Genomic DNA, 144,179 nt, shown 5'->3' on the forward strand with positions numbered 1-144,179 from the left:
CTTGCAGTTATAAACTGTCCTACTACAGCCAAACAGGCAGGACAGCTAATATCAGGACTACATCCTGTTTCACCAATACAGTCACTCAATACTTGCTGACCATGCACTAGATACCCACCACAAAATACACTGGAAGAGAACCACTTTAATACACCGTAGCAAATATAAGTATGAAAGATTATTCCTGGAATCATCCTCAGTTCTAAAAAATTTCTCAAACCTCTACAAATTTCGGTGCATGAGACTGCCCCCAAATTTGGGAAGCTTACATCCTAAGAACATCAGCCCAGTAGCCAAGACAACCTAATTTAGTCCACTAGGGAGCACCTTTAGAACTCTAGGACCAACTTCGGTTGCCTTCTTCAGCCTCATTTGCTCGTTGTTAGTGCCTGCATGCACATATCATAGCTTTACATTCCCAGAAGATAGCAATGTTAACATTGCCAAAATACAGGAAAGTAGTGATTAAAGTTTTTTAATTAATATTTTAGTATATTAATTAAAAACTTTAATTACAATTTAATATTTTTAATGTTTAATATTAATTAATATTTTAGTATAGGAATGCACTTAAGGGTCCAAGCTATATAACTGAGAACCGAATAAGGCTTCTGACCTAACATCCAATCCTCATCCTTCTCGTGGTGCACCGTTAGGTATCTACCTGGATACTGAACAAACAAGGATGGGATGGCAATTTGGGATTTAGCCGACCAAATTGTATTCTTATTGGCTTAAACCAAAATAAAAAATGATGGTAGAATATGACACAATTTCATGCCAGCTGGGGTGTTGCCCGGTTAAACTAGCCTGAGAATCGAGTTACCACTTGTTAAATTTCGGACAATGCATAATTAGTGGGGGAATCCATTAGCAACTAAGAAAGGGAGACCACGACTGCAAACCACTTGATCCCTATATTGTGTGTCAGAATTCAGTTGCCGACTGGCGCAGTCGACTTAAAAGAATATAAATTTGTCGGCAACGGAATAGCTGAGAATAAATAATATAACTAATAATAACAGGCCCTAGTACGTGACATAACACTATGTTATTGTTGATAGTGATGTTTTCTCCTTGGTACAGGACACCAGAGTATACCGAGGATTTGAAATTGGAAACAATCACCATTTAGTCCTGAGAAGGATAAAAGTTAATTTCATGCTGAAAAGAAGAACATGTAAGAAAGTTTTAAAGTGAATAAAAGTGGAGCAGCTCTCAGATGTGAACTGTAGACTAAAATACACAAACAGTATTGAAAAAAAAAAACATGAAAGAGTTTGAGAACAGCAACCAAACCTTGCAGATTCAGTGGCAAGCCCTGAAGAGAACACTGATTGATTCAGCCAGAGAGGCATGTGGTAAGGTTGTCTACGAGGATAGAAAAATCAGAACTTCATGGTGGACACAGGAAGTTAAAGAGGCAGTGAAAGAAAAGAAGAAAGCATATCAAAAGTTCCTGGCAAATAAGTCCGCTTGTGCTCTTAGAGAGTACAGAGACAAAAGTAAGAAAGCTAAACACTGTGTAAAACTAGCTAAACAAAAAAAAAAAAGTCATGGGAGGACTTTGGTAAGAATAGAAAATAAATATCGAGAAGGTGGCAAAATATTCTGGAGGTTATTGAAGAAGCTCAGAAATGGAGGAAAGAGTGCTGTAAAAGGAATTAGAGATGAAAACAGGAGAAAGAGATATCCTTGAAGTATGGAATAATTACTTCAAAAAATTGCTAAACGAAACAAGCAGTAATGACAGCACAGTGGTAAAAAACACTGACCAGGAATACATATCCATACTTGAAGTAGAAAAAGCCATCGAAAGCCTGAAATGTGGAAAGGAATAGATGATATTCGAACAGAAATGCTCAAGTATGGAGGTATAAAAGTCTTACAGTGACTGCACTGCATATTTCAGAAAGCCTGGACAGAGGGAACGAATTCCCGATGATTGGAGTAGAGCTCTCATAGTACCCATATATAAAAAGGGAAATAAAACTGAATGTGAGAATTACAGAGGTGTTTCCCTACTGAGTGTTCCTGGCAAGATCTACGCAAGTATACTTGATAAACGGTTGAGAATAATTGTGGAAGAAAAGCTTGGTGAAGAACAAGCTGGATTCAGGCCAAATAGAAGCTGTCAGGATCAGATCTTCACTTTACGACAAATAGTCGAGAAATCATGGGAATATAACAAAGATCTGTATTTAAGTTTTGTAGATCTGGAAAAGGCATATGACAAGGTGCCAAGAGAGAAGCTATTTGAAATGCTACAGTTATATGGTGTTCATGGGGCATTATATCAAGCAATACTTAGTCTTTATTTGAGTTGTGAGTCAGGTTAGAATTGAATTACAGGAAGGTGGTTTAATGTTAAATCTGGTGTCAGACAAGGATGTACATTATCCTCTTTGTTATTCATTATCTATATGAAGGAAAGTGGTATTAAACCTGATATCAAAATTGGAGATGTTCATCTCAGATGATGTTATACTTCTAAATAAATCTGCTACAAGTCTGCAAGATTCCCTGACTAAAGTGAATAAATGTTGTAATAGATATGGTATGAAGGTCAGCATTAAAAAGACAAAGATAATGAAAATAGGCAGAAAGATTGAAAATATCAGCTGCATTGTGAATGGAGAACCTATAGAACGAGTAAAACATTTCAGCTACTTAGGCACAATTTTTAGTGAAGATGAGAATAGACAACAGAATCAACAAAGCTAGTATGGTGGGAAGTCAACTGAACAAATTTATATGGAATAAGAGAGAAATTAGCCAAAACACTAAATTAGCTGTATACAAGATAGTATTCAAGCCAATTTTAACTTATGGATCTGAGAGCTGGGTCAGAAGTAAAACACTTGACCAAAGACTAGAGACCGCAAACATGAGCATCCTGAGAAAGATTAGGGGCATGAACAGATGGCATCAATGGCAATATCATATTAAAAACGAGGATATTAGGAAAGAACTCAACATTGTCAGCATCCAGGAATGCATCAGCTGAGCTAATCTCAGGTGGTATGGTCACTTAAACAGAATGGGCGAAGAAAGATTAGCAAAACAAGTGTTCTCTGCCAGGTTGGCAGGAAAAAGACTCAGAGGAAGGCCAAGATATAGGTGAATTGATACAGTAAAAATTGCCTTTAGAAGATAGAAATATAAGATCTGATAATGTTGTAGTCTTGACAGGTAACAGACTGATTTGGAAGAAATTTGTAGATAGGAAGTTAGTAATGATGTAGTTTTTCATGTAGTACTATCATATCCTGTACACCACTTGAGGGTATATATCAAGGAATTTGATGATGATATTTTAGTACATGTTGTCATTTCCTGAAAAATTTAAAGTCATGTGTAACCAACGCATAAGTTTATCTACAAGAATGAATTATTTTGTAGACACAGTTTGCAGCAACAGCTTCATCTAATTTATCTTCCTCTTCTTATACATGTTGCTGATTCATCTCCAAGAAAGATTAATCAACTGGGTCACAGAATGCCTTTGTACATAAGTTTTGCAGACATATAAATACAAAATTAATAACGGAAAAACTCATGTAAAAAAATTATTTAATAGTATAATTTTCGCCTCTGTATCACAGGCATCTTCAGTACATTTTAAGCTCAAATTAAACAATAACTGACAATTCAAAAAAGCACCACCTAAGTAGCTAGTATAAGATAACTAAAAAGGTCAATAAATTTCCTAACAAAAAAAAATAAAATAAACAATAAAAAGTTAGGAAAAATTAGCTGATTTATAAAATACTATCTCCCATAAAGGAGATAGACGTAAACCATCGGATCTGTTTAAGTTAGGAGAGTGAAGTAAAGTTTCACATGTTTCTTTATAAAGATGTTAGCCACTAGAGGACTATATGGTATGTAGTGTCTGAGGATAGCTCCTGACCAGATAAGTGATATTTTGAGTAAAAATCGATGAATTTGTGTAGTATTGTTTACTTTTAGTATTTTAACGTGTCTGGGTGATTTTTGTATGTTTTTCGAGTATTTTAATAAGTAAATTGATAGATACGATTATTTGTGCACATGGCTCTCATAAAGAAGAATACAAAGATGGCATCCAGGTCACCATATTTGTCTGAAAATCTTAACTTAAAAGACTTGATTCAGTGTACCGTTTGTGAAATGTATGCATTGCAGAGAGTGGTTGGAGTCTGGTTAAACAACGATAGTGGAGTGAATGTGTGCAAAAAGTGTAAAGAATGTTTCAGGTTGTGTGAGTAATATCGTTGTCGTAAGTGAGAATCTAGATAACAGCGATATTCGAGGTATGAATGATGGTATTTGCGAGGTAGCACCTGATAGCTGTGAGAGTGGCGTTGAAAGAGAGAATAAAGTTAAGCATACAGAATGATTGAATGAATCATCGGAGAATAAAAATGATGACACTGATGCAATGAGTGAAATAGCACTATTACGTGGAGCAATACATAGAGTAAATCAGCAGCTGGAGCGTTGGCAAAAATCTTTAACAAGCGTACTGACTAATAATCGGCAAAAGTATGATAGAAAAAATAAGGGTATGAAAGTGAGTGTAAACAAAATGAAAGAGCGTGTGTTGTATGGGGATTCCTTAGTAAGAGGTGTGTTAGTTGAGAGTTTAACAAAATCGTACCAACCCGGTGCGAACGTAAAGAATGTAAGCGAGTCAATTAGAATGCAAAAACAGCGGGTGAAGGAATTGATAGTGATTGCAGGTGCAAATGATTTGAAAGGAAACAAAAAGGCTATGAGTGAGGTAGCAAAAGAAAAGAGAGAGAGTTAGGATGGTGAGTCTGTTGCCGCAGTATGACAGTGAAGAGTATAGAAGGAGAGCCATAATTGCCAATGACTTTATGCATGAATCATGTTTGATGAGTGGTGTGGAATTTGTGGATGTGGGGAATGAGTTCGATGGGCGAAAGGAGTTATATAAAATGGGTGGTTTACATTTGAATGGATTTGGTGTACGGAGACTTGAAAAGGTGTTGTCAAATGTAGTGGAAGTGAATGTACAGAACCAGGGAAACTAGAATTACGGGGGGGGAGTAGATATGCAGATTTTAGGGAGACAGTTGAGTGTGTGAATGTGTGTAATATGCCCAAAAGAGTAGGAAAGACCACGAATCAGAATGGGATAGTTAGTATAAGGCATCAAAATAGGGATGGGACAAATCGGCTTCTGCAATTCATGTATACAAATGCCAGAAGTATTAGGAACAAGAGGGAAGAATTTTTGGCCTTGGCTGACACTTCCAGTCAACAGGTTATTGGCATTAGTGAAATATGGCTGACAGAAGATGACACAGCTAGTGGGATTGAATATGAGGGGTATGGTGTGTTCAGGAGACAGGGAGAATAAAATGGGGGAAGGTGTGTTATTGATGATAGCGAATGAGCTACAGCCAAGGAGAATAGAAGTGGAACTGCAGGACAGAGCATATTTGAGGCTATTTGGTGTGAGAACTAGCAGAACAAAATATACAGTTGGGGACCAGGTGATGGAATAGATGGTGGAGATAGTATGCATAAGCAAATAGAAGAAATGAGTGGAAGGAGGGTAATTATTATGGGAGATTTCAACTATGGTAACATTGATTGGAAGGAAGGAATTGGATTTTATGCAGTTATTAAGGGATAACTATCTGCGACAGCATGTAATGGAAAATACTAGGGGTCAGAGAGTGCTTGACCTGGTAACTACATCTGAGAATCTGGCTGTAACGAATATGACCACATTGCCACCAATTGGTGAGAGTGATCATGGAGTCTTGACTTGGGAGGTGGCTAAAGGTGTGGAATTTACAATTAAGACAGGGTACATGTGGAATTATTGTACTGGTAAGTATGACAAACTTAGGAGATTGATTGGTACAGTGCCATGGCATGTACAACTGCAAGGGCTAGAAGTTGACAGTGCATGGGAGGCGGTTAAACAGTGTTTGCATGAAGCAATGGCTGACTGTATACCTAGAGTCCGAATAATAAATCTAGTAGGAGTTAAATGGATGAATAACATCAGTAAGCTTGAGCTGCAAAAAAAAAAACAACTATGGAGGGAATTTAAGGAGAAAGCTGACCGGCAGGCACATGAACAGTATAAAGCCCAGGCCAGAAGGGTAACGAATGTGGTAAGAAAAGCAAAAAAGGATTATGAAAGAACATTGGCCATGAAGGCTAAAGAGAATCCTAAACAGTTTTTTCGATATGTTGCAAGTAAAAGAAAAAATGTATATGACAATAATGATATTAAAGAATGCCGATGGTAGGGAGGTGAATCAGTTGATATAGTTGAATTACTGAGCGAGCACTTTGCAAGAGTATATCATCCAGTTGGTGACATTGCAGAAATGAATAAACCACTAGATTATACGGGAATTGTGGTGAATGAGGTGGAGGTGAGTAGTCTATTGCAAAACCTCAATGTCAATACATCTGTGGGATTGGATGGTAACCAGCTCGCGTCGTACGTGAAGCGGCTAAAGAATTGTCAGTGCCCTTGACCATTTTGTTTAATCTGAGTCTTGGGTCTGGGTTAGTCCCAAGGGGGTGGAAAGAGGGGAAAATAGTTCCACTGCATAAAGGAGGTTCCAAGACTACTGTTGTAAATTACCGATCGATTAGCATATCAGGAATCGTTGTAAAGGTCTTGGAGAAACTAGTCAAGAGAAGAATACAGGATTGGATAGATGAAAATGGGATACTGTATGGGGGGACAACATGGTTTTGTGAAGGGTAGATCATGCCACAGTGACAGTTGAACTGGATAAGGGTAATGGGTTTACATTGATTCTACTGGACCTTGCCAAGGCCTTTGACAGGATACCACATGGAACCCTAATCAGTAAACTGGAGCAGATGGAGATGGATATAGGGTTGGTGAGATGGATAGGAGGGTGGTTGATGGAGAGATACCAGAGAGTGGTTTATTCAGGAGTGGAGTCCAAAAGATGGCTTGTGACTAGTGGGGTGCCGCAGGGTTCTGTTCTTGGACCACTACTTTTCAATTTGTTCATTAACGATACAGGAAAGGATCTGAGAGGAGGTGTTCACTTGTTTGCTGATGAAGCAAAGTTTGTTAGAGCAATTGTGAGTGCACAGGATGTCAAAATTTTGCAGGATGATTTGGATAGTTTGGAGGACTGGGCTAGGGAAAATGGATGTCAATTTAATGTGGAAAAGTGTAAGGTTATGCATTTTGGAGTGAAAAGATTAACAGCAGTATATCACATTGGTGGAACCGTACTCCAGGAGATTGATGAGGCCAGGGATTTGGGAGTGTTGGTGGATAGGGAGTTGAAGTTTAGGGAGAACATTGCAAAAGTGGCTAAATCAGCTCATCAAATCACTTGGCTACTGAAAAATACTTTTAACAAGCACAGACAAACAAGTTATTGTTCCTCTATATCGAGCCCTGATAAGACCCCACCTAGACCTGGACTACTGTGCCCAGATATGGGTGCCAGGGTTTCTTTTTGATGGGGAGGAGGTGGAGAGGATCCAGAGACGAGTGACCAAGATGGTGGCAGGTCTGTGGAATGAACCTTATGAGAAAAGATTGAAGATTTGTGAGTTGCAGAAAATTACTTCAAATTACTGAAGGGTTTCTATAAGATCAATCCAGAAGATATTTTTGAGAATAGGACTGGTGGTGGGTGGACTAGGGGCCATACATGGAAGCTGAGCAAAAATGTGGTTAACAAGGGTGTTAGAGCTAGGTTTTTTACTTGGAGAGTGGTAAATGAGTGGAATAAACTGCCAGAGTCTGTTGTGGGTCTATGACCATGAATGCGTTCAAGGCAAGGTATGATAGCTACTTTGTGAATGTCGAATAGTTGTTCTTGACATGATGTTAGGGCCTCCCTCGATGAGTCTGTCGACTCCTTGGAGTTGCCCGAAATAATAATAATAATGTTCCATGAGGAACTGACTTTTGTGAAGGACTCTTGTCTTTTTCCAATGAACTCTATGTCTAGTAATGATGGCATGTTCCAAGTCAAGACTGTTCTGCAACTCCTTCCATTATTAAAACTTATTGCGAGACTTTAAGCAGGGTCTATTTCCAAACAATCTGCTAGATACGGTAAAGTATTGGTAAAGAAGGCTTAAATGCATTAACAGAATAATATTCCTAAAGTGATGTAAGATGGCTCAGGTTATTCCTACCTGCTGTAAAATAAAAGAAGTTTTAAGGTCACCAAGAGCTCATCGGATCTATTTAAAAGCTAGTAAGTCTCTTTTAAATTATAATAAATTTAGTTTAATCCTTTATCCAAGTGTGAGCAAACAAAGTTTGCGCCTGAAAGTATCTTCAGGATTGGGGTAAGGTGGTACAACACCAGGGCATTCCTTGCAAAGGTGGAGCAAGCTACCAACACTCCTATCTCAGTATCTCCCATAATGCAAAACACATCTCCTTGCAGATATGTCTAATGTTATGCATTAAGGGAAGGGCCACAACCCAGCTAGTTTCGACCTTTATTGAGGTCTCTTCAGTGGGAGCCAGGCCCAAGTGGAGATACCAGGTATCTTTCAGGCGCTGTCCGCATTTGCCAGTGTCGCACATGCTGTGAACAAGCACTGACGTTTTTTGCACGGTCTCCATTCATACACGATTTTTATAGTCTACAAACCTTGCAATTGTTTAATGTTACGTTCTTGATAAAAATTTTATCACATAAAAAATAATAATGTCCGATTCTTCTACAGCTAGCAAGAAAATAAAAACATTGACTTTGGAAACAAAACTCAACATTATTAAGGATTTTGAAGGCGGAATGAAAATTTGTGAGCTAGCAAAGAAGTTCGATCTACAGGAATCCACAGTAAGAACAATCATAAAAGAAAGGTTTACAGATTTTGGAGGACATAGATTCTAACGAGGAACGAATCGAAGCCACAAGGCAAGGAATAAAAAAATCATTGGCTTGCTATGAAGAAATTTTGCATGACAAGAAAAAGACATTATGCTGTCAGACGAATCTATTAGAGTTTATGAAACCATCGACATTGAAATAACTTCTTTTTTTTATGTACGAAAAACTACAATTATGATTATATTTCTTAAAAAATATACGTGTTTTTGTAAACCTTTGGTCCCAATTGTATGTTTGTATATATAAATTACATGCAAAATTATACCCCAAGTTACGCGAATTCGACTTACGAGCTTTTTGTTGGTCCCACCTGCCGCGTAACTTTGGGGTTTTACTGTGTGTATATACATATATTTTTTTTTTTGTTAGGAAATTTATTGACCTTTTTAGTTATCTTGCACAAGAAATTCCAATTCCAAAAAGTGCCACCTAAGTAGCGCTTTTTGGAATTGTCAGTTATTGTTTAATTTGAGCTTAAAATGTACTGAAGATGCCTGTGATACACAGGCAAAAATTACACTATTAAATAATCTTTTTACATGAGTTTTTCCATTATTAAGCCTTTGTATATATTGTCAGAATCTAAAGTTTCAAATCTGAGATCTTTCCCAATCTGCACAGTCTTCAGAAACAGTTTTAATTTGCAATTCAAAATTAATGAAATCATTCCCAAAAAATCCCACCAAACATACCACACAGCTCTCATAATTGCTGGTAGTTACTTTGAGCCATGTTTCACAAATATTTTCAACAGCATTTCTAATAATTATAACGTTCCCAAGAGTCTTCGCATTGTTGATTTTATGGCTTGATAAAAGGTTCATCTCAAAAATTAGGCCTTAAACATAGCAGTGATAACTTGATCCATTAATTTCAATAATGATGTGTTGGGTGGTAGAAAAAGTATTTTAACATGCAAGTCAGAAATAACAGTATGATGACCTAGAGCAGGGGTTCCCAACCCTATGCCCATGGGCACCATGGCGCCCGTCGACCAATTTGTGTGTGCCCGCCGCTGTTCAACCGTGTACTGTATATAGTTTGAAATAATCACGCAACAATTCATGGCATGCTATATGACGCATGCGTTAATGACACATGAGGAGTATTAAATGCAATGTAAAGTAGACGCGCATTCGAAGTTGTTCATTCCAGTTTAAGGACTGGATATCATCATATTCTCTTAATTATGAAGCACTGGCCAATGAAATGCAATGCCAAAGATCACACTAACTTACATATATATATTTAAATTTTTATATAATATAAACTTTAAAGTAATAAAACATTTGATTATAATGTAAACTTTGTATGTATTCATTTAACAAAAGAATTCAAAAAATTTGCTTGACAAAATAGATGGTGCCCATCACCCTATCGGTATTTTAGAATGTGCTCTAGGAAACAAAAAGGTTGGGAACCTCTGACCTAGAGCATTGTTTATTAACAAAATGTTAAAATCCACATCATTATCTTTGCAGTAACCCTCAACTACAGCAAAAATAAGTTGACAAATGTTTGAAAAATGATTTACATGTCATCCATGTTTTTTTACGTGGCTTTTTAGCTCGATAAATAAGCAAAAGCTTTAAGTCATCAAATGCATTTCCACCTAATAAAAGTATCAAATGGCCTTTCGAAATTTTATATTGTGGTTGCAATTTTTCCTTTTTCTGCTAAATAAGTGTGCAAAGTCATCTTCCTTGTTTTTTTGACATTAAAAATTCAGTCACTTCTTTTAACTCATTGAGAAATTTTGCTGCAGCAGCAGCAGCATGATTATCAAAACGAGCACTTTCACCTACAATTCAAATATTATGGAGCCCCATACACTTTTGAAAGTTATAAAACCAGCCAAGACTTGCTGAAAAAGTTTCCCCTTCATCTGTATTTTTGTTTACTGCCTTATAGAGACATGTTGCTTTAGTTTGAATTATCATCTGACTTAATGGAATTTTTTTCTGATTGCAGTCTTCAGTCCATATCTTTAAAAGACATTGACTGAAGACTGGATAAAAAAATTCCATATTATCCATTGCAGAACAGCTATGTTTAATAATCAATTTTGTTCATAATAAAATGCTGTGGCTATTCAATGTTTTTATTTGATCTTTCTTCTTAATTAGTGTTTGTATCAATGACTCATTCATTTCTTTGTCAAGAGCTATTTTAGCATATAATACTCCTTCCTTTTTATAATTTCAAGTTTTTGTTGACCATTTACATTTGTTAGGTTCACAAGGCTCGTTGCATGTCCCACTGATAATTGTGTATAAAACAGTACTTGTAAGTAATAAAAAAGAAAATCTATACAGCAACTATGACGATGCTGCACCAAAGCTAAAATAATACTAAAGCGTGCATTGATACAGCTGTTACTGTAGTATGGTACTGTTTTAGCAGTGTTAGACATCAGTAATGCAGTTGCAGTACAGTACCATACTACTCTTAAAAATTATAAACTGTGCTATAGCAAAACCTGTGCTGTTCAGAATTGCACTATGCAAGGTATTGCTGTATAGAGAATTTTTATAATCAACTTCTGAAGCATATAAATTTTAGACATTGACACTCAAAAATTTAATTTACATTCTGAAGAAAAAGGGGGAAAAAATGATCACACAATGATTTATTTAAACTCATTCCCAGAATTAATTTGAATTGTCACTAAAAACTATGATGTAAAATTCTGACCACTGAAAACAAAACATTCTGCAAAAGGTCAAGAAAGTTGTCAATGATCTTAAGCAAGGCATTTATTCATTTTTCGTTTTTCAATCCTTATTTAAAGTAAGTATAAGTTCTATCCAGTAACTTGGTATTATATACTATGATTTTCATAATACACTGTTCAATTAAAAAAAAACATGACATAAGGTTTGCTCCATTTATTTGGAGCAAACCTTGAAGAACAAAAACTATTTATGAATATAATCAGAATTTGGTTTGCTTATTTGGGACACCATGCTGTTCAATTGGGACAATGACCACTGGATTACAAACTTATTACTGTATTACTGAGTTAGTCCTTGACAGTTTACTCACTAGCACACATGTATGTATTCAGAGTGTAACAAATCTTGCAGTGACCAGATGATCACTAGATGTATATGGCTTGTGGGCTGGCTTACTGTGTAAGATGTAGAGTTTTATTTTGTTTTACCGTATTTTGTAAAATTACAAGATTCCTATCAAGGTGCCATAGAGAAATTTGACACTAACTAAAAAAATTGCCTTACTTGACCACATAACACAATCACTACCTTCTGGTGGAGATAACTGGAGTATTGAAATCCATAGTCACATGTGTGATAGCAACAAGATAAAGTGAAGGAGAAGAAATGTACATTACAGGAAGGACAACAGGTAACATCCCATAAATAGAAGCATGAAGGCAGCATTCAAGACACTGAAGAGGTCCTCAATCAATGGATCTCTATTGTAACTGGACGAGATGCGCGTGTAAGTGTTTCAATGCTGAAAAGTAAGTCAGATGTGTCAGATAAAATACTAGGTCATAAGGATTTTACGGCCATACAGTTATCTTAAATGCAATCAGTTACAATAAATTTATATCTTACAACTGTTCAGCAGCTTTAGAATTACATGATCATCACTTAATTGAAAATAATAGGACAACATTCTTGTGTAATTACTTCATTCATTAGCATAGAAATTATACACATGCACAGAAAAGAGCTCCCATCCCCTGCCTTTACTACACATTGTGCATTCAGCAAGAGGTAACCACAGTCCTTTTAAACTACAAAAGTCACCAATAGTGTTTTTTTTTTTTTTTTTCATTTTAATCATGCTGCTGACTGACATTCAGCAGCATGATTAAAACATTAAAATATCCCTTATTAGTTATAGGTCATCAGGAAACCAATTTTATTATACGTTAAAACTAAGCCATTCAATTTTATGATGAAGAGAAGTGTTTTGAGGAACTATCTTCTCTCTGAATGCAATAAGACATTCTATTAATGCACATCATTGAAAAGCAAAGCTGGGAAAAAGAAAATTCATGAAATATTTTTTTTAACAATAATATGTAATTTTAAAAAAAGTGTAAAACTGATGGTAGTTAACAATCTAAAATTAATTGATGAGATATTTTTTAACAATAAATAACAAAAAAAGGTATGAAACTGATGGTAGTTAACAATCTAAGATTAATTTCTTCTTACATGTTTTTATATATATATATATATATATATATATATATATGATCATCGAATGCAATGAACGCAGCATCGCCGCATAATTAGTTACCTGTGGCTTATTCAATCTCCACTGATTGGGTACCAGTGGAGATTGAACTGCCCACTCAGTCTCCAAAAAAGTTAGATAGGGCTAAAAATGGCTTTGCCTACTCCCTGTACATATGGAAATAAAAAAAGGCATTAGCTGATATATATATATATATATACACACTATAAACAAATGAAAAATTTGAATCAATAATATGAATATTAGTGTTTTGAATCCCAAACACAAAAGACTGCAAAACCTGCAGCACACAGTACCATGTGCAAGTAGTTAAGAAAAAAGAAGGTGCCTACTGATATGTTTTTTCGAATAACTGGCACTTGTAGACATTAGAAAAACCTAATGTCTACAAGGTCATGTAGGAAAAAATAGCCTAAAGTCATGTAGGAAAAACTCTTCCAAAACACAGATGGAAATGGAATGAAAAAGGAGAAGGATGATAAGTTGCTTTGGCATGTTTGAAGTTCAATGAACTTTGACCAGAAGAAGTTCACATGGAACAATGGTGTCTGCCATTTCAGCAGAACACCTATAAGATGTTACCAGAGGAGAACAATCTAGTTCTCCTAACAGAGGAGAACTAGATTGTTCTCCTCTGGTAACATCTAGCATTTTTAGTTGGACAATTTTGATGTACCATCCCAAACATGAGAATAGTATTGTAAGGTAAGGAGGATTCAAGATTTGTATAGTGTCAGAAGTTGTACAGGTAAGAAGCAATGCTGCTGCTGTGGAAAGGATACTAGCTTTGGAGGCAGAGGAAGTTGCAAGTGTGATGCACTTAGAAGAAACCAACTCCCCTGAGTTCCAGCTTACTAGCCCGGAACTCAGGGGAGTTGGGCAGTGGAGCCCTCTAGTTGTTATATAATTTTGTTTAAATAACCTAGTCAACAACAAGATTAAAGCTAGTAAGTATCTTTCAAATATAGAATTCAATAAGACATCAAACCATGTGTGATTATATACAAAAAATTCCCTTATACAAGTATTAAATTCCATCTTTAAAAGAGAGGTTGCTAAAGATCAGAATGAAATAGGTATCAACTTAAATCAATAACACATCTAATAATAAAATACAAGAATGGAAAACTCTTGATGTTTATTTGAAAAATTTTTGCCTAAGGTTTCACAGGCATTTTCAAATACAAAAATGGAACAGCAGTTAAACAATAACAGAAAATTCTAAAAGTGCTACCCTAGTAACTAATGTATGATAAATTCCTAACTATTTTTATGTATTTATTTTTTTAATGTAATTATATATAATTAAAATTTAGGAGAGATTAGCAGATTAAAAAAAAAGTACTATACCCAATAAAGGAGATAAGCATAGACCATCAGATCTATTTAAGTTAGGACAGTGAAGTAACATTTCACAAGTTTCTTTATAAAAATGCTTCATAAGAAATTAGACAAGCTGATAGATCTGATTTTATTCATTGTGAAGAATGTAAGTCTTATATCAAATATAATGAGCCTGAACAGTCTGGTCTTGCTGAATACAACATCTGCACCAAGCATAGAGTTCACTGGAATAAGACAAGAATCCTTCATAAAAGCCAATTTCTTATAGAACATCTTTATAAAGAAACCTGCAAAATGTTGCTCCATCGTTCTAACTTATTCGATGGTTTATACTTATCTCCTTTAAGTAGATAGAAAAGATTAGCAGACTGAACAAGTACTAACTTTTAACTGTATATAATCAGCATCATTTATTCATGTATGAATAGAGAAATATATCCAGAAATTAGTTAGGAAAATATTGACCAGTTTTTGTTATCTTACATTAGCTATTAAGGAAGCATTTTGTTAGAATTTACTGTTATTGTTTAACTGCCTTTCAATTTTTGTATGGAAGATTCATGTGAAATATAAGCAAAGATTTGACAAATAAACATCAGGATTTTTAAGACAAGTTTTTCGTTCTTGTATTTTATTCTTAGTATGCCTATTCAAGTTATTTCAATTTTGAAGCAAACACATCTAATTCTAAGCAGAGCATCTAATCAAACATGAATAAAACAAGATAAGTAACCACAGCTACAGTTACTTTCTGAATCTTAATATGATTCATCTCCTATTATATGTTAAAAAACAAATGAAAAAAATTTAAGGTAATCACTATTTATATATTTTATTCTTGGTATGCTTATTCAGGTTATTTCAATTTTGAAACAAACACATCTAATCCTAAGCCAATCATCTAATCAAACATGAATAAACAAGATAAGTAACCACACAGCTACAGTTATTTTCTGTACTTAATATGATCCATCTCCTATTACAATATTAAAAGAAAAAAAAATTTAAGGCAATCACTATTTATATATTCAGCACTAGAATGAATGATATGTGATGATAACTATTAATTGTATTAGCTTCATATTACAACTACTAAATTATGAAAAATATAATTTATGATAATAAAGCTCCCTTCAAATCAGATAATACTTTTTATTTTAAGTATCTAGGAAAATTGCACTGGGTGGGTCACGGATTATAAATTTAACATTCGAATAAACAATAACAAAAAACAAAAATCTAAAAAAAAAAAAAAAATCAACATCCAAAGATGCAATAATCTGCATTCTTTTATATCACAGAACCTAATATATATATACAGGGTGTCTCAAAAAAATGTATACACACTTCAACAGCTGATAACTCAATTTTTGTTATTTTGTAGGTTTAACGGATTTGAAATAATGGCTGAAACCAAACTAAGCTTTGAGGAAAGAAAATTTATCCTAAAATGCTACTGGAAGTATGAAAACGTAGTGGAAGTGCAAAGACAGTTTAGAAGAGAATTTCAATGAGATCCACCCTACGAGACTTACTATCACTCGAATTAGAGATAAATTTGAAGAAGATGGAACTGTTCAAAATGTCCACAAGCAATGTTCAGGAAAACCATGAACAGCTACGAGGCCTGCAACAGAAGAAAGGTTGATTGAAATGTATCGTCAAAGTTCAAGAAAATCTGTGCGACAAGCATCTCGTGAGATAGGAGTATCAAAATCAAGTGGCCATTGCATATTGAAGCGCAGTCATTGGAAAAGTTACATTCCAAGAAGAGTACACGCTCTCAACAAAGATGATCTGGATAGGAGAATGCAGTTTTGTGAGTGATACTTGGAAAAATGTGAAGAGGACACACAATTTCCAAGATGAATTGTGTGGAGTGATGAGGCCACATTTAAATTAAATGGGTCAGTTAACTGGCACAATTACACTTACTGGGCACCTGAGAATCTGCATGTTATGGAGGAACATCATGTAAATTTACCAGGAGTGATGGTGTGGTGCGGCTTATCAGCACACTGATTAATTGGATTATTCTTTTCAACGGTACTGTAACTGGTGCCAATTACTTGAACTTCCTGCATAAAGCTGTCATGCCACATATTCAAGAGGACTTTGAAGATGAGGACTTTTATTTTCAACAAGATGGGGCACTCTCACACTACCATCGAGCTGTAAGGACCTATCTTGATGACTCTACCCAACAGATGGATTGGAAGAAGATGTTCTGTAGAATGCCCCCTCCCCACGTTCACCAGACCTCACGTCAATGGATGTCTTCTTATGGGGATTTATCAAGGATAAAGTTTACACTTCAAAACTGGCAACAGTTGACAACTTGAAAGCAGCAATCGAAAGAGAATGCACCCAGCTACAAGACAAAATGATTCTCAGTGTTTACAATTCCATTGCTGCACGTTATCAGTGGTGCCTGGACCAGGATGGTCATTAGTACATTTATGTCCGCTGAGAGATGAAAAGTACATTTATGTAGTGTACTTTACAATGTGAAAGTTAACTGTATTATAATAAATACCAACTTTATGATCATGCAAAGTGTGTATACATTTTTTGAGACACCCTGTATATATATATCATATATATATGAAATACTATTACATTCACTAACAAGAATCAAATCCTTTATCTCTTGCTCAATCAGCAGAAACAAGGTTATCAACTGGTGAGAAAAAATGCACTGCTGTTTAATATCAAAACTTCTGAACATTAAACAGCATTTGGAAAAGTATTTCCAAAAACAAACATACATTACATAATTTTCAAATATTTGTTTACAACCATAAGCATGATGAGAATTTCAGAAATACTACTTCTAATAAACAACTCTCCAAGATTAAATTCTGCAGAACTTTCTGAAGAATTTAAGGGGAAAAGGCACTTAGCACAAAATCTTCAAATATGGAGGTAGATAGAGAGCAATTCAGCACTCTAAAAAACAGATTTTGAAATATTTTAAATTCATGCAGGTGAAAAATGAAATACTAGTTAATATAAATTATATTCTCTAAATGACTGGCTGAAAATCTCAACATGTAAATTATTCACAATTTCACATATTTCACAAGATAACAAAAATATCATTTGAAAATCTAATATCAAATGATTAAGTATATTAACGTTACATAAAAAATCTTAAGTTTACACATGTGTGTAGAGTTTCCAATAGAAGACATTTTAAATTTGGTTAAGGATTTCAAAATACTTGAAAATAATGCTATATTATAAATCTGTTATATTTCTTTATGAATTATAACTTTCTCAAAACACACTCTTATAACCTAAAAGGACTGTTAACCTGTAAATAAATATCAAGTAAAAACACTGGATTTCCATATCAAGTGATTAAGTAAAAAGTACTTCAAATTTTAGACATGTATCAAACAATAGATAAATTTTAAGCTTATACATAGTTGTATTTCTAAGCTAAAAATGTTAGCTAAACATGGAAATCTGGATGCTGAGATGTTGATTATCACTCATGTTGATGTTTAATAGAGAAAACATCTTAAAAATAATAACAAAATTTATTTAACCAATTAGATAATAAGCCAAAATTTCTCCTTCGTCACCAAGGTATCTTCATGGGCACAAAGAAATACTAATTATATGTATGCAGGCACACCAGGAAGGCAAACAAACAGACTGATTTCAAAATGCTGGCTCCCATAGTTCCAACTGGTTCTCTCTATGGGTACAGAAGTGGAACACCACTGAAGGTCAACAATGACAGTCTCCCAGATTTTTGGCAATGTGATGCAGCCTAATTTGTTTTTAGGTTTGGAGAATGTTGTATCAGAGAGACTGTTCTTGGAATACACCCACGCCACTACAGCATTCTTCAAACCTAAAAACAAATTCAGCTGCATCACATCGCCAAAAATGTGGGAGACTATCATGAGACCTTGAACTGGATTTCACTGCCACAACTATGGATGACATCAGCTGAGACTGTGGACCTTTTGAAATCAACCTATGTTTGCCTTCCTGCTAGTGTACCTGCATGCACATACTTAGTATTTCTTTGTGCCCATGAAGATGTCTAGGTGACCAAAGCAAAATACTGCCTCATAATCTCACTAAAGAAATTTAGTTCGTTATTATTTTTAGATGTGTATTTTGCAGTGATGTTCCGGTGTTCTGTACATAAGCACTGCGACACTGCAGCACCCTCAAGGAAAAAATGAAAAATTTTAATTTTGTTTGTGTTTATAAATAATAACAATGCTTACAACATTATATAAATGCAATACAACATTTTCTTTCGACAGTGATAGAATAGTTAATAATTGGAATTGTTCGATTAACACTTTAGATTACTAAACAAACAAATACACTGCGATTTAACGCAGTGTTGATATTATCACGTTCGACCAATCGCAGTCAGTCTCGCCAATATTCGTTTGATTGCACGTTATAAGTCATTCCAACACTGCTCAAACGAGCAGTGTATCGTATGCTTGCACACATTATTTCTGTGAGATACGAAACTTTTATTATTGGTGTTTGTTCTTGGTGAGGGTGAAATATTTTTAATAAAGCAATTTTTTAATACATAAATTTATTTATTAATAAATTGGTTACTGATTAGGAAATAAATAATTTATTTTTATTTTTTTATTTTGTATATGCAGCACTTCCATTTAAAATTTTCACCGGCCACCTCTGGTATTTTGTTCATTAAATATCAACATGAGAAACATGGAAATATAAAGCTTAATAAGGCGCAACTACAAAAATAAATCAAGATCAGTCCAATGATTATATCTGCGATTTCTGCTACCTTTTCCTCATTTTTTTAAAAATTTAATTACTTTAAATTTTTATTCTCATCATCTGACTTGCCTCATTAAATCAAAAATTTTAAGTTGGAATTAAAATCATTCTAAAACAGCTTTACTTACAATTACAAACAACTTAAATAACTACTCGAATAAAGTCTAACATTTTATTCTAAGAAAAATATATACATATATAATCGTCATATGGCTAGTTACTTTGTACTTATATAATTGGAATGATGAAAAAATCTAACCACATTTAAAATTAATATCACATATTGCCAATTCTATATCAAAACACCATGGTTCCACTTAAAATGGAACTTCATTTCTTCCAAAAAAATCCGGTGTTCCTGATACATCTGCTGCAGAGGACTGACAGGACGGGATGATACAGGCATACAATATAAACTTCGAGCACATGAACTAGTCCATAATCCTCGATCAATAGACTCCCACTTGCAGTCTTTAATTCCATTTTCAATTTCCAGGAAGAGTCGACGGGCAACTCTAAGTTTATCACGAATCTCAACGATTTCTGCTTTTACTTCTTGTAACTGTTGCTTGCTTTCTGAAACACATGTTTTGGTTGCTTCAAGTTGATTTTTCCCTCTGACAGCTAGAATTTCTCCTTTCTTTTGAGATTCACATATCTGAAATAAGACATTTAATAAACCAAAGTGCTCTAAGAAAATAATTTTGATAAGAAAAACTTATAGAAAGCAAAGAGAATGAATGGCAGTTTTTCCTAAAACTTTTATTATATTATTTTTAATAAAAATAAATAAAATTTGCATAATAATATTATGCAAATTATTAAAGAGAATTATAATAATAAATTGCAAGTGTTAAACTAATAATTCATCTAAAAATAATAACTAAATAAATTGAGTTAATTTTAAAAGTATTTTCTTCAATAAACATCAACATGAGTCATCTCATCTGAAAATTGTCATCCTGAGAGTGCATCCTTCAGAGCTAAACAGGTGGAAGTCAGAGGATGCCAGATCCAAACCCATATGCAGGATACAGAAGATCAGTTCATCCAAATATTGCAACTCATCCCTTGCAAGCAAACTGGTATGAGGTCAGGCTTTGTTGAAGAAGGAGACACTCATTCATATTTCTGGTGGGCCAAACTCCACAGATGCATTTTTTCAATTTCATTAACAACTCCACATATCATTCTGAATTGATCATGGTACTTCCCTCCAAAAAAAAGTACACAAGCAAGACCTCATCTTTGTCCCAAGAACACGGTTGCCACTCTTTTCTCAATGGAAGGCTGTCTTTTGAATTTCCTTTTGTGCAGTGAATCAAGAGAGATGACAACCAATCAATTGTCTCTTTGGCTTGTAATGGTGAACCCATGTTTCATCACTTGTGACTATGCATAACAGGAAATCCTCGTTCTCATAACACCGAAGACATTCTGAAGATGATATTCTAGGTTCCTTTGTGTTCTAGCACCCATCATGTGCAAACCATGTTGTAACTAAGGCTATGAATGGTGGTCAATCACCACTGGTTTTCTGATACCAACTGATTTGTATAATTTGCAAGTTATATGATGATTCTCACTGATCGGTGCATCAATGTGATTCTTGTCCATTGGAACTGCTGTAGCCAATAAGTTGCTTCAAGACTTGTCTGATCTTGGTTCCACTACTCTTAAAGTTTCTGACCCTGCATTTAACTGTGTTCGCATCAACAGCATTGTTTCCGTATACATTTTTCCGGTGGGTATGAATTTCCATTGAGTTCACATTTTCTGCAGTAAGGGATTCAATCACTGCTCTCCCTACTTCACACATGCATCCATAACAGCTACCATTTTGAACTACAAGCAAACTTCTATTTACAAACTTTCAAGATATGAACACCACATGGGCTAATGAACTGTGATCCCAATTCATTTGATGAACAGAGAACCCCATGCTTGTTAACATTTTATGATGCACAAAGTTCACTGTTACATTAAGGTTAACAATATATCTTATGAAAAAATAAAAAAATTCAGCTTATGAACACATTTCAAAGAATGCATTATGTTCAGAAGGTGGAGTTCAACTGTACCGGTGTGCTATGCTCATGTGACTGACTGCACCCCACTCATTCACGGTCAGAACCAGATTACTAGTGTCCAACTCAATGATGTATAAACTCACTGCCACACTTGAATCGAAAGGGAAAAAAAAAATAGGAGGCATTACTTTTATGTTGGTCTTCATACTACAGGTTCAGTTTATTTACTATCATTCGTACCATATACTGCAAGTTCAAATCATTATGTCTAATTTTATATTTAAAATAGTCTAATGTAAAATTAAAAATTCAACAAAAATGTTCAAACAAGGGTAAAGTTTTTTTAACAAATGTAGATGTACTAGAAACAAATATAAGTTGAAATTTTTTTGTCTAAAACAGCCTGGATTGTAATCTGGTCTGAATCCTGTCTTTGGAAAACAAAACTGATTTGGGACAAATGCAGTGAAACAAAATACTTCAAACATGAGAGAGAGTCCACAGGTTATATTTTCATAATAATGCTTCACAGTACAAACAACTTGAAGAGAGGGAAAAATACATTTATTAAATTCACTAATTTCATAGTGAAGAATTTATGGAGACACAACACACGTGTTAGAATAATTACTTTACTTAACATTAAATAATAATCGACGTTTCGACCTCTGTATCAAGGTCATCATCAGGAAAACATACATATGTACAATATACAAAGTACATGCTGCTGCACTATACAAAAGTAAAATTAATCTAAATGTTTGTTAATCATTTATCCTAGCCTGACCTCTGGTGAGAAAGAAAAAAAAAACAGAACTACATTAAACAATATCTACAGTCCTTTTGTATTGAAATTTTCTTCTGTCTGGGGTTGTTCTGGTTGCTATATCGGTTGAAGATGGATCCTCCACATTCTTGGAATAATTAATTCATCGCTTTTGTTCAGATTTGGATGATGTTTTAGCATTTCACAAGCTTCTTTGAATTTTCTTTCAAAACAGGTTCTGGTGCAGTGTAGGGACTTAGTGTCTTTCCAGTAAATTCTGTGGCATGTTTGGAGTGCATGGTCTGATAGGCCTGTTTTATGTGGCGTTTGTGTTCATCTTTTCTGATTGGGATGATGCGTCCTATTTCCCCTATGTAAGCTAGGTTACAGGTACACTGAATTTTGTAAACCCCAGGGTGGACAAGGTATGGAAGAGAATCTTTGCCCACCCTGAGGTTTACAAAATTCAATGTATTAAGTAAATTTCTTAAATTTACTTAGCTTCTCCATATTAAACACAAATGCCACATTAAATACCTCCACTATGGTAAAACAGGCCTATCAGACTATGCACTCTAAACATACCACAGAATTGACTGGAAAGGTACTAAGTTCCTACACCGCACCAAAACCTGGTTTGAAAGAAAATTTAAAGAAGCTTGTGATATGCTAGAACATCATCCAAATCTGAACAAAATGGATTAATTATTCCAAGAATGTGGAGGATCCATCTTCAAACCATATAGCAACCAGAACAACTCCAATACGAAAAGACCGTAGATACTGTTTAATGTGGTTCCATTTTTGTATTGTTTTTTCTCACCAGAAGTCAGGCAAGGATTAAAATGATTAACAAACATTTAAATTCATTTTACTTTTGTACAGTGCAGTGGCATGTAGTCTGTATATTATACATATGTATGTTTTCCTGATGATGACCTCAATACAGAGGTCGAAACGTCAATTGTTACTTGCTTAATGTTAAGTAAAGTAATTATTCTAACACGTCTCCATAAATTCTTCACTATGAATGCTGACTACCATGTAACCTTAAAAAAAGGAATAAATTCACTGATATTTCAATGGTTTTCTATCCATAATTGTTAAAGCACAATTATAACTGGGACAGGCACACACAGCACTGAACTAATAAGTAATTGTGGAAGACAATCCAAACTGAAAGAGTCTAGATCTTTGGTGAATTAATGCTGTCATACTTGTTGAGATTGGGAGAGTGCTTCATAGCTGATGTTGATTTTAAAAATAGTTGTTCAGACCTATACCAACTTCTATGTAATATAGATGTTTTCCTCCATCTAATCACATGTGAAGGAGTATTATCCACAGAATGGTCTACCAATTCCGACTTGCCATACAGATGATTATGGAAGTAATTTGTGATCTTCAAGGCAGATGTTAATTGATCTACCAGTCTGTCCAAAGTAGGCTAAACTGCAGGCACAAGAAACTTTTTTTGCAGAAAGCTTTGGCTATTTTTTCTGATGTACTCTTAACATGTGGGCTGGGAATGATTTTGCTGTGATCCTCTGTGTCGGGTATAGGCAGGGGGTGATGTAGTGTTTTATCTATTTTATAAGGGATGTAGTCATTGGCTAAAAAAAAGTGTTTTGAATCCCAGAGTTCAGTTTCAAGAGCTATGTCATTGAACAAATAACCCTGGCTCGGTGAATAAATGTTTTGATGAAGCCACAGTTGGGAAGAGTGGTGGTGGATGATTGTTTATGTAAATACCTGTAATTGTTTACATAAACTATGTTTACGAGTGAAATATTTTTATGTAATGTTATCAGAGCAAATCAATTTTACCCTGTGGACTAGGATTTTTATAATGTCACGTTGTGGAATCCAATTCATTATAGAAACAAAGTAACAAATAACAACAGTCTTCCCTTCCTAGACACCCCAGTTATAAGACAATCAGATGGATTCTTGGACTTCACAGCCTACAGAACCCCCCCACACACACACACAGGGACTGTTGTATGCATGGGACATTATGTGACTGTTGTGTGCATTATGACACACTAGGATAATCTGATGTGAAGTAGTCATCTGCTTCCATATAAAATGAACTAGTGAAGTTACTTCACATTTAAACTTTTCCTTGTTCACATGTAAGTAAAGGATAAAAACAAGACTAATTTTCAAGCACAATTTACTTTCTATTTTGGATTTTTCTGATTTCTTCATAACAAAAGATTAGGGAGATTTATGCAGTAAACAGAGAGGATTACTTTGCCTTGGTTATCAATCGGGTTGAAGAATGATGCCAGCAATTCATTAGTTTTAAGGGCAAGGTTACAACAATAACTATATGAATGTAAGAGAGAGGTGGAAACAGCGATCGACAAAAGTTGCAATCAATAACATTTGGTCCCTTGATGAGGGACCAAAAGGTGCAGCTGTCATTTAAATGGAAAAAAAGTTTCATGTGTTTGACTCTTTCAAAAATCAGGGTGTTTTTTTTGTTTGTTTAGTTTTTCCCCCAGCTGTATGAGCTGCATGCAGGCTGAGTGCAAAGCTGGAGTTTTGTTCTTAAGCCACTTGAGATACAATTTTTTTTTTTTTTTTTCTTTGACTACTTGGCACTTATTGGAGAATGGATTGTGGTCAGGTATTTCGGGTGGAATAGGAGATGAAGGCTTTCATTCTTATACAAATTAGATTTAGGATATACAACTTATAGTGCAGATGAAGCAAAATCAGTCCTACATATCAAGAATTTTAAAAGTACTTATATTAGAATTATGCATGGTAATCAAGATAAACATTAATAGTAGGGAGAAATGCCACCTGAAATTGGTGGCATTTCTCACAAATTATGGATGATTTCTGTTGTTCATACAACCCACATAGTATTATACACAACAATCAAGACACTACATAATATTCAATAACACAGTTTTTTAATGCACACAAAAAATCATAAATTTCACTCTTCCCACGTAAAATATTTGTAGCTTGTTCCGTGGAGATCCACTTTTATCTCTGCTTTTTATCAGCAACTATTTCCTACTGCTTTAATAGAGCATTAAATGCTAGATCTAATAAGGATGTTGCTTAGCTTATATTTTGTTTATCTCTCAGTCTATGATACAGATAGCAATGGGTTCAATTCTCAAAACAACAAACTGAACTGGTAGGATCAGATGTCGAGGCTAGCTGGTGAACGGTCGTGCTATCGGAGAGCTACTGAGAGATTTGTGTTTTTTGTTGATTTATTGGTGTTTTGGATTCAATTTAATGGACTTAAGTGTTTAATTTTGGTATATTATTAGAGCTTTATTAACGTGGTTAGTGTACTAAAGTGTTTTATAACATAATCTATGTCGGAAGTCGCCGCTAGATGAATTCGTAATGAGTAGTGTTCGTGCAAGCTCCAGATAAGATAAGTATCATTTTCAGTTATCGATACAAATTACTTAATATTGTGTAGTTTTGTTTTGTTTGCCTTGCGTATTTTAGTGCGTCTATTTTTGGTGTGTTATAACGTTTAATTTGACAAAACACGTTACAGATAAATATGGCACCTGTGCGTAGGAAAATGGCGGCCAGTAATGAAGGTTCGCCATCGTTATCAAAGAACGGTAGCATAAAAGAAATGAGTCAGTGTACTAGCTGTGAAATGTACACTTTGCGGAGTGCGGTCGGAGTGTGGTTAGATGATGATAAAGGATTGAATGTGTGTAGAAAATGTAGGGAGAATGCGGAATTGAAGTGTATTTCGGATCGTGAGTGTGATATTTTTGTCAACCTTCAAAATGAAGGAAATAGGGATATGACAAGAAACGGCAAAGTTGTACATGAAAATTGTGAGAGTGTGAATGTAGAAAGTGTGAATGATAGTATAAATGGTTTCTCAGAGAACAAAAAAGATGAGATAGATGCATTGAGTGAGATCGCGTTGTTGAATAGTGCGATAGAAAGAGCAAAACAGCAGCTAGAGTGCATGAACAAAAGTAGACTGAATGAAGCAACCAATAATAAAAGGTATGACAGGAAAAATAGACGTATGAATGTGAACATGAACAAAATGAAGGATAGAGTGCTGTATGGAGACTCGTTAGTACGAGGTGTGTTAGTAAAGGATTTGACAATATCGTACCAACCTGGTGCGACCATAAATGACGTAACTGCGTCTATTAGAGAGCAAAAGGAAAGGGTGAAAGAAATGATTGTTGTGGCAGGTACGAATGATTTGAAAGGAGATAAAATGGAAATGATAGAAGACCTGAATGAATTGTTTGAGGTAGCAAAAGAAAAGAGTGAGAGAGTTAGAATGATTAGTCTTTTGCCACGGTATGACAGTGAAATGTTTAAAAGGAGGGCTATAATTGCAAATGACTTTATGCGTGGGTTATGTATGACGAGTGGTGTGGAATTTGTGGATGTGTGGAGTGAGTTTGATGGGCGAAAGGATCTATATAAGATGGATGGCTTGCATTTGAATGGTTACGGTGTAAGAAGACTTGAGAAAGTGTTGCTGAATGTAGTGGATGTGCAAATTCAGGGAAACTAGATTTGTTAGGAGGGGGGGTAGAGATACAGTCCTTATGGAGGCAGTTGAATGTAAGAATGAATATAATATGCCAGAGCAAATAAGGACAACAAATCAGAGTGGGATAGTTAATATAAGGCATCAAGGTAGGGTTGGGGCTAATGGGGGTCTTAAATTCATGTACACTAATACTAGGAGTATTAGGAACAAGAAGGAAGAGTTTTTGGCCATGGTTGGCACTTCCAGACCACAGGTTATAGGTATTAGTGAAACATGGCTGACTGTAGATGATATAACTAGTGGGATTGAATATGATGGGTATAGTGTGTTCAGGAATGACAGAGAGAATAAAATGGGGGGAGGAGTATTGTTGATGATAGCTGATGAGCTCCAGCCAAGGAGAATAGAAGTTGAATTGCAGGATAGAGAAAAGAGCACATTTGAGGCCATTTGGTGTGAGATTGTGGCTAGCAGAACTAAATATACAATTGGGTGCTGCTATAGACCAGGTGATGGAAAAGATGGTGGTGACAGTATGCACAAGCAAATAGAAGAAATGGGTGGAAGGAGGGTGATTATTATGGGAGATTTCAACTATGGTCGCATTGATTGGAGTGAGGAGAGGACACACGGGAGGAAGGAACTGGATTTTATGCGGTTATTAAGGGATAACTATCTGCGACAGCATGTAATGGAAAATACTAGGGGTCAGAGAGTGCTTGACCTAGTAATTACATCTGAGGATTTGGCTGTAACAAATATGACCACATTGCCGCCAATCGGTGAGAGTGATCATAGGGTCTTAACTTGGGAGGTGGCTAAAGGTGTAGAATTTTCAATTAAGACAGGGTACATGTGGAATTATCGGGCGGGAAAGTATGACAAGCTTAGGAGTTTGATTGGTTCAGTGCCATGGCATGTACAACTGCAAGAACTAGAAGTTGATAGTGCATGGGAGGTAGTTAAGAAGTGCTTGCATGAAGCAATGGCTGACTGTATACCTAGAGTCCGAATAATAAATCAAGTAGGGGTTAAATGGATGAATAACACCATTAAGCTTGAGTTGCAAAAAAAGAAACAACTATGGAGGGAATTTAAGGAGAAGGGTGACCGGCAGGCACATGAACGGTATAAAGCGCAGGCCAGAAGGGTGACGAGTGTGGTAAGAAAAGCAAAAAAGGATTACGAAAGAACATTGGCCAAGCAGGCTAAAGAGAATCCTAAACAGTTTTTTAGATATGTAGCAAGTAAAAGGAAAAATGTACATGGCAGATTGATTTTAAAGAATGCCGATGGTAGGGAGGTAACTGAATCAGTTGAGATAGTTGAGTTACTGAGTGAGCACTTTGCAAAAGTATATCATCCAGGTGGTGACATTGCAGAAACGAATAAACCAGTAGATTATACGGGAATTGTGGTTAATGAAGTGGAGGTGAGTAGTCTATTGCATAACCTCAATGTCAATACATCTGTGGGATTGGATGGTATACCAGCTCGTGTTGTACGAGAAGCAGCTAAAGAATTGTCAGTACCCTTGACCATTTTGTTTAATTTGAGTCTCGGGTCTGGGTTAGTCCCGAGCGGGTGGAAAGAGGGGAAAATAGTTCCACTGCATAAAGGTGGTTCCAAGACTGCTGTTGTAAATTACCGACCGATTAGCATATCAGGAATCATTGTCAAGGTCTTAGAGAAAATAGTCAAGAGGAAAATACAAGATTGGATTGAAGAAAATGGGATACTGTATCGGGGACAGCATGGTTTTGTGAAGGGTAGGTCATGCCTCAGTAACTTGCTCACGTATTATAACACAGTGACGGCTGAACTGGATAAGGGTAATGGGTTTACGGTGATTCTACTGGACCTTGCCAAGGCCTTTGACATGATTCCACATGGAATTCTAATCAGTAAATTGCAGCATATGGGAATGGACATAGGGTTGGTGAGATGGATAGGAGGGTGGTTGACGGAGAGATATCAGAGAGTGGTTTACTCGGGAACAGAGTCCACAAGACGGCCGGTGACTAGTGGTGTGCCACAAGAATCTGTTCTTGGACCACTGCTGTTTAATTTGTTCATAAATGATATAGGAAATGATCTGAGAGGAACAGTTCATTTGTTTGCGGATGATGCGAAGTTGGGTAGGGCAATAGTGAATGCAGATGACGTCAAAATTTTGCAGGATGATTTGGATAGATTGGAGGTCTGGGCTAAGGAGAATGGATGTCAGTTTAATGTGGCAAAATGTAAGGTTATGCATTTTGGGGTGAAAAGATTGGCGGCAGTTTACTGCATTGGTGGAACCCTGCTCCAGGAAATTGATGAGGCACGAGATTTAGGAGTGTTGGTGGATAAGGAATTGAAATTTAGGGGACACATTGCAAAAGTGACCAAAACAGCTCATCAAATCACTTGGTTGCTGAAGAATACGTTGACAAGCAGAGACAAGCAGGTTATTGTTCCTCTCTATCGAGCCTTGATAAGACCCCATCTAGACTACTGTGCTCAGATTTGGTCACCTAGGTTTCTTCTTGATGGGGAGGATGTGGAGAGGATCCAGAGGCGAGTGACCAAGATGATAGCAGGTCTGTGGAATGAACCGTATGAGAACAGGTTGAGGATTTGTGGGTTGCAAAAATTGGTTGAGAGGCGGAGGAGGGGAGATATGATTGAGACATTCAAATTACTGAAGGGTTTCTATAAAATTAATTCAGAAGATATTTTTGAGAATAGGGCTGGTTGTGGGAGGACTAGGGGACATCCATGGAAACTGGGCAAAAGTGTGGTTAGTAAAGGTGTTAGAGCTGGGTTCTTTACTTTTAGAGTAGTGAATGAGTGGAATGCGCTCCCTGAGTCTGTAGTGGATGCTGTGACAGTGAATGAGTTTAAGGCGAGGTATGATAGATACTGTATGAATGTCAGATAGTTGTGATGAATATGATTTGGGGCCTCCCTCGATGAGTCTAATGACTCCCTGGAGTTGCCCGTAATAATAGTAATAGTAATATTACTTCTTCACTTGCTTCAGCCTCAAATATTTTTTAAAGCATTTCACAATTGCTTCCTCATCTGAATCAATGCTGCACAACTCCTAGAGCAAAATTATCACTTTTAGCTGAGTTGGATCATATGAAAAAATACTGCATCTCCAGAACCTATCCATTACTATATTCTGCACACAGCTTGATCATTTCCAGATTTCTGCAAAGATGCTTCCAAATGCCTCTTTGCAACTTGATTGCAGTGAGTGAGTGAATGGGGTAGCAAAGAAGAAATAACTTCATTTTTCAAATCTTTCTCTGTTCTTAGATGATTATGGGTCATACCTTTCTATAAAAAAAATGTAAAAAATAACATTCTGATGAATAAATGCTTTTAAAATTACTATAAAAATATATTTAATGGTAATATATTGAAGAAAACTTCTATTGATTGTAGATTTGACATGAGTGAATAAAATAAGACTTGTAGTGTCAGTCTACACTGCAGGTAAAGTGTTTGTTTCCTTTAATTACCATTTGTCAACAGTCCAAAAATTTAATTGATGGCACTGCCTATTATGTGGGATGAAAAGCTCTGCTATCTTCATTTTGAGATCAGCCAACTCTCCTTCTGTTTAGATATAGCTGTAGAGGCTTTGCTATATTCATGTCTATAACCTCATAAAGCTATCAAACCAAAGACAAAAAGATTAGAACAAAATATATTTCATATTGTTTAATTATTTTTTTTTTCATGCGAAAGAAATGGAGAAAATAGTCTTACCTGTCTCATTTCTTCAAATGATGAAACTAAGCTTATACACTACACAGATTAAGTATCATACATGAAAGATTTGTGCTACTTTCACCAAGTATTGTGCTCCTTAATATGCATATAACAGGCTCATGAGGAATGATATTCTTATATTCTTACAAAGCATCCGTCATACCCATCTTACTCTGTATTTCCAAAAAGTGTTTTTTTTTGCAGATATTTAAAATATAATAGCTGTCCATTACTAAAAAAGAGTATTAAATTCTTTTAAATTATTTTAAAAATAATTAGTTAAGGATCAAAGCTAGGCAACTGAGAGGAGAACTTCACACACCCTCGATGTGAATGCAGAGAACCATAAATGGGACATCTGACTCAATGCCTAATTCTTTCTGTGGTGTACTCTATTAGTAGGTATCCATATAGATTACAAACACAAAGTTTGGCAGTTTGACTTTCAAAACCACACATACATTATGATGGTACAACATAATCATGTATAATGACAGCTGGAATGCCATCTGGTTAATAACGGCCCAATTATTTTTTTTTTATCAGAGAACCAGGGTGAACAGCAAAAAATACAATTACTGGAACAAACTAAACTACAACTGAATTAATGATAAGCACCATCAAAATAAACAGCATTAATGGAAAAAAGTGTAGTTAGCAAAGGAATTAGAGAACCATCATGTCAATATAACTAATGCTATAGGTTACTTATAGGTTGTTACTCAAAGATCAAAAGATGTAAATTCCTTCTGAATAATAAGATGATTTAATAAGCATTAGGGATTGGGGAAAGTAGAAAATAGATATAATTAAATATGAAGACAACTTCTTGAATGAGAAATTTGCCTACATGTGGAACTGCACTAGTTTGATACAGTGTAAGTGCATAAGGACTTATGCTTGACCACCAACACGTGAATTCCCTTGCTTAGAAGCTCTAGCTAGTATTAAATGTAAGTGATCTCTTGATTTTAAGAGATTCTATGTGCAGATGAAAATAATTAAGCAAGCATATGCACATGCAATGCCATCTGTGGTAGTCCAGTTAACTAGTTGGATGGTCATAGAAAATTCAAATACACTCTCGGAATTTTTATTATTATTATTCAGGATCTCCAATGAAGTCGTAAGACTCGTCGTAGGAGACCTATCTCAAACAAAAGAAATCACGCCATTCCTTAAATTCATTCACCATTCATGCTCTTACTATCAGCAATGCATTCCACAGTCCAACCATCCTTCATGAAAAAAAAAAAAAAAAAAAAAAAGTCACTCCTCTCACTCACCATTTCCATTCATAACTTCCAGGGATGGCCTGTTGTCCTTGTCCCTTCCTCTTGATCAAACATATGAAAGAACTCTTCAGTGTCAATCCAGTAACTACCAATCAGCATTTAAACGTCTCAATCATATTACCTCTCCTTCTATAGATCAAACTCTGTACAGTCCTGATATTTTTGTTACCTGCCTTTGCACCCTCTTCAAGGTTAATTTTTCCCATTCAAATCCTGGTGACCAAATCTGAGTACAATATTCCAGATGACGTCTGATTAGGGCTTTATACAATGGAACCACAACTCTTCAATCTCTGCTAATCAGCATCCTTCTCAGTATTGTAGAAATTCTCTGGGGTTACCTTCACTACCTTTGTGATATGTCCCCTAAACTTCAAGTTTCTGTCGATCATCATCCCTAGGTCCCTCAGTCTCTTCCACTTCCTCTAATATAGTTCCTCCACTATGGATCCCAAACTTCGAGACCTTATATTGATCAGCTTTAGTGCATTAAACTGACATCCCTTATTCATTTGCCCATCTATCCAGGTTATTCAAATCAACTTGAAGGGTAACTACAACATCACTATTACTAATAACCATTCCTGGCTTCCCATCATCTGCAAACAACTGAATATCTCCCTGAAAATCCAGTGATAATGTCATTGATATCAAGGTTAAACAATGTGGGTCCCAATACTGAGCCCTGAGGGATCCTACTTGTAACCTTCTGATTCTTGTTACTGCTCCTTCATACACAACTCTCTGACACCATCAGCCAGCTAATCCCCCATCCAATTCACTGACCTGATATTCAAATTCATATGTGGTAACTTAAATATCAGCTAATCATGTCACACCCTGTCAAATGTCTTTGTAAATTAAAATAAAAGGCAGCTTATGCCTTTCCCTCATTGGCTGCTCTTGTCACTTTATTATAAAAGGCAATTAGATTACTAAAACAAGAGCACTCTTAACAAATCGTACTGTCCTTCATCTGCCCAATGCTGTATATGATCTCTCATTAATTTCTCCAAAATCTTAACCACTACAGAAGAAATACAAACTGGCCTATAGTTTGACACTTCCATTTTACCACTATCATTATGCAATTGGTCTAGCTTACCCTCCTTGGGCACCTTTCCATAGCCAGATTCTCAGAAAAGCCAACTCAACAGAGCTATCAGTTCCTTAGCATATTCTCGAAGGACAGATGAAATCCCATCTAGCCTACTGCTTTACTGCATCCAGAAATCTTAGTATTTGAACAGAACTTGATCCCTTATCACCATGTGAATAAGGGAATGTTTCAAGGAGTTAGCATCAGCTTTGGCCTACCTGTTTAACAAGAGTCTTGCAACATCACAAGTCCCAAAGGAATGGAACAAAGGCAAAATTGTTCCACTTCACAAAGATGGTGAAGAGGCTAAGGCAACAAATTATGGATTGATCTCTATATCTGGAGTTGTAGTTAAGGTATTGGAGAGATTGGTGAGAGATAGGATATAAAAGTGGGTTGATATCAGTGATATTCTTTGTGCTTGTCAGCATGGGACTGTTAAAGGGAGGTCTTGTTTTACCAGCTTCCTTATGTATTGTTACAAGGTGACGAATGTATTGCACAAGGAAGATGCATATACAGTGGTATACTTAGATTTTGCAAAAGCTTTTGATAGATTACCATGCCATAAGTTGGTCACTAAACTGAAGCAGATAGGACTGAATAACAGACTAGTAAGTTGGATAGGTGACTGGTATGAGCAAGGTGTGTATGGGACACGCTATCTTGAAAGAGGAAAGTCACTAGTGGTGTGCCACAGTAATCTGTTTTGGGAACATTGTTATTTAATTTGTATATTAATGATATTGGGATATGCTTAACTAGTAATATACAACTGTTTGCAGATGATGCAAAACTGGAGAGAATGATGAGGAATCAAGATGTTGCCTTACAGGACTTGAATAGATTGTACGAGTAGGCAGCAGTATGAAACTGTCAATTCAATTTTGTAAAAGTGTAAGGTTCTGAAATTTGATAGGCAACAATAGGATGTGACGTATACGCTTGGTGGTGAAATTTTGAAGGAAGTTGATGAGATAAGAGACCTTGGTGTAGTGGTGGACAAGGATCTGAAGTTCAGAGGTCACCTTGCAAAAGTTGTGAAGACATCACATCAGATTATAGCAATGATGCAGATGACTTATATAAGGTCTTGATCAGGCCTTGTAAGGATTACTGTGCACAGATTTGGTCCCTTGGTTCTCATGGTGATGAGGAAATATTGGAAAGGGAGTAGACTAAGATCATCATTGGTCTTTGGTATGTGGGATATGAGGACAGATTGAGGGAATGCAGTATGCAAAGTTTTGTGAATAGGAGGAAGAGAGGGAATATGATTGAGACATTCAAGTTGGTAAAGGGTTGTTACCAGGTTAATGTGGAAGAATTCATAGAATGTGAGAAGGGTAGGAAAATAAGGGGACATCCCTGAAAGCTATATAAGGAGGGTGTTAGCAGATTCTTTGCATGGAGAGTGGCTACTGATTGGAGTGCATTGCCTGACATTGTAGTAAATTCAGATACATTGAATCAGTTAAACGCATGATTTGTTGAGCTTTGCAACAGTGTTTGCCTCCCACAATGAGTCTTTTGACTCCAAAGAGGTCTATTGCTAATAATAATAATAATGGCTACTCCTTCTTTTCCTTGATTGTCATTGCCTAAATGTTATATTCAGGCAATGACAATCAAGGAAAAGAAGGAGTAACCATAGTATTCAACACAAAATACGAGGCAAATCTTCTTGAATGGCAGTCAGTGTCAAGTAGAGTAATGTGGGCAAATATGAGAATGGGGAACTGGACAATGAAGCTTATTTGTGCCTATGGTCCCACAGAAGGTTCTACTAAGGTAGAAGTGGATGAATTTTTTGACGCTATAGAAAAAGCAACTGACACATGAAAAAGGAAAAGTTGGTCCTTGTTGGGGATCTAAATAGCAGAGTAGGAAATGATTGTGAGACATACAAAAATATTTTGGGAAAATTTGGAGAAAAGAGCAAAGCTAATAAAAATGGCAAATATCTGTTGGATTTCTGCTCAGGACATGGACTGGTTATTACTAACACCATCTTCCAACATAAAAATGTGCACAAATTCATATGGAGAGAAGAGGCAAGGAATAAGAAAAGTCTCATTGACTATGTTATTGTTGATAGTGATGTTTTCACCCTGGTGAAGGACACCATAGTGTACAGAGGATTTGAAATTGGAAGTGATCACAATTTAGTCTTGAGCAGGATAAAATTGAATTTCATATTGAAAAGAATAACATGTAAGAAAGTTTTAAAGCGAATAAAAGTTGAGCAGCTCTCAGATGTCAACTGTAGACTAAGATACAGAGAGATTATTGAAAAAAAATATGAAAGAGTTTGAGAACAGGAATCAAACATTGGAGATTCAGTGGCAAACTCTGAAGAAAGCATTGATTGATTCTGCCAGAGAGGCATGTGGTGAGGTTGTCTGCAAAGATAAAAAAATCAGAACTCCCTGGACACAGGTGGACACAGGAAGTTAAAAAGGCAGTGAAGGAAAAGAAGAAAGCATATCAAAAGTTCCTGGCAAATAAGTCAGCTTGTGCTCTTAGAGAATATAGAGACAAATGCAAGAATGCTAAACACTGTGTAAAACTAGCTAAACAAAAGTCATGGGAGGACTTTGGTAGGAACATAGAAAATAAATATCAAGAAGGTGACAAAATATTCTGGAGGTTGTTGAAGAAGCTTAGGAATGGAGGAAAGAGTGCTGTAAAAGGAGTTAGAGATGATAAAGGTGACATGAAAACAGGAGAAAAAGATCTCCTTGAAGTATGGAGTAATTACTTTGAAAAACTGCTAAATGAAACAAGCAGTGATGACAGCACAGTGGTAAAAAACACTGACCAGGTATGCAGTCAGGAATACATATCCATACTTGAAGTAGAAAAAGCCATCAAAGGCTTGAAATGTGGAAAGGAAGCAGGAGTAGATGATATTCGACCAGAAATGCTGAAGTATGGTGGTATAAAAGTCTTATAGGGGATGCACTGCATAGTTCAGAAAGCCTGGACAGATGGACGAATTCCCGATGATTGGAGTAGAGCTCTCATAGTACCCATATATAAAAAGGGAAATAAAACAATGTGAGAATTACAGAGGTATTTTCCTACTGAGTGTTCCTGGCAAGATCTATGCAAGTATACTTGAGAAACGGTTGAGAAGAATTGTGGAAGAAAAGCTGGGTGAAGAACAAGCTGGATTCAGGCCAAATAGAGGCTGTCAGGATCAGATCTTCGCTTTACGAAAAATAGTCGAGAAAGCTTGGGAATATAACAAAGATCTGTATTTAAGTTTTGTCGATTTGGAAAAGGCATATGACAAGGTGCCAAGAGAGAAGCTATTCAATACGCTGCAGTTATATGGTCTCAATGGGGCATTATATCAAGCAATACTTAGTCTTTATTTGAGTTGTAAGTCAGCAGTTAGAATTGAAGGAAGTACAGGAAGATGGTTTAATGTTAAATCTGGTGCGAGACAAGGATGTACATTATCCCCTCTGTTATTCATCATCTGTATGGATCATGTTATGAAGGAAAGTGGTATTAAACATGATATCAAAATTGGAGATGTTAATGTCAGCTCTTTGCTTTATGCGGATGATGTTATACTTCTAAATAAATCCGCTACAAGTCTGCAAGATTCTCTGACTAAATTGAATAGCTGTTGTAATAGATATGGTATGAAGGTCAACAATAAAATGACAAAGACAATGAAAATAGGCAGAATCATTGAAAATGTCAACTGTGTTGTGAATGGAGAACCTGTGGAACAAGTAAAACATTTCAGCTACTTAGGCACAATTTTTACTGAAGATGGTAAATTAAATATAGAAATAGATAACAGAATCAGCAAAGCTGGTATGGTGGGAAGTCAATTGAATAAATTCATATGGAATAAGAGAGAAATTAGTCGGAACACTAAATTAGCTGTATACAAGACAGTGTTCAAACCAGTTTTAACTTATGGATCTGAGAGCTGGGTCAGAAGTAAAACACTTGACCAAAGACTAGAGAACACAGATATGAGATTCCTGAGAAAGATTAGAGGCGTGAGCAGATGGCATCAATGGCAATATCATATTAAAAAACGAGGATATTAGGAAAGAACTTGACATTGTCAGCATCCAGGAATGTGTTAGCAGAGCTAATCTCAGGTGGTATGGTCACTTAAATAGAATGGGAGAGAAAAGATTAGCAAAACAAGTGTTCTCTGCCAGGTTGGCAGCAAAACGACCCAGAGGAAGACCAAGATATAGGTGGATTGATACGGTACAAAGTGCCTTAGACGATAGAAATATAAGATCTGATAATGTTGGAGTCTTGACAAGTAATAGACTGATTTGGAGAAAAATTGTAGATAGGAAGTTAGTAATGATGTAATTTTTTCATGTAGTACTATCATATCCTGTACACCCACTGAGGGTACATGGCAGGAATTTGAAGATGATGATGATATTTCATATATTAGGTTTTCATGGCTATTATACATGTTTCAAGGAAAATAACATATGACTATATAGCTGAATGCTAAAATAGAAAACTATTTATAAATGCACTACCGGTTTTGTTTTTCTAGACTTAATTGGATGCATAATACATAGAAGAAAAAAGAGACATAAAAAACATTACTCATCACCAAAGTATTAAGTTCTAAATTATTAAGGAATTGTTCACATTAGAATGAATATGTGGACTAGCTGTGTTATTCTCATCCACAGGACGTGGTCTCGAGATCGCCATAGCTAAATTAAAGAGTAGTAACAATCAGAAAGATTGTAGCTGAGGTTGACATTAAGGTGAACAGGATTTAGTGTCATTTCTGCTGATTCTAAGATTTTTCTTTCATCAAAGCATTTGTACATAATTTTGGATCTATTCCAGTTTACTGAGTATAGTGGATTGATGGTTATTGGGATCAGAAGAATTAAGCACATTACTAGATAAGGCTATGGCCCTAGTTCTACCACAGAATGATATTTTTGAGATTTCTTCGATATGAAGTTCGAATGATTCTTCTGTTTGTTCATAATAAGAGGAATTACAGCCACAATACACACCTGGATACTTCAAAATGTTATGTTTAGGTTTTACTGGTGTCAAAGCCAAGATCGAAGCTTTCTTCAGGGGGTGAATAAAGTATGAATCTCATATTAATTGAGGATTTTTGCCAATTTGTTAGAAACAGAGCTAATATACAGAATGGTGATATAACCTTTCACATCATTACTCTCTTTGGCATGGTGTGTAGCAGGATTAAACAAGAGTTTAGAAATTGACCGTTTAGAATAACCATTCTTCTGAAAAACTGATAAAAGCAGTTTTAATTCTTTGGCAATCTTTTCTTCATCGCTTTTGTGGATATTTGTTGGTATGTGTAGGCTTTCTGTAGAAGGAGATGAGTTTTTCAAATGAGTCAGTTTTACATTAAGAAAAGGAAGTGAACTGTTAACTTCTAGTTCTACTGTAAATTTTATCCCAGGATGCTGGTTGTTAAACTCTTAGAGTGAATCTGGACCATGTTTCATTTTGTTTCATTTGAATTTGTTTCATTAGAAGCTGAGTTACAGTGCCAAAAGTGACTGTGTTTTGACGAACGGTCAGAAAATGAGTTTCAAACAGAGAGCTGAGATTGACTTTTATGTTAAACTTGGTAAACGTTTTACTGAAATGCATCAAATGCTTCAAAGAGCATACAGTGATGAATACTTATTCTGTACTCAAGTTTACAAGTGGTTTAAGACATGTGATGCTTGAGGATGACGAAAAGCCAGGCCGTCCAAAAACTGGACTGAGCGAAGTTAACATCCAAAAAGTGCGTGATTTCATCAAAGAAAACCCGAAATCGTCTGTGAGATTGATTGAAGATGAATTGGGGATTCCAAAATCAACTGTGAACAACATTTTGACTGAGAGTTTGGGTCTTCATAAATTGAATTCACGATTTGTTTCCCATAAGTTGACCGATGACCAAAAAATATATTGAATTGAACACTGCAAGGACCTCATTAAAACTGCTCATAAGGACTCAAACTTCCTTGAAATGCTCGTTACTGGTGACGAAATGTGGTGTTTTGAGTATGAGCCTGAAACAAAGCACCAGAGTGCTGAGTGGACACCACCAGAAGACGGGCATCCGAAAAAAAGTCGCTTGGAGAAGTCAAAAGTAAAGACAATGCTGATTTGTTTCTATGATTCCAAGGGCATTATCCACAAAGAATTCGTTCTGCCTGACCAAACAGTCAATGGTGAGTTTTATCTTGAAGTTTTGAAGCGATTGATAGTGAGAATTCGTCACATATGGCATGAATATCGTGATGCAGGCAGCTGGTCACTTTTGCACAATAATGCACTATCTCATCGTTCGAATATTGTGAGACCGTTTTTGAGCAAAAACCAAGTTTGTGTGTTGGATCACTCGCCGTATTCACCTGATTTAGCACCACGTGACTTATTTCTCCTCCCCTGACTTCATTTGCCAATGAAAGGAAAGCAATACGACCATTGAAAATGTTCAAGTGGCAGTAACCACGACCCTCAACAGTATCCCAAAAACCGATATAAAAAACTCATTTGACAAATTATTTGACCGTGCCAAACACTGTATCGAAGCTGAGGTAGAGTATATTGATTGAAATAAATGATTTGAATTATAAAATTGGTCTGTGTTTTATTTTCTATCAAGAGTTCGGTTTCTTTTTTTTGAACAGAGGGTGTATATATCTTTTCCACGATCTTGGTTTCAATGGAAAAGAGTTTATTGCTTTTTCTTCAAAAGCTTAAGCATATATTCGTTAGTACAGGTGATAGATGGTTGCCATGGCTAACCTGTAATAATTTTGCTTGTAGATTGTGTTCCAAAAAAAAAAAAAAAAAAATGAATGAAATAACCTTAAAAAATACTTCTTCTGTGAGTACATTAGTAAATAGAGAAATGGCATCAAAGCTGGCTAAGATTTCATCTTAGCTAGCTTTGATGTATGTCTTTAATCATGGAGACAAAGTGTTAAGAATTCTTAATGTAAGAATTAGAACCTTTAAAAGATTTTAATACTTTTGCCAGATGTTTGGATAACTTAAATGGGAAATTTTAATCTACACACACACACAGATTAAATTATGAAAATAGCAATAAAAGAAGGAATCCTGTTAACAAGTTACAAAATGAGACAACCTTAAAAAAGCAGATTATAAATTAAATAAAATATACCAATAATACAATCTAAAAATTAAAAATATGACATTTAAAGTTAAGGTTCGTATTAAATCAAAAACAGTAATAGAAGATTGATTAATAAAGTAAGTGATAATTTTAACTATTTCAGATGCACAATAACATATTTAAAAGACAAAAATATAAATGAAAAATAAATATTATTGAACTTAAGAATGCCACTCCTATGTTTAGTTGGGACTAGAGTAAGTGCTCTAAATAAAGTTATGTGTAGCAAAAATAACAAAAATTCTGAGGTGTTTAATATTAGTGGGAACCAGGGCTTTTCTAAATATAAGTTTACCAGAACTCTACCATCTCCTCTGATTACACAAGAAAATCGAAACATTCTAGGCCTTTGAAGCGCATGTTCTTTTACTTTTGACAAATGGATATTATATATATATATCAAATGGAAATAAAACATTAAACATTAAAACATTAAATAAGCAAAGGTGAAAAAAAGTTTAAAAAATACCTTAATTTTCACAATAGCTTCCAAATTGGGCTCATCACACTGGCGTTGCCATCATAAGTTTGTTCCTTACTCTTTGTGTCTGTTGCTAGATATCTGCCTTTCAGGAACCAGGAATTGACTTATGGTAAGGGTTGAAAAACAGGTAGAGGAGTCCCAACCAGCTTGATGAACCATGTACTCACTGTCTTCATTTGTAGAGAAGTTCTTGTCGGTGCAATAATGGTTCATCTGGGAAAAGCCACGCTCACATTCAGCAGTAGAGATGGGGATGCTGTTGATGGTGTTTATTAACTGCAAAGCGAAAACCTCTAACACCCTGTCATTCTGGAATTCTTAGCCTCTTACACAAACTCTCCACTTCAATCTCACCGAAAGTAACATTCCTTTCAGCACCGTCTGGCCAACATTCTCGATAGAACACTTCTGTCCATTCTGGAATTTGCATCTCTTCTGCAGATAGAAGGCAATTTTCCATTCGTTGTTTCAAACAGTCGTAAAATTTTGTAGGATCAAGAGAACAATTTGCATCTGTTGATCGATTGGTTCCCTCTTCTCCAAAGTCACTCCTTTAAAGTTCAGATTTTCAACTGCTTGTACGGCTTCATAATAAAAAGGCCCTGCTATCGATTTTCCTGCCTTGATATACTGCTATGAACTTTGTAGAGTTATCCCTTGCTTGCAGTTCAACACTAAGCTCTGACAATTCTTGAAGAGCATCACGCATCAATCCAAGATCCAAAATAAAATCAATGTTATTTTCCTCAAAAGGCCTTCATATATTATTCTTTCAGATTTGTCTCTGTTTCATCTTGTTTTGCTGCTGTAAAATGAGCCAAAAGTGCTTCATAATCTTTCCATACTGCAGAAACACTTCTAAAACTAGAAGCCACCCAGCATGTGCTTAATTAAACTCTTCCAATTTTGAAGATTTCCTTGTCAAGTTCATCAGCTACTTTGCCTAGTTCTCTGAAATTTTTGGGTGACTAGTGATAGAGACAGTAAAGTTTGTCAAGAAATGACTTGAAGTGGTTGATTTGTTCTGGGAAGTCTTTTTTACAACATCACCAACAGAGAGCTCGAGTCTATGGTTGGCACAATGCCAAACCAAAATTTGAAGATAACGTTCCTTAATCGCAGTCACTTCTTTTTTCATACCCAACAACATGGCTGCTCCATCACAGGCAATAACAACAAGATTTTTCTTCAAATAATCATCATGAAACCCCAATTCATCAAGCTATGGAAAATACCTTGTGCAGATACATTTTCTAACTCTACAATGTCAATAAAAATATTTGTGTGTTGCTCCATATCAGGTAGCATTGTACATACATATATTATTAAAGATGACAACTGGCTAATAGTGGTTCTTTTGTCAATCAAAAGGGGAAATCTCATCTATTATTTTTACTATTATTTGAGTATTATTTTTTTTAAATGGATTTTTTTAATTTCAGATCCAATATGATTTGTTATATTCATACAATCATTTGTAGAATGTAGAATTTGACCCAGTTACTGCCATTCAATTCTTGGAGGTCAATTTCTGATTCAAAGTCATTGAAAGCCTGGGTTTTCTTTGCAACTTTATATGCTGTTCTGAAGATTCTACAAGTGACTTCTTTCTCATGTTCAAATGCTTTTGAATAAGCTACCTCCAGTTTTCGTTCTTTTGCAATTCTATAATTTTAGCGGCAGCAATCTGTTCTTATGATCATGAATTTTTTTACATAGTGAAGTCATTTGCTCTTTTTTTATTCCTACCATAATGAGAAATTTGAATATTTGTCCATGGATTTGAAATATTCATACCTTGCTTATTCCATTCTACTCTCAAACTTGCAACTTCCTTACATATTTTACAGCCAATGTTTTCATTCTCCACCAACAGCCATTCGTTTTTGTTGTGAAAATCAGCTTTTTGGTCTAGAGTCCAACACTCAGGCAGATCTTCTTCTGCATCTTTACTCATCGTAGTCGTCGCTGTAGCAACCGTAGCAGCAACATGTTTTATCCCTTCAAGTTTTTGTAACACTGTCCATCGGGTCTGTTTTTGCCCCATCACTATCACTACACTTACTGCTCTCGAGCTTTAACTTTTTAGTTGCAGGAGCAGAAGAGAAAAATTGTGTTATTTTATTATTCATCGCGTAAAACTGGTGAAACTTCCATGAAACATTCATGACTTATTTTTCACGGTATTAACAACACCACAAACACTTTTAACAACAAAGATGTTTTATTAACGCTAATATTTCGCTGATTTTCAAATCAGCATCATCAGAGCACAACACACATGTAAACGCGACAATGAGTAAGTGAAACAATATAATTGCAAAAGACAAAAGATCTAAAGTCCTATTTTTGGCGCCCTCTAACGGAAAAAAAAGGAGTTATCCAGGAGTTTTTCTTAGGATAACCGTCTCCCAAATTTTTGGCAAATTAATGCAACCATATTTGTTAAGGTTGGGAGAATTCTTCAAAGCCATTGCTGACTCAAAAAATAATCTTTCAGATCTATAATGACTCCTAAATAGCACATTTGTTTTCCTCCATCTAATCCTGTGTGAAGGAGTGTCCAAAGCGTGGTCTGCCAGTCCCGACTTGCCATAGTAATAGTAGCGAATGCATCTTTCATGTTCTTCCAGGCGGATGTTCACTGATCTTCCTTCGCTACATTCGCTACTATTACTATGGCAAGTCGGGACTGGCAGACCACGCTTTGGACACTCCTTCACACAGGATTAGATGGAGGAAAAGAAATGTGCTATTTAGGAGTCATTATAGATCTGAAAGATTATTTTTTGAGTCAGCAATGGCTTTGAAGAATTCTCCCAACCTTAACAAATATGGTTGCATTAATTTGCCAAAAATTTGGGAGACGGTTATCCTAAGAAAAACTCCTGGATAACTGCTTTTTTTTTTTTTTTTTTTTTCGTTAGAGGGCGCCAAAAATAGGACTTTAGATCTTTTGTCTTTTGCAATTATATTGTTTCATTTACTCACTGTCGCGTTTACATGTGTGTTGTGCTCTGATGATGCTGATTTGAAAATCAGCGAAATATTAGCGTTAATAAAACATCTTTGTTGTTAAAAGTGTTTGTGGTGTTGTTAATACCGTGAAAAATAAGTCATGAATAACCATCAACGCCTAAGCTTATCTGTTAGATTCCATTAAACATGTTAACCTCACTCACTCACTCACGTTGTATGCTTGTTCACATAGAAGTTCAGCTTCCGGTAACTACCGTAACTTCCACTCGACTATCGATTCTAATCGAAAACTTCAATCTTTGAGATTCAGTGTCAACAAAACAAGATGGCAGCACTAGATTGGATGAACCAAAGATGACCCTTAATTTACATTGTTAACGACCATAATTGAGAAATTAAAATGGAGGCAGTCCTAGTTCTGAAATACTTATAAAATATGTGTTTAGAGACCATTAAAGTCCTAAAAGTTTACTGGAACATGTTCTGGCTGGAAAAAAGCCCTGGTGGGAACTAATAATCTAAAATGGGAGTTTAAAATACTACACGAAGATTTTTGGCACTAGAGTAAAAAAAGGCAAATCTTATTAATATAATGCCCTGATAGCAAGAAAACGATGATCAAAGTAATGACAGAACTGAATTTTAAGTAGGGTTATGCATTACATATGATTATATATTTATTAATTTATGGAATCAGTTTATTAAAAACCTGAAATGGTTTAATAGTGATGGCATCTGTTCTGTACTAGTGGATCCATCAAAGAACATAAAATCTGTAACATACTTAAAAGACAGATAAGACAATTAAGGAAATTTATGGCAAGTGACTGAATGCAGATGTGAAGAGTATTTCAAGAAATAAGAATGCTCGCATTAAGTAGGGGAATAACAACTTTAAAATGCATTTTGAACAGTACTATGTTTTTATATACAAATGCATGAAGTTTAAAGAATAAGCTTATGTTGTTTAAGTTATTAAATGGAGAAGCTAAGGATATTAATGGGAATTTCTGAGTCTTGACTTAATGATAATGTTCATGATATCAGAGTGTATAATGGTAATTATAATGTCAGAAGAAATTAAACAGATAAAAGAGGAGAAGGCATGTTATTGCTTATGAGGGATGATTTAGATTCCTAATTAATTTTTCCATTACTCCAACTGAATGATACAATGAATTCCTATTCAGGACAGGAAAATCTGAAATAGTGTGGCACATAAGCATGGGGATACAGCTGAGGGCAGGAGACTATGTTACCATACTAGAGGAGATAGTGATCATATGTGCCAGTAATGTAAAGAAATAAGGAAAAGTAAAGTACTACTTTTATGGGAATAAAAGGAGATATGCTTAATAAAAGAATGCTGAAAATTAAGAATGTAAATCAAAACAATGTTTCAATAAGTACAAAAGTAAAGTAGTTCAACTATGTGAAGATTTTTTTTTTTTGAGTCGTGCTCAGAAAAGGCTGTACGCCTATAGTACTTGGTATCATGAATAAGCAAAGAATTTTTTTTCTATTTTTGTTTATTTTATTTTTAACATAATCTGGAAACTCTGCTCAAGACAATAAACATGAAACTTATTCAAGTCACTTCAGGCCTCCAATAAGCAGGATGGTTGCATGAAGCAATGAAATTCATGTCCCACCTAAAGACAATCACAAGCATCCACACTGCCCATGGTGGGAATTGAACCTGGAGTCTATTTGGTTGGAGAATAAATAGACTAATTATGCAGCCAACCAAGCCAGCAAATAATTTCATTAGATCTTTAGTAATGAGTTACACTATGCTTCTCATTGAATTATTTTCAAATTTATTTTCTTCTTTCATTCTTAATTTTATAGTCATCTCAGATATAGCATATATAGATTGTGTGAAGAATGTGTGACTGGTTTGATTAATAAATGATGAGATTTTGGATTACTGATACCATGAATTTTATTAAATATTTTTTAGATCAGTATATATCTGGAAACATGTTCAAAGCAATTACAATTGATAAATAATATAATCATACATAATACTGTGACATTATTATGTATGATAAATAATACTGTGACAGTACTGCATTAATAATGCAGTACTGTCACAGTACTACATTATTAATAACTTCCTATTAACAATTTTACTCCAAATTTGTCCATTATCTGTTAGAGCTCATACTGTCAGATCTTATGCTGTATTACACTTCTAAATTACATCAATCTACCTAAGATTTTGGCTTCCTATGAGTCTTTTTTTTTTCTAGCATCAAATGGCTATTTTGCCAACTCTTCCTCTCCCACTGTTTAAATGACAATACCATCTTAGATTAGCTTTGCCAAAACATTCTTGAATGCTACCATTGTCATGTTCCTTTTTCTGATATCTTCAATTTTCAAATGATTTTGCCAATGGTTCACTACTTTCTTTATGCAGAACTCTCATATCTATGGTCTGTAGTCATGAATGAGTGTTTTATATCTAACCAAGCTCTAAGATCCATAAGTTAAATCCATTTGAATACTGTCTTCTATACTGCTATCTAGTGCTTTGACTAATTTCTCTTTTATTCTTATACATTTATTAAGATGGCCTTGCTGAATAAATTTATTCACTGCTATAAATTTATTCAGCTGATTTCCCACCATACTAGCTTTACTTATGCCATTCCCTTCCATATTTAATTTGCATCTATTCTAAAAATTATGTCTAAAGAGCAGAAATATGAGGGTTCCATAAGTTTCTGGCCCGACTAACTTTTAGAGGTGATAGAAAGAAAACAACTGTGTCACTTTTCAACATAATCTCCCTTTACTTCAATGCACTTTTCACATCTTCAAATTAACATCTCTATGCCGTTGAAAAAATAGTGTATACTTTTGTCTGCAAAATTGCTTAAAAGTGCATCTTTCACCTCATTGTCATCTGCATATTTTCTTCCTCGAAGGTCTTTCTTCAGTTCTGAGAAGAGGTAGTAGTAGTTACTCAGTGCTAGATCTAGGCTGTAGCAGTGGGTGTTTAATCTCCTGGAAGCCACAGTCCTTCACTGCAGCCTTTGCAACAATAACCATATGGAGTGGAGCATTCCTTGTCTCTTCTCCTTTACAGCATAATGCAATTTGTGCAGGAGTGAAGCATGATACTCTGCATTCACGGTGGTATTCCTTTCCTTGAAGTCTATTGAGAATTCAATCCCAAAAGATTGTTGCCTTGATCTGCTTGGTGGACTGAGTGTCCTTGGTGTTTCTCAGCAGTACTTCACCTGGTTTGCACCACCCCCATGGAATCCCTTTTGGAGAGAGGATCATAATAAAGGACCATGGTTTCATCCCTGGTGACAATGGATTCCAGCACATCTTTCTGATTCCCTTGGCATAGCTCTAAAAACTTGCAGGAACAGGCCATACAATTCTTCTTCTGAATTAAGAGAGATGTCGGGGCACCCACCTTGCACTGACCTTCGTCATGTGATGCTTCTCCCGAATGATGCGAAATATTGTTATAGAAAGCCCCTAACTGAAATTTCTTGAGATTTCTTTGAGTTTCAGCTGTCTGTCATTCAGCAGTTTCTCCTCAATAAGAGATGCGTTTTCCTCAGTCATCACTCCCACAGGCCAACCATTATGAGGATCATCTTCAATGCTCTCTCTTTCTCTCTCTCTCTCTAGGCAAAACTGTTTAGCCCATTCCTTCATGGTGGAATATAAAGGAGAAGCTTCCCCATAATACCATCCAATCTCTGTTTGATAGCACTTGGAAAAATTCCTTCTTTGGTGAAACTCAATTTTTAAATTTACAGCCATTTAGTGTATGTCACGTGTTAGTTAAATGAGTGCCTCCAAATGAATGACGCAGGTAGAGAGCTGAAACTGGTACACTAGGATCCCCCATAGATGGTGCTATCTATCACACACAACATTTTAAAATTAACACAAATTTTGTATGTCAAGCCAGAAACCTTTAGAACCTACCTCATATCTTATTTGTTCTATAGGTTTTCCAGTGAGAATGCAGCTAATGTTTCACTTGCTGCTACCTATTTTTGCAGTTTTTGTCTGTTTATTGCTCATTTTCATACCAAATTTGCAGAAGTTATTCAATTCAGATATGATTCCTGAAGACCTGTACTGGATTTATTTAAGGGTATATCATCTACATAAAGAAAACACTAAATTAATATCTCCAATTTTGATATCAGACCTAATGCCACTTTCCTTCATAATATGATCCATTATAGATTATAAATAACAGTGGAAATAGTATGCACCCTTGGATCCCTGCTGACTGACTGAACAGCTTAAATATAGACTGAACTGCTTGATATAATACTTGTTTACATCACATAACTGTAGTGTTTTTAATCTAATTGAACCCAGATTGTTCTACTCCAAGTTTCTCTTCGATATTTTTCAAAGCCTCTTCTCATGTAGACAAGCATAAATCATACCTAGAACACTCAAGTAGGAAAGTCACTCTAATTCTCACATGATGGGCACCATAAGATTTCTCCTGAAAAGAAATCCTGCATGTATTTACATTATCATTAGCTTTGCTCTTTAATCCAAATTTTCCCCAAAGCATTTCTATATGTCCGGTATTCATTTCCTACTCTACTGTTTAGGCCCCAACAAGGACCAACTTTTCCTTTTTAATGTCAGCTACTTCTCTAATGACTCAAGAAATTCTTTCACTTCATCCTTAACAGAACCTTCTGTGGTACCAGAAGTGCAACTGAGTCTCATTATCCAATTGCCAATTTTGGTTTTTGCCCACATTACTTGATATTTCTTACCATTCCAAGATTATCTTGTTTGGACTGAATACTACAGCCACTCCTAACTCTTGCCCCTGATCATCATTGCCTGAATATAACATCTTGTATTTGTTCTTTACAAGTATCACACCTATTTTTTGTCTTCATTAGTTTGTTATAGCTAATTCTGTCAACATAGAACTTCTTTTTCTTCAGGAAAAAGAAGTCCTATGTTGACTGAACTTCTACTGTTGACAGAAAATATGTTCTAAGTTTCTTCTTTTTCTAAAGGAAAGGATTCTGTTTCTTCTTTGAATTTAATGTCTTTTCCATTGATATTTAAAGAAGAAACAGAATCCTTTCCTTTAGTGAAGAAATAGAAGTTCTATGTTGACAGAATTAGCTATAACAAACTAATGAAGACAAAAATAGGTGTAACAAATACAAGATGTTATATTGCTGATGGTGCTTATCTTAAATTTCACTGATGTTGAATTTGAGTTTGTAGTTGTTGATTTTTTTTTCCTGTTACCTGATGAAAACAGTGGTGCCTTTGTTTAACTGGGTATATAACATTTAACCTCTGGGTGCATAACATTTCACCTTGTTGTATAATCACCACCAGTTGTTCATTCAGGTAGATATTATCAACACCCGAAAGAGAAGTCAGCAACAGCACTTAGTTCTTCACATATCTTAAAAGGCTACGTAGTGGTCTTCTCTCAGTTATGTAGCTTTAAACCTTAAGTGATTCCCTTACAAAAAAATAAAATAATAATAATAAATAAAATAATAATTCTGTTAATTTCTTTAATTTAATGTTTCATTATATTAGAATTTCAAAATAATGGGGGGGGGGGGGGATAATCTATAATAGAAACTCCCTTCCTTATCTCTTGTCCACAGATGATACTTTTGTGCTATAGGTTTTATGACCTTTCCATGTGTGAGATCATTATAAAAAAACAGTTAAAGTTAAACATGAGGCTCTTGGCATCAGCCTTCTACTTTGGTACAGATGAACAGTCCATCTCATGCTGCTTTTAATTTTTCACCAGAAAGTCCTCAATTAGTCTAGATACCAATAAGTCTCCAGGAAGAGAAAGTATTCCCCCCCCCCCATATTATGCTCAAAATTTGTGCTCATAATGGACTAACAATAATCCATTCCAATCATTCACCACTTTCTAAGCTAAAAAATCTAATCCTCAGGCCATTCCTAACCACGCTCTTATACACAACTTCCAATGATGACCTTAGACAAATAGTTCAACAGCTGAGAAATCAAAGGAATATAACAAAATTCTGAATTTAAGTGATGAAAATATAAAAAATGGTATATGATAAGATGCCAATAGAAAAACTGTTCAAAACTGTACAATTAGATGCCATTAATGGGACATTACACAGAGCGATATATAATCTAAATGTTAAGTCAGTTATAACTGAAGGAAATACAGGAAGATGTTGTGGTGTAAAATCAAAGACAAGGATGCATATTATCTCTACCGTTATTCACCGATAGATGATGTAGGTGGATATGCTGGCCTGGTTGGCCGAGTGGTTAACGTACCTGCTCTCCAGCCAAAAGGCTGTGGGCATAGATGTTTGTGATTGTCTGTGAAAATAATAGTGGTGGTGGTGGATGGTGGATGGCACTGGTGTAGATGAGGTGGTTTGTGGGTGAGGGTGAGTGGTGGAGACGGAGAGTTGTAGAGTACGTGCACTCCATCGATGAGGCTCAGGATTCCCTGGAGGTGTCAAATAATAATAATATTATTATCTGCCCATACCTTATACTGAAATTGGAAATATTCACTTCAGTTGTGTACTTTATGGAATGTTTAATGTATAAATAAATCCAGTTAAATCAGGCCTTTTTTAACTGAACTTGCTATATCAAATTTGGTATGAAAATCAGCAATAAAAAAAACAAAAACTGTGAAAATATGCAGAAATAGAAAACAGCAACGTATTCTCAAAGGAGAATCCATAAAAGTAAAATAATTAGCTATTTTTGTATCATTTTTAGTAACAATGCATATCAAATTTGGAAATGGATGATAGAAAAAACAAAGCTGGTATAGTAGGGAATTAGTTGAATAAATTTATATGGAATAATAGAGAAACTAGATGTATACAAATCAGCATTTAAGTTCTGAATCTGAAAGTTGGGTTAGAAATCAAACAGTTGGCCAAAGATCAGATACAAGCATGAGAGGTCTGAGAAAAAGTAGGGGAGTTAACAGATGGAATCAATGGCAGAATCATTAAAAATGAAAATATCAAAAAGCAACATGGTGTTGTTAGCATTTAGAAATGAAAAATCTGGTGAGTGAGCAGAGTTCACTTAAACAGAATGGGAAAGGAAAAGTTAATAAAACAGGTGGTGTGATGGTGTTAATGTGAACAGAAGGAATGGTGTAAATGCGAGTGTAAGAGCGACAATGTTATATAACTGTGTTAATGACACAAATTGGGCTTTGTCATGGAAATGTTGATGAGGAGAGAACGATTTCGGGTTTGTGTTCATTCATCCAATTAGGACCCAGCAAATGTGTGCAAAGATGTCTACATGTGTAAGGTATTAGAGAATAGAGATCTGCCAGCTGTCCAACTGTGTTAGGCAGACTGCAGACAAGATGATACAAAAAAACAAACAAGTAGATTATAATAAATTTAGTTTATTAAGATACTGAGATAGGAGTGTTGTTATCTTGGTCCACCTTTGCAACGAGTTACCTGTGTTGTACTACCTTACCCAAGTCCTGAAGATACTTTCAAGTGCAAACTTTGTTGGCTCACACTTGGATAAAGGATTAAACTAAATTTATTATAGTCTAACCAAGTGAAAAATAAACTTTCAAACAGGTAGATTATTATGTCTGTACACGAATGCTAGGAGTATCAGAAACAAAGGGATAGAGTTTGTTGCCTTAGTCAATATGTTGCGACCTCAGGATGTAGGTATTAGTGAGACTTGGCTATCAGAATCAGACCTACTAACACAGGTATCGAGTATCGAAGGTACAGTATTTTTAGGAAGGATAGCGAGGATAGGAGAGGAGGGGATACTGCTAATGATATCAGATGACTTAAATCCAGCTAGAGTTGAGACCTATGATTGTAGTACTACTATTAACAACATTTCATGTGGCACTGAGTTTGAAGCATCTGGTATGAGGTGGAATCTAACAAGATCAATTACATAGTGGGTGTTGTTACAGACCTGGTGGATCAGTTGCTAGTGATGAAAAAATGCATCACCAAATAGAAAAGATCAGCACGAAAAGAGTAATCATAATGGGAGAATTTAATTATCAAATATTGATTGGGTAGCAGTAGAATATCATGAGAATGACAATGCATTTATCAAGCTGTTGCAAGACAACTTCCTCAAGCAGAATGTGACAGAAGGAACTCGTAGGCAAAGAGTTTCAGATTTGATTATAGTGTCAGAGGGCATTTCAGTTAAAGACTTAACTATTCTGCCTCCGGTTGGTGACTGATCATGCTGTACTCACTTGGGAAGTGACTAAGTTTATGAATGTTCCATTCAGAAAAGGATACATGCTGAACTACAAAGCAGGAAATTATGACCAACTGAGGAGTATACTGAGGTTCATTGGAATGGGATTGGTTACTGGATGGAAAGAATATCAACAGTGCACGGTATGCAGTTAAACAATACTTAAATGATGCGATATCAGAATGTGTCACGAGAGTTTGAAGAATAAATAGAGTGAGAGTCAAATGGATGTGTAATCTTATTAAGCAAAAAATTCATCAGAAAAGGACGATGTGGAAGGATGACGTCTGTCATGAACGTTATAAGCAACAGGCTAGAATAGTCAACTGTTGTATGTAAAGCGAAGTCTGAGTACGAAAAGACACTGGCTCTGCGTGCTAAAGACAACCCACAAGAATTCTATCGATATGCTGCAAGTAAAAGAAAGAATGAATATGAAAGAATAACTCTTCTAAATCCAGATGACATGAGGGTTACAGATGCAGAAGAGGTTCAGTTAATGAGTGCCCATTTTGTTATAAGCTATCAGCCTGGTGAACGCAACATTGAGCTCACTGTTACCTCTTCACTAGATGAAGAAACGCAAGTGTGTGAGGACGAGGTATTAGAGCTATTGCACAAATTGAATAAGAATTCAGCAATAGGTACTGATGGAATATCAGCATGTGTGCTAAAAGAGTGTTCAGCTGAACTGGCCATTCCTTTGACCAGGTTGTTTAATATGAGTCTCAGAACAGGGAAGATTCCACAGGAATGGAAGGAATGTGTGGTAATTCCATTGCATAAGGGTGGTGCAAAGACCGATGTATCCAACTATCGACCAATTAGCATCTCAGGAATGGTGGTGGTGAAGATTTTGGAAATATTGGTTAGGGTCTGCATTCAGAAATGGGTTGACAGTGAATCTCTACTTTGCAATGAACAACATGGGTTTACTAAGGGAAGGTCATGCTTTAGCAACTTGTCACATTCTATAACAATGTTACCATTGAATTAGATAAGAGGAATGGATACACCATGATACTTTTGGATTTTGCTAAGGCTTTTGACAGAATACAGCATGGTAGACTGTTGTATAAATTGGAGAAAATGGAGTTGGATTATACAATATTAGCATGGATAAGAGGATGACTGACTGACTGACTGACAGATATCTGAAAGTGGTATACAGGGGATCTGAAAAATATAATTTTTCAAATGGGAGAAAATTATTTTAATTCAAAATTATGTAAATTCATTTAAAGCAAAAAAGTTAAACCAGGATCCAATACAAACTGCCCTTTAAGGCATTGCAAAATCTGCAATTAGTGAATGACTAAAATATCTATTTATGAGACTAGATCAAAATCATGAGCAGTTAATTTTCAAAAAATTAATGAAAATAGTAAATCTAACATTTAAGCAATTTTAATATGGAATGAAAAAGCAAAAGTAGTAAGTGTTTAAACAAGTATATTATTCAATGTTTTTCTGAGCATCTTCAGATGTTCAAAAATAAGTCTGAATGATTCTGTTAATGATTACAATTTTTAAGAGTTATAAATGGATAAAAACTAAGAATATTTTTTAAAAAATAGTTAATCTCATGCAGATGTTTTTGTTTTTTTATTATCTCACCTGCTGCACAGCTGCCAACTGCTTTGGTGTAGATCTTTGAGATTCAGATTTAATGTGTTCTGTGGTTTTAATATCCAGAAAATTCTGATCAGATTCCTTTTTCTCTTCAGGAGTATTTGTATTACCATTAGGCTCTTGGTCAACAATTAATATAAATTCTTTGGGTTTTGCATATTCTACAGTAAACACTACTTCGTTAGATGTTATGTTCGATTTCCTAGAACAACAAAATGGACGTAACAATGCAACAATTAAGTGGCGCAAAAAATTAAAGAAAGCATTAATACACCCTTTAATCCCTTGAGAATGTGAAATTTTTTCTTTGTTCTGCTGGTTTGATCTTTTCCCGAGCCCATCCTCAACACAAACACGTCCATCAGAAAGGGGAATGTATCCATCTCTTATTGAAGACAAACTTGTCAGGCTGCCATCATAGGACACAGTGTGCACTGCACACATGGCCCACACATCACATCACTTTCTGGACTGGTTTCAAATAACATAGAATATATATGTCTCTCAGTCAAATACATACAATATGTAAGCTGATGCATTTTGAGTACACATCAAAGCACCAAAACCATCCTCCTTGCATTACTATAGCTGTAATAAAAAGAAGAAAAATAAATAAATCTTACTATAGTGGCACAAGTTAATTTTATTCAAAATTTTGCAGGAAACAAATACATTTTGTGTAATATAAAATATGACCATCTGTTATGTCATAATGTTCTTCTTTAACCGTATTACTGAAGGAAATTAATAATGCATACTAACAAATCTGAAAACACACCCCAACTCAACATCACCAGAGTTAATGATCGGTACTATCAACATAAGAAGCCTGAATGGCAAAGAAATGGAGCTGGCTGAGGAATTAGATAAGTACCAGATCGACATAATAGGGGTGACTGAAACAAAAAAGATAAAAACTGGTGAGATCTTTCTGAGCAATAAATACAAAATGTTATATTCAGGCAACGACAATCAAGGAAAAGAAGGAGTAGCCATAGTATTCAACACAAAATACGAGGCTAATCTTCTTGAATGGCAGGCAGTGTCAAGTAGAGTGATGTGGGCAAATATAATAGGGAACTGGACAATGAGACTTATTTATGCCTATGGTCCCACAAAAGGTTCTACTAAGGTAGAAGTGGAGGAATTTTTGAGGCTATAGAAAAAACATCTGACACAATGAAAAAGGGAAAGTTGGTCCTTGTTGGGGATCTAAATAGCAGAGTAGGAAATGATTGTGAGACATACAAAAATATTTTGGGAAAATTTGGAGAAAAGAGCAAAGCTAATAAAAATGGCAAATATCTGTTGGATTTCTGCTCAGGACATGGACTGGTTATTACTAACACCATCTTCCAACATAAAAATGTGCACAAATTCACATGGAGAGAAGAGGCAAGGAATAAGAAAAGTCTCATTGACTATGTTATTGTTGATAGTGATGTTTTCTCCCTGGTGCAGGACACCAGCGTGTACAGAGGATTTGAAATTGGAAGTGATCACAATTTAGTCTTGAGCAGGATAAAATTGAATTTCATATTGAAAAGAATAACATGTAAGAAAGTTTTAAAGCTAATAAAAGTTGAGCAGCTCTCAGATGTGAACTGTAGACTAAGATACAGAAAGATTATTGGAAAAAAAATGAAAGAGTTTGAGAACAGGAATCAAACCTTGGAGATTCATTGGCAAACTCTGAAGAAAGCATTGATTGATTCTGCCAGAGAGGCATGTGGTGAAGTTGTCTGCAAGGATAGAAAAATTAGAACTCCATGGTGGACACAGGAAGTTAAAGAAGAAAGCCTATCAAAAGTTCCTGACAAATAAGTCAGCTTGTGCTCTTAGAGAATACAGAGACAAATGCAAAAATGCTAAACACTGTGTAAAACTAGCTAAACAAAAGTCATGAGACTTAGGAAAGAATATAGAAAATAAATATCAAAAAGGTAGCAAAATATTCTGGAGGTTGTTGAAGAAGCTTAGAAATAGAGGAAAGAGTGCTGTAAAAGGAGTTAAAGATGACAAAGGTGACATGAAAACGGGAGAAAAATATATCCTTGAAGTAGAAAAAGCCATCAAAGGCTTGAAATGTGAAAAGGCAGCAGGAGTAGATGATATTCGACCAGAAATGCTGAAGTGTGGCGGTATAAAAGTCTTACAGTGGCTGCACTGCATAGTTCAGAAAGCCTGGACACAGGGACGAATTCCAGATGATTGGAGTAGAGCTCTCATAGTATCCATATACAAAAAGGGAAATAAAACTGAATGTGAGAATTACAGAGGTATTTCCCTACTGAGTGTTCCTGGCAAGATCTATGCAAGTATACTTGAGAAACGGTTGAGAAGAATTGTGGAAGAAAAGCTTGGTGAAGAACAAGCTGGATTCAATTCAAATAGAGGCTGTCAGGATCAGATCTTCACTTTATGACAAATAGTGGAGAAATCATGGGAATATAACAAAGATCTGTATTTAAGTTTTGTCAATTTGGAAAAGGCATATGACAAGGTGCCAAGAGAGAAGCTATTCAATACGCCACAGTAATATGGTGTCAATGGGGCATAACATCAAGCAATGCTTAGTCTTTATTTGAGTTGTAAGTCAGCAGTTAGAATTGAAGGAAGTACAGGAAGATGGTTTAATGTTAAATCTGGTGTGAGACAAGGATATACATTATCCCCCTCTGTTATTCATTATCTATATGGATCACATTATGAAGGAAAGTGGTATTAAACATGATATCAAAATCAGAGATGTTAATGTCAGCTCTTTGCTTTATGCGGATGATGTTATACTTCTAAATAAATCCGCTACAAGTCTGCAAGATTCTCTGACTAAATTGAATGACTGTTGTAACAGATATGGTATGAAGGTCAGCAATAAAATGACAAAGACAATGAAAATAGGCAGAATCATTGAAAATGTCAACTGTGTTGTGAATGGAGAACCTGTGGAACAAGTAAAACATTTCAGCTACTTAGACACAACTTTTAGTGAAGGTGTTAAATTAAATATAGAAATAGACAACAGAATCAGCAAAGCTGGTATGGTGGGAAGTCAACTGAATAAATTCATATGGAATAAGAGAAAATTTAGTCGGAACACTAAATTAGCTGTATACAAGACAGTGTTCAAACCAGTTTTAACTTATGGATCTGAGAGCTGGGTCAGAAGTAAAACACTTGACCAAAGACTAGAGACCGCAGATATGAGAGTCTGAGAAAGATTAGAGGCGTGAACAAATGGCATCAATGGCCATATCACATTAAAAATGAGGATATTATTAAAGAACTTGACATTGTTAGCATCCAGAAATGTGTGAGCATAGCTAATCTCAGGTGATATGGTGTCACTTAAACCGAATGAGCGAAGAAAGATTAGCAAAACAAGTGTTCTCTGTCAGGTTGGCAGCAAAACGACCCAGAGGAAGACCAAGATATAGGTGGATTGATACGGTACAAAGTGCCTTAGACAATAGAAATATAAGATCTGATAATGTTGGAGTCTTGACAAGTAACAAATTGATTTGGAGGAAAATTGTATATAAGAAGTTAGTAATGATGTAATTTTTTTTTCATGTGGTGCTATCATATCCTGTACACTCCCTTGAGGGAACATGGCAGGAATTTGATGATGATGATACTATATATTAATTAAAAACTTATTTATTATTATTACATGACACCTCCAAGAACTCATCGCCAGAAGGCACTCTACTCACCTGCACACATCTTATCATTTCTCCTACTACTTAAGCCTACAACTACACATAATGCCATATACTGACCACCACTAGCCATAGTATTTTGTCTGTAAATTGCCTGTATGCAGGATGAAAACCCAGAGTTTCTTGTGGGGGACCTTGCTATCTCTGTATGAAATCAGCTAAATCACCTTCAAATGAAAAAGTTCACATAAAGATTCATCTTGTCATGATGAGAATAAAACTTAGGTCTTTCCAATCAAAGGACACAATGCCCCAATGTTGTTCCAATTGTACTGTGGAGGCACTTTATTTTTCCAATATTTCAGCAAAGTCAAATTGCCATCGTCAGAGAACAAAGAACAAACTGATATGTGCACACAGGCACTACATAGTATAAACAGGACTGAACCAGAATGATAAAGGTAAGTCTAAAGTCATAAACACTGTCCCTTAGTGAGCTGGGATGGGTGTTTTGGCTGGGACTGAATTTCTCAGTATGAGGACTGAAGTTCTCGGTATGAGTGCCTCGTAGATTTGAGGAAGTTTCAAAGAAGTCTTTCATATTTAAATTTGTTCCAGTGGAGTAAGGTGGCATTTTTTCTACCGTATCCTGTGGTGGGTTCTCAAGGCAATGTCAGTAAGCCCCAGCCACCACAGCCTTAATAGATCAGGGATTATCAGCCATGCCTTGGACAGAGAAAAATAAATGAAGAATACTGTTCCACAGAATTGAGGGAAATGAAAGGAGAAAGAAAAGCATATTTAGTAGATTTATAGTTGAAGTGTGAATGGATATTAAGGAGATGCTGTTCATATTATTATAAACTTCAAGGAGAGTGAAGAAAAAATAGTTGTCAGTTCAGTGGAACAGTACCCATGGAAATACACATAAAAGATATAAACCATGAGAAGGATTAGCAATTAACTGAAAGGTTCTCATCTGGCCAACATCAAGATTTATAGAGAGGTTTATGGTGCACAATCTGAATGTGAGAATGGTATTTTAAAGTCTGGTATGGTAGATTTATAGGATTAGCAGCTGGAGAGGTGAGAAGTAACACAAATGCAAAAAAAAAAAAGAGAGACAGCTTTCTTCACTTCTTGTAATATGTTTGTAAGCTAAAAGTAAAGAGACAGAGCTCTGATCTTGTCTAAAAATGTGGGTATTATTTAAGATAACATTGGTAGGATAAAGCAAATGATGTTGTGATAGCAATGAAACAATAGTAATAAGCTAGTCGACTTCAGTGCATTTTACTCCACTGAAAAATGGCATTAACATCCTGCTAATCAAAGACAACCTTACTTTTTCTTAATCAACAGGTTCCATGAGAAGTTACTGAAGAAATTTTATTGAACTGAAATGAGAAGGACACTAAGCTTTCCTCTCTTCTTGAGAATTCATCAAAGGAAAAAAAAAGTGAAAATTCAACAAAGGGGGAAAAAATAATTTTCTTAGTGTTCCAAAACATTACCTAAAATGCAAACAACATAGGCAAGCAGATATTACAGAACATTATTCTGTTTTATATATATATATATATATATATATATATATATATATATAGCAGTGGCATTGCATGCCCATAATGGTTGGATGTGCTGTCGTATGCTTTATCAAACCAGCACTGCAATATTCAATTCAATTTGATCGTATTTTTATCAATGTATTCAAGTTTAAAGAGTGCATAGCACATCAGCGATAATCTTAATTGGTCCAAAGCAATTAATTGAAGGATAACTTTGAATACTTTAATTTATCAATTAATTGTAACCAAATCTGCATAGAGTGGGGGACAATGTGTTTATTTTAAGATATACTAGAAAACAATAATGAAGGAGAATGCCATATTTGGTTGGTATATTTGAAATACTGAAAGGTGTAAATATGTGAACCATCATTAGTAAGTCATGTGACAATGGAAAATGTAAAGGAAACAATAAGTGTGAGTAGAAATACTATCATTAATGGCAAACGAATTATTAATAATTCACATCTGTGATGTGTGTGTCCTATAAGTTGCTAAGTAGAGCGAATAGCATGTGATCCTATTAAGTCTAGAGTGAAAAAATTAAGACGAGAGGGAAAGAAATTTGTTTGCAAAGGCAAACAAATTTATATTTGTTTGCCTTTTTGGTGGAACTGTACTCCAAGAGATTGATGAGGCCAGGGACTTGGGAGTGTTGGTGGATAGGGAGATGAAGTTTAGGGGACACATTGCGAAAGTAGCTAAATCAGCTCATCAACTCACTTGGTTGTTGAAAAATACCTTGACGAGCAGAGAAAAACAAGTTATTGTACCTCTGTACCGAGCCCTGATAAGACCTCATCTCGACTACTGTGCCCAGATTTGGTCACCTCGGTTCCTTCTTGATGGGGAGGAGGTTGAGAGGATCCAGAGGCGAGTGACTAAGATGATAGCAGGTCTATGGAATGAACCATATGAGAACAGGTTGAAGATTTGTGGGTTGCAGAAACTAGTTGATAGGCGGAAAAGGGGAGACATGATTGAGACATTCAAATTGCTAAAAGGATTCTATAGGATTAATTCAGATGATATTTTTGAGATCAGGACTGGTGGTGGGAGAACTAGGGGACACCCATGGAAGCTGGGCAAGAGCGTGGTTAGCAGGGGTGTTAGAGCTGGGTTCTTTACTTTTAGAGTGGTAAATGAGTGGAATAAGCTGCCAGAGTCTGTTGTGGGTGCTATGACAGTGAGCGAGTTCAAGGCAAGGTATGATAGATACTGTGAGAATGTTGAACAGCTGTGTGAACATGATGTTTAGGGCCTCCCTCGATGAGTCTAAGGACTCCTGGAGTAGCCCGTGGTAATAATAATAATATGTATAAATAACTAATCAATAATAAACTGGCACTATAGGGAGCAGCTAATCCAATGAACTAACAATGTTTGATTAATTTAGGTGTTGCAGGAATACATGATTTAAATGAGCAGCAAATTGTATCGTAAAATTTATTGTGCATGTTATGTGTATTTCTCTGGCTTATGTATATTCTTCTTTTTTAAAAATTTTCTTTTGTTTACTTAGACTAGGTATACATTTTACGCAATAAGAGGATACATAATATCCGATCATTATCAGAATTATCCACACTTTCAGGAATCCTAGATTCATTAGTTTATTTTATTAAGTGTCAGCAGCTCTTTGGTCTTAATAATAGATATCTCACATATGCTAGTATTTTGTTGTAGATCAACAACTTCATATAATACACAGAAGTATTCATTTTTATTCAAGAATAGATAAAGGTTTACTATGTCTGTTGTTTCTGAAGACTAGAACAAAAATGACCCTATACCACTAAAAAACTTTCTGACCTCAACAGATGCTATACTGCACAAACAAGAAAAACAAGTTGCTTTGTTTATCACTAAATACAGTAAATAGAAATTTAACATCTGTGCACTATACAGAGTCCATCAAAAAAAAATGTATACACACTTCAGCAAAAGAAAAACCTTTTGCTGAAGGTTTTTCTTATAAAAATATTAATACTAAATTTATACAGACATCAAGGGATGAATACAAGTTAACTTTGACTTCTACAATTACACAAGGTGCTCTAAGTGATTACCATTAGCATCCAGACACTTATTATTATGGCGAATACTACTTCGGCAACATTAGCCCAAGTGTCCAGTGGGATTGCTGTGCATGGTGTTTCAATTTCTTTCCAAAGGGGCCACCAGTTTAGCTGGTTTTCTATGATACACTATATCCTTTAGAGCCCCCCCCCCCCCCCCATAAGTAGAAGTCCAAGGGTGTTAAATCAGGAGAACTTGGGGGAAGGGACTAAACGGAACCACTTCATTCTATCCATTGTCCCTGCAAATTCTCATCGAGGTAAACTCTCATGCCTTGGTGGTAGTGTGGTGGTGCACCATCTTGTTGGAAGAGAAATTGATTATTCCCATAAAGTGCATGAATGGCAGATAAAATGGATGTGCATAGCATATCTAGGTACAATTGACAGCAACAGTACCTTCTAAGAAGAATGGTCCTATTAAATCCCTAGATGACAATCCAAACCAGACATTGAGCCCCAGTAAATTGACTGTCTTGTCCACATGAATGTCCGGATTTTCTGGAGATATGCCAATTCACTGTTCCATTAAGCTTAAATTGTGCTTCATCAAACCAAACCATCTTCCTCACAAACTCCTCATCCTTGTCTACTATGTGTTGAAATCACAATACTGCATTCCCAATACAACCAATCACAATACTGCTCTTCGATCAGGATCATCTTCATTCATTGCATGTAATAATCTTGGGATGTAAACTTTTCATTTAGCTGCTTTAAGAATGCGCCGTATGCTTGCACTGCTAACTCCTGCCTAATGTGCACATTGTGTGGTAGACTTCTATGCAAGCATGTAAACCAGTGGCAGCCAGTGAAATTTTACGTGGGGGTGCTGCGTATACAAAATTTTTTAAAAAAATTATTTTTTTTTTCCTATTCAGTAACCAATTTATTAATAAATAAATCTAATTTTAAAAAAATAATTATTTTTTACTAATCAGTAGCCAATTTATTAATAAATAAATCTACAGATTTATTTATTAATAAATTGGTTACTGATTAGGAAAAAAATATTTTTTTTTTAAATTTTGTATAGGTGGCACCCCCACTTAAAATTTCACCGGCCACCACTGATGTAAACTATAAATTAAAGATACCAAGAAATGATATACTTGGTTTAATCCTTTATCCTAGTGTTAGCAAACAAAGTTTGCACCTGAAATATAATCTGGACTGGGGCAACTCATATATAGAAGCTAATGACTTCACATCACTTGCCTTAGTATCCCATAATGCAAAGAAGAGTCACTATCCAGACTAGGTAGTGAATTTATAGTATAACCAAGTGGATAAAACTTCCAACAACTATCTCTAATCTAGAGTATTTTAATAATAAGGTGCGACACCTTTGGGCTACTCGTATATGAAAATACGACTTCGGCATTACTTCAACCTTAGTATCATCTTTGGGTCTGGCTCCCACTGACAAGACTTCAATAACGGGTGAAACCGGTGACCCATCCCATAATGCATAGCATTATACATACCCGTATGTGCTTTGCATTATGGGATACTAAGGCAAGTGATGTGAGGTCATTAGCTTCTATATACGAGTTGCCCAGGTCCTGGTTATATTTCAGGCACAAACTTTGTTTGCTTACACTTGGATAAAGGATTAAACCAAGTAACCAATTTATTGGTATCTTTAATTTATAGTATAACAGTGGAAAAACTTCCAACAAGTGTGTAAATTGTTTCAACACCATAGCCAGGGAAGTAGGACTTGCTGTGCGAGGCTTCCTGGATCTTCCCTTGTGCACATGACACACCGTACCATGGGTCTCAAACCTATCATGAATACATGCAATTGTCAGGTGTGTTGGAGGTTGTGTTGCAAACTCATGCCTCCATTGTTGTTGAACTTCACCAACATTCTCAAATTTGAAATACCTATAAAACGGTCTTGCATTCCTCAAATGACAATTTAGCCTCAGCCATTTTGTTTGACTGTCCTATCAATCACGTGTTGATGTATTCATGTGAGTAACAACATCTTTTGAGAGAATATTGTACTACATTTCGATCCAACTTCGAAAAACGTCCATAGATTACATCTGTTAAAGCGTGTACATTTTTTGACAGACTCTGTATTTAGGACAATTAGTGTAAACAGAGACAATTTGAATGACACACTTAATGGAAAAACACTCCTCCCCTGCAGACTATGCTGCATACATGTGTCAGACACAATAACCAATCACAGTCACTAGATGCTATTGTTTCAGTGCGTGCTCTGTCTCGCCTTCTTGGCAATTTAAAACCACAGGAACGCTAAGAATTTGACCTGCTGTGCCATCTATACATCTGTTCAAGGACTCGAAGGTGTATGTATTTGTGATCACACATCCGGATTATTAACGCGAATGTGATGCAACGTTTAAGCATCAAAAAGTGTGATCTTCATGAAGCATTAATATATTGTATTCACTTTTAGAAATGATTCGAAGTCTGTAAACAATTGGGGGGGGGGGGGAGGGATCTTTGGAAATAAATGCAAAAAAGATAATATCGATGATATTGCTATTATGTGGATGTCCACTGCGCACTTAGCAGACTCGGAATATTCCCCCCCCCCCCCCAGATATAGATATATATAAATATAACACACACACACTGCTTTCATGACAGGTCAGTGATTAATTCTTCACTACTGGCATATTTTGAATTACATTGATAGCTACCACTGACGTGGAAGCTATCAATGTAAAACACAGGAAGCACTCCTATAAAAATTAGCGTTTAATCAACTTGATTGGAAAATGCTTTATAATACTAAAGATTCCTTACAACTTCTTGTTTGCTTATGTTCACATTTTTCTTGCAAAAATCCTAGATGATGATGATCAACACCTACTATATAGGCTTTATTTTTTTTTTTTTTTCATAAACCATGTTTACTCCCATCAAGTAAACATAAAAATCTAATACTTTTTTTTTAGAATATCTCAAAATCCTACACATTACTTCAGAAGTATTTCAGCTTTAGCCTCAAAAAACAGATGATATCTATATTTTTTCTTTTCTTTAATGCTTAACAATCATATCTAAGACATTTCTTTCTATGGTGTAGCTGGGAGAGAATAGTTATTTTTTTGTTGTATCCACTCCTGTTTCACATCTACTTTAAAATCATTTGCTGCAAATGCTAATAACAGTGCACGAAGGTCACATTTAGGGAATGTGGATAGAAAAGTCAGATAAATATGACACTCTGAACAGGGAAATGAGTGGGAAAATGTTAAATAAACTTTTTTAGATACACTTTTGAATTTTCTACATCAAGATTACAGCAACTTGATATATTTTAAAGTCATTAAAAATGCTGAACAGAAAGAGAATCCAATTACATTAATTTCATTAATTGCAGTAATTACTTAAGTTACAAAAAAAATTACCTGGAAATCTTTGTATACCATTTTTAATTAATGATATGACATAAAGGGAAGGAAAGTTGGAAGTCTGTAACCCTATGGTCAAGGGAGAGGAGAAAGTATGGAGAAATGCTCTTACTCCTTTACAAATTTGCACATTGCTAGAACTGGTACAGGGTAGTTATTCTCTAAAAACTAGGAAAGCTAGTATCTATTCAGAATTCCTAAAGAATTGTAGCCTAAATACCATTAAACAGCTGGTACGTATAATAATATCTTAGAAAAGGGAACATTGTCAACACTCTGTCAAATCAAAAATAACAGCTATTTTAAAAACTGGGAAATACCCATCTGTTAATACAAGCTACTGATTCATTACTGGATTCTAAAGGATTGTGACTGCATAATATTATAAAGTCTTTGACTTCATTGTATATCTTCTCAATATATATCTTTTCCCACTCAAATAACAGCCTTGGCTTTTCATTGAAGAATCTGTTATCACAAAATAGGTTCTGGAGACCACATACTGGCAGTATAACCAAAGCATCTGTATGAGAGGATATGCTTGTTTGCAAAATGCATGTCTGGATGTTGTAAAAGGTAGCAGCCTTATCACAAGAATAGGAACTCTGTGAGCTAACACCCTGCAAACAGACTTGAAAAGACTTAAATGCAAAAAATCGAATGGAATTGATAACTAAATCTTGGAAAATTAGGACATGAATCAGCCAATGGAATGTTAAAACACTATCAAATAGGAAAACTAGTGCAACTAAGAAAGGAGATAGGAAAATATAAAATTGAATTATGTGAGGGTTGGTGAAGTAAGATAGAATGGTACTAGTAGAATAAACTGTCCTAATGGGAGTGTTTCTTTATTCAAGAATGCCTAATACAACTGATACACATCAACATGGAGTTGGAATCCTCATGAGAAAAAGATGTAATCAAGCAATGATCAGGTGGGAACCCATTTCAGAAAGAATAATAATAAAGGTAAATCTTAAAACTAAATATGGGAGCTAAGAGTTGTTCAGTGTTGTGCCACAAGTGAGAATGCATCCTTTGAAGAAAAAGAAATGTTTTACAGTCTACTTGATAAAACCCTTGATGATGACACATGGTAACAAGAGCATACTTCTCATGGGTGACTTCAAACACTAAAGTTGGTACAAATAATAAGGGGCTGGAGAATGTAATATGCAAGCATGGTTTGGGAGAGTAAATGTTGAACTGTGTGGCAAATATAACTTAGTAATAGGTAGCACAATCTTCCAGCATAAGAAAATACATAAAGTAATCTGGGTGTCACCAAATGGAAAAACACAAAATCAAACCAATCGTATTGCCATCTTCCAAAAGTGCAGGAAAGTGTCATTAAATGTCCAAAATGAAAGAAGTGCTGATACTGGCTTAGATCATCACCTGATAATTAGATCTATGCAGTTATATATATATATATATATATATATATATATATATATATATCCAAAAAAAAAAATCACCAGAGAAAATCACTACTGGAAATACCACTGCTTTGACAATTCCAACTTTCGTAGCGTTTACTCACTCCTCTATCTTCCATAATTTTGTCAGGATTAACACAGCTTTTTTTTCCCCATGACTATTCTTTTAATTTCATCTTCACATTTACCATCATTTCTGATTCTGTATCTCAGTAAATCATAACTTTCAACAATTACAATTTCTATTTTATCTACCTCTAATTACAAATTCATTTAAATTGCTAGAAGCCATCACTTTTTTGCTGATGGTTAAATTAAGCCAGCTTTGTTACTTTCCCTCTTAACCAATAGAATGAACAGCTTCAGATATTCCTTAGCTTCTGCTATGAGGATTGTATCATCTGCATATCTTAAATTATTTATTTTTCTGCCACCAATCTTAATTCCAGCTGGATCTTTGTCTAAATGGGGAGGAAGTGGAGAGGATCCAGAGACGAGTGACCAAGATGATAGCAGGTCTGTGGAATGAACCTTATGAGAATAGATTGAAGATTTGTGGGTTGCAGAAATTGGTCGATAGGCGAAGGAGGGGTGATATGATTGAGACATTCAAATTACTGAAGGGTTTCTATAAGATTGATCCAGAAGATATTTTTGAAAATATGACTGGTGGTGGGAGGACTAGGGGCCATGAATGGAAGCTGGGCAAGAGCGTGGTTGACAAGGGTGTTAGAGCTAGGTTTTTTTACTTGGAGAGTAGTGAAGGAGTGGAATAAGCTTCCAGAGTCTGTTGTGGGTGCTACGACCGTGAATGAGTTCAAGGCAAGGTATGATAGATACTGTGTGAATGTCGAATAGTTGTTCTTGACATGATGTTAGGGCCTCCCTCGATGAGTCTGTCGACTCCTTGGAGTTGCTCGGAACAATAATAATAATAATAAATCAGCTATTCTCATGATATATTCACTATAGATATTAAAACTAGGCCGACAGTATACAACCGTGCCACACTTCTCCTTCGCCTGCAGTCTTCATCAAAGCAATAACCTTTTTCCACTCAAACACTGTTTATTTCTCCAAAGACTGCGTTTGAGTGAAAAAATTGATGAATACTTCCTTCTGAAATTCTTTGGTTCTTTCCATAATCCATCTCATGTTTGCTATTTGGTCTCTAGTTCCTCCACCTCTCCTAAAGCCTGCCTGTTCTTGTGGCATTTCTCTATTCACATATGGCACCAATCTTTGTTGGATCACTTTCAGCATAACTTTACTTGCATGTAAAATTAAAGCAATGGTTCTGGCGGATCGTACATCCCGGTTTTGAACCTGCCATCTTGTTGCAACGTTGTTCTTATTAAGGTTAATTAATTGTAGGTTGATCACTAATCCATATATAGGGAAATTTATATTATACTGCACCACCCTATATTCAGATTAGTCTATGCAAAATAGTGGAATCAAACATTAACTAACTTTAGCAATCTCATTTTTATATATATAGGCCAAGTTTAACATCAACATTTAAGGCTCCCGCTAGGTCCGATAATTTTATGAACAGTGCATTGAAAAAGAATCAGGCTAACAACAAATTGAAATCAATAAAACATAACATTTAATGTAGGGTTATATAACATATACATAAGCATACTTTGGATACAAAATAATGCAAAATTAACTCTGTTCTACTATTCATAACATTCACATAACTTTTGGTATTAAACATTGAGCCTTTAAATTTAATTTTTCCCTAATAAACAAAGATACTTCCAAGGTTCAATATCACTGAAATTCACAGCAAACATTTTAATAATTGTATTAGTTAACTATCACAATGGAGTAACATATTTCAAAAAGTAATCGTCTTTAAAATAACTTAATCATTAATCTCTGTGCATCACAAACGTAGACACACTTTCACTAGAAAATTCACTTGTTCCTCATTTACTACTTTGCAATAAAATCAGCTTTTCACTAATCTTCCTTAAAAGCTCTGGAATTCGTCATAACTTTAGAATTCCTTATCAATATTCTGAGTTGTCAATTTACATCCCGATCCTTCATAATCTAATTACAGCACTTAATTCCTATTACTACAGCCTCTTACTTTACTCCGTGCTGCTAAATAGCTATCTCCTCATCTCTTCTTAATCTAATCACAACACTTAATTCCCATTACTACGGCCTCTTACTTTACTCCATGCTGCCATGAGTGCTCCCTGCTTCCCGCCTCTCCGTACTGTCGTGAGTGCTTCTGGTCTACTGATCCCTTGTATACTCTTGCTTTTCGCTTATATACCTTCACTTTCATTCCCGCCAAAACTTGTTCTCACAGTCTAGCTCATATCAATTCCATCTCCCTTTGAATACCATGGCTCATGTGCCACCATGCTCGCGCTATCTAGTTTTAATTCCGTCTCCATGACAATAATCAAAATAAAACATACATATAAGCATTACATAACATTTTACCTTTACATGCAGTAATGAAAATTAATAAAAAAAATATTATAGTTACTTAAATTTACCTTCACCGTCATTCACAATAACAAAAAAAAAACATTACAGTTCACATAAGCTCATAAAGTTACATACATACAATTTCTTATAATATTATTGAAGGAATAAAGTAATAAAATAAATGGCATTTACTACAGAGTCCTTTCATTATTATGACATATCCTAAAATTATATAATTAATTAATAACTGATAAAATACAGAGTAATTATATGAGTAATACAGTTTAAGCAAGAGACAAACAATATTTACAAGTCTTGCATATGTTATGGAAGATCATGTTGGATTCTGAAAGAAATATCAATAACTTTAATTTCTCTTCATTCAGAATACAACAGTTCTATAATTCTCACATAAATCTCTGGGATTTGATTTTTTTTTTGGAATTGGGATGAATACTGATATTTTCCAATCTCTAGGCCAGTACATTTTCTTCCAAACCTGTTGACAAATTTCAGTCAATATATTCACTACTTCATCCCCCATCTGGTCTCAATAATTCCATTAACACTCCATCAGCTCCAGGAGCTTTTCGTTTTGGAAACTGTTCCATTGTTGATATCACTTCACTTTTCATTATCATGGATTCCTCAACAAATTCTCTCCTTTCAAATCCTCCTTCAATATTATTATCTTTCTTGTACAAATCCTCTACATACTCCTTCCATCTTTTTTTCAATGCTTCTTCTTCCATCAATATTTTCCCGTGTTACTTTTTACAACTCCTAATCTAGGGATAAACTTCCCTGTAACATCATTTATTCTTCTAAACAGATCTCTTGTTGTACCCGTAATACTACTTTCATCAATTTCCTTGCACCTTTTTTTTAGATGTTTTTCCTTATCTTTCCTAGCCTGTCTCTGGAAATCTGTACTCAGTTGTCTAACCCTTTCTTTGTTTCCCTGACGTTTCATTTTTCTTCTTTCCTCTGCTATTTGAATAGCTTCCTCTGACAACCGTTTACAACATTGTCACTTTACTTAATCTTCTTTGCTACTTCTATGACTGTACATTTGGTTTCTTCCCCACAGTTCTTCTAATTCTCTTCCTGTCTTCTCTCTTTAAATTTCTGAACTCTTACAGAAATTTAAATAAACTGACTGCTGATAGATTGTACTGGGAAGTTATTGTTCATGGTAGCCCCACTCCAATTTAGGTGAATGATAAGATGATGAATAATGATTAGCAAAAGTGAGGAGGAGGAGCTACAGAATTCAACACTAAAATGATAATCTTCTTGAATGGCAACCAATATCAAGTACAGTGATGCTGGAAAAGATTAAAATGGGGAACTAGACAAAGACATTTGTGCTTACAGTCCCACAGAAGGTTATACCAGGGAAGAAGTGGTATTGAAATTACTAGTCCATATTCTTGTTGAGATTAGGTTGATGTTTCAGCATCTCGCAAGCTTCCATGAGACTTGGTGCGTTTCCAGTTGATTCTGTGACATGTTTGAAGTGCATGGTCTGACATGCCTGTTTTACCATAGTGAAGGAATTTAATGTGGCATTTGTGTTCATCTTTTCTTGTTGGAATGTTGTGTCCTGTTTCCCCTATGTGATGATGGTAAATGATGATAACCTTGATAAAGAAGTTGAAATGTCGAGTATTATTTTCTTAATTGTAAGTAAAGTAATTACTCCAACACTCCAATCTATTTATAAGACAAAAACACAGTGTTTTTGTCTCCATAAATTCTACACAATGAATGATCACTGTGTAACCTTGAAAGAAACAGGACATCAATGACAGAATCATATTCAAATCGAAGACTGACAGAAAGAAATGTGACATTTTTTTTGTTAGCATTCAAAAACAGAAATAATTTCAGGCTGGGTGGTATGGTTACTTAAATAAAATGGAGAAGAAAGGTTAGTAAAACAGTTGTCTGTTGCCATGATGGATGGAAAATGACTGAGGAAAACAAAGATTTTGTTGGGCTGATGTCAGAGGTAACCTAGAAGACTAAGTATAAGATTAGATGGTGTCCTGACAGATAATACATTCATTTGAAGGAAAACTGTTCATAGGGAGTGATAATGGTAGCTGTTCATGTAGTGCTATCACAGTATCAAGAATATGATGATTAAAAAACATTTCACGCCAGGCAATCGAATTCCATACAATTTTGTTTTATATTAAAATATAGTTTTGAGGCATTTAAGTATATCAAACGTTGCAATTCTCCTGAATATATATATCATCATCATCATCATCAAATTCCTGCCATGTACCCTCGAGGGGTGTACAGGATATGACAGAACTACATGAAAAAATTACATCATTACTAACTTCCTATCTACAATTTTCCTCCAAATCAGTCTGTTACTTGTCAAGACTCCAACATTATCAGATCTTATATTTCTATCGTCTAAGGCACTTTGTACCGTATCAATCCACCTATATCTTGGTCTTCCTCTGGGTCGTTTTCCTGCCAACCTGGCAGAGAACACTTGTTTTGCTAATCTTTCCTCTCCCATTCTATTTAAGTGACCATACCATCTGAGATTAGCTCTGCTAATGCATTCCTGGATGCTGACAATGTCAAGTTCTTTCCTAATATCCTCATTTTTAATATGATATTGCCATTGATGCCATCTGTTCACGCCTCTAATCTTTCTCAGGACTTTCATATCTGCGGTCTCTAGTCTTTGGTCAAGTGTTTTACTTCTGATCCAGCTCTCAGATCCATAAGTTAAAATTGGTTTGAACACAGTCTTGTATACAGCTAATTTAGTGTTCCAACTAATTTCTTTCTTATTCCATATGAATTTATACAATTGACTTCCCACGATACCAGCTTTGCTGATTCTGTTGTCTATTTCTATATTTAGTTTACCATCTTCAGTAAAAATTGTGCCTAAGTAGCTGAAATGTTTTACTTGTTCCACAGGTTCTCCATTCACAACACAGTTGACATTTTCAATGATTCTGCCTATTTTCACTGTCTTTGTCTTTTTATTGCTGACCTTCATACCATATCTGTTACAACAGTCATTCAATTTAGTCAGAGAATCTTGCAGACTTGTAGCGGATTTATTTAGAAGTATAACATCATCCGCATAAAGCAAAGAGCTGACATTAACATCTCCAATTTTGATATCATGTTTAATACCACTTTCCTTCATAATGTGATCCATATAGATAATGAATAACAGAGGGGATAATGTACATCCTTGTCTCACACCAGATTTAACATTAAACCATCTTCCTGTACTTCCTTCAATTCTAACTGCTGACTCACAACTCAAATAAAGACTAAGTATTGCTTGATATAATGCCCCATTGAGACCATATAACTGCAGCGTATTGAATAGCTTCTCTCTTGGCACCTTGTCATATGCCTTTTCCAAATCGACAAAACTTAAATACAGATCTTTGTTATATTCCCATGCTTTCTCGACTATTTGTCGTAAAGTGAAGATCTGATCCTGACAGCCTCTATTTGGCCTGAATCCAGCTTGTTCTTCACCAAGCTTTTCTTCCACAATTATTCTCAACCGTTTCTCAAGTATACTTGCATAGATCTTGCCAGGAACACTCAGTAGGGAAATACCTCTGTAATTCTCACATTCAGTTTTATTTCCCTTTTTATATATGGGTACTATGAGAGCTCTACTCCAATCATCGGGAATTCGTCCCTCTGTCCAGGCTTTCTGAACTATGCAGTGCAGCCACTGTAAGACTCTTATACCACCATACTTCAGCATTTCTGGTCGAATAGCATCTACTCCTGCTGCCTTTCCACATTTCAAGCCTTTGATGGCTTTTTCTACTTCAAGTATGGATATGTATTCCTGTCTGCATGCCTGGTCAGTGTTTTTTATCACTGTGCTATCATCGCTGCTTGTTTCATTTAGCAGTTTTTCAAAGTAATTACTCCATACTTCAAGGATATCTTTTTCTCCTGTTTTCATTTCACCTTTATCATCTCTAATTCCTTTTACAGCACTCTTTCCTCCATTCCTAAGCTTCTTCAACAACCTCCAGAATATTTTGCCACCTTCTTGATATTTATTTTCTATATTCTTGCCAAAGTCCTCCCATGACTTTTGTTTAGCTAGTTTTACACACTGTTTAGCTTTCTTACATTTGTCTCTGTATTCTGTAAGAGTAAAAGCTGACTTATTTGCCAGGAGCTTTTGATATGCTTTCTTCTTTTCCTTCACTGCCTCTTTAACTTCCTGTGTCCACCAGGGAGTTGTGATTTTTTTATCTTTGCACACAACCTCACCACATGCCTCTCTGGCAGAATCAATCAATGTTTCCTTCAGAGTTTGCCACTGAATCTCCAAGGTTTGATTCCTGTTCTCAAACTCTTTCATTTTCTTTTCAATAATATTTCTGTATTTTAGCCTACAGTTTACATCTGAGAGCTGCTCAACTTTTATTCGCTTTAAAACTTTCTTACATGTTATTCTTTTCAATATGAAATTCAATTTTATCCTGCTCAAGACTAAATAGTGATCACTTCCAATTTCAAATCCTCTGTACACTCTGGTGTCCTGCACCAGGGAGAAAACATCACTATCAACAATAACATAGTCAATGAGACTTTTCTTATTCCTAGCCTCTTCTCTCCATGTGAATTTGTGCACATTTTTATGTTGGAACATGGTGTTAGTAATAACCAGTCCATGTCCTGAGCAGAAATCCAACAGATATTTGCCATTATTATTAGCTTTGCTCTTTTCTCCAAATTTTCCCAAAATAGTTTTGTATGTCTCACAATCATTTCCTACTCTACTATTTAGATCCCCAACAAGGACCAACTTTTCCTTTTTCATTGTGTCAGTTGCTTTTTCTAAAGCCTCAAAAAATTCCTCCACTTCTACCTTAGTAGAGCCTTCTGTGGGACCATAGGCACAAATAAGTCTCATTGTCCAGTTCCCCATTCTCATATTTGCCCACATTACTCTACTTGAGACTGACTGCCATTCAAGAAGATTAGCCTCATATTTTGTGTTGAATACTATGGCTACTCCTTCTTTTCCTTGATTGCTATTGCCTGAATATAACATTTTGTATTTATTGCTCAGAAAGATCTCACCAATTTTGGTCTTTTTTGTTTCAGTCACCCCTATTATGTCGATCTGGTACTTATCTAATTCCTCAGCTAGCTCCATTTCTTTGCCATTCAGGCTTCTTACGTTGATAGTACCGATCTTTAACTCTGGTGATGTTGAGTTGGGGTTTGTTTTCAGATTTGTTCCAGTAGCTGACTTTTCGCTGTTCGCCCTGGCGCCCTGGCGAAAACAACGGGGGCCTTGTTTAACCGGGCGACGCCCCAGCCGGCATGAAATTTTGTCATGTTGTACCATCATTTTTTATTTTGGTTTAACCAATAAGAATACAATTTGGTCGGCTAAATCCCAAATTGCCAGCCCATCCTCGTTCGTTCAGTATCAAAGTAGATACCCAACAGGGTGCACCACGAGAAGGTGAGGATTGGACATTAGGTCAGAAGCCCTGGTCGGTTCTCCGCATTCCTTTAAAGGCTATGTGGAGGTCTCCTCTCAGTTATACAGCTTTGACCCTTAAGCACCCCCTGAATATATATATATCCACTATATGCACTTCATTTTAAATGCAGTGTTCTCATTATCATTTGCAGGTATAGGTGACTCCTTATAGTGAACTTGGATAGACAAAAGGAACAATTTGTTATAGCAGATGGTTTGTTATAAAATTAACTTGCTTCTATAGTGCAGATGGAAGAATGATAAGAAAAATACCCTTCAATAGAAGTCATGTCAAGAGGAATCTTTATATGGACTTTTTCAACTAAAGGCAGGTTAGCTGATCTCAGAGTTAGAAGGATTTTTTCTCACATAAACTTGGGGTTTTATATCTTCTGCACAGGAAATTAACCAGAGAACTCATGCAAATAACAGACAAAAAAATATCATTAGTCAGAAGTGTAGCATAAATAGTAAATTAAGCAGTGTAGATGGACTGTGCAATGTAGAATGCCCTCTCATGATGAGTCTTTTGACTCCGTGGAGGTGTCACATAAGAATGCATTTTATTTAATATAACAATGTTGATTTTCATTCCAAATTTGTTATTATACAGCTTCATTAACCTTAGTTTGACAAGCTAGTTTAATAGCACTTTCCTTAATAATGCAATCATGCAAATTATAAATAATAATGAAAGCAGTATACAAATTTGTCCTCCTCATTTGATGTTTTAGTGGAAAGTGGCAATAGTCACTTTCCACTAACAAATGAATACATGATTGTTTTTGAAATCAAAGATTCATTGGAGGTTACAAAAATATCCCAAAAATCCCTTTGGAATCTTTAGAAACAAGTAAGATTCCAAAAATCTAAACTGATTTTTGAAATTCACAAAAAATCAATTTAGATGTCTGATGCATCCAATAAATCATGCACCAAAACTGGAGCATGTTTCTTCATCATCATCAAATTCCTGCCATGTACCCTCAAAGGGTGTACAAGATATGATAGTACTACATGAAAAATTTCCATCATTACTAACTTCCTATCTACAATTTTCCTCCAAATTAATCTGTTACTTGTCAAGACTCCAACATTACCAGATCTTATATTTCTATCGTCTAAGGCACTTTGTACCATATCAATCCACCTATGTCTTGGTCATCCTCTGGGTCGTTTTGCAGCCAACTTGGCAGAGAACACTTGTTTAGCTAATCTTTCCTCGCCCATTCTGTTTAAGTGACCATACCACCTGAGATTAGCTCTGCTAACACATTCCTGGATGCTGACAATGTCAAGTTCTTTCCTAATATCCTCATTTTTAATATGATATGGCCATTGATGCCAATTGTTCACGCCTCTAATCTTTCTCAGGACCCTCATATCTGTGTTCTCTAGTCTTTGGTCAAGTGTTTTACTTCTGACCCAGCTCTCAGATCCATAAGTTAAAACTGGTTTGAACACTGTCTTGTATACAGGTAATTTAGTGTTTCGACTAATTTCTCTCTTATTCCATATGAATTTATTCAATTGACTTCCCACCATACCAGCTTTGCTGATTCTGTTGTCTATTTCTATATTTAATTTACCATCTTCAGTAAAAATCGTGCCTAAGTAGCTGAAATGTTTTACTTGTTCCACAGGTTCTCCATTCACAACACAGTTGACATTTTCAATGATTCTGCCTATTTTCATTGTCTTTGTCTTTTTATTGCTGACCTTCATACCATATCTATTACAACAGCTATTCAATTTAGTCAGAGAAGCTTGCAGACTTGTAGCGGATTTATTTAGAAGTATAACATCATCCGCATAAAGCAAAGAGCTGACATTGACATCTCCAATTTTGATATCATGTTTAATACTACTTTCCTTCATAATGTGATCCATATAGATAATGAATAACAGAGGGGAAAATGTACATCCTTGTCTCGCACCAGATTTAACATTAAACAATCTTCCTGTACTTCCTTCAATTCTAAATGCTGACTTACAACTCAAATAAAGACTAAGTATTGCTTGATATAATGCTCCATTGACACCATATAACTGTAGCGTATTGAACAGCTTCTCTCTTGACACTTTGTCATATGCCTTTTCCAAAACGACAAAACTTAAATACAGATCTTTGTTATATTCCCATGATTTCTCCACTATTTGTCGTAAAGTGAAGATCTGATACTGACAGCCTCTATTTGGCCTGAATCCAGCTTTTCTTCCACAATTCTTCTCAACCGTTTCTCAAGTATACTTGCATATATCTTACCAGGAATACTCAATAGGGATATACCTCTGTAATTCTCACATTCAGTTTTATTTCCCTTTTTATATATGGGTACTATGAGAGCTCTACTCCAATCATTGGGAATTCGTCCCTCTGTCCAGGGATTCTGAACTACGCAGTGCAGCCATTGTAAGACTTTTATACCGCCATACTTCAGCATTTCTGGTCGAATATCATCTACTCCTGCTGCCTTTCCACATTTCAAGCCTTTGATGGCTTTTTCTACTTCAAGTATGGATATGTATTCCTAACTACATGCCTGGTCAGTGTTTTTTACCACTGTGCTGTCATCACTGCTTGTTTCATTTGGTAGTTTTTCAAAGTAATTACTCCATACTTCAAGGATATATTTTTCTCCCGTTTTCATGTCACCTTTATCATCTCTAACTCCTTTTACAGCACTCTTTTCTCTATTTCTAAGCTTCTTCAACGACCTCCAGAATATTTTGCCACCTTCTTGATATTTATTTTCTATGTTCTTGCCAAACTCCTCCCATGACTTTTGTTTAGCTAGTTTTACACACTGTTTAGCTGTCTTACATTTGTCTCTGTATGCTCTAAGAACACAAGCTGACTTATTTGCCAGTAACTTTTGATATGCTTTCTTCTTTTCCTTCACTGCCTCTTTAACTTCCTGTGTCCACCATGGAGGTTCTAATCTTTCTATCCTTGTAGACAACCTTCACCAAATGCCTCTCTAGCTGAATCAATCAGGGTTTTCTTCAAGGCTTGCCACTGAATCTCCAAGGTTTGGTTCCTGTTCTCAAACTCTTTCATTTTATCTTTAATAATCTTTGTGTATCTTAGTCTACAGTTCACATCTGAGAGCTGCTCAACTTTTATTAGCTTTAAAACTTTCTTACATGTTATTCTTTTCAATATGAAATTCAATTTTATCCTGCTCAAGACTAAATAGTGATCACTTCCAATTTCAAATCCTCTGTACACTCTGGTGTCCTGCACCATGGAGAAAACATCCCTATCAACAATAACATAGTCAATGAGACTTTTCTTAATCCTTGCCTCTTCTCTCCATGTGAATTTGTGCACATTTTTATGTTGGAACCTGGTGTTAGTAATAACCATGTCCATGTCCTGAGCAGAAATCCAACAGATATTTGCCATTATTATTAGTTTTGCTTCTTTCTCCAAATTTTCCCAAAACATTTTTGTATATCTGACAATCACTTCCTACTCTGCTATTTAGATCCCCAACAAGGACCAACTTTTCCTTTTTCATTGTGTCAGTAGCTTTCTCTAGAGCCTCAAAAAATTCCTCCACTTCTACCTTAGTAGAACCTTTTGTGGGACCATAGGCACAAATAGGTCTCATTGTCCAGTTCCCCTTTCTGATATTTGCCAAAATCACTCTACTTGACACTGCCTGCCATTCAAGGAGATGAGCCTCGTATTTTGTGTTGAATACTATGGCCACTCCTTCTTTTCCTTGATTGTCATTGCCTGAATATAACATTTTGTATTTATTGCTCAGAAACATCTCTCCAGTTTGTCTTTTTTGTTTCAGTTACCCCTATTATGTCGATCTGGTACGTCTCTAATTCCTCAGCTAGCTCCATTTCTTTGCCATTCAGGCTTCTTATGTTGATAGTACCGATCTTTAACTCTGGTAATGTTGAGTCGGGATGTATTTTCAGATTTGTTCCGGTAGCTGAATTTTCGTTGTTTGCCCTAGTTCCCCTGGCAAAAACAACGGGGGCCTTGTTTAACCGGGCGACGCCCCAGCCGGCATAAAATTTTGTCATGTTGTACCATCATTTTGTATTTTGGTTTAACTAATAGGAATACAATTTGGTCGGCTAAATCCCAAATTTCCAGCCCATCCTCAATCGTTCAGTATCCAGGTAGATACCCAACGGGGTGCACCACGAGAAGGTGAGGATTGGACATTAGGTCGGTTCTCCGCATTCCTTTAAAGGCTATGTGGAAGTCTCCTCTCAGTTATACAGCTTTGACCCTTAAGCACCCCTTGCATGTGTCTTTAGGCCTCTTAATACCAGTAGAATAATGATGGAATGTTGCAGCCTACATGAATAACTATTACTAACCAAGTATTCCCAATTCATACTGATCATATATTCTGCAACAAGATAACGTACCATGTCATCCAGGAACATACCTTCAGGGATTGTCCCACTTCATTCACACAAGGACAACAAAACATTTGCTGTTTAGTTGGAAAGATCTGGGTTTGAATCCTGTCTAGGACATGAGGAAGCTTTATAAGGCTAGCTAACCCACCCTCAAACCAAAGTTGGGTTAGCCAGCCATATAGTGAGGTTTCAAGGTTTTTCACTCACAGAAACCCGTGTTCATCATTCCACAAAACAGTGAAACTGGCTACATGCAATATACTGCCCACGTAGCCTTAGTTGTTTTGGGCATAATTCAAGCCAATCAAACCCAACCTTCAGTCACTAGATCTTAATCTCACAGCATCTTTGGGATATGGTGGAATAAGATGTTTGTTGTTGGATTCTGATTATATAGAGATTGGAGTAATTATTATTTGTTTCAGAATCCAACATGATCTTCCATCACATAGGCTAGACTTGTAAATATTATTTAATGTAATTCACTTGTTCATAATTTAATATTCATATAACTACCTTTAACCTTATTTAATATTTAATTATTTAATCAAGGATATATGTATTAATAATGAAAAGACTATATTAAATATTTTAAGATATTTTATTTATTACTATGTTAATATTATAAGAATTTGTATTTGATAATTTAACTGCGCATTAATTGAAATGTAAATATTCTTATTTTGTTCATGCAATACCTCAATTTTATTATATTTTGTTTGGTTGTCATAGAAACATATGTAAGTGAGCAAGCACGTTTTTGGAACACCATGTGAGAAGGTTTATTGAAAGGAGTTTTAGAAAGAAATCACGTGAACAATTTAGGCGGGAAGAACGGATATAAAAAGCGAGGAACGCTGGAAAAGGGGAAGCATCAGAGATTTATAAGAGCGAGATTGGCATTAGGTTGGAATCCGAGCATTCGGGAATTACAGTGCGATAATAGCGAGTCAGCAAGTCACTCAAGCAGCTAAATAAAGTCTACTAGTCGAGAGGCGGTTAGCTAATAAGTTGTAGAATAACAATTATAGCTACGGAAAACAGCTGAGTGACTACTAAGTAGACTAGCAATACTTGAGTTGAGATTTAGTTTCAGGGCCGACCTTTCAAGGACACACGGAAACTTGAAGCATAGCACGAAGTAACTAGAGAATAACTGGAGGCAACAAAGTTGAGTTTAATGATAGCGATGTTAAGAATTATGGTACCTAAAGAATTAAATTGATGTCGAAGGAGTAGGCAACTGTGCATATTAAACTTCAAGTTAAGGAATTATTGTGTGTTACCTTAGTACAAGAGTTGTTGGTAGAACACTGAATTAGTTAAGTGATGTCAAATGTAGTGGAAGCGGTTTGATCTATGCAAGAACGTTTGATTGTGTGTATTGTGACCGTTAATTAATCCAGTTATTTCTAAGAAGATTTTTTTTTAAATGAGTGCTGTTAATTGATTAAAGTGTATACAGTTACAAAAAGTGTTCGCACATAAATATATGAAGAAGGAAAATTGTCGGTGAGAATATTCCAACCATTAATATTCCTATGCAGAGATACGAGTGTGTTTCTTCCTAGAATATCCCTATACTAACAGTAACTGTTGCGGAGGTTAGCTGAAGCGTAGATTTAAAAGTGTAAGCTTGTGAAAAAGTATTGCCACCAATAAATTGTATTTGAAACTAAAAAAAAAACTATGAGATGTTAATGTGAATGATCACTAAGGAATTTTATGACATTAAGCTTTAATAAGTGTTAAGTGAACTGTGTGAAGACTGTATTAGAGATAACAGATTTACCATTGTCTGAATTTGTATTTGTATTATCAGAAAGGCTGAAGTGTTTATAATAACTTATTTAGTATTTTGATCTTAAGTGTATAATTTGTAATTATAAAATTAAATGTTTGTTTTGTTAATCTAATGTTGTATTTTGCCTGAATCTCTTTTACTGCACCATTCATAAAATATTCAAACCAAAGCGGGAGTATATTTGACTAAGTAAGTCAAATATACTCGGCCTGTATATATTTTAAGGAGAATAGTTGAAGGTTGATTTTTCTTCAATTCTTGAACTAATTCAGATATAGAGTGGCGCAGTCTTTAAATATAAATTTTCTCTGTATTTGAATTAGAAACCAACTGGCAACTTATTATTTTGTTTAAGAACATCATAGTGACTAACATGTCGGATCCAAGGTATAGATTCAGAAGAATTAGTCACTCACAGAAACCTGTGTTCATCATTCCACAAAACAGTGAAACTGGCTACATGCAATATACTGCCCACGTAGCCTAAGTTGTTTTGGGCATAATTCAAGCCAATCAAACCCAACCTTCAGTCACTAGATCTTAATCTCACAGCATCTTTGGGATATGGTGGAATAAGATGTTTGTGACATACACAATCAGCAAATCTGATGAAACTGCAGGAATAACTCACCAAAGGATACTTTCATTTTGTTCCTGAACATGTGGAGTTGATGCTGCAGCATATCAAGGCTATTCTGATTCAGAATAGTTCTTCTCTTAGCTAATGAAAGTTCACTCATCGATAATTCAGGCATAAAGACTCCTCAGAATATTTTATGATAAATATTAATTATACAGAAGCTATCATTAGAAATGAAGAAAATATAATAAACAGCAAAACAATAAACAGGAATAGAATAATCATGTAAAATCACTGCTATCACCAGGCCAGTTAGAGGATTTTTTTTATTAGGTTTTTATGGTGCAAAGGCATCAAAGGTCATACTGCACCAGGACACAGTTCACAGCAGTACATATGGTAATTAAAGAGCAGGACAATCACAAGCATCCATGCCCTTGGTGGGATTTGAACCCGCAGCCTCTTGGCTGGAGAGTGGATATGCCAACTACTCGTCCAACCAGGCCGGAACAGTTAGAGGAGTCTACAGGTATGGCAGTAGGAAGCAAAATGTTGTCATACTTTCTAATAATGAAACAGCTGACAGAGTTACAAAATAATGCTCAATATTTAGGAAAACTTCTTAATTAGTTTACATTAAATCAATGTAAAATAAGTCCTATATCTAACAATTTAATATCTGGCCATCCTTTTCCACTAAACTCCAAGTGCTTAATAAAATGGTAACAATCCAGGAAAATGAGATCGTGCCAGAAATGTTTTCTTAGATGAATAACTACACAAAGTTCAGAAAGGTTTTTTGTTGTTGTTTTCTGTTAGAGTGAATGACATTTAAAATGTCTGCTGATCAATGTATTTTTTTAAACTTAAGATATGTACCACACTTTACTGAAAGAAAAAAAACCTTATGTAAAACTACTCCATTGTTTTTTCAGCCAAACCATACCCGTTAGTATCATTACTGAAATGCACAAAAAAGTTATTTATTAAATCAAACATCTTCGCACAACTCTAATGCTTATCTTATATGCCCGTAAGTTTCCTGAGGTGTAGGTAAATTTTCTTAAGATGACTGCCAAATCTGCTATTGTATGACAATGCAGCAACTTCCCTGAGGCAGGGAATAGCCATCTCAGTTGATGCTGCAAAAAATTTTTGAAGTTTTTTTCTCTCTTTCTTTTCTGTTCAGAAAAAAGACCTTTAGAAAAACAGCAAGTCATATGACCTTTAAAAAAAAAACAGGAATCTAAGAATTTTTTTGCTGGCTATTTTATGAAGAAGCATAGACTGCAAGGGGTGGGGGGATAAAGAGAGAAAGACTATGTATGAGTGTGTATGCGCACGCACACTGTATATACTAGGAGTGTTTAACTGGTCGATCGCAGAGCGATTTTTGGTTGATCTTTTATGTATTCCTCCTTACTTACAAATTTAATTAAAACTGAAAACATAACATTTTATTTATCATTATTTTGTATTATTTTTAATTTGCTTTAAGCGTATTGCTATTGTTTATTTATTTTTCATTAAAATTGTCAAATCAGTAATTTTCTTATTATAAGTCTGGGTAAATGAATTAATTTGGATCAGTGGAAGTCAAACAGCAAGCCGAGTGAATACGATTATAAACAAGGTGTAAAAACTCGATTGTAGCTTAAATATTAAATATTCCAAAGCACATTACATCGATTTTTTACTTAGGTTAAGTCCCATGTGAATATTATAAAAAATAAACTTTGTTTGTCTTGGTATAGTTTGTATTAGATGTTTTTGTAAATAACTCTTTTGAAGCTAACTGTATATACTGCTTTAATAAGAATATGTTAGAGTGTTAAAAACAAAGGCAATGTTTTTGTCGCTGAAGCTGTACATGGTGACATTAGAAAGATTGTTATTGAAACTTGTATGTATGAGAAACCCTTCCAGGCTCTAAGTGTAAACATCTCTGAAGTCAGTCAGAAAGAGTTCAAACAACTTTCCAATGGCCGGCAACTTACAATCAAAAGCAAGCAGAGGAGAACAAAGGGCATGCCAAACTTGAAACTTAAGATCAAAGACTCATACTGATTCTTTGAGGGTTGCCAAACTTCATGCGAGGTCTCAGAGGAGGCCTAATAAAAAGGGACTGAAGCAAGCAGAAGGTGTCCCGGTTCGAGAATTGCTGTCAGAGAGGAGGCCGCCCGATCCAGAGTTGCTGTCAGAGAGACTGCCCGGATCCACGTTGCTTGAGAGAGGAGTTTCCCGCTTCCAGAATGGAGCTACTCGGTTCGAGATGCCGCTAGAGAGAGAGACTATTTCTAGTCCGCAGACAAAGTTTCAAATTGCCGAAAGGAAAAATTCCAATTGCCAGAGAAAAGTTTCCAGGCCAGGTTAATGTCAATTCACCAGTGTGTTCATTTTCATTAAAATTTGATGAATCAAACTTCACTGATATTGCTCAGTTAATGGTATTTATTCGCACGGTATTTCAATTCAAGTAAAGAAGAACTTTTGAAAATTATACCATTATTGGGAAGGACTAGGGGAGAAGACATTTTTTCAGCATTTGATGAATTTGTGAAACAACACAAACTTCCGCTTTTTAAACTTGTGTCTATTACTACAGATGGTGCTCGTGCAATGATAGGTAATAAATCAGGCTTCATTTCATTATGTAAAAACGATGACAAATATCCAGATTTTTTAATACCATTGTATTATTCACCAACAAGTACTGTGTAGTAAAAGATTAAACACAAAAGATGTTTTGGATATTACATTTCAAATTGTAAATTCTGTTCGAGGAAAATCCCTGCAACGGCAGTAATTTAAATTACAGTCAGATGATGATAGGTAACTTCTGTTGTACAATAACGTTCGCTGGATCAGCAGAAGTCAATTTTTAGAAAGATTTCTTGTATTGATTAATGATATAAAAAATTTTCTTGATGAAAAAGGAGATATTTATCTACAACTGAGTGATAAAAGATGGTTGTTACATCATTTTTAGTAGATTTCTGTACGAAATTAAGCAATTTAAATTTAGAGTTACAAGGTAGAGATAAAAATTTAATTGACATGTTACGTTCAATAAAAACTTTCCAACAATACTCACTTTTATTAAAGAAAAATATAAATGACTGCAAATTTAGACAGCTCCCATATTTATTAACATTTTTTGAACAAAATCAAGAAATGCTTCGCTATGATTTAAAAGAATTTATTCGAGAAATAGAATTAGTTGAGGAAGAAATAAATTCAAGATTTAAAGATTTTAATAAAACTGAAATGATTGTATCTTTTATCAATAATCCATTTCAAGAAAACTTGAACATCGCAGAAATTTCAAATAAAATTAGTGGGCTGTTTGATATAAACCAAGCTGAAGTAGAACTTGAGATAATAAACATTCAGAATAGTTTACATTTAAAATCAATAAACAATGGTCATTTGAAAGTATGCACATGAAAAATTCCCAATATTAACTGATATTGCGTGAAAAATTCTGTCGTGTTTCAGATCGACATAGTTGTCAGAACCCGCTTTTTCAAATATGACCGTCATAAAAAATCAATTAAGAAACCAAATTACAAATGATCATTTGGATGATTATCTGCGATTGGCCACTTCTTCATATCAACTTGACTATAAAAATATTGCAAGGTCCAAACAATGCAAATTTCACATTAACTTTTTTTTTTTTTTTTTTTAAAAAATCAACCAGTATTTCCTGTAACTTATGAGTTTGTAATCAATCTGTTGTTTTTTCTGACTTTGGTTTCTCTATTTATTTCTCTATTTTGGTTTTCCAAAATAGAGAAATAAATATTTTATTCCAATATATTTGTTTTGTTTTTTTTGTTGTATTAAAATAATTAAAAGTGATAAATTAATTTTTAAATACACAAATAAAGTTTTTAGTTGTGTATTTTTTTTAGTTGTTTATTTGTGCATAATCAGATATCAGGTTGGGGGAATGTGATCTATATAAGAGAGTAGATTGCGGAATAACTTTATATACAAAAGTAGCTCGCGTAGTAAAAAAGGTTGAACACCACTGGTATATACTATCTGTTCAGAGCTCTATCCATACTTCAAGAAAAACAACATTATGGTTGCCAATATTCTTTTTTTTTTGTTGCTATCTGGGATTTGTGTAATATTACAGAAATTGTGTGGTCTATTAAAAAAATTAACACATAAAGCTGATTTCCATACTTAAAATCCATTACTTTGCTCCTTTATCCATTTGTCACTTCAATGTAGTAAAAAATGGCACAATTCACCGTGTATGTGTGTGTATGTGTGTGAGTGTGCATGCGTGCGTGCGTGCATACACATAGAAATGAAAATAAGATAATTTTGTACTTACAAATTGATGCACTTATATCATGAAAGACTGGACGATGTCCCCCTTTTCACAGATATCAGGCTGGTCTGCTAGCAAAATCATCAGGCCAAATATTTCAGATGATACTATAAATAAAGTTAACATTTCCATTATAAAATACAGAAAATATTACAAATAATAAAACAACATGAATAAAAAGAACAAAACAACAACACTGCATTCTTGGGCAGTGCCTCTTAAACCAAGTATTACACCAAATCGTTGACTACTCATATTACATAATTACAGCCAAAATTAGACTTCCTGTAACTGATTTTAAGCTGATTATTATTATTAAGAGAGACCTCCAGGGAGGTCACATACTACAAACACCAGCTATTGTACTTATTCTTGAATTCATTCACACTGCTTGCACTCACAACATCCAATGGCAATCCATTCCAATCACGCATCCCCCTCTGATAGAAAAATCTAGCCCTCACACCCTTCTTGGCGGCCTTCATTCTCAGCTTCCAAGGATGCCCTCTTGTCCTTTCCCCACCCTCCATAAATTGAAAAATTCCAACTGAAATCCTGTATGATCCTTTAAGTTTGTGAGTCTCAATCATATCACCCCTCTTTCTCCTTTTTGCTAGTGTCTGCAGTCTACAAATTCTCAATCTGTCTTCATAATCAGTATTCCATAATCCTGATATCATTTTTAACACCCTCCTTTGTACTCTATCCAATATATCAGAATCATAACGGAAACCAGACCTGCGCACAATAGTCCAAGTAAGGTCTTATCAAGGCCTTGTAAAGAGACAAAATAACATCCTTATCTTTACATGTGAACGTTTGTTTCAGCATTGTAATTATCTTTTGAAGGGAAGGCAGAAGCATTAGCAGGTCATCTCTACCTATAGGAGTTGGCAAATGGTGTGCCACCCTTTTATAATAAATTACTCTGGATTTAGAGAAAGATGTTGAAAGTTTATTTTACACTTGGTTAGAGTATAATAAATTTAGTTTAATCCTTTATCCAAGTGTGAGCAAACAAAGTTTGCGCCTGAAAGTATCTTCAGGACAAGATGGTAAGGTGGTACAACACCAGGTCACTCCTTACAAAGGTGGAGCAAGCCACCAACACTCCTATCTCAGTATCTCCCATAATGCAAAACACATCTCCTTGCGGATATGTCTAATGTTATGCATTAAGGGAAGGGCCACAACCCAGACTAGTTTCGACCTTTATTGAGGTCTCTTCAGTGGGAGCCAGGCCCAAGTGGAGATAGCAGGTAGAAGCATTAGCAGGTCATCTCTACCTATAGGAGTTGCCAAATGGTGTGCCACCATTTTTTTAATAAATTACTCTGGATTTAGAGAAAGATGTTGAAAGTTTATTTTACACTTGGTTAGAGTATAATAAATTTAGTTTAATCCTTTATCCAAGTGTGAGCAAACAAAGTTTGTGCCTGAAAGTATCTTCAGGCAACTCCTATAGGTAGAGATGACCTGCTAATGCTTCTGCCTGCTATCTCCACTTGGGCCTGGCTCCCACTGAAGAGACCTCAATAAAGGTCGAAACTAGTCTGGCCCTTCCCTCGATGCACAACATTAGACATATCCACAAGAAGATGTGTTTTGCATTATGGGAGATACTGAGATAGGAGTTTTGGTGGCTTGTTCCACCTTTGCAAGGAGTGCTCTGGTATTGTACCACCTTACCCCAGTCCTGAAGATACTTTCAGGCGCAAACTTTGTTCGCTCACATTTGGATAAAGGATTAAACTAATTGTTGTTTATTATTTTAACGGTATAATAGAACACAGAAACTAAGTAAATAATTAATTTATTAACCTTGATGCTGATATTTCGCTGGTATTATAACCAGCATCTTCAGAGCACAAAAACACTGTTTGTCACAATACGCGAGACTAAAACAACATGGTGTACATTAACAAAATTGTAGCAGCAACACAAAGACTAGAGTCCTGATTTTGGCGCCCTCTATTTGAAAAAAAAAAAAAAAAAAAAAAAAAAAAAAAAAAAAAAAAAAAAAACGCTATCATATATTGCTAGAGTCCTAGAAAAGTGCTAGTTTTTCCTTAATATGACTGTCTCCCAGATCTTCGGCAAGTTAATACAGCCATATTTGTTGAGATTTGGGGTGTGTTTTAGGGCTTCTGTCGCCTCTAAGAACAATCTCTCTGATTTATATGGGTTTCTGTGTAGTACTTTTGTGTTTTTCCAGTTGATCCTGTGTGCAGGGGTATCCAGAGCATGGTCTGCTAGGCCCGACTTCCCATAATGATATTTCCGGACGTATCGTTTATGTTCGCTGATGCGGATATTCACAGTTCTTCCTGTTTGACCGTAGTAGGCTTGATTGCATGAGCAGGGTACTTGGTAGACTCCTGGATGTGATAAAGGAGGAATGCTGTCCTTGGGTGAGCGGATGAGGGTGTTGCTGCTACAATTTTGTTAATGTACACCATGTTGTTTTAGTCTCGCGTATTGTGACAAACAGTGTTTTTGTGCTCTGAAGATGCTGGTTATAATACCAGCGAAATATCAGCATCAAGTTAATAAATTAATTATTTACTTAGTTTCTGTGTTCTATTATACCGTTAAAATAATAAACAACATGTTCGACGAACACATAAGTCTGTCCACACGTTTAAGGATTAAACTAAATTTATTATACTCTAACCAAGTGTAAAATAAACTTTGAACACATTCGTTGTTGTAGCACTCACCACCCATTCTGGCAATGCATTCCACTTGTTCACCACCTGCCAATTCTTCTGTATCTAATTGGTAGGCTCCTCTCACCAGCTTATACATCTCAATCATATCACCCCTCCTCCTATCAACTAAGCTCTGAAGACCACATTCCCCCAATTTGTCCTCATACTCAATATTGCAGTCCCAAGACAGTCTTAGTTATTTGCCTCTGCACTCTCTCCAATATTTCCTCCTATCACAAATATAGTCAGGTGACCAGATCTGTGTACAGAAATTCAAATGAGCCTAATTAGCACCTTATAGAGTGGAATTATCACCTCCTTATTCTTAAATGTCAGCATTCTTTGCATTACAGCAGCAATTCCTCCACCTCCTGAAGCAAAGTCCTTTTAATGTGGTAAACCTCAATCCATTTTCTTTGACCAAAGTGCATAACTTTACACTTAGCAACACTGAAATGGCATCCTCATTCTTTAGCACAAAGAACCAAATTACTCAAATCCTCTTGTAACTGCATCAGAAATTCCTGACATTACTCTTCCTAAATTAACAATCAGCAAACAAATGAATATCTCCTTTCACACTGTGAAGTATACCTTGATATATAAGTTAAACAGCAGTGGTCTCAGAACAGAACCCCTGTGGAACCCAACTGTCAATCTTCTATCATTTTCTATTATCACTATACGAGATATTATTAAATCTAACACTCGAGTCCCACATGGTGCTTCAAGCCATAAGATAACCGTCCCTGAGTAGTTCAGAAATTTGATCTCCTTAATCACACATGATATTTCCTGCTTCCGGTCAATACTTCCATAATTAAAGTTGCCTATTATTATAACCCTCCTGTGGCTCGCCAGTCTTAGCTGTCTTAAAATTTCAGAATCATCTCTCTCTCTCTGCATTCTCTGGCCAGTAGCAACATCCCACTAAATATCTAAAATTTTGTGCTAACCTCATGCCAAACAGCCTCAAAGCCACTACCATTATAGCTTTCTTCAAGTTCCACCTTGAGATGACAGAACTGTTCTCAAATAATCAGTAATACGCCACCTCCTCATTTATCTTTTCTGTCTTTTCGAAAAATGCTATAGCGATCACATTCTATTCCTGTAAACAAATTATCTTCCAAACAAACACACGTAATAACTACAGTAATAAGTTTTAATAAGTAAATATTTCATCCTAAGTATCTTAGGACATCTTCCGTACAGTTAATTCAAACAATACTAGGAATAACATACAGTTAGGGTCCATGATTACAATGGAATACCAATATGCGTACAGTAGCGTGTTACAGAATTAAATTTAAAAAATTATCTTATTTTAATGTAATTTTTTTTTCCCTACAGTTATATTTTAATTTAATTCTATAACACACTACTGCACGCATATTGGGATTCCATTGTAATCATGCGCCCTAACTGTATGTTATTCCTGGTATTGTTTGAATTAACTGTACTGACGATGTCCTAAGATACTTAGGATGAAATATTTACTTATTAAAACTTATTGCTATAGTTATTACGTGTGTTTGTTTAGGTTTCATTGTATAATAACATCATCTTCCGTTTACTACATCTCACTGCCACCAATGATTTGAGCTGATATCAAGGCTACAAATTCTGCACCCTTATTCCTAATACTCCTTATATTCCATATGTTGCCTATGCTCCCCTGAAAATTTCAATCTACCGAAACAAAATGAAGGTGTTATAAAAACATGAGGGGAAAGGATCATGTTCTCTGTTGGCACAATTCATGTTCTCTATAAATTATACTGTGCAGGGGGAATGAAAAGTTCTGATAAACACCTAGAACAAAAATGATATTAAAGCAACTCTTCTTATATATCCTAAAAGAAAAAGAACAAATTATTACAATTTGATGAAAGAAAGGGGTTCAAGGGATTTTAAGATATGTTCTTTCTTGTGGTTATATCAGATACTTGAATATAATTTTTCTTCTAGGTGTTTATCAGAACTTTTAAGCCCCCCCTTGTAACTAATTTATACACTTTAAACATAGCTGCACTAATATTGCTTAAAGTCCGCTAAAAAAATTCAGTCCAACTGAACTAAAATAAAAAGCAGAGATTGCACTGTTTTTTTTGACAATGAAAATTATCAGCATATCTGTTAATACTATAGATATTCCTAAAATAGTTAAAATTGTGACTAATACTAATCCATGCTGGAGAGCTGGAAAGAAAAAATAGAAGACAGACTTATAATAAGCTGAGTATGCTGAACAAAGCTTGGAAATGTTCATCGGATTTGTGAAAACCAAAAGTTATTACAATTCTCTAACTTCATAGAATTTAAAAGAACCTATCCTCATAGTGAGTGCAAAATATCCACTTTACAAACTTATCATTTGTATGTATACCACTTGGCTGAGAGAAAGAGATTTGGCATACCAGCAATCCATTAGTTGCATAGTGGTATACTGCAGAAATAGTAAGTTTGTAAAATGGATATTTCAGACTTACTATGAGGACAGGTTCTTTCAAATTCTATGAAATTAGAAGCTGGTGAAGATATAAGTGTGCAGTACTCACTTGGTGCTCCAGTCCTCATTTGCAAAAACATTGCACACCCTATCCCACCTTACTGGGGGTGTGCAATGTTTCTGCAAATGAGGACTCTGGAGCATCAAGTGAGTGCTGAACACTTATAAGCATATCTTCACAAACTGGAGGAAATACCAATTAGATCCAGAGAAGATATATGACTTTCACTGTCTGGTGCATGAACAATGACTTGCTTATTAGAGGCCCGAAGTGTGATTACATACACTTGGTCTTCAGAGTATGGTCTCTTGTTTCGACCTATCCTGGGCATGCTAACACACCATAGTAGAGTTAGGAGGCTTTCTGATCATCTAGTGACTTATCCAACAAAGATGATCTTATCAATTTTAAAGAATTTGCATTTTATATTTTTCTTTCTAATTTTGGGTTTTAATGTTGTATATGAAAATGTAAATTTTAGTCTAATAAAAGAAATGTATTTCGTAACACTGATGATGCTACTCTCAAGAAACTTCTCTGTGTTCCTACTAATGCTAAGTACTACTCAAGATAGCAAATGAGCTGTCCTGCTCAATATGGAGATGTGATGCAGGCAATAAAATAGAGGAGTGGCAGCAGTTTTGAGCCAGTGTAGTATGAGGTGGAGGTAGACAGAACCAGATTAGTAAGATGGTGCTGTAAGTAGGGCCATCATAACCCACAACAACTAAGGCAATACCTAGGAGTGCCAAGTTTAGAGGGTGACAAAAACTGGCAAAATTGTATCACAACTATAAAAACACAATTTTCTTTTTTAATTTTACATATTTTCTTGAATTTAGAGGTAGCAAAGTAGTACTTGGGATGTTTAAGAGTCAAAGCTGTATAACTGGGAGGAGACCTCCATTTTAAGGGAGGAGAACCGAATAAGCCTTTTAAGGGAGACGAACCGAATGAATGAACGAACGAATGAAAGAGGATGGGCTGGCCAATTCTAATTGTCTTAAGCCACAACAACATGACAGAATTTCATGCCAGCTCAGAAGGGGGGGGGGGTCACTCAGTTAAATAAGGCCTCTGTTGTTTTCATCATGGAACCAGGTCAAACAGCATAAAGTCAGCCACTGGAACAAATCCTGAAACACATCCTAACTCGATGTCAGCAGAGTTCAAGATTGTACTATCAAAAGAAGAAGCATCAATGGAAGAGAAATGGAACTGGTAGAAGAATTGGATAAGTACCAGATCAACATAATAGTGTGACTGAAACGAAGAATACAAAAGCAGGTGAGATCTTTCTAAATGACAAATACAAATGTAATATTCAGGCAATAATCAGGGGAAAGGAGAATAGCTATAGTATTCAACACTAAATATGAGGCTAATCTTCTTGAATGTCAGGCAATATCAAGTAGAGTGATGTGGGCAAATATCAGAATGGGGAACTGGACAATGAGACTTATTTGTGTTTATGGTCCCACAGAAGAAATGGAGGAATTTTTTGAGGCATTAGAGAAGGCAGGTGACACAATGAAAAAGCAAAAGTCAATTCATTTCAGAGATCTAAACAGGATAAAGAAATGATTACTAAGTATGTAGAAATGTTTTGGGAAAATTTGTAGAAAAATGCAAAGCTAATAATAATGGCAAATGTCTGGTAGTTTGTTCAGGACATAGATTAGTTATTATTAACATCATGTTCCAACATAAAAATATAAACAAATTCACATGGAGAGAAGATGAAAGAAATAAGTCTCATTGACTATGTTATAGTTATATCAATGTTTTCCCAATGGTTCAGAACACAAGAGTATACAGAAGATTTGAAATCGGAAGTGACCACTACTTAGTTTTGAGCAGGATAAAACTGCATTTCATATTGAAAGGAAGAGTATGTAAGAAAGTTTTAAAACGAATCAAAGTCGAGCAGCTTTCAGAGGTGAATTGTACACTCAAATACACAAACATCCTTGGAGAAAAAATGAAAGAGTTTGAAAATAAGAACCAAACCTTGGAGATTCAATGGCAAACTCTGAAGAAAACATTCATTGATTAAGCCAGAGAGGCATGTTGGTAGATTGCCTGCAAGGATAAAAATCAGAACTACATGGTGGACTCGAAATTAAAGAGGCAGTCAAGGAAAAGAATGAAAGGATATCAAAAGATTCTGGCAAGTAAGCCAGTTTGTGACTTAGAAAATACAGAGAAAAATGTAAGAAAGCAAAGCACTGCACAAAATTAGCTAAACAAAAGTCATGCAAAGACAAGAACAGAAAATAAGTATCAGGAAGGTAGCAAAATATTCTGAAAGTTATTGAAAAAGCTTGGAAATGGAGGAAAAAGTACTGTAAAGTAATCAGAGATGATAAAGGTGACATGAAAACTAAAGATATTCTAGATGTATGCAGTAATTACATTGAAAGACTTCTAAATGAAACAAGTAGTATCAGCATGGTGGTAGAAAATTCTCAACAGCAATGCAGTCAGGAATACATATCCATACTTGAAGTACAAAAAATCATCAAAAACCTGAAATGTGGAAAAGTAGCTGGAGTAAATAAAATTTGACTAGAAATGCTCATTTATGGAGATACAGTGGCAGCATTGCAGAAGGCCTGGCCAGAGGACTGAATTCCAAATGATGGAAGCAGAACTCTCATAGTACCATCTATAAAAAGGGAAAGAAACAATGTGAGAATTACAGAGATATTTCCTTCTGAGTGTTCCTGTTAAAATTTAGGCAAATATACTTGAGAAAGATCTAAAAAGAATTGGGAAAGAAAGCTTAGTGAAGCTTAAATTCAGGACAAACAGAGGTCATTAGGATTAGATTTTCACTTTAAGACAAACATCAGTTGAGAAATCTTAGAAATATAACAAGGATTTCATCATCAAATTCCTGACATGTACTCTCAAGGGGTGTACAGGATATGAAAGTACTACATGAAAAACTTGCACCACCACCACCAACTTCCTATCTACAATTTTCCTCCAAATCGATCTCTTACCTGTCAAGACTCCAACATTATCAGATCTTATATTTCAGTCTTCTAATGCACTTTTTACCATATCAATCCACCTATATCTTGGTCTTCCTGGCCAACCTGGCAGAGAACACTTGTTTTCCTAATCTTTCCTCTCCCATTCTGTTTAAGTGACAATACCACATGAAATTAGCTCTGCTAACACATTTCTAGATGCTAACAATGTCAAGTTCTTTCCTAATATCCCCATTTTTAATATGATATTGCCATTGATGCCATCTGTTCACACCCTCTAATCTTTCTCAGGATTCACATATCTATGGTCTTTAGTCTTTGGCCAAGTGTTTTATTTCTAACCCAGCTCTCAGATCCATAAGTTAAAATTGGCTTGAACACTGTCTTGTACATGGCTAATTTAGTGTTTTGACTAATTTCTCTCTTAGCAAGAATTTCTCTCTCTCTTAATAAGGATTTGTATTTAAGTTTTGTTAATATGGAAAAGGCATATGACAAGGTGTCAAGAAGGAAGCTCTTCAAAACACTAGTTATATGGTATAAATGGGATATTATATTAAGCTGTAAGATAGCAGTTAGAATTGTAGTACAGGAAGATGGTTTAATGTAAAATCAGATGTGAAACAAGGGTGAACATTATCTCCACTGTTATCATCATCATCATACGTATCAAGGATTTAGGCCTAGTATGGCCTGTTCCAGCCTTAAAAGTCATCGTTGAATCGTTTAAGAGGACGTCTTGGTTTTCTTTTTCCTAATGGCTTGTACTTTAAGGCTTGTTTTCTTTAAGGTAATCTTTCTTTCTTGTACTTTAAGGTAATCTTTCTGTTTTCATTCTTTGAACGTGTTCCATCCATCTATGTTTATATTTTTTTAATTTTTTCAATTACTGGTTCTTGGTTTAATTCTTTCATAATATCTTCATTTCTTTTGTGATCAAATAGGGTATACTTTGCAGTTTTTCTCATAAACTTCATTTCTGCTGTTGTTAATCTTGTCTTTTTGTTTTATTGTCCAGATTTCGCTTCCATACATTAAGACCGGTAGGGCTAATGTATTGTATACTTTTAGCCTGGTTTGTTTTTGAACTAGGTTTGGTTTAAATATAGAGTTAATTACTCCTGTTATTTTTAAATATTTTGCAATTTTTATGTTTATATCTTTTTCATTTTCATAAGTGATCATACATCCTAGGTAGTTAAATGAATTCACCTGTTCTAAGATCTTGTTATCTAATACTATTTTAGTTCTTGCTGGATCTTGTCCTTTAAAGGCCATAGTTTTTGATTTTTCCGTTGATATTATCATACCATAATCTTTGGATATCTCATTTAGATTTAAAATAGCTTTCTGTAAGTTATCTTCAGAATTTGTAATTATTATTTGGTCGTCTGCAAAGAGGAGAGTGTTTAAGTTAACTGTAGGTGAAAATTTAATTCCTTGATGTAAATTTTTACTCCATTTTATTATTATTTCATTTAAGTAGATATTAAAAAGAGTTGCTGAGAGGGGACATCCCTGTCAGACCCCTTGGTTTATCTCTCTTGTATATGATAGCTCATGATTTAATCTTATTTGTATTTGATTATTTTCATATATACTTGTGTATATGAAATATATGTATTATATTCATATATACATGATCGTCCTTTTCTAAATCCATTTTGTACCTCTAGAATAAAGTTTTTGGAATATTTCATTAGTTTGTTATTTAAGATTCTGCTGTATATTTTGTAACATGAATTTAGTATACTGATACCTCTATAGTTTTTAGGGTCATCTCTATTACCTTTCTTAAAGATAGGAATCACAATTGCTTTTTTCCATTCTATTGGGGGGATACCACTTGAGTAAATTTTATTTAAAAATAATAAGAGTCTTCCTTTGAATCTTGTTCCTGCGTATTTATATAGTTCTGAACCTAGCTGAACATTATCTCCACTGTTATTCATTATCTATATGGATCACATTATGAAGGAAAGTGGTGTTAAATCTGATATCAAAATTGGCAATGTTAATCTTAGTTCTTTACTTTATGCAGATGATGTTATACTTCAGAATAAATCCAGTATAAGTCTGTAAGATTCTCTGACTAAATTGAGTAACTGTTGTAATAAATTTGGTATAAAAATCGGCAATAAAAGACAAAGACAATGAAAATAGGCAGAAAGATTGAAAACAGCAACTGTATTCTGAATAGTGTTCGTAACTTATTTTAAATGGTATTAACACCAAACCATTTTATAAAAAGACATTAAACATCTTTTTATAAAATAGTTTGTTTGGTGTTGTTAATACCGTTAAAAATAAATCACGAATAACCATCACCACCTAAGCTTATCTATAGATGCCGAATGGTAAAACATTTAAGCACAATTTTTAGTAAAGATAGTAAATTAAATATGGAAATAGAATTAGTAAGTACAATAAACAGTCAGCTGAATTTATGTGGAATAAGAAAGAAATTAGTCAAAACACTAAATTAGCTGGATACAGAAAATGTTCAAACCAATTATAACTTATGGATCTGAGAGCTGGGTTAGAAATAAACCACTTGATCCAAGACTGGAGGCCTCTGATATGAGTTATTATTATTATTATTATTCAGGCTTCTATGGGGTCAAAAGACTCATCATGGGAGGTCCTTTCCAAGAAACACAAGTCTATCAAGACTCATCGAAGGAGGTCCTTCCTAGGAAACACAAAGTCTATCATACCACTCCTTGAATGTATTGACCGTTCTCGCTCTCACCACTCCATCAGCAATGCATTCCATGGTTCAACCACCCTCCATGCAAAGAAACCACTCCTCACCCTCTTTCTCACAATTTCCTTTCGTAACTTCCAGGGATGGCCCCTTGTCATGCTCCTTCCCGCTGTTCAACTAAGTGAAAGAACTCCCCAGTGTCAACTCTGTAACTACCTCACAACAGTTTAAAAGTCTCAATCATATCACCCCTCCTCCTTCTATCCACTAAACTCTGCAGTCCACACTCTCTCAGCCGATCCTCATAACTAACATTGTACAGTCCCGACACCATCTTTATTATCCGCCTTTGTACCCTTTCCATAGTTAATTTATCCCCCTTCAAATCCTGGGGACCAGATCTCAGAACAACAGTCTAAGTGTGGTCTGATCAAAGTCTTATACAACGGAATGATAACCATTTTATCTCTGCAGGTCAGTGTCCTTCTCATTATTGCAGCTATCCTCTGTGTTACCTTCAATACCTTTGCAATATGTCCCCTAAATTTCAGGTTTCTATCAATCATCAAACCCAGATCTCTTGTCTTTCCTACTTCCTCCAGTTTAACTCCTCCCATAGAGTATGCAGCGTCCCATCGATGTGTCCCAAACCTCAAAACCTTACATTTTGCTGCATTAAACTGACAACCCCATTCATTTGCCCATCTATCTAGCTTATTCAAATCCTCTTGCAGGGCTACCACATCTGCACTATTACTAATAACCCTTCCCAGCTTCGCATCATCAGCAAAAACAACCGAATATCCCCTTGCAATCCACAGACAATGTCATTGATATAAAGGTTAAACAATATAGTCCCAGTACTGAGCCCTGTGGAAACCCACTTGTAACCTTCTGCCTCTTTGATATTGCTCCACCACACACAACTCTCTGATACCTACAGCCAATCCTGAATCCAGTTGACCAATCTGACATCCAGACAGTGCTGCAACTTGAATATTAGTTTATCATGTGGCACTGTCAAATGCCTTTGCTAAGTCTAGGAAAATGGCAGTATATGCCTTTCCCTCATCTAATGCTCTTGTAACTTTATCATAAAAGGCTAGCATATTGCTAAAACAAGAGTGCCCCTTCACAAATCCATGTTGACTCTCACTCATAACATTACCCTCATCTGCCTAATGCTGTATATGGTCCCTCATTACTTTCTCCAAGATCTTACTAACTACTGATGACACACAAACTGGCCTATAATTAGACATTTCCAGTCTGCTACCATCCTTATGCACTATCTTACCTTCCTTCCATTCCATGGGCACCTTTCCCGCAGCCAGACTTTCATTGAAAAGCCAGGTCAAGGGCAATGTCAGTTCCTTAGCACATTCTCTCAAAACTCATGGTGAAATACCATCCAGTCCACACAGCTTTACTAACATCCAGAGTACTCAGTATGTGGAACACACTCTCCTTCTGCACCTCTAAACCTCGAACCTGCTCTATCCCTCTAGTATTCAAATTGACTCCTCCAGGATGAAATACTCCAATAAAGTGTTCATTGAACAATTCCACTATGTCCTCTGCATCAGTCACTCTATTCCCATTTTTATCCCACAATGTCATTCTTCTATAGTCATTTCTCCTCCTACTGGCCACATAGCTAAAAAATTCAATAGGATTTTCCTTGGATCTAAGGGCCAATCTTTTCTCATATTCCAGTTTTGCTTTCCTTACTATACTAGTCACTCTTCTGGCCTGTGTCTTATATTCTTCATGCATCTTCTCTTCACCTGTCTCCTTATATCTCTTCCATAGCCTCTTTTTCGCATGTAGCTCCTGTTTAATATTGTTTGTCATCCACTTTACTCCAAATTGTGTCCTCTTCTTCACTCGTGGAATACAGCATACCATTGCTGCTAACAAATATTCCTTCACAATTTCCCAAGCACTAATGATATCCCGGCCTTCCAATTCCTCCCTCCACGAAACTTCCCCAAGTTGACGTTTAAGATTATTATAATCACCTGCTTTATAATTCCACATACATTCCCGTCTCTTTGATACTCCTACATGTCTATTCATTTTCCAAGTCAAAACCATATGGTCACTCTCTCCAACTGGTGGGAGAGATGTCATCTCAGTTATTATCAGCTCTTCTGATGCTATAACCAAATCCAAAACTCTTGAACCTCTTGTTCCCTCTGTTACATGTTGCCTAAGACATTTGTCACTCAAGAATTCTAGAAATTCCATTACCTTATTGCTATATGCATCTTCCTTTCCCCAATCTATACTGCTGTAGTTAAAATCTCCCATAACAATCATTCTTCTTGCACTTGCCATGCTCAACTGTCTCAACATCTCCTGGTCCCCCACCCTCTGTGCTCCTTGGTCTGTAGCAACATCCCACTAAATATCCTGTCTTGCCCACCTCCACCTCACACCATATGCTTTCAAATCATTAGTGTCACAGCTTTCCAAAGCCTCCACTCTTAGAGGACACAGGTCGTCACTTATCATAAGCAGTACTTCACCACCATGCTTTCCCTTCCTATCCTGTCGAAAAATGCTATACCCAGCAACTTCTATTCCTGTTATTATATCCTCTTCTGTCAACCACGTCTCCGTGATCCCAATAATCTTTGGCCAGGCTAATGCTATCAGCGCCACCAATTCCTCTCCATTATTCCGAATACTCCTGGCATTGGTATAAAGCATAAAAATGCCATTGTTTCTATACCCAGCATTATCCCCTCTTAACTCCACTGGGCTCAACGTTACCTGATGTCGTCCCCCGTCTCCCAAGTACCCATTCCTACAAGTGGCCACCCCCTGCTACCATCCACACTGGGACACACTGACTCGTTCAGAACAGCAATCTCTCCAGATGCCTACGTCCTTCCTCATTCAAATGCAGGCAGTCTCTCACATACAATTCCTCTCTGCTCTCAAACACACTCCAAGCATCCACATATACCAGTCCTCTCTTGTCACACATTCTTGCTATTATGTCATTCAATATCACCGTTCTTCTGCTCAGCTCGACATTATCATACCTAGGCAACACATACACACACACACACACACACACACACACACAATCTTTCCTCTCACTGTCTTCTTTAGTACAGTCTTAAGCACGAATCTGATATCTCTCGCTGTCCTATTTACACCACCACTCAAGTGATTTGTTCCTACCATCACAATCATCTCATCCACCCTTTCACCTCTCTTAATTGCCATAGCCACACTTTCTATTGTTCCTCCTGGCAAACACTCCTCATGGATCCTATCTTGAACACCACAGATCATTGAGTCCCCCATACATTGCACCTCTTACCACCATATTCCTTGATTGCTCACATGCATCCCTCACTCTCGTAACAGTTGCTCTCTGTGCTCCCCTACTTACCTGCCTTCCTGACATCACTCTATCTCTACTCCCTGTGCTCCCTTGCATTCCTTCTCTCCTGCTGTTTCCATTCTTTCCTCTTCTATCATTCCTATATCTGACACTCATTCCCTCTCTTCCACTTTTCCTATTCTCACCTCTTCTATCATTCATACAACTCTCTCATTCCCTCTCTTCTACTGTTCCCATTCTCTCCTCTTCTATCACTCCCATAACTCTCTCATTCCCTCTCTTACACTGTTCCTATTCTCTCTTCTTCTGCCATTCCCATAACTCTCTCTCTCACTCCTCCTCTGATTTGCCTTGCATTCATCACTTCTGAGAAAGATCACTTCTGAGAAAGATGGCTTCAATGGCAGTATTGCATTAAAAATGAGGATATTAGGAAAGAACTTGCCATTGTTGGCATTTAGCTATGTTAATAGAGCTAATAGTAATAACAAACAGGTTAAACCCTCTTCTAGACTCAAATCAACCAATAGAACAAGCAGGATTCCATAAAGGCTTTAACACAATTGATCATATTCATTCAGTAAAACAAATAATAGAAAAAGCAGAAGAAAACCAACTGCCTCTCTGTTTAGCCTTCATTGATTATGAAAAAGAATTTGATTCCATCAAAAGTAATACAATAATCAAAGCACTCCAGAATCAGGGAGTTCGTGGAGAATATATGGACCTCCTCTAGGCAATATACCTCACTGCAAACAACAACAATTCAACTTCACACGAGTAGCAATAAAATATCAATTGAAAAAGGTGTCCGACAAGGAGACTATCACCCAAAATCTTTACAGTAGTCCTTCAAGAAATATTTAATAATATAAACTGGAAAAATCATGTATAAAAAATTAATAACAGAAACTTACACACCTAAGATATGCAAATGATATCATAATTTTTACAAACACTCCAGAAGACCTTAATGATAAAAGACCAATATCATGAAAGCAGAAAAGTGGGTCTAAAAATAAACAGAGAAAAAATTAAAATCATGTTTAATCATTTTGTAATACCAAAAAACATAATAATAGAAATTTAAATGGTATTGATGCAAACACAGATTGATAAGAAAACAACTATTTATTAACTTAAAAGCTAATATTTTGCTGGTATAATATCCAGCATCTTCAGAGCACACAAACAAAGTTTGTTACAAATCCGAGACAACCACAATTTGGTGTAATAGTGGGGCTAGTATAAGTAATTGGAACCATGCAACACAAGACTAAAGCCCTAATATGGTACTATCTAAGTTAAAAAAAAAAAAAAAAAACTGCAGTCCAAAGTTTTGAAAAAATTATAGTAGTCCAAATAGCAGTCCTTGAAACTTTTGAAAAATAGTAGTCCAAAGTTAGAAAAAAATAAAATTAAAAATAAATAAATATTAATTTGGTCTTAGGATGACTGTCTCCCAAATCTTTGGTAGATTTATACAGCCATACTTGTTAAGGTTTGAAGTATGTTTTAAGGCTTCTGTTGATTCCAGGAACAACCTCTCTGACTTGTAGAAGCTTCTGTGCAGTACTTTTGTTTTTTCCAATTGATCCTGTGTGCTGGGGTATCCAAAGCATGGTCTGCCAGACCCGACTTGCCATAACGAAAGTGTCGGATATATTTTTTGTGTTCACTGAGGCAGATGTCCACCGTTTTTCCTGTCTGTCCATAGTAGGCTCGATGACAAGAACAGGTCACTTCATAGACTCCTGGATGTGATAAAGGAGTGAATCTGTCCTTAGGTGAACAGATGAGAGCTGCCAATTTCACATAAGGTTTAAATACAGTGTGCAGTTGGTGTTTGTTAAGTGCCCTAGATATCTTTTCAGATGTGCCTTTAATGTATGGGATGGTGATAGTTTTGTTATAGTCTTCTGTGGTAGATAGTGTGTGTGGGGGGGATTTTGGGGTAGCATTTAGTATTTTATCTATCTTATGGAGATTATAGCCATTGGTTAGGAAGGTGTGGTGCAGGTGAGAAAGTTCAGCAGTGAGAGCAATGTCATTGGAACAGATTGCTCTAGCTCTATGGGTTAGTGTTTTTAAGATACCATATTGTTGAGAAGAGTGATGGTGTGATTGTTTGTGTAAATATCTCCCTGTATGTGTGGGTTTTTCTATAAACCATAAATGATAAGGAACCTTCTGGAAGACTTGTGATCAGTGTGTCCAAGAAGGGCAGGCAGTCATTGGCTTCTAGTTCCATTGTAAAGTGGATTTTAGGGTGCTGGCTATTTAGATGCACTAAAAATGTATTCAATGTGTCTGGGCGATGTGGCCAAATAGCAAAAACATCATCAACATAGCGCAGCCAGAGACTAGGTTTGAGAGTGGCTGTGTTGATAGCTAGCTTTTCCAGATGTTCTATATAGAAGTTGGCTAAGGGGGGGGATCCCGTAGCTGTCCCATCTAATTGTTTGTATATTGTCCTTTTCCATGTAAAATAACCTGACTGTACTGTGAATTTAAATAGCTGAAATATGTCAGGGGGAAATTGTAAATTTAGCAAGTTAAGTGTTTCAGTCAATGGTACATCAGTGAATAATGAGGTGATATCAAAACTCACCATCTGAACTATTTAAGGTGTGGTTTTTCTCAAGTACTTTTTAGGCGGGTAAAATTTTTAACAAAAGAGGGATAAATAAAAACAAAAGAGGGATAATATCACGTAGTGCATAGCATATCACGTAGTGCACTGTTGGGTGAATTTATTTTTGAAAGTTCTCGGCGAGTAACGTATATTTGTTCCCATAATAGTGCTAAAAATATATCCGGCACTTTCGTTATGGCAAGTCAGCTCTGGCAGACCATACCCCAGCACACGGAATCAATTGGAAAAAAAACAAAAGTACTGCACAGAAGCTTCTACAAGTCAGAGAGGTTGTTCCTAGAATCAACAGGAGCCTTAAAAACATACTCCAAACCTTAACAAGTACGGCTGTATAAATCTACCAAAGATTTGGGAGACAGTCATCCTAAGATCAAATTAATATTTATTTAATTTTATTTTTTTCCAACTTTGGACTACTATTTTTCAAAAGTTTCAAGGACTACTGTTTTATTTATTTATTTATTTTTTTTTTAACTTAGATGGCACCGTATTAGGACTTTAGTCTTGTGTTGCATGCTGCAATTACTTATACTAGCTCCATTGTTACACCGCATTGTGGTTGTCTCGCATTTGTAACAAACTTTGTTTGTGTGCTCTGAAGATGCTTGATATAACCAGTGAAATATTAGCTTTTAAGTTAATAAATACTTATTTTCTTATGAATCTGTGTTTGCAATACTGTTTAAATCCAATTCAACATATGTAATGAACACATAAGCCTATCCACACGTTATAATAATACAAAACAATTTCTTGAGAGTCTCTTCATATACATACTTAGGTCATCTCATTGATCTAAACTGTGGACTCCAAAAGGAAATAAATAGGAGAGTTCGACTTGCCTGGAGTGCATTCAGAAAATTGGGAAGCATTTTACAAAACAGTGATGTCCCACTCTGTTTAAAAAGGAATACATTTAACCAGTGTATATTTCCAGTCATCTTATATGGTTGTGAAACTTGGTTGCTAACAAAAGCACTGGCAAATAAATTAACAACTTAAGAAAAATGGAGAGGTTGGTGCTAGGCATCACATTAAAAGATAAGAAGCAAAATACCTGGATAAGAAGCCAGACTCACATTACTGACATCATTCTTCACCATTAGTGACTAAAATGGAAATGGGGGACATCTCTCCAGAAGAGAAGAGAAGATGAGCGATGGACCACCATACTAACGAACTGGATTCCAAAAGAAGGGAAACGAGGCCAAGGATGTCCTAAAAGAAGGTGGAGTGATGAAGTGTCAAATTTTGTTGGGGAAAATTGGTCAACTATTGCCAAGAACAGAGAAAGGTGGAAAGAAGTGGAGGAGGCCTTCGTCCAGCAGTGGACAGAAAATGGCTGAAAAGAAGAAGAATAGAGCTAATGTCAGGTGGGAGAGCAAAGAACACTTGCAAAACAAGTGTTCTAGCAAAAACACTTGCAAAATTTGTTTTGCAAGTGTTTTCCTAGTTGTGATACCACCATTGATGCCATCCATGGCATCAATGGCAGTATCACAACTAGGAGAGAACTAGGAAAGGAAATGTGTTAGTAGAGCTAATCTCAGGTGGAAGAGGAAAGATTAGCAAAACAAGTGTTCTTTGCCAGTTGGCAGGAAAAAGACTTACAGGAAGACTAAGATGGATCGACTACAATAAAAAAAAGTGCCTTAAAAGGCAGAATATTGGAACATGGAATGCAAGAACACTGCTAGAACCACGTAAAATAGAAAATGTGAAAAAAGAAATGGAAAGACTTGAAATAGACATTCTGGACATTAGTGAGACGAGATGGGACAGGGCGATTTCTGGAGTGAAGAATTTCGGATAATATATTCAGGACAAAAGAAGGGCGAGTGAGGTGTTGCAATAATGCTTCATAAAAAAGTTGAAAAGTTAATCACTACAATAATTAACTATAGTGACAGAATCATGGCGATAAGCATTCAAAATGAACCAGTAAACCTCAATATTATAATGTTATGCCAACATCATAACATAGCAATGAAGAAATAGAAGAAATTTATGAACAAAGTAATGATGTAATTTTTTCATGTAGTACTGTCATATCCTGTACACCCCTTGAGGGCACATGGCAGGAATTTGATGATGATGATGATGATGATGATGATAGAAGAAATCTGGAGCAGCTTTAAAGAGAGAGAGAATACAATAATAATGGGAGATTGGAATGCTATAGTGGGAGAAGAGAGCAATGATAATGTTTCAGGAAGATTTGGTCTTGGAATGAAGGAGGAAAGCAATTAATAGAATTTTGTACACAAAAACAGTTTGTTATAGCAAATACACTATTTCAAGTTCCAAAAAGAAGAAGATACACCTGGAAAGCACCTGGGGATTAGATATCAAATAGATTATATATTAATCAAGAAAAGATACAGAAACCAAATAAAAAATTGCAAAAGCTATCCAGGTGCTGACATTAGTAGTGACCATAACCTTGTCTTAATGAAAACAGAACTGAAACATAGGAAACAAATCCAAAGATACAAACCAATAAGATGGAACCTTGAAAAATTAAAAAGAGTAAAGAAGTAATGAGAGTATACCAAGAGGCAACTGATCATAACATTCCAGAAAACATAAATAGTCAGAATAATACTGAAAACCAATGGAACATGATTAAAGAGTTAATTACAAATTCATCAAATCAATTATTGAAAAATGCAGAAAAAGAAAAAAGAAAACATTGGATAACAGATGAAATACTTGGCCTTATGGATGAAAGAAGAAAATATAAAAATGCTGTTAAAGAAGATGTGGCCAAATAAAATATCTTAAAAATCAAATTACAAGAAAATGTAGACAAGCCAAAAAAGAATACCTGGAAGAACAGTGTAATAACATAGATGGATTATTTAAAAATGAAAACATAGAGAAAGCCTATAAAGAAATTAACAAACTGACTTTCAAATTTAATAAGAACATCAAAAAAATGCCATCAAAGATGAAAATGGAAAATTACTAATAGAATCTGAGGATATATTAATGGAATGGAAGAATTATCTTGAAAATCTCTATAATGGCGATGAACTTGATGTTGATATCAGCATAGAAAATCAAAATGAAGATAATCTAGGACCCCCAATAATGCAAGAAGAATTTGATAAAGCACTGTCCGAAATGAGTAAGGGGAAAAGTCCAAGTGTAGACAATATTCCTATAGAACTGCTACAAAATCTAGGTGATGAGACAAAAACCTTACTCTATCAATTAATAGCCCAAATCTATGACAGAGGAGAAATACCAAAGGAGTTTATGAAATTAACCATAATACCAATACCAAAAGAGTATAATGCAAACAAATGCAGCCAATTTAGAACAATAGCTTTAATCCCACTTGTTAGCAAAATTCTGCTAAAAATTATTCAAAATAGAATTTATTCAAAAATAGATTGTCTATCGGATGAAGACCAATTTGGATTCAGAAAGAATAAAGGAACAAGAGAGGCAATACTCTGTTTAAGAACAATAATAGAGAGAAGATTAGACCTTAGTAAAAATACTTACATTTGCTTCCTTGATTTAGAGAAAGCATTTGATAAAGTAAACCAGCAAATACTGCTAAATTGGATAGGAAAATAATTTATCAAATTTACAAAAATCAAAATGGATGGATTAAAATCAATGATAAGGAGAAAATAATAAATATAACGAGTGGAGTAAGACAAGGATGTATACTTTCACCACTTTTATTTAATTTATATATTGAAAAGGACATTCAGGAAACTAAAGATAAAATAAATAGTGGCATAAAGATAAATGGTGAGCAAGTCATGTGTATAAGATTTGCTGATGACATAGCCCTTGTAGCAGAAAACAGAAGAACATTAAAAATAATGCTAGAATTACTAAATAATAACCTTGAAAAATATAAAATGAAAATCAACACAGATAAGACTAAAATCATTGTTACAGGCAAAATCCCTATCAATACAGAGCATATAGACATCAGCAGGGAACAAATAAAACAAGTGAAAAGCTTTAAATATTTAAGAAGCCTAATAACAGAAGATGGCAGAATGAGAGAAGACATAAGATCAAGAATAAACAATGCAAAAGCCCAATTCTCCAAGATGAAAAGCATTTTAACAGGAAACCTCAACCTACAATTGAAAAAAAAATTAGTAAAGACATTGATATGGAGTATTGCACTGTATGGATGTGAAACCTGGATTCTAGGCAGAGAAGATGTAAGAAGACTGGAGGCTTTTGAAATGTGGTGCTGGCGTCGCATGAACAAAATAAAATGGACAGAAAAAAAATCACACCAACAAGTCCTGAGAGAGATAAACGAAACAAGAACTCTAATAAAATCGATCAAAATTAGAAGGGATAGGTGGTTTGGACATATACTTCGACATGATGGACTTGTGAAAAGAATAACTGAAGACAAAATAGAGGGGAAAAGAAGAAGAGGCAGACCAAGGAAAAGCTTTCTTGACCAAGTCAAAGACAGCACGGGTTTGGGGAGTTACCAGGAGGTTAAGAAGAAAGCCAATGACAGAGCGGAATGGGGGAAATGGCTGCTGAGCTACCAGTCCCAAGACTGATGCAACTGATGATGATGAAAAGGCAGAAATATAAGATATGATAAAATATTGGAATCTTGACAGATAACAGATTAATTTGGAAGAAAATTGTTGATCTGAAGTTAGCGATGGTGTAACTTTTTCGTGTAGTACTATCATAATTATTCTGTACACCTCCTGAAGATACATATCAGGAATTTATGATGATGATGAAAACAGTGCTTGTTTAGAGTTGGCACACATACTCTAACAGCAATCCTGGCTGTAAGCTTGGAAATGTGGAAGGTGATAAGAAGTAAATGATAAGAAGTATTTGTGAATATCTTTAGATGAGACGTGAATTTCATTGCCTCGAGCAAGACCACTACCCTTCTTGATGGATATCCAAAGCAACTTGAAAAAATTCAATGCTCAGTCTCTAGAGCAGGTTTTTTAAATTAGGTAAAATATAATAAATAAAGTATTAAAATATTAAAAAAAAATAAAAACCCTTAGTCCACCCATAGTACTGACATACAACAAGTTTACATTTCATGGATGAGAGCCACACAAAAACTGCCTATGTTTTCTCTAGGTATTTTGAAAGCGAGAGGTTTGTGGGTTACAAACAAGAATGGTGAGACAGTACGACAATAGTTATAAAAGTGCACATTATCAAAAGCAATGCAGAGTGATGAATGTTTGATTCGAAAGGTGTAAAAATGCAAATATTAGAAAGCAAGGATTAAAAAAGTTTAGGCTAGATCACCACTCAAATAATGTAAAATACAGATGTCATAGAATACATTATATTATATTTATGTGTTCCATTTCAGACTTGGTCAATTTATATGCTTTTTTTAATGCCATGACCAATGATTACCTCAAGCAACTATCAATGTTTGCAGCAAACATGTTAGCTACATATACGGTATGGTGCAAAAAGAACACTACTGAACTTCGACACCTCCCCCTTTAAAGTATACGTGCTATGAGATATACTGTTCAACTGCATGCACATTAATAGAACAGCATGTGTAGAGTCTACACTATTACATTTAGCTGTAGCAGTGGCGTTGATGTTGGAAGAAAAGAAATTTATTGTTGAGCATTATTTTCGTTCATAGAGAGTTGGTAGAGTAAATGGTGCAAGCCTATGATATGTTTGTGAGCAACTTCTTCATCGTTTCCATAAGTGTGCCTCCAAACAATGTTGTCATTGTTGCCTTAATCGAGAGGTTCCGACATACCGGGAGCGTAATGCCTCAATGAGCATTTGGTGAGAGACCACGAACTGTTAACACAAATGAGAATCACTAGCATGTGTTGGAACAAGCGTCACAGTCTCCAAAACACAGTCAATGCCAAACAGCAGTAAAACTTGGGATAACAAGCAGAAGGTCACTACAGAGAATCCTTAAGGGTGCCTTTTCATACATATTCAGGTGGGTCAGTGTTTAACAGCACAAAAGATTATGATGCATGGCAGGAATACTCTGCACGCATGCATGCATGCTGGTCAATGTAGATCCATCCATCCTCCATACTGTCTGGTTTTCAGATGAACCGCATTTTCATTTAAATGGTCATGCAAACAAACAAACCTACAGGTTTCTTTCTTGAGACCAGAATTTGTCCAAGAGAAACTTTCTTGCAGTGAAGAGGTCACCACATGGTGTGTGGTTTCTGGCCATGGCATAATTGGGCCTACTTCATTAAAGAGGGAGGGGGGGGGCTCATTTTGAGGTTCACAAAATTCCAGTACTCTTCACATTCTCCTGACCTCACATCGTTTGATGCCTTCGTTCAGGGTATGTTGAAAGAATGGATCCATTCCTACCCCCCCCCCCCCGTGACCTGCCTTCAAACCTTGATGAACTAAGGGATAAAATTACACATGCCAGCAGATGTCCCAACCCTTATTCTCCAAGATAACAGAGAATCTTCACATGCACTATAAAACCTGTTTTGAAAGACAAGGTGCCCATTTCAAGTGGGCGCCTTGAAATGCACGTAATCTAGCATCATTAATGCTTTATTCAGCCAAGATTCCACCAATAGTTGTGGATGTACATATCATCATGTGTAAACATATATTTCATTGTTAATAAACCTGTTAACTCCATTATATCATAGTTATTCAGTATACTGTTTTTTTGTACCATACTATATGTTGTTTATTGATCTATTAAACATAAAAAAATCATACAACAGTGATTTATTACTATTTTTTAATGATACATGATCACTGTCATGCATGTTTCCAGTTAACACTTATAATATGCTTGAATCACTCTTATGAAGAAATTTCTTTTATATCATCCTAAACAAGGGTAAAAACAGAATGATTCAAGACATACTATCAATAAAATAAACCATTAAGTCTACACACATTAACTTTTACACATATATATCTATATATATATATATATATATGACCCACACACAAATGGTTGCAAGCCTTATAACATATTCAGAAGTGAGTGATCTGTGGCATGGTCCATATGAAGATAAACTGAGGGTGTGTGGATTGCAGAAGTTGATTGATAGGATATGATAGAAACATTAAAGTTCCAAGTTAAATTAAAGTTAAACGTTAAAGTTACAAGTATAGCCATTCTGGTCTTGCAGACCATGCTCTGGATACTCGCCACAGAATACGGTGGAAGAAAGCAACAGTAATATACCGGAGCAAATATAAATTCGAAAGATTATTTATGGAATCAGCCTCTGCCCTAAGAAACTCTCCAAACCTCAACAAATTTGGTTGTATGCAACTGCCCCAAATTTGGGAGGCATACATCAGCAGACCTTCAGCCCAACGGCCAAGAACGCCTACTTAGCCCACCAGAGGGCACCATCAGGACTTCTAGGAGAACGATAGCTTCATATCTTCATTCTCAGTTACTGTATTGTTAGAGCCTGTGTGCACCTGCCTTTTTGTAAGTTCCTTTTGAAAATGGCAATGTGACATTGCTGAAATATCGGAAATATTTATTAAAGTATAATTTAATTTATATTCGGATCTACGTTGTTTCAATTCCCTAAGTGATTTAGATAAACATTAAAGTTGCTTAAAGAGTTTTATAGGATTCACGCAGGAGGGGACAGAACAAGGGGTCATCCCTGGAAGTTGAATAAAAGTGTGGTTAGGTTTTAGATTTTGTGCTTGGAGAGTTGTGAATGAGTAGAATGAGTTGCCAGAGTCTGTTGTGAGCGCTTTGTCTGTTAATAGGTTCAAGGAGAGGTATGATAGATTGTGTGGATAGGTTGGGTCTCCCGTCAGACTCCATGGAGGTGCTTGTACAATAATAATAATATTAGTGCCATACGTGGACACAAGAGGTGAGAAGAATGAAGGAATGTGTTCACTTTTTTTTTTTTTTTGAACAGCTGAAAACTGTATTCTTTGAGGAAGACAGAATGGAAGAGTCTGTTCCACAGAACAAAAAAGATAGAATGAAACAATAAAACAGGAGGCAGAGAAGGTGGTTTAGCAAGCTTCAAGCTGAGCTGTAAACAGGTGTGGGTTGGCAGCAGCTCTTGTTCCTATGATTTTGGAGCAAAGTGGAAGAATGATAGTGGCCAATTCAACAGGGCATTGTCCATGGAAATATCTGTAAGAGGCATAAGGCTGCAACAACTAAACATCTATGGGAGAGGGACTGAAATGGATCCATGAGAGAGGAATCATTAACTAGATTGCTCACTTCTGGATAGCATCAAATAATCTTAGGATTTTGGTGCACCACTCAAAATATGTGAGCAATATTCCATGGTGGTTTGGTAGATTTAGGATTTGTATAGAGTTAGCAGCTACAAAAAAAATGTGAAACAGCATCTTGAGCAGAAAAGTGTTTTGGTGGCTGCAGAAGCTATAGTTGAGATGCTAGGATAGGCTGGAGGTGCAGGTCAGTTCGACCAAGGAGGAAAATCTTATTATGTTTTATCAGGTTATTACTACTGAAGATTAGAAGAAGAAATGTTAACTGTTTCTTGCAAGAGATCAGACAGGACTGAGGTTCTATACTTAAGTCTACAAGGTTGTTCTTACCCCACTAGTATATAGCTAGGAGACTGAAGTTCAAGACACTGGTTATGATGGATCTTGAGGTCTAACAACTGGGAAGTACAAAATTTGTCAAATGAAAAGGAAAAATGAAGTGCATGTACTGTCACCTGTGAAACTACAGATAGGATCTGAAGTCTATGAGAGCAGGCTATTAATATACAGGATGAAGAGAGGAGGTGAGAGTATGAAACACTGTACAGAACCCAGTTACAGAGGATGGAAGGCAGACTACAGAATGATAGTTGGGTAAGTAGACCCTTCTGTCAAACCTAATCAAATGATTTTGAGATGTCAAGAGTGACTACATTAGTTTCTGAATTTTTCATTGCTCGAGTCCAGAGGAGGATGGCTAAGGCTAGAAGTACTGGCTATGAATCGAGAGTGGTAGAATCCATATTGCTGGTTATCAATTAGTTGGTGGTCTCTAGGTGGTGCAGAAATTGATTGTTAATAGCCTTCTCCATAGTTTTAAAGAGAACAGAAGCGATAGCAATTGGACATTAGTTTGGAATGGGCTGGATGTGGGCCTGTTTCTTTCCTTGCTGTAGGATAAATGTGAGTTGAATAGGATAGATTGAAGAAGCAATATAGGATAGGTGTTAATTCTGGGGCTTTTAACACAATAGGTGGGATATCATCACAACAAGATGCTTTGTGTGAGTTGCGGTTTGTTTAAGGATCTTTGGATTTTTCTGATGAAAGACTATGGGTGACATGGAGTGAGCAGTTCTTGGTAAGGTGGCGGGGGACCTTTCCACTGATCATCAATGCATGAATTGGAAAAGAAGAGTGATGCCAGTAAGTTATCCTTGTCTTTAGATGAGGTACCTATGGGACAATCTAAATGTGAGCATGGAGGAAACCCGGAATTATTTTGGCCCTTTCAAAATATGATATGGATTTATAGATGCTTCTTTACAGCTGTTACAAGCTAATATAAGCAGAACAAACAGATGAAGTTTAGTCAAAACTAAATTAGTGCGTTAAGAATGGTGCCAAAACATTGGACAGACAGTGCCAGTGATGTCAGTATGTTTCCTCAGGGTTTGTTTGTTTTTATATGTATATATATATATATATATATATATTGATCCCATACACAAGAGGTCAAAGGCTATAAGCATATCAGTGCCATTTGTATGGTGTGGGTGAGGAGTGAAAAGTTTGAATTTTCTTTTTTTTTTTTTTTTTTTTTTGAAGAATTGCAGGATGTAATTGCTTGCAAATGCTTCTTGCAAAAGGCTGATCCAGAAGATGGAGGTAGATGGAAATAAAGAGAAAGAAGAAAAGAAGGTTCGGTGTGTTTGCAGTTGCACAGTGAAGGGGTGCTGGGCAGCTGCTCTGCTCTTGTATTAACAGGTGAAATAGAAAATGGAGCAATGATGGTTGCCAATTCAGTAAAGTAATGACTGTTGAAGTACCTGTAGATAAGTGCCAAAATGTTGCATCTGTGAGATAAGAGGATGAAGTGAAATTATAAGAGAGAGAGATCATGTATGATCCGAATTGCTCTCCTCTGGACAGTGTCAAGAATTTTCAGAGAAATTTAAGTGCACCACTCCAAACATGTTGCATCTGCAACTGAGAAAACAATGAAAAAAACATTACGGTTACTTTTTTTATAATCAATATAAAGAAATCATACATTTCTGAGAAAAAAAAAATCTATAATCATTCTTTCTCAACTGTTTTCAAGTTTTCTGCATATGCCATCATTCAGTATGAAATAAGCTAATTATCACTGTTGAGTGGTGTGGCAATTGTTAGTAATTGGTGCACATGTTATAAAGATTAAATGCTGCATGTATATCCTATTAGTCATATTCCACTGTGACTAACAGGATATAATCAGTGATAATAGACAAAACAAATTTATAATGACTGGCATGATTTAATAGGTGCAATAAGGTAAAAATACAAGCTACTTATGACAAAGCATGCAACAGAAATGACAGTATGTAAATAAAATTGATGGTATTAAACAAACTCCTTTTATTTGTCAGCAAAAAATTCTCACCATCATGGATGAGCAGACAAGCTCTTTTTTCAAACCCTGATTATAAGAGAATGAAGAGAAGAATGTAGCAGTGAGTGATGGTTGATGAAATAAAAATGATGAAAGCATAAGTCAGAAGAAAATACAAAACGTAGTGAAAGATGAGGCAGTGTGTGTCATATGAATCTTGTGACACTTCCTTCACCTTACCAACTTTTTCCCTCTCATTTATAACAGTCAATCACTTCTTCAGATGCTCATTTTCATCCTGCATATGTTCGATTCACTCTCTATCCTCAATACATTTACTTTTGCCTAAGTTCTTCAACCCCACTTTCCTAACAATCATGACTAACTTTTCTCCATTTTTTTGTTGACTCTCATCACAAAGCAGGCATTTATAATGATTGGCATGCCTCAATAGGTGCACTCCATTTACTATTGTATGCCAGCCTGATTTGCTGGCTGTGAGTTTAAATCCCATTGTGGGCATGGATGTTTTATGTCTTTATGCTCAAAAAAACTTCAGCAGGATTTCTGAATTACCTAACTCTTAGCTCATCACCCACAGTACTAACGTACTAGAGGTTTATAAGTAGGATTCACATAAAAAAAATAAATTCATACTTCTGGGCATACAGCTCTTGCATTTTCCATCAAATATACACAAAACAATTCTGGTGCATATATAAACTGGTAAAAGACCAATACGAAACTCAAAGACTAAGCCAAAACTTTCATTTCGCACACTTATGGTCACCATTTTTAAGAATTTCCACAGCATACAGTAAATCACAGAAAAATAACCAAATCAACAATATTTCAGCATGAAATGCTACAGACAATTCCTGCACCCAATCCAAAAAACGGATCAATCTCTATAACACAAACAAAACAGTACAACTTCAAACTATTTTTCAATAATGTGTAATAAGGTAATCATAAAATGTGTTCATATGGACTGATCGTAATGGAAACTACTTTTTTTAGTAGAGAGCAGTAGAAAAAAAATTTTTTTTACCATTTTCTCCTAAAATGCTATCACTAACAAAAATTCAATAAAAGATAAAATCTATTTAAAGAACAGTAATAGATCACCACTTCAAGGTGCTAATCCTTGAGCAGAAAAGATGAAGAGGGGGGGGGGATTTAGACTCTCCACTCCTTTGGCCCTCTACTGATGATGTATATATAGTATTGGGGAGGGGGGTCAGTTGATATAATTTATCAAAGTGAGAGGCTAAATAAGGAATTATGATGGCTTAGCTTAAAACAAAAATATTAGTTACAGGAGCAAATGTGGGATTTTTTTAAAGCCTTTCTGAGAAGTGAACAGTATGGCTAGGTTGAGCTGATTGAAAGGAAAATGCAAATAAAGCTATGATAAATTATATAGGGTTTTCCCAAAAGAATGTCAGTGATTTAAATGCAAATATTTTTCAAACTAAATTTTTGTTAGCTACCTAACCTAAAATAGTTGTTCAACTATGCAATTAGTTTTGTATGCAACCATCCATAATATTTTATGGTTCGCAAAACTTGATCAATAATTCTTATGTAATAAGACCTTAGGTAACCTATAATGATAATCCACATAATAAATATATCAAACAGTAATATAATACTGCATATCTTTACTTATTAGTCTCTTTCAATATCCAAGTGATCTTTTGAACCTATTTTACCAACTTTTGTAATATGCCCTCTGAACTTCCAACTCTCTCTCTCCACCATGTTGTGCATTGATGGTAGTACAGTTGGAGCATTAAGTAGCAGGGTAGATAGCATGATATGTGTAGTGGAATACAGTGTCCTTCTGCAATGAGTCCTTGGAGGTAATAATAATGATAATCAATTTAAAGAAACTGGCAATATTGAGATCCCAAATTTTTTCAGTATGGCTGTTTCACAAATAGGTATCAATAGTTGGGTAAAAAATGATCAATTTCTTTGCTCACTCAGTAGTATTGATATCATCAGATTTTTGTTTTTCACTTATTAGTACTAGTATCATTATATATATATTTTGCTGCATCTTTACTTTTAATGTGTACAAAATATGTACATATTAAAAGTAATTTTGCTACAAAAGTTCAACAAAATTAGAATTTTAGTCACTGTCACAGCTGAAATATTAGAATACACATGAAACAAGCTGAGCTATGCATAGATTACATTTAAAATATTATTATTCATTTATAGAAATCTGTATTATGCTTAGAAAGTGCGTTTCTCCTTGAGATATTTTCTATTTAATTGGATGAAAAATCCTATGTTCAATGTGAGTCAGCTAAGAAATCAGAATCTGATTCTGTTGATGCCAGACCTAGGAGAGCAATAATAAATAAAGTGAAATATAAATCCTAAAGGACAATTTAAATAGACTGACACTATGAGAAAAGAATAAGCATTGCCAGTTAATATGGCAAAATTATGTGCATAATTTTGCCACATACTGAAAAGATAATTGCAAGATATGTATTATACTTATGGAACTGTGCTGCAATAAGGAATTTGGAGATGATGGTGGATAACTTGAAGTTCAGCAGACATATTGCAAATGGGAAAAATCACTCAGGTATCGAAATACACTGACAAGTGGAGGATATGAAATTATCTCTTTATAAGTTGCTAAAGGGGTTTTATAGAAAGGACACAAGATTTTTTTTTTTTTAATATATGGTTAGACTTAAATGTATGGTGAGCAGACATGTCAGATATTTTGTTTGAATAATGGCGAATGAGTTGGAGGTTGATGTTAGTGCACTATCAGCAAATAAGTTTATGAGATAAGTACTTGTAACAGTTAGCATGGAGACCTTCCACGGTGAGTTTTGGTACTTAACTGAGATACCCGGTTAATAAATGTCATGGGGGAATGAGACATCATGAATAACATTCTGTCTCGCTGCAGGAGCTGGTAGAGAGCCAACTCCCTATCACCCAAGTTGAAATTATTAATCATTACAATAATTATAAGTATTTATTCAATTACTGTTTTACTGAAAAGAAAAATGTCCATTAGCTACGAGTCAACTGACTTTTGCTATAGGAAACCTCTGAGGTTTTGAAAATGATGGTATTATATCTGTTTAAAAGAGCAATTCCAACAGTATGCAAAAAAAAAAAAAAAAAAATATATATATATATATATATACACATATTATAAGTAGAGCTATTCTATTTCACCCGGAAAATTATTTTACAAAATGCAGTTTAGAAAAAACACATTAAATACGAGCATACAATTTCAAAGTATATATACACACACACACGCTGTCCCTCTTATCAGTAACTGCTGGAGTGTTTTGGTTCAAATACTCTTCTAACATAAACTGGCTTCCCATTTTTGGAATTAATACAGTACCAGAAAAATAGCAAATATGTGAATATTTCTATTAGAATCACCTTACCAAGTTTACTTAGGAAGGATCGCGGCCGATTTAAAATGACAGTCGCTGTATGCAGCGTCGGTTTTATTACAGCGCCACCCAGAGTGAAGAGAGAGGGTAAAAGATTATCAAAATATTCAAGCTCTTATGTGATGATTGTTTTATCTGAAATACTCGTTGTTCGGACCTTGGCTATTTTTTGATAGAATTATGAGGGATATAAGTGGGTTGGTGACACTGATCATGCTGTATCAACGTGGGAAGTCTCTAGGTGTGTGCATATATATTCCATTTAGTTATATAGTGAACTTCAAAGCAAGAAATCATTACCAACAGATTTTATAATACTAATATTAATTAGTAGTATACTAATATTAAATAGCAGAGCCTGTGTAGCTCAGTGGATGTGGTGTTTGCCAACCACGGCGCTTGGCCGCACGAAGGAAGACTTGGTTCCGAGTCTAGTCGGCGACTAGAGGAAATTTTTCTAAACCTTTTTTCTACCGGTTCCCGAGTTAGTCGATCTCTGACACGGGCAAGCAGGTTTTTCCTCCCGGAAACTCGGGTTTTTCGTCCTGTAAACTCAAGAACATCGACCGTAGAACCCACATTATTTCAGACATTAAATATATTGTGTTAGGGTTAGGGACCACGAGATGGCGGCACATTTAAGCCGTCTCTCTTCACTGAGTACCGCTTAATTAGTGATAGCCTTGGGCCATCTATCTCTGATTGGTACCAGTGGAGATTGAACTGCCCACTCAGTCTCCAAAAGTTAGACAGGGCTAAATGGCCTCGCCTACTCCCCGTATACGGAAATAAAAAGGCGTTAGCTGATTTTTTTTTTTAATTAATTAGTATATGCTAATTTTGTGGGCCTAAGAAACAGTTTTCTTTTATTTTCCATCTGTTTCTTATGTGGACATAAGAAACAGATGGAAAATATACTTTCAGGGACTTTTGAATGAGGAAAATGCAAGGACTCTCAGAGGAGATGGGCAGCCTTCTGAGCGGATGGTGTAGAACATCAGTAGAGTGGAAGTGACGGAGGCCATGAAGAGGATGAGGAATGGAAAATCGATGGGCCCGACAGAATTCCAGTGGAGGCATGGAAGGCACTGGGGGAAGAGGGAATTGACCTGTTGTGGGACCTGTTCATGAAAGTTTGCCAACAGGAAAATATACCCGAGGAATGGAGGGAGAGTACTCTTGTTCCCATCTACAAGGGTAAAGGAGATGTACAAAACTCTAAAAATTACAGAAGAATAAAGTTGATGTTCCACACAATGAAGATCCTAGAAAGGGTTCTTGATGGTAGATTGAGAGAGGAGGTGGAGATTGCAAAGGAACAATTTCGATTCATGCCTGGTAGATCAACAACAGATGCTATCTTTGGGTTATGGCAGATGATGGAAAAATATCGAGAGAAACAAAGGGAGCTACATCTGGTATTTATTGATCTGAAGAAAGCATACGATAGAGTGCCAAGGCAAGAAGTCTGGAGGTGTCTGAGGGAGAAGAAGGTGCCGGAGAAATATGTCAGGTTGGTGCGGGAAATGTACAGAAATGTGAAGACAAGTGTTCGGACCTGTTTGGGACAGACAGAAAGTTTTCAAGTAACAGTTGGCTTGCATCAAGGGTCAGCATTAAGTCCGTTTCTGTTTAATATTGTGATGGAGGTGGTAACAGAGGAGGTGAGAGAAGATACGCCTTGGACAATGTTGTATGCAGATGACATCTTGTTTTGTGTAGATTTAAGAGAAGAAGCGGGAACTAAACTAGAAAGATGGAGAAAAGTACTGGAAGAGAGAGGTATGAGACTGAGCAGAAGTAAGACAGAGTATATGGGTTGCGCAGTCGGCGGCGGCCAGGAGACAGATCTGGAGCTGGAAGGAAATGTCATCAGGAAGGTGAGAGACTTTAGATACTTAGGTTCAACAGTGGAAGAAGATGAACGAGCTGAGAAGGAAATGGGATGCAGGATACAAGCGGGTTGGAGGAACTGGAGGGAGATGGCTGGAGTGTTATGCGATAAGAGGGTGCCGATCAATCTGAAAGGCAAAATTTATAGGACAGTAGTGAGGCCAGCTATGACATATGCTATAGAAACTGTAGCCCTGAGGGAAAATAACATCAGCAGGATGGAAGTAGCAGAGATGAGAATGCTTAGGTGGATGTGCGGTGTGACCAGAAAGGATCATCTGAGAAATGACTATGCCAGGGGAACAGTGAAAGTTACGAACTTAGGAGCAAAAATACAGGAGGCAAGGTTGAGATGGTTTGGTCATGTGATGAGGAGGGAGGACGAATATGTGGGAAGAAGGGTCATGCAGATGGATGTGCAAGGAAGGCGAAAGCGTGGGCAACCAAAGAGGAGATGGAGGGAGCTGGTAGAAGAGGACTTGAAGATGAAGAACTTAGATGTGGTGACAGACCAAGACAGGAAGGTGTGGAGGAGACTCATTACAAACAGTGACCCCACTTAAGTGGGAGAAGCTGCAGAAGAAGAAGAAGAAGAAGAGACTAATTTTGTGGGCCTAGGGGACTATTGCACTTTATGCACACTAATCACTAATGCCAGGAGCACTATCAATAAGGGGGAGTTTTTGGCATTGGTTAGTTCATCTTGGCCAAAGGTTATTAGCATCAGTGAGTCAGAGCTGATAGAAGATGATAATGGGACAGAATGTGAGGAAGATAATGCCGGCCTGGTTGGACGAGTGGTTAGCGTGTCCGCTCTCCAGCCGAAAGGCTGCGGGCTCGAATCCCGCCGTGGGCATGATTGTTTGTGATTGTCTGTGAAAATACTAGTGGTGGTGGTGTTCGGCGGTAGATGGCCTTAGTGTAGATAACGAAGGTAGTTGTGGTTGGTGATAAGGTGGGGACGGAGAGTTGTAGAGCAGGTTCCCTCCCTCGATGAGTCTTTGGACTTCCTGGATGTGTTACGTAATAATAATAATAATATTTCCAGGAAGGACAGAGAGAAAAGAATGGGAGAGGGGAATTGTTGATGAGAGCTGATGAACTACAATCAATCAAAAAAAAATCAGTTAACGCCTTTTTGTTCCCGTATAGGGAGTAGGCGAGGCCATTATTAAGTCCTATCTAACTTTTTGGAGACTGAGTGGGCAGTTCAATCTCCATTGGTAGCCAATCAGAGATAACTGGCCCAAGGCTATCACTAATTAATCGGCACGCAGTGAAGAAGGCAGCTAGTAAGTGCCGCCATCTGGTGGTCTCTAACCCTAACACAATATATTTAATGTCTGAAAATAGTGTAGGTTCGACGGCCGATTTTCTTGAGTTTATGGGACGAAAAACCGTTTCCGGGAGGAAAACCCGCTAGCCTGCCAGAGATCGACTAACTCTGGAACCGGTCGAGAAAAGGCTTAGGGAAAAGTTCCTCTAGTCAGCGACTAGATTCGAACGCCTTTTGTCGTGCGGTAAAGCGCTGTAGAGTGCAAACGCCACTTCTACTGAGCTACACAGGCTACGAACTGCAATCATAGAGGATAAAAATTCAACCGGAGGCCAGTGAAAATATTTAGGCTATCTGGTGTAGGTTACAGCAAACAGGAAAAATATATATTGATGGGTGCCATTAAATAAAAGGCAATGTGAACGAATGGGAGCGGGTAAATATTGTGGGGGACTTCAAACATAGATTGGAAGGAGAAAAGGACACGCAAGACGAAGCCACCAGTTGATTAGAGTGATTATATGGTCTTGACCTAGGAGGTGGCCCAAATGTGGAATTTTCAGTTAAGAGGGGGGGATTTATGTGGAATTACGAGGGCTGGTGCAGAGCTGGTAAGTATGATCAACAGAGGATTGATTGGAGCAATACCATGACATAAGATATTGAAAGGACTAGATGTTTATAGTGTGTGGGCGTTGGTAAAGAATTGTTTGAGGGAAGTAATAGCAAACTATAAACCAAGAGTTGGGAAGCTAAATCAGTTGGGAGTTGAATGAATAGATCATTAAGCAGGAGCTACGAAAAAAAAAAAATATTCTAGAGGGATTCAAAAGAAATATGATCAGCAAGCATATGAGAAGTACAAAGCCCATATGACCAGTATGGTAACAAAGACAAAACTAGAATATGAGAGGAAATTAGCAGTGCAAACTGAAGGAAGCGGTTATAATCTAGGTGGAGATATTACAGTAACAAGAAAAGCTATATAGATATGGAAATGGCTATATATATATATAAATATATGGAAATAGAGGTAGGTGAAGTGGAGATGCATGGGATATTACAGACTCTTGATGTGAATACAGCTATGGTATCAGGTGATCTCTCAGCTTGATTTTTACCAGAAGGTGCTAGGGAAATGGCGATGCCTTTGACCACATTGTTTAATTTATGTGTCAGCTCTGAGTTGGTCGCAGTGGGTCAAAAGAGGATGAAAAAATAATTTCAAAAATAATAAACAATAAACAGCAAGGATATACATTTTGGGGTGAACAGATTAGCAGCAGCATATCACATTAGTGAAACCGTATTCCAGGAGATTGACGAGGGCAGGGATATGGGAGTGTTGGTGGATAGGTAGTTGAAGTTGAGGGGGCATATCACAAAAGTGGCTAAATCAGCTCATCAAATAACTTGGTTGCTGAAAAATACTTTAACAAGTTATTGTTCCTCTATATCGAGCCTTCATAAGACCCCATCTAGACTGCTGTCTCCAGATATGCGCTCCAGGGTTTCTTCTTGATGGGGAGGAGGTGGAGAGGATCCAGAGACGAGTGACCAAGATGATAGCAGGTCTATGGAATGAACCTTATGAGAACAGGTTGAAGATTTGTGAGTTGCAAAAATTGGTTGAGAGAAGGAAAAGGAGTGATATGATTGAGACATTCAAATTACTGAAGGGTTTCTATAAGATTAATCCAGAAGATATTTTTGAGAATAGGACTGGTGGTGGGAGGACTAGGAGCAATACATGGAAGTTGGGCAAGAATGTGATTAGCAGGGGTGTTAAAGCTAGGTTTTTTACTTGGAGAGTGGTGAATGAGTGGAATAAGCTTCCAGAGTCTGTTGTGGGTGCTATGACTGTGAAGGAGTTCAAGGCGAGGTATATGATAGATACTGTGTGAATTTCGAATAGTTTTTCTTGACATGATGTTAGGGCTTCCCTCGATGAGTCTGTCGACTCCTTGGAGTTGCCCGAAATAATAATAATAATAATAATAATAATAATCGTCCTTTCCCTCTGTTACCGTGTGGTGTCGAGGGTTTATTAATTATCGGACCGAAACAGCTCACAGGATAAGTTGGTCAGCTTTAGGCCCCGTGTATCCTATGTCCGCCATGGTGTTGAGTTCTCAAAGCCAGTTTGACTGCTTTGCGGGATGAAAAATCCCAGATAAACTGGGAGAAAAACCCTACTGTCCACGCCCAAGACCGGCTAACTTGGCTATGGCTGAGAAAGATCCTTAAGCTCCTCACGTCAGCGACGGGAATCGAACCCTGGACACATTTTTACCAGGCATATGGTTGCGAGGCGCATAGCCACTCAGCTAACTGCGCGGGCATTTGTAATTAATAATATATCATATATGTAATTAATTTTTAATGACCTGAGAGGAACTATTCAGTTGTTTCCCGATGATGAAAAATTTGCTAGTGAAATAAACAAAGATGATGTTAAAATTTTGCGGGATGATTTAAAGGCTGCCTGTGATGTCTTAGTGTATGGGCAAGGAGAATGAATTTCAGTTTAATGTGGAAAGTGTGATGTTTCCGATTTTGGAGTGAAAGATTACTTGAGGTGAACCATATGGATGGAATTAATGAAGTCGGAGATTTGGTGATGTTATTAAATACAGAGTTGAACTTTAGAAGACAGTTTGCAAACGTGACTAAAACAGCTCTTGGAGATGAATCTAGAGGCGAGTGACAAGATAGACGCAGTTCTATGGAATGAACATTATGAGTAGGCTGACCATACGTACCGTTTTGAGCGGGACAGTACCGTTTTTTTTTCATATTTAACGGCCGTACCGTCGTTTTAATAAAAATGTCAATTTTTCCCCGTTTTTAATCAAATTATTAATATTAATATTATTATTATTATTATTACAGGCGACTCCAAGGAGGCCATAGAGTCATCGAGGGAGGCCCTAAACATCATGTCCATCACAAGTATTCGACATTCACTGAGTATCTATCACACTTTGCCTTGAACTCATTCACTGCCATAACACCCACAACAGACCCTGGCAGCATATTCCACTTTTTCACGACTCTAAAAGTAAAAAACCGAGCTCTAACACCCTTACTAACCACACTCTTGCTCAGCTCCCATGGATGTCCCCTAGTCCTCCCACAACCAGTCCAGTTCTCAAAAATATCCTCTGAATTAATCCTATAGAACCCCTTCAGCAATTTGAATCTCTCAATCATATCTCCCCTTTTCTGACTATCAACCAATTTCTGCAACCCACAAATATTGAAGCTGTTTCATAAGGTTCATTCCAAAGACCTGTTATGATCTTCATCACTCGCCTCTGGATCCTCTCCACCTCCTCCCCATCAAGAAGAAACCTAGGTGACAAAATCTGGGCACAGTAATCAAGATGGGCACTTATCAAGGCTCGATACAAAGGAACAATAACTTGCTTATCTCTGCTCGTCAAAGTATTATTCAGCATCCAAGTGATTTGATGAAGCTGATTTAGCAAATTTTGCAATGTGTCCCCTAAACTTCAACTCCCTATCCACCAACACTTCCAAGTCCCTGGACTTGTCAATCTCCTGGAGTACACTTCCACCAATGTAGTATACTGCTGCTAATCTTTTCACCCCAAAATGCATAACCTTACATTTTACAAGATTAACTTGACATCCATTCTCCTTAGCCCAGACCTCCAATCTATCCAAATCATCCTGCAAAATTTTCACATATTCTGTATTTACTATTGCCCTACCCAACTTAGCATCATCAGTAAACAAATGAACCGTTCCTCTCAGATCCTTCCATATATTGTTAATAAACAAATTAAACATCTAGTCCAAGAACAGAACACTGTGGCATACCACTAGTTACAGGCCGTCTTTTGGACTCTCTTCCTTTGTAAATTACTCTCTGGTATCTCTCCATCAAGCACCCTCCTATCCATCTCACCAACCCTATATCCACTCCCACATGTTGCAGTTTATGGATTTGACTTCCATGGGGTATTCTGTCAAAGGCCTTAGCCAGGTCTAGCAGTATCACCGTAAACCAATTACCCTCATCCAGTTGAGCCGTCACTGTGTTATAAAACCTGAGCAAGTTACTGAGACATGATCTACCCTTCACAAAACCATGCTGTCCCCCCCCCCCCATACAATATCTCATTTTCATCAATCCATTCCTGTATTTTTCCTTTGACTACTTTCTCCAAGACCTTGACAACGACTCCTGATATGCTGATCGGTCGGTAATTTGCAACAATATTCTTGGATCCTCCTTTATGCAGTGGAACTATTTTCCCCCTTTCCACCCCTTCGTGACAAAACCACACCAGAGACTCAGAATAAAGAATAAGGTCAAGGGCACTGACAATTCTTTAGCCGCTTCAAGTAAAACCCGTCCTTATATACCATCCAATCCTACAGATGTATTCACATTAAGGATCTGTAATAGACTATTCACCTCCATTTCATTCACCACAATTCCCATATAAACTAATGGTTCCTTCATTCCTTCAACGTCACCACCTGGATGATATCCTCTTGCAAAGTGCTCACTCAGTAATTCCAATATATCGACTGATTCAGTGACCTTCCTACAATCGACGTTCTTTAAAATCAATCTGCAGTGTACAGTTTTTCTTTTACTTGCAGCATATTGAAAGAACTGTTTGGGATTATCTTTAGCTTCCATGGCTAATTTCTTTTCATAATCCGTTTTTGCTATTCTCACCACACTCAGTACCCTTCTGGCCTGCGCTTTATACTGTTCATGTGCCTGCAGGCCACTTTTTCCTTAAATTCCTTCCACAGTTGTTTCTTTTTTTTTTTTTTTTTTGCAATCAGGTTTAATGGTGTAATTCATCCATTTAACCCCTACTTGATTTACTATTCGGACTCTAGGTATACAGTCAGCCATAATCTCCTGCAAATGCTCCTTGACCACTTCCCATGCCCTATCAACATCCTGCCCTTGCAGTTTTGCATGCCATGGCACTGAACCAAGCAATATCCTAAGCTTATCATACTTGCTAGCATGGTAATTCCACATGTACCCTGTCTTAATCGAAAATTTCAAACATTTAGCCACCTCCCAGGTCAAGACTCTATGATCACTTTCACCAATAGGTGGCAACATGGTCATATTCATTACAGTCAAATTCTCAGATGCTATTTCTAGGTCAAGCACTCTCGAACCCCTAGTATTTTCCATTACATATTGTCTCAGATAGTTATCCCTTAGTAACTGGATAAAATTCAGTTCCTTCCTCACATGTGTCCTTTCCTCCTTCCAATTAATGTTATCATAGTTGAAATATCCCCCATAATAACTACCCTCCTTCCACTAATTTCATCAATTTGCTATGCATACTATCTCCACCATCTATTCCATCACCTGGTCTATAGCAGCACCCAACTGTTCATTTTGTTCCGTTAGTCTCAATCGCACACCAAATAGCCTCATTTGAGGCTATTTGGTGTGAGATTGAGACTAACGGAATATAACTTCTATTCTCCTTGGTTGCAGTTCATCAGCTATCATCAATAACACTCCTCCCCCATTTTATTCTCTCTCTCTCTCTCTCTCTGTCCCTCCTGAACACACTATACCCTACACATTCTATCCCACTAACTATATCATCTTCTGTCAGCCATGTTTCACTAATCCCAATAACCTGTGGCCAGGAAGAACCAACCAATGCCAAAAATTCTTCCTTCTTGTTCGTAATACTCCTGGCATTAGTATACATGAAATGCAGAGGTCCATTTTTATCACTCCTATCTTGATGCGTTATACTAACTATCCCATTCTGATTTCTTGTCGTTCGTACTTGCTTGGGCACATTATAAACATTCCTACACTCAACTGCCTCACTGATGGTCTGCATATCCACTTCTTCCCCTCCTTAATAGTTCTAGTTTCCCTGATTTTGCACATCCACTCTCATTTCACTCAGCAACACTTTTTCCAGTCTTCGCACACCAAATCCATTCAAATGTAAGCCATCCATCTTGTACAAATCCTTTCGCCCATCAAACTTACTCCACAAATCCACAAACTCCACATCACACCATTTGCATAACCTGTGCATAAAGTTATTTGCGATTATGGCCCTCCTTCTAAACTCTTCTCTGTCATACCATGGCAACAGACTCACTATCCTAACTCCGTCACTTTTCTTTCACTACCTCTAATAATTCCTTCACGTCCTCTCTCATATCAAATTTATCTCCTTTCAAATCATTCGTTCCCGCTACGACTATTATTTCTTTCATCCTCTGCTCTAATACTCTCACTTACATCCTTAATTTTCGCACCCGTTAAGTACGATTTAGTCAAACTCTCATCTATCACACATCTTACTAACGAGTCACCGTACAACACTCTTTCCTTCAATTTTGAAACACTCCCAGTCATACGCTTATTATTCCTTTCGTACAGTTGCTTATTTCCGTTAGCCGAGGTGCTCGGGAAAGAGTTTTGCAGTCGCTCCACCTGCCGCTTCGCTCTATGTACTACTCCATGTAACCGTGCGATCTCACTCATTACAGCTAATTTCTCAATTTTTTCATCATTCATACAAACTATAAATATACTTTAATATTGGTTAATCATAAATTATTATTCATAACCTATAATCGTATATCAATATCTTGGATATCAGTAATATTGATATCAATATCTTGGATATCAGTAACCATGGAGTCACATTGTTTGATACTAAATATCAATATCTGCAGTGATTTATTCACAGAAAATATTTTAAAAAAAAATACATGTTGGCAACACTTGCGCGTCTCAGACGCGGCGTCTGTTCTGCTGTAGTGTTAGTTTTTGTTTTGCCTGTATGCTAACTGGGGGCTTTGTTATTCAATGCTGGTAGTTTAAATTTTATATTTTTAAAGTTTTAAGTATCATTTTTTAAAACTTTAAGTCAATCCTTGCAATGTCAAAGAGGAGAAACTGCAGTTTTAATGACGATCTTCGGAAAGAATTCAAATCTATTAAGCTGGACATCATGTGTAGTAATGGAACAATAGTATATGCCAACGTTGTAATGTTCATTTTTCCGTTGCTCTTGGATGAAGAAGCGACATCAACAAACATCTACGTAGCCAAAAAGATAAGGATGCTGAAAAGACTTTGACTTCAGTTAAAAACATCAGCTTGTTTATGGTGAGACGTGGTTATTGTGAAAGCAATAAAATTGCAGCAAGTGAAGCTCTTGTTGCTTATTATATTATACTGTGCGTCACGCACAAAGTTTTCGCGCAAATGCCTGCTCGTCGACAATGATAAATAAAATTTATGAACCAAAATTTGCTTCACCGTGTATCAAATCAGAAGCAGGAATTATCAGCGTTTTATCATCGCACATATTGCGCTAAGTAATACAGGATTTGGATAAATCTAAAAGCATTTCGACCAGTTTAGATGCATCAAACAAAAAAAGACATCGAACAAAAAAAGGACATAAAACGTTTTGCCAAATTGTGGTGTTCAAAATAAATTTATAGACTTTATTTTCCTTACCTGGTGAAACATCCACATACAATGTGCTATTTTGACGGAAGTAAGTGACAAATTTGCGTTACAAAACAAAATTGTTGCTTTGTGTGCAGATAACACGAACGTCAATTTTGATGGTCGCAAAAAAAAAAAAGAAAAAAAAGATTGGGGAAAATAATGTTCTTATGTAATAAAACTTGAATAGAGAATATTACATAATCCAAGTCCCGTTTTTGCCATCCCGATGTCCCGTTTTTGCCATCCCAATGTCCCGTTTCTGTTTCATGGAAATATCGTCAGCCTACTTATGAGGATATGTTGAAGTGAGTTACAGAATTTGTTGACAGGCAGGAAACTGGTAATATAATTGAGACATGCAAATTACTGAAGGATTACTACAGGATTATTACAAAGGGAACTTTTCAGATCAGATCTGCTAGAACTAGCTGCCATCCTTGGAAAGAGAGCAAGTGTGTTGTCAGCAAGGTGTGAGAAATAATATTTTACTTGGAGAGTGGACTCCATAACGGAATGATCTTGGCGAAATGTTAAGGGCCTTCCAGATGACTCTACTGACTTCATAAAATTATATTTATAATAATAATAATAATAATAATAATAATAATAATAATAATAATAATAATAGGTTCAATCCCTTAGTTGGTATCAGTTACTAGATGGGAATTATTAAAAAAATACTTAAAAGCAATGTTGGAATTTGTTTCCAGACTTCGGAGAACAAACAAAGTGAGAATGAAATGATGGAAATTGGAACTTCTTTGGGAGATGGATCGAGTCCTTGACTCTTCATTCCTTCATCTGATTTTAGCTTGTGTGTGTGAGGGGATTATCGTGGGTAATTTACCCGCTCAATGAGGATAATTACCCGTCTCAAGAGAAAGCTAATGTAGCTTTCTCTTGAGACGGCGAATTTCGGTTTTTTATATTTGACACGATCTGAGGGTTTGTAGTCCGCTGTCTATCGAATTGATTGATTTTTGTGATTACCTGTGATTGTGAAGAATTTTTCTGCAATGCCTATCATGTAAGTCTTGATATCTGGAAGGTTGGCTTCTTGGAGTAACTGGAGGTTTCTAATAACCAAGGGGCATTAAATGCCATTCTAAGGCATTTGTTCTGGATCGTTTGCAATCCAGATGTTCTGTTTAGACGTGTGTCCCCAAGTTGGTTAGGAGGTTATCTGAGGTCTTATCACTGATTTATAGAGGAGAATTTTGTTGTTTATGTTTAAGAAGCTGTTCCTATTCAAAAGTGGACATAGCTGTGCAATAGTCTGCTGGAGACATTATTTATGTGTGTCTTGAAATTTAGGTGCTTATCCAGATGAACTCCTAGATATTTGGTAGACTTTTGCCAAGGGATGACTTTTCCAAACATTTGTTTGATTGTGTTCGGTTCTGCTTTACGTCTGATGAAAAGTACTGCAGATCTTTTTCCTGGGTTAATTGCGATACGCCATTTTTTGTACCAATTCTCTAATTCGTGGACTGCTCTCTGCAGCTTTTTTGAAGCTATATGTGGACGGAAAGATCTGGCAATGATAACTGTGTCATCGGCATAGAGAAATGGTGATGGATGGGGACAACTTGGGAAGATCTGCCATATATAGGGAGAAGAGTAAGAGGAGACAGCAGAGAGCCTTAAGGGACTCCAGCCGTGACTCTCCTCTCTGTGGATCTGATTCCATTCGGTTTTATTTAAAATTTTCTGTTATTCAGATATGATTTGATAAGTAGAACTAGTGGTAATAAGATTCCTACCTGGTGTAATTTAAAAATTAGACAATAATGCCATATTCTATCAAGTGCTTGTGTTATGTCCAGGAAATCTGTAAATCACTCTGTAAATTTGAAGCGTTGTGGAGTGATATTTCCTAAAGCCGTATTGCCTGTCTTGTATGACATGGTTCATATCTGTTACCTCTTGAATCCGTGTGAGTATAGCACGTTCGGCTATCTTGCCTACACATGATAGAAGGCTGATCGGTCTATAATTCTCAGGAAATTGTGTATTTTTTTACAGCGATTGGAATTAGGAAGATATTCACAAGCTTCCATTGCTCTGGAAAATAATTCAGCCGAAGGATGGCATTAGCGATGGTTGCCAGATACATAACCAATCTACCATTCTTGAGCGCCTTGTTAGTTATTCCATCCGGACCCGGAGCCTTTTTGATGCTTAATTTTCTAATGATCTCATATATTTCTGTTGGTGACACGGGTTTGTTGTTGGATTGGAATGAGGCGTTTTGAGTAATTTTACGCACTTGTGTGTGGATTTTTCTTATCAAGTTTATATTTGTATTGTTATAATTGGGGCTGCATTGTCTTTCTAAGCTGTCTGCAAATGCTTCTACTTTTTCCTCATCATTGTAGGCGACTCTATATTCACCTTGGATTGGAAGAAGTGTGTAACACTTCGAACAAAGTGATCTGATCATTCTCTACAATGACTGATCCTCTGTGTTTAGGTGATGTATTTGTAATTCCAAATTTGGTTTCGGTGGTCCTTTAGAGCATACTGGACTTGGTTTGTTGCTATGTTAAATGTCTGCTTATCTGCGGGATCCGTTGTTCTGTGGTATTATCTTCTTAATCTGTTTTTCTCACGGATAAGACGTTTTATGTCCTCTGGGAGTTTATTTGGTGTGCACACTTGGTTACATTTGTTATCTGTGATATTGCTGTTAGTATTTGCTTATCAAAGGTCTTCACTGCCTTTTCTATATCTACAGTGAATGTTATATGTGGAACTGGGCCAATGTTATCCTGGAAAGCTGAGGGTAGTTGATTCCAGTTTATAAAAGTGGTGGCGTTTTCCGTTAGAGCTTCTATGGCGACTAGTTGCAATATGATGGGGTTCTGATCAGAACTTAAGTCGTTAACTCAGGACTGGATTAACCATTAAGCAAAATAAGCACGTGCTTAGGGCATCATGGAAAGGGGGGAGCACCACATATTTCTGCTTTAGTTAGATGACGGATTTAATTTAAATTAACTTTTAATTAGTTTTTCTTTGTTTTCATCTTTCTTACTGTTACCTACTTAGTTTCAATAAATAATGACGTGTAGAAGGCCTAATAAAACTCTAATCACGTGCATGAAGGTTCGTTTACACCGTACTATCGCTCACGACGCTTTCTGACACTACCGTTGCGTCAAATGATGTAATTTTTTTATAATTAACGTATCCATTTTATTTTATTTTTTATTTTCCTGTCTGTTTTAGGTCTTGTTTTAATAAATTATGTCTTCTAAAAGACTCTAGAAGCAAATATAAAACAAATCACGTGGTTGTCTCAGAAACGCGCCTCCGGTAAAATCAGAGTTAATTAAAGCACGAAAGCCCAAGATTCAGCTGTAAGCCGAAAATTAAATTGTTCATATGATTTTGCCTATGATATGTGTAACTGTGTGTTGATTGCCATCTAATATTCAACAAAATAATCTTTTCATTTCTGTATTTAACAGATCCCAAGAACCAAGATGAAACGTGTTCAGTTAAGTGGTGCACAAAAGTGAAAACTATCAAAAAAGAAACAAGAGGAGATTTTAGAATTAGATTCCAAGACTGCAAAGCTGACTGATTTCTTCACACAAGTTCCACAACATTATATACCAATTCCTGATCCGTGCCAATCTCTGTCATCAGAAGTGGACACAAATACCACTTTGATCACTTCAAAATCAAAATATGATGATGTTGGAATCATCAATGGGTCACAAGCAGGTTCATCTAGCACATGTCTCGTTACTGACCTCATTTTGTCTATAAATTCTCTTGATATCGCTACTGCAAATGTTGATGCAAGTTGCTTTACAAAACAATCTGAGGTTGAGATAATTGCTGAAAATGAAAGTTTAGTGAGCCAGGGTTGTGCCTTGATTTCTCTGCTGATGACGTGGCTTATTGGACTGCTTGTGGACCCAGTGACTGTCAACACCACATTGGCCCATTTGACAAGTCTTACCGCCATTTCAGTAGTGGCAAACCAGTAAGATACTGTTCACAGAAACTTTTTGTTGGGACAAAAGCTAATGGTGAGGAATACAAGAGAGAGTGGTTATTGTATTCACCATCAACGGGATCAGTTTATTGTTTTGTTTGTAAACTGTTTGCAACTAAAAGTATCTCACATTTTGTTACAAGAGAAGGGTTCAGTGACTGGTGAAATACTACTGTAATTGACCAACATGAAAAAAATACTACTCACCGAGACTTTATGCTAACATTCTTAACTCGCAGACAAGGTGAAGGGTTGGGACAACAGTTGGAAAAACAAATTCAGGAAGAGTGTGACTACAGGGAACATGTCGTGAGGCATGTCATAGCTGTTATTCGTACGTTAGCTGAACGAGGCTTGGCTTTTCGAGGAACAGAAGAAAGATTTGGATCGTTGCAAAATGGGAACTTTTTAGGGCTGCTTGAGCTCATAACTTAGTTTGATCCATTTTTAGCAGGTTACATTGCCAAATATGGAAATTTTGGCAAACGAGATCCCGCTTATCTGTCCAAAGCCACCTATGAGGCACTCAGTCAACTGATGGCTCAATAGGTCCACGTGCTTATTGTTGATGAAGTAAAATTTTAGATTAAATCATGTGGTTATTTTAGTTTGTCAGTTGATTCAACACCAGATCTGTCACATATCGACCAGTTAAGTGTTGTACTTAGGTACTTAAAAGATGGACAGCCTATTGAACGCTTTTTACCCTTTCTGGAAATGAAAAGCCATATGAGGAAATGGCAAATCAGGTGTTGCAGTACTTACGTAAAGTTTGTCAGCTAAACTTTTCAAAATGTAGGGATCAGTCTCATAACAACGCTGCTAACATGTTTGGGCGTTATAAGGGGATGCAGCAAGAAAGTTTAGAAACAAACAAGTTTGCTATATATGTGCCCTGTGCAGCTCATTCACTAAAATCGGTAGGCCGAAGTGCTGTTGACTGCTGTCAAGAGGCGGTTAATTTCTTCTCTGCGGTATGGTTGCAGTATACCTTTTTTTAGCCTCAACCAGCCGGTGGGCAATTCTTAAAAGTTGTATTGGAAATGAAAATCTCTTAAAATCCCTCTGATACCAGATGGGAGGTACATGCTATGGCAACAGCAGCAATTTTGAAATATTTCCTTTAAATTTTAGAAGTGTTAGACTGTATAGCCGAAGACTAGACACAAAAGGGAGACACTAGAAGAGTAACAGATAATATTGCAAATAAGATGCAAGAGCTAGAATTCGTTTTATGTTGAATTTTTGGAATGAGATTTTGCAAAATTTTCATACAATAAGCCAAGTTCTACAGAATGAGGATGTCAACTTAAAAACATGTACAGATCTGTATGGATCATTAACTGAGCAATTGTGCACTTCACGAAATGAATTTGACTGATATGATAGAGTTCGCCCACAGATTAGAGACCCTTCGACACTTCTGCGCATGTCACAAAAAGAAGAGTTGATTCCCATAATAGGGTAATCAACCCGTATTGCTGGATGAGTTATTTATTATTACACGTCGGAAAATTAACTTCTGTTTTATGATCATTGTAGTTAGCTATGTTGCGTGTATAACAATAGGAAAATTTACCTATAAAGCACGTGATTTCGCGTGTTGTGGACCAATTTGTACGTCCTTCATTTCTTTCTCCCCTTCAGCATGAATCGACTATTCTTGGCAAGTGTCCAAGTGGAGATCTCAAAAGCGTGGGCATACTATATGAAGTAGCTACAAAGGAAGTGCTACCAGATGTTGATTACAAGGCAGCTCAAACTCGCAAACGTATCAGAAAGAAGGTACCCAATGACGAAGATGCTCCAGAAGTATATCTGAATGCCAGAGATAAATTTCGTATCACCACCTTTTACACAATTGTTGACAAACCTGAAACTGAGATGAGAAGAAGAGGAGAGACATACAAAGAAATATCAGAGAGATTTCCTTTTCTAAGTGATGTGCCACATAATGCTACTTCAGTGACTTCATCATCTACTGAAATTGAAAGGTATTCTCAGTGTTGTCGAAAGCTGATTGATTCTTACCCAGAGGACTTGAACACTAATTTCTCAGCTGAGCTTCAGCAGTTTCACTCATATGTGCGCCATAAGTTCAGTGCAACAAAAAATGTAAAAACAAGATTCAGTCATGCTGAACTTTATAAGATAAGTGTAGAAGAAAATATTGAGTGTGCCTTTCCAAATGTAGACATTGCCTTTCGTATATTTTTAACATTAATGGTCACAAATTGCTCAGCCGAGCGTTCATTTTCTCAGTTGAAGTATATTAAAAATCCCACCAGAACAACTATGCAACAAGGTAGGTTGCATGCCTTATCTCTCCTAAGTATAGAAGCAGATGTGTTACGTAAGATTAATTTTGAGGATCTAATCAAAGACTTTGCAATTAAAAAAAGTAGGAGAAAACTTTTCAAATCTAAATAAAGTTGAAGTATACAAAAATAAACATTATTTTCCATCTTACTATAAGTTTTGTTTCATTTTGAAAAATAAAAATTTATTTTATGGTTTATTATTGTTTATATTTTGAATTACATATATATGAGGAACCAAAATATTTTAACTGCTTAGGGCCTCTATGGGTCTTAATGCGGCCCTGCGTTAACTGCTTGTATTTGATAGCTGCGAGCAATGTTTTTTAGTATTACTATAGCAAGTACATCTGGACGAATTGCTCCGTACTGTGTAGGTTCTGTGGGTCCTATTACTGTTATGTTTCTTATAGTGGTATATGAATTCAGTTGTCTGCCGTTGATATTTGAGTTTCTGCTGTTCCATGTTGAATGTTTGGCATTAAAGTCGCCAGCTACGATTACTGCTCTACCTGCGTTTAGTATTTCATTCAGATCTGAATCTAGGAGATTTTTTATTTGGTGGGGGGGGGGGATTGTAGGCTGCGAATATTCTGATATTGCTTGTGTTTCCATATGTATTTCTATTCCTGTGGTTTCCATATGTATTTCTATTCCTGTGGTTTACATGTGTTATGTTTGGTGTTTGGCTATTGTATTATGATTTATGTTTCTTTTGACAAAGACGGCAGTGCCTCCTCCTCCTCTTGCATAGGATCTCTCTGTACGGTAATTGCTATAATTGTTGATTCTGACCCTGTCACTTGAACGAAGATGTGATTCATTTATAAGGATGATGTCTGCTTTGGTTTCTGCTGAAAACTCCTGTAGTTCCTGCATTTTGTTGGTTAGTCCATTTATGTTCCAGCTGACAATCTGTAATGATTTAAGTTTTCTGTTTGTCTTATTCATTAAGGATTTCAACAAGTAGTGATTGAGTGTGTCTTAAGATGATATCCTTAGCGTCTTGGGTTAGGTTAGTTTGCCGGAATTCAGCAAGCATTTCTCCTATGTGGCTTGTTATGTTCTGTAAGATAGGTTTCTTGGTTTGCTGCGGCTGTTTTGGTCTTGGGTCTTTTAGGTATATTGGTCTTGTAACTTCAGCATACGATCTTCCGTCCGTTGTGGATACTGTGGTTTGATGGGAGGATGTGCGTTCTTGTATACGTTTGCTAGTTTGGAGTTGTCTTTTGGTTTTGAGGAAATGCTATGCCACCCCTATAGTTTGCGGGGTGTGGGCCTCCACAATTTGCACACTTTTCTGGTTGTGTGCGAGGTTTTTGGCATTCATTTGTTGCGTGTTTGCCATCACATTTAGTGGCCAAATTTTTGACAGCGATGATATTGCGTCGTTGTTTGTTTATGTTTTAGCTATTCAGTCTTTATGATTATATCATAAATAGTTTGAAGATCGTATACGTGTTTCTGGTCTTTGCTGATCTCTACCAATATTAGAAGATATGGGGTTTTATTAGCTCTATGCAGGCTGATTTTTTGTAGGTCTGAAGCCTTTGTTTTGGAGATCTGTTTGTACTTCATCTGTTGTAATGGACTCTGTTACCCCCCCCCCTTTCTGAGCACAACTTTAAGGTTCTTTTCACTATTGAGTGCAAATGTGTGGTAGGGAAGGTTGCTATTATCCAAAAATTTTGTTAGTTGTCTGTAATCGGTGGAAGTTTTTGGCTGGATCCGAATTCCTTCTTCTGTATTAGTTGCTTTCGTAAATGATATTTCTAGAGTTCGGAGTGAAGTAACAACTGATGTCCAATGGTTTGTATCCCTTAGATTGACTGGGGAGTATTCTTTCTTTTGAGTTTGTATTAATATCGGTCTCCATCTTTACTGTTTTGGGTAATTCTCTAATAACGGAAATTTTCCTTTTTTTTAGTTTTAACGGTTTGGAATTCTTCCGCTGTGTCAGCTATATCCAATATATGGTTGGGATATTGCCGCCTCCTCTAGATCTAATGACTTCCCCGAGCTTCGCTGTCCGATGCCCAATGCCGTCACGATTTCCAGACTCTGACAATTGTGGGGGAAACGTATCATAGAGTTTTACTTTTCCACCTACTACTAAGCACCTCACCCAAGCGGATAAATTCCCGATAAACATCCTCAAATTTTTTCTCGTCTATCAGTTTTTTCATGTCTATGTCTATCAAATATCAAAACTTAAAGTTTGAAAAGCTGGTCCTAGAACCTAAATGTGAAATATTTTTAAATAATTTGAAATAGAGATCCCTTAGTCACGAAATGAAGAAAAAACTTAGCTTTAAATATTTTGATTCTTAAGAGTGTATTGAGAGAATTTTATTGAAGGTCGACGAAAGAACGAACCATTTCTCTAATAAAACCAGGAGTTCTTTGTCAGGCTCACTACATGCGCCAAAAAAACCACTCCTTCACAAACTCACACCAGCTTATAGAAAGAGAATGAAATGATCAAATCAGCGAATGCCTTTTATTCCCTTATAGGAAGTAGGCGAGGCCGTTTAGCACAGGCGGTGAGGCTATGGCCAATGTGGCCCCAGCCATAGGTGATAATTTTACATGTGCGCAAAAATTGAGATTCTTGACGTTTTTTTTTTTTTTTTTTAGAACGCGCAATTTTCTTTCCTAGCCATAGGTGCCAAAATTCCTCCGTCTCTGCCGTTTAGCACTAACTTTTGGAGGCTGAGTGCGCAGTTCAGTCTCCACTGGTAACCAATCAGAAATAGCTGGCCCAAGGCTATCACTAATGTAATCGGCATATAGTGAAGAGATGGCTAACAAGTGCCGCCATCTCGTGGTCTCTAACCCTAACACAACATTTTGGTCTGAAAATAGTGTGGGTTCGATGGCCGAATTGCTTGCGTTTCCGGGTCCGCTTGTTCGTGCCAGAGATAAACAAACTCGGGAACCAGGTGAAAGGATTAGAAAATGTTCCTCTAGTCGGCGACTAGATTTGAATCCAAGTCTTCCTTCTTGCGGACGAGGCCCTGGAGTACAAATACCACTTTCACTGAGTTACACAGGCTCTAAATACAGATATTTTTAATTATAATAATGTTCATTATTATTTTACTTCTCTACAAAAATTCAGTATACAAGTTACTGAGTACATTTTTTTTGATATACTTGTTTTGTTGTTGTTTGGTTGGGTGGCATTTCTGCTATCTTCCTCGAAGCTACTTCAGAGCTTATTTAAGGAAAATAATATATGACAGTTTCGTGGTTATGTTTCAGTAGCCGTCGCGAGCCAGGTGTAGATTTAACTGTTTATATGTATATGCTTGGAAACATATATATGAAAATATATATATATAGGTTTATAATTATTAACTGACTTAAACACCGAGAAAAAATATAAGAGATTTAATAAGATTTCACTACTGGTTTCATCGGAAATGTCGACTTCATCAGGTGAATACAGTACCATGTGGAGAAAACGACATCTTAAAAATATATTGTACTTTAGACAAACACATAGTTTAGAACAAGTAGTAGTAGTTGTGTTATTATTATTATTATTATCCTTGATACCTCCAAGGAGTCCAAGACTCATCGCGGGAGGACACCAGTTTGAAATTGAGTCCACGTATTATGCCAGAAAGTGCTTTACGCCAGAAAAATAGTTCTGGCGTAAAGCACTGTGTATGTGAATGATATCATAAGTGTGCCAAAACAGGATTACAGCGCTATGAATCGGGTAGGCTGTAACCGAGATTGCCGTTTACATGGGTAGAATCGAAAGCTATTTCTTTGGATTCCATGATACGTCTTTCTAATTCATCAGAGCATTTAAAAATTTGAAATTAAGTTCCAGTCTATTTGATGTTATCGTCGTTCAACATTGGTATTGGCTGAGAATAAAACGGGGCTCGATAGGGCACTAGCACGAACTCTGTTATTATTATTATTACGGGCGACTCCAGGGAGTCCTTAGACTCATCGAGGGAGGCCCTAAACATCATGTCCACACAACTATACGACATTCTCACAGTATCTATCATACCTTGCCTTGAACTTACTCACCGTCATAGCACCCACAACAGACTCTGGCAGCTTATTCCGCTCATTTACCACTCTAAAAGTAAAGAACCCAACTCTAACACCCTTGCTAACCACACTCTTTCCCAGCTTCCATAGGTGTCCCCTAGTTCTCCCACCACCAGTCCTGATCTCAAAAAATATCCTCTGAATTAATCCTATAGAAACCCTTTAGCAATTTGAATGTCTCAATCATATCAACTAATTCAGTAACCCACAAATCTTCAACCGGTTCTCATAAGGTTCATTCCATAGACCTGCTATCATCTTGGTCACTCGTCTCTGGATCCTCTCCACCTCCTCCCCATCAAGAAGAAACCTAGGTGAACAAATCTGGGTACAGTAGTTGAGATGAGGTCTTATCAAGGCTCGGTACAGAGGTACAATAACTTGCTTGTCTCTGCTCGTCAAAGTATTTTTCATCAACCAAGTAAGTTGATGAGCTGATTTAGCCACTTTTGCAATATGCCCCTATACTTCATCTCCCTATCCACCAACACTCCCAAGTCCCTGGCCTCATCAATCTCCCGGAGTATAGTTCCTCCAATGTCGTATACTGCTGCTAATCTTTTCACCCCAAAATGCATAACCTTACTTTTGTCACATTAAATTGACATCCATTTTACTTAGCCCAGAACTCTAATCTATTCAAGTCTTCCTGCAAAATTTTTACATCGTCTGCATTCACTATTGCCCTACCTAACTTTGCACCATCAGCGAAAAAATGAACTGTTCCTCTTAGATCCTTCCCTATATCCTTAATGAACAAATTAAACAGCAGTTGTCCATGAACAGAACCCTGCAGCACACCATTAGTCACAGGCTGTCTTTTGGACTCTACTCCTGGATAAACTACTCTCTGATATCTCTCCATCAACCACCCACCTATCCATCTCACCAACCCTATATCCACTCCCATATGTTATAGTTTACTGATTAGAATTCCATGTGGTATCCTGTCAAATGGCTTAGCCAAGATCAGCAGTATCACTGTAAACCCATTACCCTTATCCAGTTCAGCCGTCACTGTGTTATAAAACTTGAGCAAGTTACTGAGGCATGATCTACCCTTCACAAAGCCATGCTGTCCCCCGTACAGTATCTCATTTTCATCAATCCATTCCTGTATTTTTCCCTTGACTACTTTCTCCAAGACCTTGACAACGACTCTTGATATGCTGATCGATCGGTAATTTGCAACAGTTATAAGTAATGTCACGTTGATTTTCTTGTAGGCAGAGAGAGAGAGAGAGAGATGGACTTTTCTGTCTGGCCATAATATGGTTTCCCACAACTGCAAATGATTTTGTGTACTCCTGGAAACTGAAGAAGGTTGAAGGTTGTTTTACCTTAGGTTGACTGAGGCAAAAACGGAGCAAAAACGGTGGTGAAATAAGTTTTAACATTAAATTTCTTCAGGATTTTCGCCAGTTTAGGAGAAAGAGAACTTATATACGGTAAGGAGATGTAGGCTGTTGGGTTTGGGTTATCTTCATTACTATGTTGATTACGTACACTAAGACAGTTATAGATACTTTTAGGAGAGTAACCGTTATTTAAGAAAGTCCTTTTGAGGTAACCAAGTTCTTGTTGAAGTTCCTCTTCTTCTGCCAACAAGGATCTCGCCGATGAGCTAGTGTGGAAATAATTCCTAATTTTTGAGGGAAGTAGTGGTGAGAGGAAGCATGTAGGTATTTATTAGTGTGTGTTTGCTTTCTTAAGATGGAAATCTTGAAACCATCCGTTGTTCTAGTAAATTTTATATCTAGAAAAGCTAAGACACCATTAACATCTAGTTCGGATGTGAAGTTTATATTTTGATGAAAATTGTTTAAATGATCCAGAAAGGTTTGTAAGTTTTCTGGGCTGTGCTCCCAAATTAGGAAAATGTTGTCCATATGTACAGGCGAATACATGCGCCCACAGACTACCACTGCATGAGCACGGTTCAACCTTTCAGAAGAGGGGGGGGGGGAGGTTGAATTTGGATATGGCGTGTATGTGTAATGGTGTTTGAGAGGAATTCATCATGTGTGTGTGTGTGTGTGTGAGCGTGCGTGTAATATTCCTCTATTTTTCAGTCTAGCTATAATATCTACTGTATTTGCCAGCGTATAGGACACACCCACTTTTTTGAACACATTATTTAGGGAAAAAACTTTATCACTGAATATTATAATGAATTTACAGTATTTCAAACATAAAGTAATAAGTAGGTCTACTTTTAACAAATACCTAATCTAACTAGAAAAGAGTACCCACCTTTTAATCGTCAAAACCCAGAAATTCATCTCCATAGCTAAATGAAGAGATACTTGAAACCTCTTCTAAATCAGAATCTGAGTCCTCATACAACAAATTGTCCTCTGTACTATCCAATGCATTACTAATTCCACACTTCTTAAATGATTTAACCACTCTCTCAGTTTTCAAAGCATCCCATGAAGCTTTAACCCACTCACAAACTTGCAAAATGCTAGGCCTCTTCCTTCTTCCAGATGGCATAACCTCAAAATCTGAAGACTTCATCCAGCCCACTTCTCCTTCATAAATCCCTTAAATGGTTTATTAATACAGACATCTAAAGGTTGAAAGTGACTAGTTAGACCTCCTGGAATTACAGCTGAGTTTCAAATTCCTTGAGTTTATTTGTAACATCGTCTGCTCTGAGAGAACGAAACTGATCCCATACTAGCATGGCAGGCTTCTTCAGTAGTCCACCAGGGTGCAAAGACCTAATTTTATCTACCCATATCTTCATTCCTCCTCCATCCATCCAGCCTTTTACGTGAACATGTACAAACACTCCTTTTTTGTACTAAACACGCAATTTTGTCCCATCAGCACAGCAGGATAAAACAACCCTGTTGTGAGTTTTTTCGTACCCCGAAGTTTTAATAGTAACACTCTTAGTGCCCTTGGAATCTACAGTTTTGTTTGAGAGCACATCAGTCAGCAGAAGCTCGTCCATGTTTCCTATTTGCGCAAGTTCAAAAATTTCTCGTTTCCTTGCGTTAATGACGAATCGATGAAATTCAATCATTTTTTCTTCATATTCAGCTGGCATCTTCTTGAATGCCAGCTTTATTTGGATCAACATCATGATGTTGATCCAAGTAAAGTTGGCGATCCCTCTGTTAGTGGCTATCGCTTTCGCCTGATGAATAATAATTTTTGTAGACACTGAAAGTCCCGCTTTTCTGTGGTCTAAAATCCAAGTATTCGGTTCTGTCTCAAGTTCTGGCCATTTTGCAGTTCCACTTCGTAGGTTGTTTACTGTGAGTTTTTTTTTAAATCCTCTTCCTGATTCCACCATGTTCTCATTTTCTCAGTTGGGGGGTGGGACCGAAATGCCTCTCTGAAGCTCTTTTTCCATGTTCTTTAGCATACGCAATCACACGTAGCTTGTATGCAATATTGTAACAATGCCGACATTTTTCAGCCATTATTTGCCAAGAAATTTAGAGAAAATTTAACGGCAGAAATTTATCACCGTTCACAACTGCGACAATAATTGAAAAGTTTAAACGAACAGGACACAGCTGTGATCGTCGATGACAGCGCATGCGCATCCACTGAAGTCTATGTCAGTGTTTCTCAAAGTGTGGTACGCATATCCCGTGGGGGTACGTGAAAGGTCTTCAGGGGGTCCGTGTCAATTTTCGACTATGCATCATTAACACATAGAATAAAATTCAATGTATCCGTGAAGTTCGAGATCATAAAACGTTCCTATTGTATCACTGAATAAGGTACAGAGACATCTGCAGGCTGTGCAATGTTTCTCAACAAACAGTGCAATTAGAGACAACTGGGATAAAAACGGCACTAATTAATGAATCGCATGTCCTCCTACCACAGAAAATGCTGTATGACTCAAGCAAAGCCATACGTTGCACCGGCAACACATGGTTTTGTTTGAGTGAACATGTTAAAAACGAAGAAATATATAGTGAATGTGTTTTAGATATTATATAAGGAATTCGGTTGAAAAGAATTAGCATTTCAACTCAACTGTTGACTTGACTTTGTCATTTAGTAGCACGATCTTTTGTTAATAACATACCAATCATATGAACTCAGATGTCTGAAGTTTGAGAAACATTGCTCTACGTAACTGGAATGTTCTCATACACACTGCAAGGAAGCAATAAAGAAACCGTGTTACTTGGAACAGAGAAAATTTCCAGAAATGAAAATAATAAAAAACCGAGTATTGGCATATAAGACGCACTGTTTTTCAGACCCATTTTCAAAGAAAAACAGTGTATTTTATACAATGGCAAATATGGTATATAGCACCCCTTTCTCAGCTCTCTGTAGGTCCCTAGATTTCTCTCGTCGAATGGCAGTTTGTTGATCATATCAGGTATGTAGGAGTTTCAGATGGCTTTCCCATAGTGATTATTATATTTATATGTTATGTAGTTTGTTGACTGTGGTATTGTTATCTAATATGTTGTTCTGGTTACTCTGTAGGTTGTACTGAAGTAATGTTTTAGCATGATTGTGTAATTGCATAAGTGTTTCACTTTAAATATTTTGTGTTCTCTCTTTGCTGCCCATGTGAGTGTGGGCTCTTCCCTTTGTTCACAGAATATCAGTTTTACCATTTTATTTTACAGCAATTGTAATCCATTAAGTTTGTAGTCTGTGCAGAATGTGCATGATGTAATTGCATATCTTAAAATGTTTTCACATAATGCTGTATTTTTATGTGTTTCGGAGCAATGTCTTTTAATCCATATAGTTTGCTTGCTATTATCCTGAGTTTGTTGTGTAGATTGCTAATATGGCTGTTCCATCTTTGATCAGCATCGAAGTGAAATCTGAGATAATGTGTTGTTTTCACCTGTGTGATTGTGGTTTTAGGAAGAGTGCTTTGTGAACAGGAGGATGGATGTCGGATAGTGAGATATTTAGTTTCCATGAGTTAGGTCTGAGAGTTTTTGAATATCATTGGTTTGGTTTCTTTCAGGGTTTATATATATATATATATATATGCCGTTTTCAGTTAGCCAGTTAGTAATCAGACATTTTGTGTTGCATATTTGTGTAAGCTCTATTTGCATTGTTGTGATTGGATACTATGGCCGTGTAGTCTGCGTATTGGAAGATATTACTTTTTAGAGAAAGATGGCTAATATCGTGGGTGTATATGTTAAACAGAATGGAACAGCTGAGTATAGAGGAGTGTAGCAACAATACATAGTAGGTTTTAGTTCCAGAACAATTTTTAAATACCACAGGATACCATAATGGTATCCTGTGGTATTTAATCTTTTTTTTTTAATCTAGATTATTAAGGATTCTTCTTGGGTCTTTCTGGTGAAAAATAGTACTCTACTTGGCTCCATTAACATGGAGACACACGAAAGCACTGTTTGTGGGAGGTGATTTGCCTTAATTGTCTATGCAGGATTTAGAGAAGGGAGAATGATGTTCACATATAATATGTGTGAATATATGTTTAATATATGTAATATTAAAATGTGCATCAAGACTTTTAACTCGAAATAAGAAAGTGAAAACAGTTACTACCATACACAACAATTTATTACTTTTCAATCTATTTACAGAATACAACATTAACACAAGGTCTGGGAAAACTTGACACCTGTGCATGTGGCTACACTTCCATGGCTTTCCTCCTTACTAAACAATACAGTAAGGGGGAGAATTTTGGAAGTGTGCGTGCTGATAAACTACAGAAAATGACCTTTCGCTACAATAAATCTGGTTGCAAGGTGACAACAGTGGAATTAAACAAGATGTAGCATCAAGCAACAAAATAACGTTGCTGGTATTATCGTAGTTGGTTATGTACGATTATACAAAAGGTCATAAATGTAGTGATAGTAATATACAGTCATAATAAAAGTAATAAAAATCTATATACATCAAAGGGGTACCTCCCAAAAGGAGGCACTTATAATTTTACATTTAATGAGCTGATTTTCAGCCGGTTAACTTTTAATACAGCTTATTATTCTGCTACTCATTATCCATAAATATGGTAAACCTCAATAAAGATATTTTTCTTTTCTCAATAAGTATCTATCCATTTTATGGGAGTGGAGGGGGGGGGGGCCCTAGTAATAATAGCGATAGTAGACATCACATTCACACAGACACATTCTTTTTTTTTTTTTTTTGCCCTTTCAAAAAAAAAAAAAAATGAGATCAGAACAGAACTCCACGGAAAGAAGAGAAGAAGCTCTCCCCAAAAATATTAGCCTATAATAAGGCCCCTATACTTCTCACTTTACTATAAAATATCTTTTCTTTACACTTTTGATTTTCTGTATCACTGTATCCTTGCACATGCAATGACTTCACACCAGGTATGAGTGGTTGTACTGAAACTAAATGGCTATAGCTTTAGATATAGTGATTGCTTTCCAACACCTTTGTTAGTGATATACAGATAAAACTGAAAATATATAAGGAAAATAAAATACTAGCTTTAATCTTCTAAGAAAGCCCAGCCATTATTCTGTGAAACACAACCTAAGAATAATGTTATCAAATAGAGTGGCATCATTTAGGAAATTTTAGAAGAGTCTGAAGTTCTTGCAATTTAGTGTCCAAGTTTTGTGAAATAAGAAACAAATAATAAATACTTATTTTATATATCAAACAACAGCTACTTAAAAAAAAAACTGTCTGTGGTGCAAAAGTCTCAAGATCCTGCAACCCTAATATGCTGGTGAAGTCTCAGAACCCTGAAACTTTAATGTGTTGGTGATGCCACCGATCAAATAACAACCTGTTCATTTTACGCTGAAATTATTACCTACTTGTAATAGTTTGTAGAAACTTATTTTATATTGACTATAGTTTAAAAAAAGCAAAAACAAACAAAAAAAAAACAGCATTTATAAAATATTCACAACTGCAATCCACAATTTGAATATTTCAGATGCTTAAAAACTAATTTTTGTGTTTTTATGGGACTGATATTGTTATATTACTTCCAAGTATAAAGAATTACTATCCTCAAGAATTAAAATAAACAAAATACCTTCAGTTTTACTGATGCAAAATGAGACATGAACATAATTATTACTTTTTTAAGTAATTAAACATCAAAAATTCAAAGTAAAATTAAAGAATGGAAGAATATATATACTACTTCATAGTAAAAAATATTTTTTCTGTATATATACAGAATAGCGGCTAAGCAAAATACTATATTCTTTATTTCATTTAAGAAGTAAAATATATCAAACATCTCTTGTAGATGTGATGAAGCAAAGGGTGAACACCTGCATTTATTTTATCATTAGTACTTAGGTTAACCTGAGACATCTCACAACTTTACCCGTTACTGCTTGCAAAACAGCAGTTTAAGAACCTTAAAATGCACACACACACATAAGCTTTCTGCTAAATATAAACAAGCATTAATCTGTATTTACATATGATACTTTTCATATCAATATCATAACAAACATTATTCTTAATGACTATGAATGAAGGCTGAGCAGTTTGTTTTGATTATTGTTCAGTTATTGGAAACATCTGTACATCTGAGGATGGAGGCAGGCATAGACAGTCTGAGAGAGAGAGAGAGAAAGAGAGAGATAAATACACTGGTATCTTGT

General features: G+C 36.1%; 2 protein-coding genes across 2 annotated transcripts in view; both read right to left on the bottom strand.

The window, feature by feature from the left end:
• Nucleotides 1-15,357: 15,357 nt before the first annotated feature.
• On the bottom strand, nt 15,358-115,532 carry LOC150104850 (uncharacterized). Its single transcript, XM_090396010.1, has 4 exons — nt 115,487-115,532; nt 84,548-84,651; nt 53,274-53,876; nt 15,358-19,911 (listed from the first exon to the last, which is right to left on the bottom strand). The coding sequence occupies exons 3-4, from the start codon at nt 53,730-53,732 to the stop codon at nt 19,546-19,548; spliced, it is 825 nt and encodes a 274-aa protein (XP_090252136.1). The 5' UTR covers nt 53,733-53,876; nt 84,548-84,651; nt 115,487-115,532; the 3' UTR covers nt 15,358-19,545.
• Nucleotides 115,533-142,110: 26,578 nt separating this feature from the next.
• LOC150104851 (uncharacterized) overlaps nt 142,111-144,179 on the bottom strand; it is an 867,921-nt gene continuing 865,852 nt past the window's right edge. The window contains exon 15 of the mRNA XM_090395079.1: nt 142,111-144,179. This exon is cut by the window's right edge and continues 4,392 nt beyond it. The gene's annotated coding sequence lies outside the window, so the exon portion shown is untranslated.

This window comes from Typopeltis vanoorti, chromosome 7 (genome assembly GCF_054136105.1).
Source record: "Typopeltis vanoorti isolate ZY-2024b chromosome 7, IOZ_Tvanoo_1.0, whole genome shotgun sequence".
NCBI classification, from domain to species: Eukaryota; Metazoa; Arthropoda; class Arachnida; order Uropygi; family Thelyphonidae; genus Typopeltis; species Typopeltis vanoorti.

What these genes read in the sequence shown, in the direction of transcription:
- LOC150104850 (XM_090396010.1), bottom strand. Translation starts at nt 53,732, where the DNA reads ATGTGTGCAGTGCACACTGTGTCCTATGATGGCAGCCTGACAAGTTTG. An exon ending in AGTTGGCAGCTGTGCAGCAG is followed by an intron (nt 19,912 to 53,273) that starts GTGAGATAATAA and finishes GTCTTATTTCAG; the next exon opens with ATATGTGAATCTCAAAAGAA.